Here is a 144,179-nt window from a genome sequence, read left to right as displayed (position 1 = left end):
ATTACCGCAACCATTAATGAGAGAAAGTGAAGTTGAAGTCTTCTTTGAAATCAAAAAGAGAATTTCTCTCATGTGTATAACATGTAGAAGAGAATGACATGCTAATCACTGCTAACAATAGAAAAACCCACATCATCACCATCTTCATTGCAAAATGCACAACAACTCTCTATTCCTCTAAATAACTTACTCTCTCTATAAAAATAATGAGAATTAAAGACTCATTTGTTAGAATATGAATTAATTATATGAATGACTTGTCAGCATAGACCAAGCAACCAACCCAATCACTCAATGTCGTCCTCAGCTGTCCACGTGATTCTTGTGTGCACTATTTCATCTGTCCACCATTATTGTTGTAGCTAACTATGGCCTACAATCTCCATATAATTAATTACGTAATCCTCTATAAATTCAAAAGGATTGGGCTTTTACTCACCAAATCTCTTAACAGAGTTTCTCCTTTGCAACCATGTCTCTTTCCGTGGTATCAGAGCCAAGTTGAGACTGGCTATGTTTGATAGGTCTTTTTTTGTGGAAGTGTAGTACCTATGAAAAAATATCTATTGTTTGTTGGGGTCTAGAGTTGAAAAGATTTGTTGTAGAGTGGGCTTCTAAGCTATAAGGTGCTGAAGTTGTTTGGTGCAGAAGGAGACAACAAAGCTGATTACTGGCTGAAGAAAGAAAAAGCTACAAAAGGAGAGTTGCATTTGTTGTCTTGCTAGTTGTTGTGCATCACCATATTGGAAGGACTATTCAAGACAAATTTAAGGAGAAAGGCTTAAGGATAATCTGGTGACAACTATATGTTGTAAGTGTTTTGTCTTGTGTATCTGTGTTCTAGGTGATGCATATAGGTTGGGAGAAATGAGTATTTATAGGTTATTGAGAGATTTTATAGACTTTGGTTCTATTTCAAGTATGAGGCAAATAGGTTTGGTTCGGGAATGAACCATGTGTGTTTAGAATTATAGATATTAGTTGCAAAGTTAGCTATGGTTGCTGCAGATGTGAAGTGATTGGGTTAGAGGTGAAAAATTTGTGTCTAAAGGTGAAGGCAATGTTGCTGTCAAAAGTGGTTATGTAAAAGATCTTTCATAGTATTTAGATATAAATGGGCATAGGTATTTTTGAGCAAACGTTTGAGTGTGTCACCTTTGTTAAAAGGAAAAATTTAAGTATGTATCGTACCCAAGTTGTTGTAAGGGGTGTATGATCAGTTGTACCTGACACTCCAATATATTTTTTTAGTTTAAGATATTGATGAGCCATGTATCTTAAAGGATTTCTATAGAACTAGCGAGAACAACAGTTGGTTACCCATGTGTCTCAGTAGATTGATTTATTTTGATATGGACTCAATAATTAATGTCAGTACAAAAGGAGAAGCATAAAACTATGGTAAAAAGCCCAAAATGATAATTGAAAAGTGTGTTCATTGTCATTTAGTTTCCCCATCATAATGGTTTGTGGTCAGCCAAAACCACTTGACTGTAGAGTTTATGGGCAGCTAGAAACCATTTGAGTGAAGAGGTTTTTTTGTCAAATAGCCATTTGAGAAGTTTGTTGGATTTGTGGTTGGAGGAAACCAAAGCATAAATGTATGGTAAAAAGCCCAAAATGATAATTGAAAAGTGTGTTCACTGTCATTTAGTTTCCCCATCATAATGGTTTGTGGTCAGCCAAAACCACTTGACTGTAGAGTTTATGGGCAGCTAGAAACCATTTGAGTGAAGAGCTTTTTGTCAAATAGCCATCTGAGAAGTTTGTTGGATTTGTGGTTGGAGGAAACCACTTATATGTGGGGTTTGTGGTGGGCTTGAAACCACTTCAGAATTGTATTGGTTAGGGGTGAGCCATAAAAACCCAAAGTGATTATGGTGAGGGGAAGAAATTAAGGGTTATAAATGGGGACCTAAGAACTAAGAAGGGTTTAGGCTAGGACCCATCCTTTTTAGTTTATTGGAGGATATAAAAAATAACTAGATAACTAATATTTTGGAGGATGCTAGTGTTAATTTAAACCCTAGGTATGATAACCAGATTTATCTTATTTAATTATGCCCTAGTTTGTATTAGATTTGCAGTAGTCTAGTGAACCAACATGCATTAAATTGTGCCCTAGATTGTAATCAGATTTGCAGTACTTAGTAAGACAACATAAATCAGAAATATAATAGAAGACAAACAAGCATACCCTGGGAAAACCTCCAAGGAGGAAAAACCCAGCATGAAAGACCCACAGGTCAGATTATATATTCTCCTCTAAATAACAGTACAATACTTAGCTCGAATCTGATCTTCACATATCAGATCTGTCCTTGTATGCTTCAATGACTTGCCTCAAGATATGCTATGTCCCCTTGGACAATATTACACCAAACTGAATAATTCGCCCTCTTCCTTAGGTTTGCACAGCAGAGCTAATTCGCATTCTGATTTAATTGAACTTGATGATATTGACTTGCAAAATCACCTTTACTTATATGCCTCTTTACTCTATTAAAGTCGGCCTCCTTGATATTTGAGGCGCTAATGTTATTTTGGCGCTAATATTTAATTGTGGTGTGTTTTAGCATGGCATTTAAGATAGGGTCACGTTAGGGTAGGACCCAGTCCTAAAGGGGTTCGGATGTTGCCTTAAGGAAATCCGAACCCCTATACCCCTAGTTACAATCAATAGTTAGATGATAAATTAATTTCCTATATGACTTGTTGACGCAGACCAACTGACCAACCCAATCACTCAACACCATCTTCAATCATCTATGTGATTCTTATGTACACTTAATTGTATTTGTCCTATGAAATTTATGGTGCAAATCACTCGAAAGTGGGGGCCAATATCCTCCATTTGATTTTCTACACTTCTTCTAAATGTAAAAAATAGTATAATTTTTAAAATTTTCTATATTTCGAAGAAATTTCAACAACGTGTTTTTTCTTTTGAACTAGTCAAAGCTCATTTCAATATAAATATTTCCACACATTATCCAAACAAAATTGATGATGCAAGTATTCATATTTCCATCATTTCTCTGAATTCCTTTGCAGCTTGGAAATTGGTCTACTCATCCAAATTAGAACATTTATAAAAAAAAAAAATCTAATTGACAAATTGACTCTAATTTGGTGGTATAAACTAATGAATAAAATTATTTCCATGCAAAAAAAAATTGACTAATTTTTCCTACCAAATTTCCAAACATGTAAGTTTGGATAAGTTTCCTCTCTGGCTTCCTACCGTACATCTTATAGCTTTTGTTAGATTTTGCATTTTTTCTTAGTGGAAAATTTTCCTTGGAGGATAGCTATAGTATACGATTATAACGTGTAACATGTGAAAATAAGGGTAGCTAAAGACATTTAATCAATGAAGTCATCCCTTATCATGTGATTCTATCTCAAAAGGTGTTGAAATTGTCATTGTAAACCATGCCCCTTATTGGATTGTTAGTCTCATCAAGAAACACTAACATGTAACATGTGAAATATATATATATATATATATATATCATTGGAGGATAGGTATAGTATAAGATTCTAATAGGTAACATGTTAAAATAGGAATAAGTAAATAAATTTAATCAATGAAATCATCCCCATCATGTGGGTCTATCTTAAAAGGCGTTGAAATTTTTATCTATACCCCTTGTTGTACTTTCAATCTCATCATGATGTGTACCTTCATGAAAAAATTTGTGATTTAGAAACATCATTTTTTATGTATAATGTGGATGAATTAGCTCAAGTGCTATGCAATGTAGATTATATTTTATTTTATGAACTCTTCATTTGTAAGCTCACATATAACGTCAACACATGGTGTGTTATGATCATCATTGCCAACATAGTTATCATCACAAGAACTATAAAAATACTAATTATTTAATGTCATATGGTTAGCCTAAACTTTTATATTCCTTTTGTCAATAGGATCTTGAATTTTGAATTTCAATAAAATGGATCTATTTATATAATGGTCAAGAATATTAGGATAAGCACATAAATATATAATCTTGTGTGGTGCAATCTTAGACACATTCATTATATTAACAAGAGCAAAGTGACAAGTTCTAATTCTAAGATAACATGTGGAAAATCCTTCAATCTAGTGAACTATCTTAATCTTTTTGGTTTGATGTGTTATTGATAATTGATATGATGATTAACAATAGATACATCCTTAGTGCCACCATTTTCCAAATTAGACATTGATGGTATCTCACTAAAATAAGGAGAAGTGTTAAGGATGTGATGATATAGATTTTCTATGTAACATGCACATTTGCAAACACTAGCATAAAGTTGAAAATCAATGACAAGGATTTCAAAACAATTATCCTTTGAGAATTAATAGAAGTAATTTTTCAATAAATAAAATTTGAAGCTCATAATCTAGTATTTTGAAACTTATATTAGTAATCAATTCCTAAAATATCAACATATAATCCTTAGCCTACTCTTCTTCTTCCCACTTTCATTGCATGATTATAGCAATAGTTGTCTTAGGTTCACTATATTGTAATTAAAATATTCTATTATTCCACTAATTATAAAAGTACATGGAAATGATAAAACATCTTGAAAATGTGATCTCAAACTAACTAGAAACAATCTAGCAAGCAACTTATCCTCATGAAAGTAGGAAAAACATGTAGTTGCGAAGGACTTTAATTATAGCAATCGAACACCTCTACTATCATAATTTATAAAACAAGGTGCTACCAATACAATTGGAGAAGGATTAGAAAATATGTCACATGTTAAATGATTGTGTTGTTAGGATAGCATGATATTGAATTGCAATGTTAATGTACAATGTTGGGTCTCCAAATTTCTTGGAATGTATAACTTAGATGCCCATGATGAGTTGAGTGATATTATTTTTTTATTATTCTATAGATTATGTAAGATTTTTTTTGTAATGGTATTGAATAAGGGAGATTACAAAAAGAAGTCAAAGATTGCGAGCTATCTAGCATCTTTCTCAAGATAGGCAATGAGAATGATAATTAATGCACTCAGAAAATTCCTAGCAATGGAAAAGTGGGATCAATGGTTTCTATGATGCATCATGCCATAAAATGAGCTACTTTATTTTTTTTAGGCCATTTCCATCTAGTGGGTTGTAATAGTTTGTATTGTGGTCTTTTAAGATCATGTTTGGATTGATGGCATTATTTTATGGTAGATTTTTGAGCCTCCTTAAGTCTATATATTGAGGACTTGGTATGGAAGAGACATGGTTATTTGCAAGAACTATCAAACTACTAGAACACTATTAGATTGAATAATGTTGTATGAATTTTGTGGATGTATTTGTTTCTACTTGACTAATACAAGCTCAATATCTCTTTGCTAGTTAAGTTTTCTACTAAAAGATATTTTCCACATACATATAGTTTTCAATATGCAAATTTTTTATTTCTTATTATTTGTTTACATGATTTTAAATATATTTTGTTTCAATTTCATTATCATCACATGTATGTTCAATTTCATGATCATCACACGTATGTTTATATTTTGTTTCAATTTCATGATCATCACATTTTTTTTATTATATATAATATATGTATTGAAAAAACCCTCTAAATACTTCTTGAGTTTAATGGACCTTATTATAATGGGTGGCCATCGCCCTTATAAACTGTATGGGGAGCAAACCTAGAAAGGATAGCTCACCCATTGCCTAGAATTTTCTATGGATCATTACTATATGTAGTAGCATGTCTATTTTGTATATTAAACAAGACAACTAATTATTCATGCTTAATCTCATGAAAATATACATTGATCTCCTTGCTACCAATTATTGGACTATATTTTACATTTATGAGGAATATTATATGATCTTTGGCAAATGGAAAATGCATACTATTATGTTCTTTCTTTGCACTAAAAATCAAATTTAATTGATTACTATGTTACTAACTATATTGTTTCTTCTATGGCGAGGTTATGCCTTCAAAACATATGGTGCAAGTGCTATTACATGGATGGTGCAATACTTTAATAAGAAGACTATCTTCTGTCTTTGAATCAAATGGACAAAATATGAATGTAGCTCTTGAAGAATCAATATGGCCTTGAAGATTTATGGAAGAGTTCCATTTGGATACATATGAGAGTACCATATTACTTGAAGTTACTTTACTCCTTCTAGCGAATATCATTTCTAAAGATCAAAATGAACATTGAAGATCATGGGCACCCACTCAAGTGAAAGCATTCTATAATAAAGGCACCTTGAAGATCATGGGCACCTCACTCAAGTGAAATCATTGTATAATAAAGATACTTTGAAGGTCATGGACACATACTATATATTGTAATTTTAGCCATCACCTTGAAATCCTCTATGTAGTGATTGACTTTGAGGTGATGCCATTAAGGGGGAGTGTACATGACACCACCTAGTGGCTAAATCCTAGATTTAAGACCTAATAGGCATAAGACCTTTAGGCATTATATGCTCCAAATTCAAATAATGCTTGGCCTTAGGTGATGCCATTGAGGGGGAGTGTGCATGTCAATGACACCACCTAGTGGCTAAATCCTTTTATTTTTAAGTCCTATGGGCACATTATCGTAAGACCTATGGGCAAATGTTTTTTAAGTCCTACGGGCATATTGTAAATTCTCCTCCTTGTAAATCTTCCACATGTAAAATAATTGTATTAAGACCTACTGGCACTATGTAATGAACCTAGGGAGAGGCTAATTTGAGGGGACCGTGGCTCCAATATAAATTTTTAAGACCTCATAGCATCATTTTTAAAACACGGGGATTATAAATTGTGACAAGATGACTTTCATGTAGTCCGGAATGCACGATCTTCATGTTGGCATATATTTGTGTCCCTGTTTATCACTATCAAAGAAGACCTACGTTACTAGGGTACTTCATTTTTTCTTTTATGGAAATTGATGTGTGATCCCCTATTAACATTAAGGGGGAGTGTTAGAACATAATGTTATTAGGGATCACATCCTTATAACATTTATATATAATGTTCTAATATAAGGTTATAAAATCTTATATATTATATGCTTTATAAGCATATCCCATTTGAAATAATTATAACCTAATAATTATTAGATTATTAATTATTTATGAGTGGGGGTTATTGAAAAGGTGTGACTAGTGAAGTCACCCTTCCTCCTATATTTAAGGAGGTTCTCTCTCATTTGAGAGGTGTGCAAATTTGGAGCTTTATGGTGAGTTGTATCACTATGCATATGAGGTATTATTGGCCATGTGGAAGTATTGGAGGAGTGTCCCCAGGTTCATGTCTATTTTATTATAGACTATATTTGTAAGTGTTTTAATTAAATGATGCTTTATGGGGTTTTTTACCCAAAAGGGTTTTCCCCATGTATATCTTGTGTAATGTGTACATTTTGCATGTATGTTTCATATTTCATTTACTTTATAATCTTGTTTATAATGATTAGTATCCTTAGATCCTAATTTCTAACAATTATCAATATGATCTTGTTATGTTTGCAATAAGAAAAACAGGATACATAGATAAATAAATGGGGGGTAAGGAAATAGAGCTAAGGGCCAAAGATAGAGATGGAGAAATAGAGCTGGAGCAGGAGAGGAAGAGATAAAAAGGGAGAGGAGATAAAAAGGGAGAAGAGAGAGCGATAACTAGAATAAGAAAAAATTAACTTTTATGTTTTACTTTAATTTCATAGAATAGACATTAATAATCAAAATAATTTCAAATTAAAATCTAAATTTAAAACTAAATTAGAATTAAAAATACAAAGCCAAAACCCACATCATCTAATAACATGAGAAGAGCATGGCATCATCATTGCTAACAACAGCAAAACCCAAACACTTATATGTTCCTCCAAAATGTTTGATCTCTCCGTTAAAAAAATAAACTATGGAAATTAAAAGCTCATTTATAATTGTATTTCTACTACGAAATCTGTGGCAGCAAATCACTCCAAACTTACTTATTCCTACATTTCATAGTGAAGGGAAATCTCCTCAATTCGATTTTCTACACTTCTTCTAAATGTACAAATAGTACATCTTTGAAAATCCACTCTGGCTTTTGGCTCAAATCCCATCAGTCCTTCTCATACAACCAACTCTCTTTCTCTTCTCAAACCAACCCCAACATCAATTTATGTAATGTCAAAGAAAAATTATTGAAACATCAGAATTCACGTTGTGGCAATAGTGGCAATAGTCGATCACCAAACATTCCTCACCCATAGCCATTATTATAGCATGCATGATCAAACCATTGTCAGATTTAATAATTCTTCTTAGCCTCTTGTCAGAGACTCTCCCTAAAAATGACTCATCCCTAAAATCCAACCAACACCATCCAAAAATCTTGCATTGTTCTGATAAAAAACTACCCCCTCCGAACTCCAAAATTGATTGATAACCATTTGGCTATCCCACCACTATCTTGGCCAACCCATCGGACATGTCATTTCCTTCCCAAAAAGTATGAGATATTTTGAAATATTCAAACTTATCAAACAAAGTCCCAGATGGAACTGAGCCACTTTCGCAACTTCCAACTGTGGGTGGATTTTCACCTGATCGCATTCACCATCAAAAGTTATTTTCCCTCCAAACGTGCAGTCTATTTTCTTTTAATTCAATTCTACATTTCACCCCCATGAGGACTGCTCTAAATTGACATCATTATTTGTGGTCACCCCGAAGACACAGACTTCTTACTTAAAGATTATTTGGGTGCAATCTTGAGGGAGACAACTTGTTCCGCTGGGTTTCAAATTATCTTTTGAAGTACCATCAAAGTTAATCTTAACCTAATCAAGCTCCAAAGCCTCCCACTTCACACCTTCCCCTGCATTTGGCAAAAGATTAACTTTACAAACCTCATTAATGAAGTAAAATTAAAACAAATGAAATTATTTAAATAATTTCGATGGTTGATAGATAGTTGTCTATTATCTTAATCATAACTATTGACATATAAAATTGCTTAAACTTAAATGCATTGAATGCAAAATGATGAAATATTAATTAAGTCATTCTCAAAATTTGGCCAAGGTTAAATCTACATTATAAAATTAATCTAAACCAAATCCACATGCACAAAATGAACTTTATGCATTCATACAATCTTTGAATCACATAAATGAACCTTTGACCTACAAATAGATATTGAGATGATGGTGGAATATAGATTGATTCCCTTGTTAAATGACTTAAACATGATGTCCTTTACACTTGACTTAGATACAATTTAAATGTTTTGGTATAGAAAATGATGGATAACATTAAATAAAAATGTGAACTAGTGGTAATGGATGGAATATGTGAAGCTTTGTAGAATGGTGCAATTGTTAGGGTGACAATGTCTTCCCTATACCAATGGAGTTGAGAGGCCATAAAGCTATGTGGGGGTTTTAAAAGTCTTTTTGTTGTTTTGGGTGTATAGTGTGTGGTGGGTGGAGGGCATCACTACCTTTCCCTTTTATCTCTCTCTTTTTGAAACCCTCCAAGTCAATTTATCTTCTTGTTGCTTTTCCAAGAAAGGTAGCTTGCATTGCATCAAATGGGGACATGGGGCCCCCATAACCTATCCTAGAAAGTTATCCTTAATTAAGAGAAAACATCTTCCTCATTGTATGCATCTTTTGAATGCTACAAAATGATAGAAAAAACATACAGGTTGATCAAACCATTACCTACATAACTCCATAAGAGAAAAGCATGTGCATACACGCTTAGGTGATCCTACAATACTATGTCCCACTTTTCAGCTAAAGTGGGAATTGAAATCAAGATTTTAACTAAATATTCACTCTCTAAAGATTCTAAATATATTTTTTTTTAAAGTATATATTTTAAATTTTAAACGTTAACTTTTAATAACTTAATTTTTATAATACGTAACATTTTAAATAAATTGAATAAACAATGGCAAGATCAAGATAGGGTACTAAGAGAGTAGGCATGCGAGCAATGAGTGAAACCCTAGAGGATGATAAAAACGAGTCTCTAGCTTCGGTTTCCACTATGGAAATAAGTTTTGTTGGTTCAATTTTTGTTGGAAGAGGCTTGGGTGTGGTGAATGATGGTGTTGATGTTGATTGCTTTGTGGTCTATGATGGTGTGGCTAGTGTTATTATTGGTCATGAAGTTTTGTTTTCTTGTGATGTGGTTGGAAGTAAAGATGGGGATTTGTGGGAAGAGAAAAAAGGTTTTCCTTCTTCCTTGTCTTCATTTGATTTATCATTTTTTGATGGGAAAGATCTAGATGAAGAGGATGGGCTCCTCGTGAATATCCTCAAAGAATTATGTTTAAAGGAGAATAAGATGGTTGAGGTGTCTATGATTAAGGCCATGAATAGTGATCAATTTTTAGGTATGAAAAAAGGGTATTTATCCCCTTCTTTGGGTATGTTTTCTTCCTTGACAAAACACAAAGTTTTGAATCTATCAAAATCCTTCTATCCAACATGGGAAGAAAAGGGGATTCCAATCTAATATTGTTGAGGATGTTGTTTCACCTACTAATAATTTGATAGATTTTTTTGGAAGGCTACCATAGGTGTTGTTTTTTCTCTAGAGTGTGTGAAGATTTAGCATATGATCTTTTTTTCCTCTTTTTGCTCCTCCATGCTAGCAAGATAGGGTTGATCCTTCTCTTCTAGACTTCTTTTCTTGTCCAATGAACCAGTAGTAGAATTCTTCATTGCAATATTAGGAGAGGAAAAGTACTCCGTCATTTGTTTATACATGCAAAGAGAAGAGGGTTTCTTAGAACTAGAAGGCATTTATTATTTTTCCCTCCAAACTATATGGTTATCTTGAGTGGTCTCACAAGAAGAGGTGGCATGAACCACAATTTTATAGTAATTACAAACAATTAGAGAGATTTCAGTTTTAATTTTATGTAACATTTTGCTAAATTTAGAAGATAAAGTGAGCTGAGTGGGAAAAAAATTCTTCTTCTCCATCAACACACAAAATTTTGCATATAGCAATTTTTTCATAAATTTGGTAATAGGGTCAATTTAAACTTAATAACCAAGGACCTTCACAAAGAATCATTACACAGTCCTCTAAAATCGAAAAAGGAAAAGAGAAATCATTTTTTAATTATTGCAATTATTTATTTTCCCTTTTAGTTTCTAGACTCAAGAAACCCATTTTTTTGATAGTGTTTATATGGGGATGATTGAAAGAAAAGAAAAAAAAAACCTTACACCCAATGATCTCTCTTACCATTTTGAGGATTCAAAAAGAAGAGAATCACGAATCATAGATTCCAACACTTTTGGACTCAGCCAATTCATTACACATTTCAATGCCCTATAATATATCATATGATATGACCTCATGGAATCCTTCATAAGTTGGCTCATACAAATCTGAAAATACTTTTCCACACATATTCTCATGGAAATTCCCTTTCTCATGGGCACTTTTCTTCTGTACATTGCTACCACACATGTCTTCATTAATTACATTGGCTTCTACATATTCAAACAACATTTCCATATTATCAAAAATATTTACACCTTTAGACTCATGACCTACTCTCATGGTATTGAAGTCAACAAAGAAGTATGTATATTCTAAATCATTCACCATTATATCAACTGGCTTGTCTTCATTCAAATTTGAAATTCTAACGTCTGAAAACTCTCTAGACTATTGAAACTCCTTATAGAGATTGATATTGATTCGTGATACTCATGATCAGTAACATGTATATTTGAATTACTCATAGGTGAACACAAATCCCCTTTAATTTGTAAACCAACATCATCTTCAGGTATAGTGAATGATTCCATCTCCATCTTATGTAAGGCATCTAAAGCAATGTAATAATAATCACTATAATCAATGACAATGTGAAGGGACTCAACATCTTCATATTCATCCTCATCATGCAGATTAGTGAAAATGGGATGACAACAAGTAGCCATATTCACATTACTCTGTGAAGTCACACAAGGTGAATCAAGAGAATCACAATCAAGATTCTGGTCAGTAAATCATTTTTAATCAACTATTGCCCACTTTTGAAAGGATGTATCATCTTATTTGCACTAGTATCTCTGCACTTTTCTTTCACATTATTGTCAACACAAGGCTGCCCTTGATCCTCTCTTGGCAAAATATCTCTATTGTGCAAAAGCCTTCTTACCCTTTGGTCAATCACAACCTAAAGATTTATTATGGAATCAATTAAATTTGTGTTTTGTTGATAAAATTTTTGAGGTTCAATCTGATTTGTCCCAATCAATTCCATTTGATTGGGGATAACATCTTGATGTTCCTTTAGCGTGACTTTTTCAGGCACTTGTGTACTAAATGTTTCTTCATATGCACAACTGTGAATAGGTACATGAGAAGAAATTAAATCTTGTAATATATCTGATTCACTCATGTAATTTCCATCATTATTTGGTGCCTAGATAACATTTGAAAAGCTATTACTATCATTTCGAGATAAAATAAAGTTTGGGGGAGCCAACTGGTCATTGTTTTGACACTTATTTATAAACTTTAAGGTGAACTCTTCACTTACATTTGATGCTTTACTCTTATACTTAAGCCTTCTAATCATTCCATACTTGGAGACCTTCTCAATATTCATTGTATTTTGAATATCTTCATGCAAACTTGTTGGGTATTCATTCCTCAACTTGTAGCTCGTTTTCTTATCAAAAGCCCCCAAATATACAACTAGTGCCATAGCATCATGAGGCCTGCAATTTGCTAGAATCCTTTTTAATGATTTCATAAATCTTAGATTGAATTTGGGAGCCAACTCATCATTTCTGGTATGAATATCCATAAAATCATTAAGCACTAAGGATATACAAATTCTTTCACCATATCGCTCAATGAACATTGATTAAAACTATTGCCATGAGCTAATTGAAAATAAAAGCAAATTTGAGAACCACTCTTTTGCATTTTCCTTTAAAGATTGCACAAAAAATTTCATGATTACCTCCTCATGATTCACTTCATAATCCTCCATCAAGTCAGTGAATCTCTAAAGATGCATATCTATTGATAAACACTTTTGACCTGTAAACGTTTGTATCTCATTTCTTATTTATGTTGATATATGATTTGGGAAACAATGAATACTATTGAAATGTAGAACCCTATACCTCACAATAGTAAAATTACTTTTTAGATTACACAAGTGGGGCTGATTACACATCATGGTTGCATTTGGAACCATGTTAGGGTACATACATTGAGGCATTTTGATATACTTTCACACTTTTCTCACAATCAGAAATCTTAAAACATCAATGACCCAGATCTTGTTTCAATGAACACATATAATTCTCCTTGTACAAAATACAATTAGATACATGAGTTCAACATATATGACAACCATTACTCTTCCCCTATTTTAGTGCTACTTATCTCCTATTAGGGAACTTTGCCATCTTATAAAAAATTGAGGAATACCTAGAAATAAATTGTAGCAACTTTCCATCCTCATTCTTTGTTGAGACTTTTGTAAACCTGATACATTTCTTCACACATTTCAGGTTTTTCTTGCATAGAGTCGACACCTCTCTTGGAGAGGAAGGGGTTTCCAAAGATTTAAAAACTCTTTGAATATTATTATGCTTTTGAGTTCTTCCACAACAAAGACACACACAAATACTTTAAATATGATGTAATACAACCTCCAGACCTGAAAATTTCAAGTCTTGAACCAAATTTTCAGAATTCATAACACTTTAAACTCTTTCCTCAAATGGACTTTGCATTGACTCCCCAATAGATTCACCATTTATGTTGATGATTTTTCTTTCTACTCTCAATCCTAAGAGAGATCACAACACCTAAATCATGCGATTGAGAATTTAGATTAACTATTCCAACCTATCCACAGACCGAGGACAAGAAAACACATCACAACAAGGCCAAACAAGCCTTCTTCACTTTGAGCTCCACCAAACCTAGGAGGGTATTCCTATTTCATAGATTTGTATATATGATAAACCCATTTTAGACAATAACAATTATAGACCTCAAAGAGTGGATAATTCTCTTATTTTATGAGTAGTGGGTGTTTATATCTTCACTATTCTGAAGCATCAATTCCATCCTTCTTGAATAACATTGAGAACAAGACTAAACTATTCTTATAGTAAGCAACATGAAATCAAATGGTTTGAAGATATTTGAATACTTTCGAGTTGAGTTATGAAGATTTCACGAGTCAGTGCCTGTTTTAGGGTGCAAAGTCAAACCCACATCCAAATGCAAGCATTAATCAACAATTTATCTTAATTAGTGAGCCTTTGTTGCATTCACACTTGATATTAATGCAACACCTATTATATTATAGAAATCACTCATATAAATTCTCACTGTATTCCTACACCTCTTGTAACATGTATGTAGGGATTTAACTTTTTCCTTGAAGAAAACCCACAAAATGAATTACACATTCACAAGATTTTTGCAAAGACAAATAACAAAATCCTTGATATTATTATTCATGTATGATGAAGAGATACAATGTGGAAACAATTTCTGTAAAATTTCCATGACAGCCCATGAACTAATTGACATTATGGAAGAAAATATTTGCATTGCTTCCTATTTTAGGCTTATCGCCCTAATTTAGACATTGTTACTAGCCACTTAGAAGGACCTCCAAATTTTCTCATACTAGAATCCCTTTCCACAACCCTAGAATTCCTTTTCATAGGAGCAAGGAATGCAACCAACTTCAGGCTATTTTACAACTAGCATCTTCTCAATGGACAATGTATTTGTTTTACATGCATGAAAATGAAACACTCCCAATGTAAAATCTAAAACAAAAAAGGACAAATAAACAAATTATGTGCACCAAGACCACTATGAAACTGGTGCGGTGAAGAATAGAACATTGTTCAAGTTTGACTGCTTGAGCCGCACCACCATTGCCTTGCTGATGACTTTGGGGATGCAAGATCCTCACTAGACAAACTATAGGAGGAGGTCATAGAACTAGAAGAAAAGCTAGTCAAACTAGCAGAGGAGTTCATAGAACAATGTTATAATAAGAACAGGGTTTCATCTTTAGCTATCAATTTCAACTTAACAGGCTCTTTGGTAGAGCCGACTCTCCCCTATCCTCATTGTTCTCCTTTGCATTCCCCTTACCTCCTAGTCATCAGATGATGAAGGGATGAAAGTAGGTAGCTATTGAAAGGCCTTTTGCAAATGTAGTTGCCTTTCAATATCACCTTAGCCAATATCCCTTTGGCTACAAAGCAGTTTACTGACTTGTATTGTCCACCTGGTATCATTAAACTTATATCTTGTGAACACATAGTCTATTTCTTTATGTAGGTGCTCCATTTCTAAAATTATTCTCAAACAAGCACATACAATTTATCTATCACTAACTTCAGAAAAGATTGAAGTTCTAAATTTAGAATCTCCTCCCTTGATCAAGATACATCAACGACCATTGACAAAATTTGAATCTCATTTACCAAAAGAGAGACTCTGTCACATAAGCTCAGTATGAGTTATCCAAGGTTTCACCGATTACACATATTGATTCTTGATTTCATTATCACGAACCCTCTTATTCTTCTTGGATACTCGTTGAAATCTGCTAGGCAATCTCACTGCATCTCGAGTTGACATGTTGGACCTCTTCATCTGCGAACAAGGCACGCTATTTTCGCTCACTCGGGAACTCGCCCAAGAGAGGGAAGGCTCTTCAATGAGTGTTGAACTACTATACACGTCATCTTTCTACCACCTTCCTTGGACGCTCGCCAAGGCACATGAAATACTTCCTGCCTTCAGTGACATGACTCGGGGCTTGGCAAGGGCGTTGAAACAACTTATCGAGCACGCGAGCTACATAGCTAGAATCTTCACTACCAATAACACCACTCGGAACTCCGTAAAACGTCTTTCCTAATTTCGTTACCCTGCAGAATGCAACCAAGCTGCCTCATCTGATAGAACTCAAAGCCTCAACAAGGTGCGCAAGACGTCTCAACGTGTGCCAAGGTCCATTAAAGTAAAGGTCGACTTGAAAACAACTCGTGGCATGTGCACATAAATCATGTCCTTAGAACATCGTGTTGAAGGGGCCAAACAGTTGAGCACATAAAGATTAAAATAAGAGGGACACAATAAACTAAGGATTTATCGCAAGTTATAACTACTGGCTGAAAAGAAAGCACCAAGAGATGGGGCTGGTTTCAAACAATAAGGAACTCATAAGGAAATAAGTTGAACCAAGGGTGAATGGTAAAGGAAGTCATTGAACAAACATAAAAAACCCGTCAAAGGGATACAGTTGTAACAAGGCAAGATTTGAATCTCCCAACCCTTAGGCATTTATAGGGTGCATCAGAATGTCATAAGCAAACTTCTATGAATTTTTTTTAAAATTCATTCAGAATTTTAAGGTGTCAATAGGTGGTTTGAAAACAACACCACCTTAAAAGGCGTTTTCCAAATCATTGTATCCTCTCCTTTGAATACCCCACCAAGGTCTTTTTAAGGTTGTAAATATTAAAAAAAATGAAATTTCACATGTATCAATATTAACAATAAAGAATAGCCCTTTGAAAAACATAAATTTCAAATGATCAAGTGATCATTAAGTAAAGTACATAAGGAGTATCATAAATTAAATTAAATGCAAATGTGGCCACCAACGTAATAATTTAAATTCAATCAAACTTCCATCAAATGATTCCTTGAGGCAAGGAATTGTAAAAAATAGTTGGCTAAGTAGCCCAAAATACCAAAATTTTCCACTAATAGTGCAAATTTTGTATAGAAATTCAACTAAATTGAATAAAAATTAAATAAATAATTCAAATAGTTAAGCAATTCAAAATTTCAAAAAAATTGCATCTCAAAATTACATCATGACTTAATCAAGCCACTATAAGGGGGAAAAGAGAATCGATAGACTCAACCTTAATAATATGATCTAGGATAAACTCTTAATTTAGATAATCACTTGCCACTCATAATCTAGGATAGGTGTCATAATTGAAGGAAAAATTATGGGCTATTTAAGATATATATTTCAAATATATAATAGGTCAATGTTCACCATGGTTTGTGTATCAATAATCTATCCCCACAATCATCACCACATTATTTAAAAATTACCCTAGAAATGGTTTCTTCATTATTAGCATTGAAAATATGGAGGTTATCTCTAGACACTCAATAAACTAAGGGTCATCTTTAATACATACCACTTTTTTAAAGGGTTAGATTTTCCTTTAAGAAATATCAAGAGTTCCGAATATAAGAGAAGAAACATTCATGAAGTATCAAAACTGCTCAATAGTAATATCACTTCTACTTTTAATTATATTTATATCCTAATTCTAATAAAGAACAATATTCCATCTGCTGATCTGTAATTCTTATCTGTTTTTCGATAGAATCTATTTATTAATGTTGAACTAGCATTCATATATTCAATTTTAACAGCTCATCTAAAATTATATTCATTTCTTGAATTATATTCCATCTGCTGATCTGTCATTCTCCTCTTCCATGCCGCCAGAGGTAATTGCATGCAGGTTTGGCGTGGGAACTATCTTTCTTGTCAGTCAGATATGAATGCTGTCATTTATTGCATTTTTCTGAATTGACAGTGCACTTTGGGTTGCTCATGCATTCAATTACTCGGCGAATCCACTTGTGAATCTTTTATCGCCTTTTCCATGCCTTGTTTTGTTTGATGCTTGCAGCTAATGAGAAGAATTTGGTGGGCTATTTTTTCATGGCAGAGCGTCTCTTTAAAAGCTTTTCTTCCTTGGCTAATAGGTGCATTTGTTGGAGTATTCAGAGCCATGTGTTGTGGATAGACAATCAATGCTGGTTTGCAAAGAATAAGATGTTAATAGATCCAGTCAGATGTTTGTCTACTTTTTCAACTTCTTTACTTCTCAAACAAAAAGTTTGGTGCTGAATCTAGGTTTTCGTTGGTGCTGAATCTGGGTTTTCTCATGCACAAATAAGTATGAATGATAATAGAGATGGTAGTTGATATAATGAACAGTGGCAAGATTATGTCCTAGCAAATCTCTTTTTTGCAAGTTTCTCACACATTGACACAGGAAGTTCTTCAGATGACGCTAAGTAATGGATTGATATAATATTACTTCGTTAAGTAAGACATAATTATGAGATAATTACGTCCATTATAAAGTTTAAATACTCTATGCCAGGCAAATTTCAGCTTATTTAATGTTATGTTTGTTGAATTTATTTTGGAGTTCCACTTTAATAGATTGAATACACTTCATATGTAGATTAATATGCATGTCACAATTACGCTTGGTGTACTTGATAACTGTTTTTTTGGTTATTGATTATAAATTGAATCGAATATACTCATACATTAAAATTTCTTGATGCTATTTTATATCTCAACAGGTTCTGTTTGACACTGCTTACACAACAGACTTGGATTTACTTTCTACTTTGGCGTAGGGTTTGGTATATCTGATCTTTTCTTGTTTAGGGTTTGAAATTATTTTTTGTTTTATAGATTTATGTTTTGATCTGATTAGGATCTATGACTATTGCATAAGAATGCTTATAGAAATCACATAAGTTAATTCAAAGCATACATAAGCGAATTAACACGATTAAAATGCTTAAATGAACAAAGCATATTTAAGATGATGATAGAAAGAAAAGAGAGAAAAATATATAGAAGAGCAAACAAACTCTTCAACATAGCATCTCCTTCCCATCACTGGTTGTCTAGAAAGACTTTTTACCCCCTTTTTATACACAAATTTATCCAAAATTAGGCTAAAACAAATAACTACAAAAATAATCTTCTCCCCTAACAATAAAGTACGAATAAATCCCTTTACCATTTTAGGGGTTCAAGCAATCTTCATATTTTAGGGGTTTGTTTTTGCCAAGACCCCTATTTACATAAGGATTGGCTGATGAAGATTGTTTAAATAAAGTGACCTCCGCAATTAACTCCAAGGTCTTCAATGGCGCATCGGTCGCAGCCTATTTTGGGCCACGTGGGGTCACAGGCTCAACCCCCACGCGGGCCACACCCTAGTTTTGTCCCTATCCGCAGTGGATAAAACAAACTTTACTACATAAAACAGTAAATATGATATGTGGCATAGCGGTGGAAGTGCCGACTTGTAAGGAGGAGGTTACGGGATCAAAACCCATGGATAACAATTTTGTCAAATAGTTTGAAATGCTCTAATTTCAACACGCCACTTGTCAACCACTGATTGGTTGAGCTGATTTTTGGAGCATTGAAGATACTTAAATTTTAAGTTAAAAATCCCTTGGATCATACCTCCCTACTGGAGAGGTTTTGGATGAGGACACAAACATTTTGGTTCCATCAGTTGATGATCTTTCACCAGAATACATGTCAGATCCAAAACTCAGCTCAACCAATCAGTACCAGTTTGCTCCAAGATCTCAAAAGGACCATATCTGATTGGCTTGAGCTTCCTTCCTTCACCTTGCATTCTTTCCTTGCTAATATGTAACCAAACTCTAACACCAACTTGGAAGTGGTGATTGATGTGATGCTTATCATGGCGAGCCTTGTATTTTGTTTGGCTCTGCTCCAACTGTGCTTCTACTGCCTGATGAACTGCTTGGACTTTTTAATTGAACTTCAAAGCCTTCTTTGCATCATGACGTCCATCTTCAACATCATCTTTTCCAAAGGCAAAGTCCATCGGTGTTCTTGGCAAGTAACCGAAGCAAGTCTCAAAAGGAGACCTCTTTGTAGAAGAATGTGCTACATGGCTGTAAGCATGTTGCACATAATAAAGATTCTCATCCCACAACTTAGGATGCTTGCTATAGTAACCTCTAAGCAAATGAACAACTGTCCTATTGACTACCTCTGTCTGTCCGTCAGTCTACAGATGGAAGGTTGTACTCTTCTTTAGCTTGGTGTCCATGAGTCCCCAAAAAGATGTCCAAAATTCCCCTAAGAAGCGAGAATCTCGATCCGATACAATAGAAGTAGGTAACCCAAAATGAATCCATACAAATTGGAAGTACATATGAGCTGTTAGTTCAACAGTGACCTATTTCTTACAAGGCATTAGAATACACATTTTGCTGAACCGATCAACAGCAACATACAAATAATCATGTCCCTTCCTAGACATAGGTAAACCTCCCACAAAGTCCATAGACACACTTTCCCATGGACAGGATGGTACAGGTAATGGTGTATACGAACCCAATTTCCTGTTACTTAGTTTACTGGCTGCACACATTACACATCCCTTTATATACTTTGTAACAGTTTCTTGCATACGAGGCTAGTAACAATACTTCTACAATTGAACCAATGTTTTACTTACCCCGAAATGTCCTGCAATCAAAGAGGTATGTGCTTCTCGAATCACCTGTGCCTGTTCATCTTTAGGAACACATAATTTACCCAAGTAGTACAACAAGTTATCCTGCACATAGTAATATTTTTATTCTACATGTTTACCCTAGATTAAAACTACATATATATCCTTAAAGTTCTCATCATTAGCATATTGTTCTTGAAAACTTTCACGAACCATGGAACTATTTTTAAGGATTATCAAAGCATTCTTAAATGGAGGCCTAGAGAGCATATCTGCTACTTTGTTATGGGCACCTTTCTTATACTTAATCACCAAATGAAACTGTTAAAGAAAACCCATCCACCTAAAATGCCTACTTTGCTGCAGTTTAGACTATGAGTGCAAATACTGAAGTGGCTGATGATCAGTGTGGATTACAATTTCTTTGCCCATTAAGTAGTGTTTCCATTTCTTAACACTCTGAACTAAAGCATAACGTTCCTTATCATAAGTGGGATAGTTACTTACTGCTCCCGAAAAAGTTTCAAAGTGGTAGAAGACTGGTTTACCTCCTTGCATGAGTACAACTCCCATGGAAAACCCGCTAGCATCTGTCTCGATCTCAAATGGTTGATGTAAATATAGTACAGCCAGAACTGGTGCGGTGGTCAACTTTTCCTTCAAAGTGTCAAAAGCCTTCTATTGCGGACCTCCCCACTAAAAAGCTGCCTTCGTACTGGTCAATGCGTTCAATGATGAAGCAATAAAAGAGAAGTTTGCAATGAACTTCCTCCAGTATTGAACTGCACCTAAAAAACTCCTGACTTCTATGACTGTACTTGGTTTAGGCCATTTTGTTGATATGTGGCAACTGATCAGCAAAGTACTATACACTCAGTACATTTTTTGTTGATGAAAACTGACATTGTAATAAAACCCTAAAAGGGCAGACTTTGTTTGTTGCCCTAAAAACACATGTTATAAGCGGTTGGGATGCCTAAGGCATTGTAGGGTTGATGTACTATTTTTGCTGGATAATAAGAAAGATTGGACGGCTATGTATGGTGGACGTAACCCATTCTAGGTGAACCACATTAAATCTATGTGTTATCTTTGTCCTGTTTTATTCCTTTATCTTTTGTATTTAAATCTGCATATAATTGTTAGTTCATATTTGCTTTGGATCTGCTTGAAACCCTAACAATTGGTATTAGAGCAAGGTTTTCTGTAAATTGGTAGGACTTTCAGATTTGAGTGGGAGCAATGGAGGATTCCAAATTCAAGGTCAAAAAGTTTAATGGCCAAAATTATCAGTTATGGAAAATGTAGATGGAGGATTACCTGTATCAAAAGGATTTGTGGCGGCCATTGGAAGGAAAGACAAACAAAGTGACCACAATGTCAGATGAAGAGTGGGACATTTTAGATAGAAAGGCACTAGGATCCATTCGATTGTGCCTTGCATCGTCTGTAGCTTTCAATATAACAAAAGAAAAAATGACTGTAGATTTGATGGCAACATTGGCTAAGTTGTATGAGAAACCCTCGGCTTCAAATAAGGTATTTCTTATGAAGCATTTTTTTAATTTGAAAATGAGTGAGGGAGGATCTATAGCGGAGCACATAAATGAATTTAATACAATTACTAGTCAATTGTCTTCGGTAAAAATTACTTTTGCAGAAGAGGTTAGGGCTCTCTTGATTTTATGTTCTTTGCCAGAAAGCTGGAATAGCTTGGTTATGGCTGTAAGTAACTCTGTCTCTGGTAAAAATACTTTGATATTTGATGATATTGTTGGTGTTATCCTAAGCGAGGAAATGCGAAGGAAAAGCACAGGTGAGACTCCAACATCATCAAGTAGTGTTTTGAATGTGGAGAACAGAGGAAGATAAAAGGAAAGAGGAAAAGGCCCTGGGAATGAGAAGTCATGAGCGAAGTCAAAGAAAGGACGCTCTCAATCTAGAGGAAAAAAAGATTGCCGGTATTGCGGAAAGCCTGGTCATCTAAATAAAGACTGTTAGTCTCGGAAAAACAAAGAAGGAGACAAAAATGAAAATGACAGTAAGGAAGTTAATATTGCAAGTAATACTTTACAAGATGCTTTAATCTTATGTTTGGATAATGTTAATGATTCCTAGGTAATAGATTCTGGGGCTTCATTCCATGCTACACCCCATATAAAATATTTTCTAGATTATGTTCAAGGTGATTTTGGATAGGTATATTTGGGTGATGATGAGCCTTGTCAAATTGTTGAAAAAGGAAAGATAAAGATCAAGTTACAGAATGGAAATGACTGGTTTCTGCAGGAGGTAAGACATGTTCCTAATTTAAGAAGAAATTTAATTTCTATAGGGCAACTATGTAGTGAAGGTTGCATATTTACCTTCTCAGACAGTATCTGGAAGGTCACTAAAGGATCATTAGTAGTAGCTAAAGGTGCAAAGGTAGGAACATTATATATGTGTACTGGTAACACTTACTCTACCCTAGCTACTACAGATAAAGTTACTATAGGGACGACAACAATAGATGTTGCAAGAATAGATTCGATAATGTGGCACCATAGGCTTGGGGACATGAGTGAGAAAGGGATGAAAATCCTTCAATCCAAAAATCTATTGCCAGGTCTAAAAAAGATTGATTTAGAGTTCTATGAAAACTATGTTTATGGTAAACAAAAAAGAGTCAGATTTCTCAAGGTTGGGAAAGAGAAGAGGAGTGAGAAGTTAGACCTTGTGCATTTAGATGTATGGGGACCGACTTAGGTATCATCTCTTGGTGGCTCCTATTATTATGTTATTTTTATTGACGACTCAACCAGAAAAACATGGGTACATTTCCTAAAACAAAAATCAGATGTTTTTGAAACTTTTAAGAAATGGAAAGCTTTGGTTGAGAATGAGACAGGAAAAAGGTTGAAGTGTCTCAGATTGGATAATGGAGGTGAGTATTGCAGCAAAGCATTTGAAGATTACTGCTCCTTAAATGGGATTCGAAAGTAGAAGATAGTTCCAAGAACCCCACACAAAAAATGGTGTGTCAGAGAGAATGAATAGCACTATCATGGAACACGCGAGGAGCATGAGATTGCATGCTGGATTGCCCTTACATTTTTGGGCAGATGTTGTACATACTGTTGTCTATCTGATAAATAGAGGACCTTCAACCCCTTTGGATGGTGGTATTCCAAAGGAGGCATGGACTGGAAAAAAGGTAAATTATTCTTTTCTGAAAACCTTTGGTTGTGAAGCTTTTGTCCATGTTGATAAATAAAACAGAACCAAGCTTGATGCTTAATCTCATAAATGTACCTTCATTGGATAAGGGATAGATGAATATGGCTATCGATTATGGGATTTTGAAAATAAGAAAATAATTAGAAGTAGAGATGTTATATTCAATGAAAAGTTTATGTATAAAGAACAGATACAGGAAAAGAAGCATGAACAGGACAAACAAGAATATGTGGTGTTGGATGAGATTCCTGAAAATGAAATGCCACAGGTACCTGATGCTCAACAACAATAGATTGTCCCATAAACTCCTACAAGTGTTAGACATTCTATGAGGTCAAGTAGACCCCCTAAAAGATTTTCTTCTTCTTTGTATTCTATTTTATTAACTAATCCTGGTGAACCATAAGAATATGAAGAAGCAATGCAAGTGGATGCCAAACAATAGTGGGAGCTAGGCATGAAAGAGGAGATGGACTCCTTGATTAAAAATAAGACTTGGGACTTAGTCCCTCTGCCTACAGAAAAAAGAGCTTTGCCTAACAAATGGGTTTATAGGCTGAAGGAGGAGGAAGGAGGTCAGAAAAGATATAAGGCCAGACTTGTGGTAAAAGGTTTTGCACAGAAAAAGGGTATAGATTATGATGAAATATTTTATCTAGTTGTAAAAATGACTTCAATTAGAACCATACTTAGTCTTGTGGCTGTAGATGATTTACATCTTGAACAATTAGATGTCAAAACAACTTTTCTCCATGGAGATTTGGAGGAGGAAATTTACATGTTGCAACCACAAGGATATGAGGTCAAAGGTAAGGAGAACTTGGTGTGCAGGTTGGAGAAAAGTTTGTATGGCCTAAAGCAAGCACCTCGACAATGATATTTAAAATTTGATAGTTTCATGGTTGAACACGGTTATCATAGATGTCATTCTGATCATTGTGTATATTTTAAGAGATTGGATAATGGTAGTTATATTATCCTGTTGCTTTATGTTGATGACATGCTTGTTGCTGGGTCTAACATGCAGCATGGATTTGGGTGCAGCTAAGAAAATTCTCGGTATGAGGATTACATGGGACATGAAAAATAGAACCTTGAATTTGTCCCAAAGTGAGTATATAAAGAAGGTGTTGAAAAGATTTAACATGCAAGATGCAAAAGCAATTAGTACACCTTTGGATAGTCATTTCAAATTGACTAAGGAGATGTGCCCAAAGGCATAGGAAGAGGTAAATAAAATGTCAAACATCCCGTATTCATCAACTGTTGGCAGTCTGATGTATGCAATGGTATGCACAAGGCCAAATATTGCATATGTAGTGGGAGTTGTGAGCAGGTTTATGATTAATCTGGGTATGGAACATTGGAATGCTGTGAAATGGATTCTTCGGTATTTGAAAGGAACTACTACGAAGGCATTATGTTTCAAAGGATCTAATGCTACTTTGAGTGGATTTGTTGACTCTGATCTGGCGTATTTTCTCCTACCTACCCTTGCATCTCATTGAGACACATTTCATCCTTATGTCCTCTCTTCTCCTTTTTGTCTTGCCTATATATGCAGGCACATGTACATCTCCTCTTAACCTTTCCTATGTATCAACAACCGTTTCTCCTAGGTCCACCAGTTGTTTTTCCACCAATGATCAGTGTTATCCTGCCCCAGTCGGATAGTCGAACATTTTGCATCTTGATGAGAATACAATTCATTCTTGTCTATTTTGTTATCTCTTACTTTTGTGCTATTCATTGGCCTCTAGATCTTGGGTTGCTATAGGAAAATTCTTACATGGTATCGGAGCCATTAGAGTCCTATTGGTTTGCCATTTGAGAGAATTTGTTGACTCTGATTCATGGAGGAGTACTACAGGGTATGTTTTTACTATAGGGGGAACTGCAGTTAGTTGGATTTCTAGGCTGCAAAAGGTTGTTGCACTTTCAACCACTGAAGCTGAGTATGTTGTTGCTACAGAAGCCAGCAAGGAGATGATTTGGTTACAATGTTTTCTGGAGGAATTAGGTCAAACACAGGAGGATCGCCCATTGTATACTGATAGCCAGAGTGCCATTCATCTTGCGAAAAAATCTTCTTTTCATTCAAGGACAAAGCATATTCAGCTCAGGTACCACTTCATCCGGACTGTTTTGGAGGAGGGTTAGTTACGGCTTGAGAAGATTCACACAAGTGAGAATCCTACCGATATGTTCACAAAGGTAGTTCCACAGGAGAAGCTGATTTCTTCATCAGTTTATATTGGTCTTCTTGATTGATAATTATGGAATTTATAGGTCAGTCAAGTCCCAGTGTTTTATCTAGCGGATGCTCCAAGTACAGTGGTGTCGTCTAGTATCAGTCTCCAAGTGGGAGATTGTTGATATGTGGTGACTGATCAACAAAGTACTGTACACTCAATACGTATCGTTGTCGGGGTCTGGGGCTGGGCCGGGCCTCGGGAAAGCGGGCGGTAGCCCGCTGCGAGGGTTCGGAGGTGGTAGCCCCCCAAAAAAAAAATTTGGATGTTTTTTGTTGATGAAAACCGACATTGTAATAAAACCCTAAAAGGGCCAACTTTGTTTGTTTCCCTAAAAACACATGTTATAAGCAGATGGGATGCCTAAGGCATTGTAGGGTTGATGTACTATTTTTGCTAGATAATAAGAAATATTGGACGGCTATGTATGGTGGACGTAACCCATTCTGGATGAACCACGTTAAATCTTTGTGTTATTTGTGCCCTGTTTTATTCCTTTATCTTTTGTATTTAAATATGCATATAATTGTTAGTTCATATTTGCTTCAGATCTGCTTGAAACCCTAACACATTTTACAATACAATCGACCTTCACAGGGTCTACTTTCAATTGACTATTCCCTACGACATAGCCTAAGTACACTAAGGATGTCTTAGCAAATTTGCATTTAGACATCTTTACATAAAGTTTTTCTTTCCTTAGTACATCCAAGACTTTTTTAACATGAATTACATGATCTTCCCAAGACTTGTTGAATACAAGAATATCATCTAGGTAGACTATGACAAAATCATCAATAAAAGGACGAAAGACATCATTCATGACTCTCATGAATGTAGCTGGTGCATTACAAAGCCCGAAGGCCATAACCAACCACTCGTAAAGTCCTTGATTTGTCTTAAAAGCAGTTTTCCAAATATCATTTCCTACAATTTGTATCTAATGATATCCACTACGCAAGTCTAACTTAGTGAAATAAATTGCATGTTTCAACTGATCAAGTAAGTCATCAATTCTAGGAAGAGGGTACCTGTTCTTTACCGTTATCTTGTTCAGAGCCCTGTAGTCGATGCACATTCTCCAAGTTCCATCTTTCTTTGGACCCAACACAATAGGAGAACCGCAAGGAGATGTACTAGGATGAATAACTCCTCTCTCAACCAACTCTTGAACCTGCTTTTTGATCTCTTCATTTTGCAAGACTGATAACCGGTACATGCCAATGTTTGGAAGTGGCACATCTTGCTGCAACTGGATCTCATGTTGTATCTCTCTTAGGAGGCAATCCTTTTGGTTCCTAAAACAATTCATCATAAGTATAAACAACTTTGACCATTTCAGCCTTATGTTTAGGATCACATCCTTTAAATGCCTTAGATGTTTCTTCCTCTTTGGCTTTTACAAGCATTAATACAAAGTTCTTACTAGAGTTGACTAACCTTTTCATCTAACTAGCATTAACTAGTGAAAGATTATTCTTTACCTTATGTGCCTGTACAATGTATTCAACCTTATCTTTAAAAAGATGGTATTTGTTTTCCCCTCTATAGAAGATAGCATGTCGGCCATACAAATAGGGACTCCCAAGTACAAACCCACAAATATCTAAAGGGACTACATAAACTTCTACCTCATCTACAAAGTTTGTAGTGATAGCAAACCTTATCTTACATTGTTTAGTTACTTGCAATTGTGCATCATTGCAAACCCATCCCAGAGGGTATGGTTTCAGATGAGGTATTGTAGTCAAGTTAAGCTTTTTAACAATTTCTTCAGATATCAAGTTAACTTGAGAACCCGTATCAAATAATGTATCAACTTTAGTATGTTTGATAACAACCTGAATATGAAATAATTCATTCCTTTGCTTATCATTCTTAGGAGTAGAATCTTTACTTGTACTTGCACTTATATTAGAAGAACTTGTAGCTGATGAGAGAGATCTACCTTTTTCTTTAGCTTGGATTCCAACAACAACGATCTTTGTCTCATCGCCAGAGTCAAATCCAAGATCCTGTTGAACTATAGTAGTAGTCTTTTGTTTGTCTTTGTTTCCACCATATCCCTTTGGCCTCTTTTCAGGGTGCAGCTTCTAGCACCTGGAATCATCATGCCCTTCTTTCTTGCAATGTGAGCATGTGGGTTTTTCACCCTCTTTCTTCACTATAGCTATCTTTTTCCCCTTCCCTTTGTTTTGGGATTTATTCTCAGACTTAGATGGCTTCTTATCAGACTTATCAATAAAAGAACCCTTACCTCTTGACTCTGGGTGTGTGGCTTGAACACAGACTTCATCTAAGTTACTAGGATTCAAGACCAAAATTCAAATGTCTCAGATAAGAGTGAAGACCACCTACGTACTTAAGCAACATGTCTTGGGTATACAATGGAACATTTAATGCAATAGCCTTCTTTCTGAATTCATGGGTGTAATCCTGGACAGACTAACCTTTCCCTTGCCTACAAAGTTGTCAGTTCATCATTAACTGTTGCATATGGCCTAGGGTATAGAATTGCTTCTTGAGAGCATTAACAATTTCTAACCAAGTTAAATTGATTTGACCATGTTGTGAAGACCCATCCTAAATTCTACTCTCCCACCAGGTTAGTGTTGTACCTCCTAACCAAAGAGTAGCTAACTGGATCCTATCAACATCATCTAAGAGGTTTTGGACTCTACAATAGACCTCAACCTGTTGAATCCAATCATCTAATTTTTCAGCATTTAATTCCCCACAATACTTTGGTAGATCAAATTTTACATCCAATTGAATCTTAGACTTATGTGAACTCTTGAAAAGATAAGAAGACTTAGAATGAGTAGAAGAGGGAGAAGACGGGGAAGAGCGAAGAAGGAGATGGAGGTGTTTTTGGAGCCTCATGGTCACCTCTTGGCATTTTTCCTTTGTTCTCATGAGTTGCATGTCTTCGCATCTTGTCCTCTCTCTCTTGTACTAAAACTTGTACAATGGTTTCCAAATTCTGAAGAGTCTTCTGAATACTCTTGTCTTTGGAACCTTGTCCACCACCTTTTTCTTCCATCTGTGATAGTGGATTAGTTCTTCATTTTCCGATCTCAGGATTATATTCTTCAAGCTTTCCTTCGCCTTGTTGAATCTTGGATCTTGTTAGCATTCAATTCTACAATACTAGTCAAACAAAGCTCTGATACCACTTGATCTGATAAGGATCTATGACTATTGCATAAGAATGCTTATAGCAATTACATAAGTTAATTCAAAGCATACATAAGCGAATTAGCATGATTAAAATGCTTAAATGAACAAAGCATGTTAAAGATGATGATAGAAAGAAAAGAGAGCAAAATTCAATAGAAGAGCAAACACAATTGATAACGGAGTTCATCTAGATGGACTACGTCTCAGGGTCTTGCTCCAACAAGGGAATGATCTGATTACTCCAAGAAATGAATTACAAATGTTTACAAAAATTATTCCCTTCAAGCACGTCATTATTTAACCTCCAACATGCAGGAATAACAACAAACTCTTCAACATAGCATCTCCTTCCCATCACCTGGATGTCTACAAAGGCTTTTTACCCCCTTTTTATACACAAATTTATCCAAAATTAGGCTAAAACAAGTAACTAAAAAAATAATCTTCTCCCCTAACAATAAAGTACAAATAAATCCCTTTTAACATTTTAGGGGTTTGTTTTTGCCAAGACCCCCATTTACATAAGGATTGGTTGATGAAGATTATTTATATAAACTGACCTCCATGATTAATCCAAGGCCTTGATGGCGCATCGGTCACAGCCTATTTTGGGCCATGTGGGGTCACAGGCTCAACCCCCACGCGGGCCACACCCTAGTTTTGTCCCTATCTGCATTGAATAAAACAAACTTTACCGCTTAACACAGCAAATAGAACATGTGGCAATGTGGCATAGCGGTGGAAGTGTCGACTTGTAAGGAGGAGGTTACACGATCAAAACCCATGGATAACAATTTTGTCAAATAGTTTGAAATGCTCTAATTTCAACATGCCACGTGTCAACCACTGATTGGTTGAGCTGATTTTTGGAGCATTGAAGATACTTAAATTTTAAGTGAAAAATCCCTTGGATCATGTTTTGCTTTTAATTATTTTTCGTTTTATAGATTTATGTTTTACTTTTACATGAAATGATGTTTTTGTGATGTTTTGAATAGTTTTTTCCGTGTGATGTCTTATAAATTATTGTAGTGTCATTTTGTACCAATTTTGAATAGTTAACCAAAACTTAGCTAAATAAACAATTTATATGAAATTTTTGGTCATTTGCATTGGCATAGATATTTTTTCTAAATTATTAATAAATTAAAAATAATATTAATACATAGTAATAAAAGAGTTAAATACATAGTTTTTAGGACAATTTTAAAATTTATTAGAAAAATTAGAGAATGTCAATTTATCTAAAATAACATAATTTTAAAACTATTTCTTTTAATTTATGAACTTCCAAAATTTTGTGATATAAAATGTTTAAAATAAATATTTATGAATTTTTATTTATAATTTTTTAAAATAATAGAAATTATATTGAATAATTTATCAATTTTAATTATAAAAAAGTTACTAGATTGATTATTTTTATATAAGATTGGGGTCTTATGGAGTTATTTCAAGATTGCTTAAATTGTTTTTTACATAGTGATTCAATGTAGAAATATAAAATATATTATAAAATTAATTGAAATATTTTCTAAAATATTAAATATGTAACAAAATTAGAATGTTTTCTTAAGTAATATTAGTTTTTTAAATAATAGTACTCTTAGAGAGGGCCTATAAATAAAATGTGTTAGAATTGTAACATTGAGAATTTGGACATGAGAATAATAGTCATGACCTCCATTCAAGAGTATCATTTTATTACTCCCAATGACATAATCAATTAATTGGAGGATTTGATAAAAATAAAATAAAATATGATGATAGTGTTATGACTAAAGACTTCCAAAATGCAATGTAGAGTGTAGATTTGTTCATAGTAAAATTCATCTCTTAATGGTAATGTGTGTTAAATTCAAATACATGCAAAAACTTTGGCTCAAATAGAATTGATCCCATCCTCCAAGAAGGAAAAACCAATCCTATCCTCCAAGAAGAAAAAACCCAAAGAAAGCCACCTTTAATGGGCTTTGAATCAAGGAAAAAAAAGGAGAAACAAGGAGAAAATTTCGCCAAATAAGTTTGCATGCAAAGATTTTAGATTATATTATAAACATAGAATTAACAAGGTTGAATTTTTCCCCTCTTTAGAATAAATACCTCCTAATATAGTAAAGGGAGGTAGAGGCACTAGAATATTTGGTTAATGTTTTTGATATTTTTTTGTCTCAAAATTTTGAGCATCAACCACTTTGCTTGGACCATGTTACAAGTATGGCGATCTAAGTAATCAATGTAAAGAAAAATATTATAGGTGAAGCTCTCTCAAAAACCTTATCATAATCTTTTGAAAAAAAAAAAGGTTAATGTGGTATTTTTTTAATTCAACATTGAGTTTGGTTTGATTTAGTGGCATGGCGTTGGGACCATAAACGTTTTTTAATTATGGAGAGAAAAAAATATTTATTTGGGTTCACATCATTGAATTTTTATTAACAATGATATCATTTTTCTTTAGGCCAAGTTTCTAATATTAATTCAAAATGTTTACAATAAAGTTAAAATGTAAAATATAATTTATTATTTATCAAAAATATTAAAATGAATTATTTTCAAATAAATTAGTTCTTGGGGACACCAATCATTGTGATGATCACATTCTTTAGGATGCAACATAAGGGTTGTCCAACAATAGATTTATTGAAACATTTGTTTGATATCTTCGAAAAAATAGCAACAAATGGATTCTATGCAATACCTCTCCTGTGTTTATTTTAAACATATATTGTAAAAGAATTTAAAATAACAAAAACATTTTGCACAATTTATTAGTTTAAATTAAGTTGCGTACATACATATTCAACTATGTCAATATTCATTTTTTGCAACTCTTCAACCCTCTAATATACAACTCAAAGTATATCTTACTATCGACGTAACTATGCATTTGAATTGATGCAAGTGCTAGTATATTCAATTTTGATAGCTCATCTAAAATTATATTCATTTCTTGAATACAATACATCTATTAATGTCATTTTGGATGAGTCTTCTCTCACATACACAAATCTTAAGAAAATGCAAATCTCAAAAAAATTTATATTAGAACTTTTCAATATCTCGTGTCCATTCACTATTCAATCAAAATAACTTGTTCATTTTCTTTCTGTAGGAACAAATTTTTTTGCATTGTGTCATCAATGTGGCTAATCTTTTTGATCAGTCACCACATCATCTATAGGTACTAGCATGTTTTACTTATGGTACATAGGACATAAGACTACAAGCTTTTTATTTTTTAATTTATATTAATTAGGACAAAAGTACAGAGACTAAAGCATACAATTTCCCTAGTTGAATGTACCACCAGTGTTTTTATACAATGCAAGAACTATGAGGACCATCCAACAATGCAATATTTATGGGGATATGATTTTATTATCGCCATTGGGTCTAAGAGAATTTTGTCCTTTAAAGCTAGGCATTAGTAGGTCGGAAAATTTGGTTTGTGTGGGGCCCTTTTAGGGTATAAATACTCTCATATGCTTGACCAATTCTTCCTAGCAATGGCACCTTGGACCCCAAAATGTGTGGAAGGTTAAATAGAAAAAAATTGTCTACAGGTACATGAGGTTAATAAGGGCTTTGACTATTCTCCACATAAAATGGCATGGCCATGACATGTCATGGTGGGCTCACAGAGAAGAGGTATAGGGTGGTGGTGGTGATAAGATGACAAACGAGGTGGTGACCAGCAGTATGTGAGTTTCCGGTAGGTTCGTCAGACGATGAAATAAAATGATTTTGATTGTTTTTGGAAAGAGAAAAAAAGTTATTGGAATCTACGAATGGGCTAAAGAATTTAGCCATAACCAAAAGTGGAGGGAGAAATACGTGGTGTATGGTTGGTTTGCATGTATTCCAACTGAGTAGGGATTACTTCTAGATTGAAGCTTTTAAATCATAGTTGGTGGTGGCTAGAGAGTCTTTAGACAGTTGGACTTGGCAAATTTCTCCATGCAGTTAGAGAATCTTTTCAAATTTTTCTAGAGTCTTTACGCAAATTTCAAAATCTTTCGTAGAGTCTATAGAAACGTAAGGTAAGTGTGCAATATATAATTGTTTGATCAATTTATTTTCCAAAAATGTGTTTTCTTGGCATGCTTTATATAATTCTATCATTATTTTTTGTTGTTCATAGTGAAGGGAAGCAAAGCTGGTGTTAGGGTTTTGGAGGTCAAGTTGTGGAGGTTTTTAAGTGAGGCTGAGCCCTGAGAGGTATGTATATTTTCCAATATGTTTTTCCATTTTGTCATGCTGGTAGGGACTGTGGAAGAGGAATGTTCGGTTGTATAATGTTAATAGAGTTTGTAATAAATTTGGGGAGCAAACTAAGGTTTGCTATCCATTGTAAAAAAAAAAAAAATTGAATTTTGCACAGTCTATGTGTCTATTTTGTGTGGATTTGGACCACTTATCGGGATTGAGAATGCTAAAGAACATGAATTTTTTTTAAGAGTGCAGTATCCAGTGTGTGTTACATTAAAAATCATGATAGCTTCTGTAAGTTTTCAAATTGTTTCTAGGGATTGTAATAAATTTCATGATGGTTTCCGTAATGTTTCAAATTGTTTCTAGGGATTGTAATTGTAGCATCCTAAAACTACACCCTTGTAGAATTTTGACCGCATTGAGTGCCTACCTTAGCATTTGCACCCCTTGGCCTGATGGGGACCTAATTATGCTAATGTCCCTTATGAATTTCATCATTTTTTACTTTTCTTATGCACATGGCATCTTATCCTAGCCCTAAATAGGGGTAGGACCATGGTGCCACGCTTTGGTCCCCCCTAATTTAGGCCCCCTTTTAACCCTTTTCCCTATTTCAAATTTGGGCGAGATTCCTCTCTTTGTGTCATCTCATGTCAGGAAATTAGCAATTTATCTGGAATGAAAGTATAAAAGGAGGGTTTCCTCTCTCGTTTGACATCTATCAATTATCTATCAAGAATTTGACAATCATATGACATCAAGCAATCAAGAATTCAAGAAAAATTGAACAATAATTAGTCTTCCTTCAAGCCTTGGAGTAGCAATAAAGTCAAGAATCAAGCATTGAAGTAGCCATCTTTCATTCTATTTTGTTGAAGACTTCATCAAGCCCTAATTCCATGTGGAGAGAAACAAACATCACAAGGAGGTATATCATTTTATTTATAGTCATTATTCAACATCTCCCTCAAAAGGAGAACCTTCCATTACAACCATTTCAATTATCTTTATCTCAATTTCATGGTTAATTAAAAAATCAGTTTTACCTAAGGCAAGCCCCTATTCCCCTTTCTTTCTATGTGCTAGAAACAGGTACAAAGTTGTACTCTTCAATATAGGCACTATTTGTACAAACGAATCAACCCTCTTTGGCATACGAAAAATTTAGGAGGACCAAAGCGACAGGCACACTAGTCTTCAAATTTTTGGAGCTTTTCAAGGATTAGATCTAAATCTACATATATTGCTCAAATCTAGGTGCACGTGAAAATCCTGCATCTATATCTCACTACTTCCATAATTTTACCTTCACTTTTTAGCATTTTATCTTAATTCAGCATTTCAACTCACAAAAGAGGGCAAACAAATCCCCCCCTTGAATCCAATCAGTATTTAGTCCTTATCATTACTGATTTGTGATTGAATCTATTGGTGTCATCGCTCTTTTGAGTGTAATAGAAAATTAGTGGTTTTCATACATCTAATGGTGGAAACCCTAATTTTTCACCATTACATTTTGGTGAACCCAACTCCTTACACCTTTAATTCTAATTTATGTTCTCAAATCTAAGTGTGTATGCAATCTAAAATTTAAGTTTTCATTCAAAAATCCAATTTTTCACTTGCAAGTTTATTTTCAAGTTTAAATCTTAAAATTAATTGGTTAATTTTAAAAAACCCTAGTTTAAAAAAATTTAAAAATTGAGCTTGTGGGTTGTTTAAATTTTGAATTTACCATTTCAAATTAGATTTTTTAATTCAAATTCAAAATTACAATCTTGGATCAAATTTCAAATTTAAATTTAAAATTAAGTGGTTAAATAAAAGAGCCCTAATTTTTAAATGTAAATTAATCTTGTGGGTTGCCCAATTTTGGATTAGTTTGTTGGGAAAATGGTATTGTACACCTTTCATAATAATGTTTTATTGTTGTATTATTTTATTATAAGGTGGACATGGAATTATATTGTAATATCATATTATATTGTTGCACCTAGGAGCACCTAGATGGATGTGGAACATGTAAAGATTTCCTTGGAATATTCTTGTAAGCACTTGATGAGTTGTATTGACACATTGGTATTGTTATATTATATTTATTTAATATTGGGGAATGTAATTGTGATGAGATGCCCAATATTAAATGTGGGTCAAGGGTAGGTAGGAAAAATATTATATTTTATTGTCACATGGTTTTGGGCGCATGGTTTTGATGTAATACCACTTGGTGGTTTTGTGAGAGCTTGTGTTTATAAAAGTAACCACAAGGGTAGTTTTTTGGATTAGCTAGGTTATCATTTGTGAAGGAGGAAGCATGGCATGGGATGTGTGGATTCATGCTTGGTTACATGGAGTGCTTGGTTATGGCTGGGTTTTCAAAGGCTTTCCATAGTTGTATTGTAATGGACACATTGCTGATAATACATGGTGGATGATGTTTTTGGAGCCCAGGTTTTTCCCTCATGAGGGTTTTTCCAAGATATATCTTGTGTCACATTTTCATGGGTATGTTGTCTATTCTTTGCATATGGCTTCTATGTGTTGATTTGATTAAAATCTAAATTGGGTTATGTGGAAATTGTCATAAAGATGACTGCAAGTTTCCTTACAAGTGGTATTAGAGCTTTTGGTTTAATGGTGTTTACAACCCTAGTTGGAATCCATGAATGCATGAAAGAATGAAAAGAGAAGGCAAGATATATGGTTTTGTAGGTTGTTATTATAGATATATGTTATTTGTGTTTGTTGTTATTATGGGTTGTTTGCAGATTAAATTGAAAAATCCGCAATAATTCTTATTAGACCAAAATTTAAAATCATTTTAGGTCCTGATGGGATATAAACCCACAAATTATTGCCATACAAGGAAATTGGATGTTTTCTTTGAACTGGCATATCTTTCACCCACGATGTTGGATTTTGGATTTCTCATACTCGTTGGAAATATGATTTTGAGCATGAGGTTTGGTTCCTTGATTTTGTCATTTTGACATGTTTTTGGAGCCTAAAAGCCAAATGTTCTCCTTTTCATGGTTTTAGTCATAACTTTTGCATATGGAATCGATTTTTTTATTTCAAATAGGCATTGGAGAGCATGTTCAATCTATTACAAGCTATTATTTTATTAGTTTGCTAAGTTTGGAGAGGTGTGTACTTGTTTGATCACTTGTAGGCGCTTGAGATTCGAGGTGTGAGTGGGAGTGCATATGGACGAGTCATGAGGTGAAACCTTGAGAGAGTACATGTTTTTATGAGATATTTATGATGCTACAACTGATTATCAGATTTGGTGCTCCTTGGTACAGATTTACAGGTGTTTTTCAAAGTTGAACTTTGATGGTGACAAGTCACAGGTTGTCTTCAGTTTGAGGACATGGTTGGACATGGTTTGAGACTTGGTGTTTCATGTGGGTGATAATTGAGTGCAGGCGCAATATCGATGATGATTATGGTGTCATGGGTATGCAGATGCATGTTTTGCATTGACATGACATAGTCATGGTTGTGGTGATTTGGTGGTGATTTGGTTTGATGTCAGGAGGTTGTTGCTTATCTCCTTGATGCTTATTTGGTTCCTTGACTATGGTACTTGGTTGTGGACATGTTTGGAAAATCATACGAGTTATGGAGTTGTGTGGGCCTATCACCTATTTAGTTGTAGTGGGATGGCTCGGATGTGGACTATCTATATCCACTAGGTTTGATTCATTATGGTGTATATATACTTGTTAGTTGACCTTGTTTGTGGTCATTTGTGGATTGGCATGGTTGTTTTGAGATGAGAGGATGGATGATGTTATAGTACTTGGATAGTTGGCATGGGACTTGTAGCATGTATTTGATCATGATGTCATGATAGCTTGGTTATTTATTTGATTACACTATCAATGGGAGCTTTTGATAGTGATGCATTGGTGGTGTAGGATTGATTCCTGATTGGTGGGGTTTTTTGTGGTTGTATGTATCTTCTTGAGATGGAGTTCATGGTTTACTTAATATTGTTGATATTTCAATTGGAATTGTGTAGACCAGGATGTTCTTCATTTAGGGATGGTTATCACGATGCCATGTGTGACTCGGTATCACAATTCAGTGGGAGTTGTTGGCAGTGATGTGAATTTACCATGTTTGTTGGTGGATGATCTTCTTAGTGTGCATATGTTGGAGGATGCTTTAGATCTTGTAGCTGCAGAAGGATTTTCTTGTATTTACGGGTACACTATTAGGAGATTTTTACATCTTGGGGGCTCAAGGAGTCCTTGGTTGAGGTGTGATTTATGCTTCCATTTGACATGTTGTCCTTGCTTGATAGGATGGTTGATATTATGCCATGATGCACTCTTGATTCTAGATTAGAGTTTTGGCATGGTATGGTTATTTGATATGTTCATATGGAGCATGTTATCTCTTTGGTGGAGATGGTTAGATCACGTTGTCATGTTTATGTTCTTTATTCTGCTGTTGGAGCTTTGACATTGATCTTGGTAGTTAACTTTGAATTGGGTACATTATCATTTGCTTGATTACTTCATGGTGATGCTATGTTGCATTAGTTTTGCATGGATTGATAGGTTATAGGTACTCGTGAATACTTGGAGACATAGGTGATGGTGGTATTCTCTTGTGATTAGAGACATGTGTTGAGATGGTTGATGGTTTCAACAAGAAGACCGAAGAGCATTCACCGAGTATACAATTGAGAGGAGATTGTTCTTAGAGTGAGTCATTGGTGACTTGGATAGCTTGATAAGCATTCTCATTCCCCACTCTTGGTCTACTCGGTAGTTTACTACTTGAGAGGTATTGCCCATTGTTCCTTTCAGCTACATTATGTTTGTGCTTATCTTTCATAGATATGGATCTTGAGATATGGATAGATGGTTAGTTCTGGATGATTCATTTTGAGAGATGTATGACATTGGTTATCTCCTTGTGTATTTGAGTTATTGTTATGATGGTGGAAATAATTGATATTAGTTTTGGAGATAGTTTATTCGACATATTCCCTTGGGATTGGGAATGGATATTAGTTTGATCTTCTTGGTTATGAGAGGCTTATGTCCATGTTGATTACATGTTATATATGTTTGTTTGGTCCAAGGGATTGAACAGTGTTTGGGTGTTGTTATGCTTTCCATGTGGGGTGTTGGCATTGTGTTGTCATTGATGTCAACTAGTATAGCATGTTACCGGTATAGCTTGTCAATGGTAAGAAGCAGATTTCAATTGACATTATGGTCATTGGAGTCACTGGTACACAAGTTAGTGTTGTCTTGTGTTGGATACATAAGTTGGGATGTTGACCGATGAATAGGCATTGGAGATAGTTGTCATTATGGTAATGCCAATCGGTGAGTGATGTGTTGCCAGTGTATGGTTGCCAACTGGTAAGCATGTGACTAGTAAGAAAGAAAGACTTATCCATAAAGAATCTACAGATAACTGGTATGCAGTTGGATGTTTGGATGCGACACAACAAGAGTCATACTGGATAATTATGGTGTCACAAGATGAAGAGAAGACTGACAAAGAGTGTGCCCAACTGGATCATATGTGCTTGATTGAAGATGTATCTTCTCAATGTCAGCTAAGGCATATCTATGCAATGCCAGAAGCAGAATGGGTGAAAAGGATCCACTTCCACCGGTAAGTGGTAATACTTAGCTTATCTCGCAATATACATGGAATGCATCATAGCCCTCTGAGATAAGATAGTCAAGAGATATAAGGTAGGTGGTTGAAGGCACACACCAAATGAACAAAGTGAAATATAATGATGCCTCAGATGTGTGAAACCAGAGATGTGCACCAGATCAGCAAAAGTAAGTATGATGAGCTACCAAAACGTAAGAGGAAGAGTAAGTGTGATGAGGTTGTCACTTTGACAAACCGGTTGAGATGATGTCTAGGCTAATGAAAAAGAAGGAAGGGTTCAACATTGCAGACAAAGAATGCAACCAGAATGCTGATGTAGGTTGATGCATGTCAGTTGAAGTTTGATGGCATGGTGTCATTAGGGTTATTAACGATATATAGGCAAATGCATTATCAACCGGTAAGTAGGACAATCAGTGAGCTAGCAAAGAGGAAAACTAAAAAGCTCATATCTAATGAAGATGAGCGTGCTCTGGATTGACAAGTTTGATGACCAGTTAATGTGATTCACTGGCCAAACTGTAAAGTGAAAGCATGAACGTTAACCGATAGAGTTAGAGCATCACCGATAAGGCAAGTTGAACCGGTTGTATGAGGTATACACCAACTGTGTGTTGTGGTCGATGACTTAGTCTGAACCGACACAAGTGATTAAGCTGAGGTGGATGCTGAGAAAGGAGACACATGGACTTCAGGTGTCATACATGCAGTAGTTGATGAAGAGTGTTTTGACGAGGTAGTTGGTGAGTGGGTCGACATTAATGTTGATTGTGGAAATCACGAGTCGATGATAGAGGTTTGCGACTCGATGCAGAACAAATGATGGAGATCTATGGCATGCATTGATCGATGTTGGATGTCCGAGTGCTAACCAGAGTTGGTGAAAGTTACAGTGAGAACATTCATGGTGATTGACCAAAATATATGCCGACAGATCAGATGTAGGTTACTAAAGATAGTAGATGTGCATTGGAAGAAAAAATATGGCATATTGGTTTGATTTGATGTATGTTGTCCATCCCTGCAACAAGATCTGATTGGACATGATGTGCCTCATGGTCTGTGGAGAAATCATATCACGCCAAATTTTAAGTAATGTTTTGGTGGGAACATGCAGAGATAAATAGAAGGACCAAAGATCAGAGTGATTGATGATGCTCCTAGATGTTGGAGGCCGGAGAGAAGAGAAGAAGAGTGTGGAAGTGCCTCATGCAGTAAAAGTGAAAGTTGCAGAAGATAACAGTGACTGAGTGTGTGGAGGTGCAACTGGTAGAACGGTATAAGGGAGGCTTAACCGGTGATGTCTAGGTTACCGATGAACTATTTTTGAGTATGACAGTGGTGTGAACATGAAGCGTGCACACTAGTAAGAAGGTAGTAGAGAAGGAGGCAACAGAGAGTGAAGTAGAGCATTAACCGGTAGAGAAGAGGCAGAGTGGTAGAAAGAGAATACAACCAGTAAGGTTGAGGAGGAGTGAAACCAGAAGTGGAATCAAATAGAGAATCAAGCAAGGTTAAATTGGTAAGAAAAGTAATCAGTAACCATGTGTATAGTCTAAATCATTAAGGAAGTAGTAGTGAGCAAAGAATAGTCAAAGAACTGACAAAGAACAGAGAAGAGGAGGACTGATAGAGAAGGGTTAAACCATTAGAGAGTTTATTTGTAGAGGTCACAAAATTCATTAGTAACTGGGATACAGCTATTATATTGTTAGCATTCATCGTATCACTGAGTTGGTGCTCAATACAGGGGTTGGTGCTTCTTAGGTTGGTTCCCTAAACATTGTAATAGTTGTTTATTGTGAGGCTGGATTGGAGCAGTAGACTCTAGCAACATTTCTCACAAAGTTTTTTCTCATGTTGGGTTTTCCTCATATATCTGGTGTTGTGTGATGTATCCTTGTGTGTGGTTCCATAATGTTCTCTTCCCTTATCTCACTGGTATGTCTTCTTGGTCTTTGATATGTTAACTGATATTCACATTTAGGATTAAAAGGGATAAGATTGGAAACCACTGATTCACCCCCCCTCTCAGTGGTATCTTGTGTTCTACAATTGGTATCAGAGCCTAGATTCCCAGTTAGATAAGTTTTCTCCAACTTGGGTAGATTCTGGTGTGTGAACACAATGGTCAAATTTGAGTCAATCTCTACACTAGTATTTAATTGTTCAAACTATTCCATTTGGAATTGTAAAATGGAAGTCTACTTGTCCTCATTAGGCTATGATTTTTGGATGTCAGTTATGAATGGATACCCTGTCTCAGGATGCCCTCCCACCCATCTTGAAGAAGAAAGAAGATAATTCTGAAGCAATGGAGGCTAGATACTGAGTGGACTCTTTGGTGATGTTTCTTCACAGGTGGATAGATGAAAATCAGAAAAGAGTTTGTCGGACAAACTAAAGAAGCTCTATGGAAATGAGCCTACCACTATAGAACCGGTTTGTGGAAGCAAGAAGAACAATAGAACAAATAAATGTGCAGATGATAAAGATACATCAGTTAGTTGTTGCAGCAATGATGAAGAAGAAACCCATCTCTTCATGGCTTATGAGACACAAAGAAAAATGAACACATCAAAATGTGATCATGCAGATGAATCCTACCAGCAAGATGTGTTTGGCAGTGATGGTGAAATTAAAGAAGAAGATGAAGCAAAAGTTGATCTTGAAGGAGAACTTGTAAGTACACTCGAAGAGATTAGTAGAGTAAGAAAAGAATACAAATTGTTTAAGAATGTTTCCATTGTGGAACAAGACCAGTTGATCAAATGCCTTCAAAAATCAGAGCTAACCACTGCTAATCTAAAATCACAAGTGCATGATGCTAAAGGATAAATGAAGAACCAAAATCAGATTTGGACACCAAGATATGCAGGTGTAAAGATTTAGAATCAGATCTAGAGGCCAAGGATAAAGAATGTCATAGTCTAAAAGATGAAATGGAGAATCTCATAAAATACCGTGAGAAGTGTCAAGATGAGCTCAAGGTGAGGATCCGGTTTGATAGTAGCTCTGAAGCCTTGGACAAAATGTTGATGAAACAAAAACAGTCCAAGGATACCAGAGGTTTAGGTCTTGTTGCTAGTGAATGCTCCACAAGCAAGGATGTCCCCCACAAGGAAATTCAAATTTTCTCCTCAAATGGAAACAACAAAAGCTAGATCTTCATAGTCAAAAATGCTCCAAGGAAGAAGGTTGACCTAACTACAACCGATGAAGACATGAGGATGAAGATCGATGTTGCAAGAAGGAATAATGTAGATCCTAAAGGGAAAGGAAAGTTGATGGAAGATGGCTTCATTAAAAACAAGGACATGAGAAGACAACCTAGAAGACCTTCTGTTGGTGGAAAACAAAGGGATGTTGTCGTTCCCAAGAACAATCCTTGGAGAAGTAGAAATGGAGAAACCAAGTCGGTAAGATCACCTCATGCTTGGAAAAACAAATTTGTAAGTTATAAGTCCTCTTTCTCTAGTAACTGTTTTTCATGCAAAGATTATGGCCATAGGGAAAACCAATGTAAAACGAGGTCTAGGAATAGACAAAATGTTTTTCCTAGAAATAACAATTTATTCTGTCAAAGATGTAATGGACTTGGCCATAGAAGTCATGAATGTAGACAAAAGAACATTCAGTCATATGGAAGCCCATATAATAGCTGTGCTCGATATGGAAGTGGTTATAGAGAATATGGGAGTCAAAGACTTGCATGGAACCAAAGGAGAAATGTTCCTACAAGAACAAAAAATCTACCAGTTCCAGTCGCTAGTTACAACAACATGATCAGGAAAAGAAGATCAAACTGGTGTGATGGAAGGTCCTCAAATCAATTGTTTGGCATGAACATAGTCTTCTTCTACAAAAATGCTTCTGGTCATGTTGCATAATTTTGTAGAGCAAGAAGAAGGTAAGACCCACTCCAAAGACTGCAAATGAGAAAAGGAGTGAGTTCAAGCAGGTATGGAGGAAGAAGGAAGAAAATAGAACCATGGATCAACACTGTACATTCAATGCATAAGTGATATCTCCTAAGGCTTAAAGGAGATGCAGGACCTTAGGGGGAGCTACATATTAATCATATTATTCACCCCCAAAATTTGGAAAGGACAAATGTAAGGTCAAGTTGGTACCAGTACAAGGAAGAAGATGAGACGACAGTATGTGTAGTTGTTGCCTTGGATACACATCTACCTATGAGAGATGGATTACTTTTACATGTGTCAATGGATGCTCAAATTGCAATTGGGATCAAAGGCACTAGACACAAGAAGACAAAGGTTGATGAACAAAGTGTTCCGGTATAGATATTGGACCAGTATAGTAAATGAGTATGTATAGTGTGTTACCAATATGAATGTTAACCGAAACTGCAAATTATGTGAGTCAAGGTATTTTGGTAACATTGGAGTGGCTCTTGTGGCTTGGACAGAGGAAATTATGCCTTGGGCAATATTGGAGAAGCATTGTGTGACATTATGTTGATTTGGTGGCTGACCTTATATGCATGCATCATTTTGATCTAACCAGTATGATAGTTGACATGATGATTATATGGTTTGACATTGTGGTCATGGAAGATCATGTCATAAGTTGTGATGGATATCATGGAGCTGGAAGATCATCAGTAGATCACTTATACATTCATCTCAACTGGTATAAGGTGCAGATTGGAGCTCTAGTTTAGAACCCGACAGGCAAAGAAGATTTGAGATCTATTGTTCAAGGGGATTTCACTGTCATATCTTCTGATTGGTATTATATATGCTAGAAACAAGAGGAGATTAAGTGTATATGCTGCACTACCAGCCACCGGTTGAAAGGAATAGTTGTGTTGCCCACTGGGAGATAGATCTACAAAGGAAGAGAAAAGTCCTCAAGAAACTGATTATGAACAAAGAGGGAGAGTTACCTGCACAAGGGGAGAATATTGATGCGATATCATACTGGTATCAATGTCAGTAGAAATAATTGGTATCATTAAATTGGAGTCAGAATAAATTTTTGCATAACAAAGGGGAAGAAGATGCAGTCTGACCGACAGGTAAGTGAATTCACTAACACACTTTTCTACAATTGGTATCAGATTTGTATTTACACTTGGTAGTAAAGCATTGGTGTCAGTTGGTGTATGAGCCCTCTATCTCCAGTATTGTTGGTTGAGAGGATGCAGATAATAATGGTCAAAGGGGAGAAGCAACCGATAGAAAGCTCTATTAGTACCCTTTGCCATTATTGTCAAAGGGGGAGATAAAGTCTATAGTATACCAGATACTACATGTGTTGACATCAATACCAAAGGGGGAGATTGATGCAGAGGATGGAGGATCTAATTGCAAACTTTCAGATTTAAGTATAATCTGGACCCAAACCCCTATGCTTCTATGGTGTCTCAAGTGCTCACAATGCCTTAATAAGCTCCAAATCTAACTCCACCTTATCCAGGTGTTTCCACTACCTCAAAAAACTTTAAATGACTTCAACTAACATGTCTCCAAGGTTACCAAGCCCTCAAATCATCAGCTGATACAAAAACCCAATTTTAGCCCTTCACTAGGCCTAGTTTCCTAGTAGCCTGCTGGACTGTTTTTGGCTCTTTTCACACACATTTCCCAAAACATGGACCAATGTTATGACTGATTTAGATGCACAATATAAACCTATATCAACTCCCAAAATATTGCCTATGGTTGTTTTGGAACAAAGCCTTCAAAAAACCGTTGTCCTCAATCCCCAAGAGGGCTAATTAGGTCCACTTTGTGAAGGAAGTACCCTCCAAACTCACAACCAGATTAAACCCTTTTGGAAAGTCTTTATTTATAGTCTAAATCAAAGGATTTACCAGGTTTTAGGTCTTGGTTGCACTCCTAGATACCCAAACACCAAAAACCTCACTAAATCAACCTTACAAGTAGGGCTTTCTAGAAATCTCACTTCCAAGGCTCAACCAGAGTTCAAACACCTTAAAAATGGTGTTTCTAGACACTTCAATGCATAAAGTACCCCCTTTGTTTAATTAGATTCTCTGCTGCTACAACCTAGCCTTCATTTTCACTCATTTTCACAGTCAACTTTCATGGTGTACACCTGCAACCTTCATTAGTTCCTGTCAAAAGAAGTTAAAATAATATTGTACATGTTATTAGGCATCCATCCTATGATAATCAGACATTTACATTCATAGGATGGACCCATACATGCTTGGAGGCTCACAAATTAGTGAGAAATCACTGGCTTTCCTGGGACAGTCAGCAATTTTACAAAAAAATGCTATCTTTACAGAACTTCAAAATGTTTTTAACATGAAATTATCACTCTAAAGAACCCTCAAAATATAGCCACAACAATCCTTTAGTCTATCAATGCAAAGGAAGCATGAAAAACACAAAGAAATGACAGAAATTTAGAAGTTTTTATTGCTGTTTCTGTACCAGTCCGTACAAATCCATACTAGCATCATCCAACCACACAAAAATGACTTTAGGGACTTTATAATATCTTCCCCAACCAACTCCAACCAATTTCCAACTAATCCAAGTGATTAAAATGTCAAAACAACTCTAAAACCCATTTCCCACCAAAACTGGAACTAGTTGTTGAAATTCAAAATTTGAATTTTCAACTTTATTTATAATGTTTTTAATCTACTAAAAATTATCCCATTCAACTTATTTTGACATAATCAGATCATTTAATCATATTAGACTACTAACCAACCTATTTAGACCCCATTTCCCAATTACATTTCATTTTGGTCCTAAGGCCTTTACTAGGTCCTCTAGGACATTTACACATTACATCACATTTGTCATTACAAAGGGCCATAATAGGCTTTAAAACATTCCAATTAATGGATTTTAATGTCATAACCTTGTCCTCTATCTTCATGTCTTCATTTGTCCTCCTAGGTGCTCCTGCACCATACTCCCCACCAATAAAAAAATTCTTGTCCCAAGAATTGCTCCAACCATAAGTATGGTTTCTTTGTGCTGTTCTCCTCTGATTAGGGATTAAATAGTCCCCAAAAGTGACTTTTTTCCTTCTTGTCCAACCTGTACTCACATCACAAAAGTTGTTAGAAACAAAAGATGCATTGGTGTGTCTATTTCTAAGACATTGCTGCTCCCATCCAGACTGTATATCTGCTCTTAACTGACTCAAAGGCTGCCCCTGAAACTTCTCATTACCACACTTATATCTTTGCTCCAAAATAGGACATTTCACTGCCCCTATTTGCACAAAATTCAGATCCCAAAGTCCCTCATCATTAGGACTTCTCTGTCCTTTATACCGCTGCAAATCAGTCCTCCTTGTGCCCTGCTCTTGTACAGAAAACTCATTCCCAAAACACATTATAGTGGTGTCTTTTCCATCTTGGATCAATGGACTTAATATGTACTTCATCCTACCCTTATGAACCAAATAAGTATTCTTATAACCATCATGTATAATTCTTCTAGAAAACTGCCAAGGTCTGCCCAAGATTAAGTGACCACAACTCATATCCATTACATCACACAAAACACTATCAGCATATTCACCAATGGAGAAATTAATGACCACCTGATCCTTTACCAACATATTCTGACCTTCACTGACCCATGTAGCAAAATATGGATTAGGATGTGCAAGGGTTTGTAAGTTCAACTTTTTGACTACATCATAAGCAACCAAATTGTGACAAGCCCCTGAATCAACAATCAAATTGCATACCTTGCCATGGATCTTACAATTTGTCCTGAAGATCCTTTCTTGTTGTGATGGTTGTACTTTCCCCATGAGTAACAACTCTCCTTCCTCTGGTGGTAGCATGATTTCTTCTTCTTGTTCTTCCTTTTTGTCTTCTTGTGTCAAATTAACCCTCCTTTCCTTCTTATCCTCACTCCATTTGGGACATTTGAATGATGGGTGTCCTGGTTCATTGCAATTGTAACATCTAAATGTGCCCCTTCCTTGACCAAATCCTCTTCCTCCTCTTTGATTGCATCCACCCCTTGATTCTGAAAATGGTTCCTTGCCCTTGTCATCATTGTTTGGTCCTTGACCTCTTCCACCTCTTCCTCTATTTGTATTACCTCCTCTTCCTGACCTTTCTTGTCTTCTCCTCACCTTTTCTTCTGCTCTAATGGCCAATTGATAACATTCACCAATAGTCCTTGGTACTTGTAGACCAATCTCATCCTGCAAATGATACTTCAAGCCATTGATATACCTAGCTACCTTCTCATCTTCTTCCTCATATCCTCCCCTAATACTCAGTTTATGAAATTGTTTAGTATATGCCATTACATCCATGTCTTTTTGTTTCAAATTTTGTCTCATCCTCTTCACATGTATGCTATAATCTGAAGGCAAGAATTGCTCCTTGATAAGGTTCTTCATCCTTGCCCAATTTGTGATTCTTGTCAACCCCCTACACATTCTATCATTTTGTAAACTTGTCCACCAAGTTAAAGCAGTACCTCTTAGCTTTGTTTTTGCAAACTTCACTCTCTTCTCATCCTCCATCTCCTCATACTCAAAGTAGTTCTCCAAGGCATCTAGCCAACCCAACACTTCTTCACTATCCATCTTCCCCTGATAGATAGGTACCTCCACATGTCCTTTCCCTCCATTGTTTTGTACTGCCTTCAAAATCCTAACAAGCTTCCTCTCCTCAGGGTCCATCTCATCTTCTACTTCCCTACGTTCTTGTCTTTCATGGCATTCCTCTCCTTCATCTTCATAGTGTTCTTCATTAACTTCTTCCCTCCTATGGTCCATTATTTCTTTCTCATAGAATTCTAACCTAGCTTTCATGGCCTCTTTCTCTCTTCTCCATTGTCTATCCCTCCTTGCTTCAGCCTGCTCTCTTGCTACATCTTGTTCTCTTCTTTCCCTTCTTTCTCTTTCCAAAATCTCCTTCAACTCCTCAAGTTCCCTAGCCAATTGACTCTTAGGTGCCATAACTACCCTTCCAATCCTTTACCTAGAACTTTCACTACTCTGATACCACTTGATGCAGAGGATGGAGGATCTAATTGCAAACTTTCAGATTTAAGTATAATCTGGACCCAAACCCCTATGCTTCTATGGTGTCTCAAGTGCTCACAATGCCTTAATAAGCTCCAAATCTAACTCCACCTTATCCAGGTGTTTCCCCTACCTCAAAACACTTTAAATGACCTCAACTAACATGTCTCCAAGGTTACCAAGCCCTCAAATCATCAGCTGATACAAAAACCCAATTTTAGCCCTTCACTAGGCCTAGTTTCCTAGTAGCCTGCTGGACTGTTTTTGGCTCTTTTCACACACATTTCCCAAAACATGGACCAATGTTATGACTGATTTAGATGCACAATATAAACCTCTATCAACTCCCAAAATATTGCCTATGGTTGTTTTGGAACAAAGCCTTCAAAAAACCGCTGTCCTCAATCCCCAAGAGGGCTAATTAGGTCCACTTTGTGAAGGAAGTACCCTCCAAACTCACAACCAGATTAAACCCTTTTGGATAGTCTTTATTTATGGTCTAAATCAAAGGATTTACCAGGTTTTAGGTCTTGGTTGCACTCCTAGATACCCAAACACCAAAAACCTCACTAAATCAACCTTACAAGTAGGGCTTTCTAGAAATCTCACTTCCAAGGCTCAACCAGAGTTCAAACACCTTAAAAATGGTGTTTCTAGACACTTCAATGCATAAAGTACCCCCTTTGTTTAATTAGATTCTCTGCTGCTACAACCTAGCCTTCATTTTCACTCATTTTCACAGTCAACTTTCATGGTGTACACCTGCAACCTTCATTAGTTCCTGTCAAAAGAAGTTAAAATAATATTGTACATGTTATTAGGCATCCATCCTATGAGAATCAGACATTTACACTCATAGGATGGACCCATACATGCTTGGAGGCTCACAAATTAGTGAGAAATCACTGGCTTTCCTGGGACAGTCAGCAATTTTACAAAAAAATGCTATCTTTACAGAACTTCAAAATGTTTTTAACATGAAATTATCACTCTAAAGAACCCTCAAAATATAGCCACAACAATCCTTTAGTCTATCAATGCAAAGGAAGCATGAAAAACACAAAGAAATGACAGAAATTTAGAAGTTTTTATTGCTGTTTCTGTACCAGTCCGTACAAATCCATACCAGCATCATCCAACCACACAAAAATGACTTTAGGGACTTTATAATATCTTCCCCAACCAACTCCAATCAATTTCCAACTAATCCAAGTGATTAAAATGTCAAAACAACTCTAAAACCCATTTCCCACCAAAACTGGAACTAGTTGTTGAAATTCAAATTTTGAATTTTCAACTTTATTTATAATGTTTTTAATCTACTAAAAATTATCCCATTCAACTTATTTTGACATAATCAGATCATTTAATCATATTAGACTACTAACCAACCTATTTAGACCCCATTTCCCAATTACATTTCATTTTGGTCCTAAGGCCTTTACTAGGTCCTCTAGGACATTTACACATTACATCACATTTGTCATTACAAAGGGCCATAATAGGCTTTAAAACATTCCAATTAATGGATTTTAATGTCATAACCTTGTCCTCTATCTTCATGTCTTCATTTGTCCTCCTAGGTGCTCCTGCACCAGAGATTGTTGGCATTGTGTTGTCATTAATGTCAACTAGTATAGCATGTTACTGGTATACCCTGTCACCAGTAAGAAGAGGATGTCAACCAACATTGTGGTCATTGGAGTCATCAGTACACAAGTTAGTATTGGCTTGTGTTGGAGACATAAGTTGGGATACTGACCAGTGAATAGGCATTGGCGACAATTGGCATTATGGTAATGCCAACCGGTGAGTGATGTGTTGCCAGTGTATGGTTTCCAACTAGTACGCATGTGACTAGTAAGAAAGAAAAGATGATCCATAAAGAATTTGCAGACAACCGGTATGAAGTTGGATGTTTGGATGTGAAACAACAAGATTCCCACCAGATAAAGATGGTGTCACAAGATGAAGATAAGACTGATAGAGAGTGTGCCCAACCGGATCATATGTGCTTGATTGAAGATGTATCTGATTAATGTCAGCTAAGGCATATCTATGAAATGCCAGAAGCAGAATGAGTGACAAGGATCCACTTCCACTGGTAAGTGGTAATACTTAGCTTATCTCACAATATGCATGGAATGCATCATAACCCTTTGATATAAGACAATCAAGAGATATAAGTTGGGTGGTTGAAGGTACACACCAGATGAACAAAGTGAAACATAATGATGCCTCAGGTGTGTGAAACTAGAGATGTGCACCAGATCAAAAAAGTAAGCATGATGAGCTACCGGGACATAAGAGGAAGAGTAAGTGTGATGAGGTTGTCACTTTGACAAATTGATTGAGATGATGTTTGGTCTAATGAAGAAGAAGGAAATATTCAACATTGATGGCAGAGAGTGAAACCAGAATGTAGATATAGGTTGATGCATGTTAGTTGAAGTTTTATGGCATGGTGTCGTCAAGGTTATTACCGGTATACAAGAAGATGCATTATCAACCGGTAAGTAGGACAAGCAGTGAGCTAGTAAAGAGGCAAAGTGAAAAGCTCCTATCTAATGAAGATGAGAGTGTTGTTGACTGACAAGTTTGATGACCGGTTAATGTGATCCACTGAAAAAACTATAAAGTGTGGGCATGAAGGTTAACCGACAGGGTTAGAGCATCACTAGTAAAGAAACTTGAACCGGTTGTATAAGGTATACACCGACCCTGTGTTGTCTTTGGTGACTTAGTCTGAACTAACAAAAGTGACTAAGCTAAGGTGGATGGAAATAAAGGGGAAACATGGACTGTAGGTGTCCTACATGCAGTAGTCGGTGAAGAGTGTTTTGATGAGGTAGTTGATGAGTGGGTTGACATTAATGTTTATTGTGGAAATCATGGGTCGAGGACAAAGGTTTGCGGCTCAATGCAGACCAAATGATGGAGATATATGGCATGCACTGATTGATGTTGGATGTTTGGGTGCTAATCAGAGTTGGTGAAAGTTACAGTGAGAGAATTCATGGTGATTGACCAAAAGATATGCCGACAAATTGGATGCAGGTTACTAAAGATAGTAGACATGCATTGGAAGAAAAAATATGGCAAAGTTGCATGATTTGTTGCATGTTGTCCATCCTTGCAGCAAGATTCGATTAGACATGATGCACCTCATGGTCAGTGGACAAACCCTATCACATCAAATTTGAAGTGATATTTTGGTGAGAACATGCAGAGATAAATAGGTAGACCAAAATTAGAGTGATTGATGATGCTGCTAGATGTTGGAGGCCAAAGAGAAGAGAAGAAGAGTGTAACATTGCCTTGTGTAATCGAAGTACAAGTTGCAAAAGATAACGTCAACTGAGTGTGTGTAGGTGTGATCGGTAGCAAGGTTTAAGGGAGGCTTAACTGATGATGTCCAAGTGACTGGTGAACTGTCACTAAGTATAATAGTGGTGTGAACACATAGCATGAATACTGGTAAGAATGCAGTAGAGAAGGAAGCAATAGAGAGTGAAACAAAGCATGAACAGATAGAGAAGAGGCAGAGTGGTAGAAAGAGAATACAACCAGTAAGGTTGAGGAGGAGTGAAACCGAAAGTGGAATCAGAGAGAGAATCAAGCAGGGTTAAACTGGTGAGCAAAGTAACTGGTAACCAGGTCTATAGTTTGAACTGGTAAGGCACCAGTAGTGAGCAAAGAAGAGTTAGAGAACTGGAAGAGAATAGAGAAGAGAGGACTGGTAGAGAAGGGTTAAACTGAAAAAGAGTTTATTTGCAGAGGTTACATAATTCATTTGTAACTGGGATATACTATTGTATTGCTAGCATTCATTCTATCATTGATTTGGTGCTCGGTGCAGTTGTTGGTGCTCCTTGAGTTGATGCCCTAAATCAAGGGTTGGTGCTCCTTGTGTTGGTGTCCTAAATCAGGGGTGTGTGCCCTAAAATAAGGGGTTGGTACTCCTTGGTTTGGTGCCCTAAAAATTGTAACAATTGTTTATTGTGAGGTTGGATTGGAGCAGTAGACTCCAACAACATTTCTCACTGAGGTTTTTCCCATGTTGGGTTTTCCTCGTATATCTGTTGTTGTGTGATGTATCCTTCTGTGTGGTTGCATAATGTTCTCTTCCCTTATCTCACCGGTATGTCTTCTTGGTCTTTGATATGTTAACTGGTATTCACATTTAGGATTAAAAGGGATAAGATTGGAAACCACTGATTCACTCCCCCTCTCAGTGACATCTTATGTTCTACAGTTCTATGGAGGAGATCATACTTGACATAGTTAGCATTTAGAAGTGTGTGTAGAAGGACATACTATAAGATTTGACTTATAGTGTTTCTCTCTTTGTTTCGGTTATCTTCCTGGATGTTCGTATTCACATTACATTGGCTAGAGGCTATTTGGAGCTATGTGTTCACTAGATTTGTGTTCATGTGTTGTCATGTGGGAGATGGCATAGAATTTCCTTTATCTCTTTCTTTTGCTATTGTGGAAAACATGGGAGGATGTTGGAGACATGGTGTGAGAGTTGTACTTGCACATTATTGGTTTACATGATGTTCATATTGATGTGGATGTTCTTGATACTTCATGGTTACACTTCTATGATATGTTGTTAGTGGATTCATTTCTGATATTGACATTACCTATGTAGTGGGATTTTCTTGGTGTACATACATGGTAGTTATTGCACTTGGGGCTTATGGTTGCATGTTACATGTTGCATATGTTGATGAGATGTTATTTACTTGGTTTGTATGCCTTGGAGGCATGTATAGTTGATGTATTAGCACTTGTTGTGGGTGTTATTTTAGCTATGTAAATATCTACCTTTGCATTGGATACCTTTGGATTAGCGTTTGTGTTTGGATATCAATTCATGCAGGACTTGTCATTTGTTGCAACAAATTGTGTGGCTTTCTCTTTGGATGGCCTTTTCATGTCTAGTGGCAGTGGCATGATGGAGGGTGAGAGCATTCATGTATGAGATGGTGGTCACTTTTTTTCTTATTGTAGGTATCTTGATGGAGCACATGGAGCACTTGGATTCCATGATGGTATATGTGCATGGAGAGATCAGTCTCTTGTTTGTGTGACAGATTAATTCTTGGTCCTTATGTAATGTATACAAAAAGTGGGAGAATGTTGGGAAAATGGTGTTGTACATCTTGCATAATAATATTTTATTGTTGTATTATTTTATTATAAGGTGGACATGGAATTATATTGCAATATCATATTGTATTGTTGCACCTAGGAGCACCTAGATGGACGTGCAACATGTAGAGATTCCCTTGGAATATTCTTGTAACAACTTGATAAATTGTATTGACACATTGGTATTGTTATATTATATTTATTTAATATTGGTAATGTAATTGTGATTAGGTACCCAGTATTAAATGTGGGTCAAGGATAGGTAGGAAAAATATTATATTTTATTGTCACATGGTTTTGATGTAATACCACTTGGTGGTTTTGTGGGAGCTTGTGTTTATAAAAGCAACCCCAAGGGTAGTTGTTTGGGTTAGCCAGGCTATCATTTGTGAAAGAGGAAGCGTGACATGGGATGTGTGAATTCAAGCTTGGTCACATGAGTACTTGGTTATGACTGGGTTTTCAAAGACTTTGGACATAGGTGTATTGTAATGGATGCCTTGCTGATAATACATGGTGGATGATGCTTTTGGAGGCTAGGTTTTTCCCTCACGAGGGTTTTCCCAGGATATATCTTGTGTCATATTTTCATGGGTATGTTTTCTATTCTTTGTATATGGCTTCTATGTGTTGATTTAACTAAAATCTAAATTGGGTTATGTGGAAATTGTCATAAAGATGGCTACAAGTTTCCTTACATAGTTATTTCAATTTCAAAATTTCAACCTTGAATTTAATTTTAAAATTAAGAGGCTATTTTCACAAAGCCCAAATTTTAAATTTTTAAATTCAAATCTCCTAGTGGCTAATTTTAAATTTAAATTAAGAGGGTATTTTAGCAAAGCCCTAATTTTAAATTTAAATTTTTCTATGGGGTTGCATAAAATTTTACAATTATTCTCTATCTTTTCAATCATTTTTCTTATTTAATTGAATAATCATTTTCTCTAATTTTACATTATTAAATTATTTTGCAAGTTTCGAAATTCAAATTTCAAATTTCCTGTTTCAAATTTCAAATTTCAAATTTTTAATATCCCTCCCTTAATGCATGAGTTTTACTACTATTAGTCCAACCTATAATATCGCTATGAGAAGAAGCTGTAGAATTAAGACTTCCCAAGGATTAATTACCGAGGAGATGGAGTCAAATTTGGATAACTTGTTCCACGAGAATGTTGGTGGTTCTTCCAATCTTACAAATAATTTCATTTATCCTCATTCTTTACATAATTCTCATGATGTGGATGAATCACTAACTAGGGTTTCCATTGACCAATTGGTGAAGATTGACAATCAATTTGAAAATCTTCAATAATGGATGAGTCGGCAATACTTGGAAAGTGAAGCTCTACCATTGATTGAAGGATTAAAAAGAATGGTTCAAAGTGATAAAAGTGGTGTTGATGTGTTGCATGGTGTATATATATATATATATATCAATAAATTCCAAATGGAATGAATTATATTTCAATAAACACAACTTTTCAAATTTATTGAAAAATATATATACATAAAAAATTCTTAAAAATATATTTTTGCACTAAAGTTTCAAGTTATCAATATACATAAAAAAATTGAAGAAAAAAGGTAAAATTTACCATATAAAGAGTGACGCCTCATGTAACTTCAATTTCAACATTTTATCAGCAACTAAATTATAGTGTTTACTTTATAAGAAATTATATTCAAATATGTTTTTTAATTAAAAAAAAAATTACAAATGTAAAATACACAAAAAATATACATTTTATTAGTTTACATCATTTCAAAATTCAAAACATATATTTCACTTTTCTATTGATTCAATTTAAAAAGTTGAATCAACATTGGTCATTTCCTTTATAAAAGTGTGACATAGATTTGTGCTTTTACCCACTAATATTATGCCTATGAAGAGTTGTGCTGAAGTCCTTAGTTATACACAATCTCCTAGTCAAGTTAACCAATCCATTCCTATGACTACTCCTATGGCTAGTATTCCCACCTTTACATCCAATATCATGGCTACCTATATGCAAAATGCCATACCTACCAATGTTAGTCAAGGGGGAAACTCTTCTAATCATAATTCCTTCATTCCTCCTACTATGAGTCTTCCATATGTTACCCAATCTTCTCTCATACCTACCTATCATAGTGTTCCACCTCCTTATTCTCAATCCCCAACTTCATATCACAATGTCCCTCCTTATTCTCAACCCCTTTATCCAACAATTTTATCCCTCCTTCTAAATCTAACATGTCCAATTTCAATCCATCCACTAAAGCTACCATCAATAATCTATCCCAAACAATGTCTTCCTTGCAACAACAAATCACTTCTATGAATCAATCTAAGTATAATGTGCCCACATTTGATGTAGCGAGCCCATTATCCAATGACATTGTTCATGCTATCCCTCCTAAACATGTAGAAGTCCCTGAATTGGAACTTTATAATGGAAAAGGTGATTGAGACTGATAATCTTGCCAACTCTCCAAATGATCTTGGCCTTGATTCTAATAATGTGGTGAACCTTATTGATAAAAATGAACCTCCTAGGGACTTATGCATTACATTTGATCCTAGTGAGACTATTGAAGTAGCTGATGATCCATTATATATTACTATGAGAATTAAAGGCATACCCTCTCAAGGGGTGCTCATTGATTTGACCTATATGGTTAATGTGGTAACTGAAGAATTTCTTTATATTACCTTACAATTGTATCAAGTGACGTATGATAAATTTGATGTCATGATTAAAATATTTGATGGTTTCTCTTGTCCTGCCATTGGTTCTATTTCTATTCCTGTTGAGGTTGGTACTAAAGTTTTAAATGTTAACTTTTCTATAATTCCTACATCAGAATAATTTCGTATGAAGTTGGGAAATCGTTGGCTCTCTTCCATGAAAATGATCCCTTCCACTGTGCACAAATTCTTGAAATTTCCTCTTGATGACATGATCATAATTGTTAATCATAGAATGTACCAACCCATGATTAGACAAAGAGATGTTTGTCTTAATTATTTTTTGTCTGAACAATTCCAACCTCTTAAATCTAGAAGTGATCCCCTTTTTCAATGTTATCAAAAATAGAAGAATGAGATGATTAATCCTTGAGAAAACCTAGAAATCAAACACTTAGTAGAGTCATTTAAACTAATGATCATATGCCTCTTCTTATGGATAAGTATATTCTTCTTCCCAAGGATAGAATTATTCTATCCTAAGGAAGAATCTATTCCTTCTCCTAAGGATGATTCTATTCTTCCTCCCAAGGATAGAAAATTTATTCCTCCTAAGCGTCAATCTATTCCTCCTTCTAAGGATAAACACATTATTCCTCCTAAGGATAGACCTATTCCTCCTCCTCATGATAGACCTAGTCTCCTTCCCACACCTTGTTTTCCTCCTTTTATTTGGTGTGGTTCTACCTCCTACATCTTACTAAGGGAAGCAACCGATCTCTCCTATTGTTCATCCTAAAAGAGCTTCCCCTATGCATCATTCCTTCAAAGAAGAAAATAAGCCTATGCCTGATAAACATAAACCTTCACAACCATTAGCTAAAACTAAAAGAAACTGTTGTGCAAGAGAACACCAATGCAGACGTCATGTGAGGGCTCGTGAACTTTCTTCTCAAAATATTTCTTCTCCCAAGGCATCAACTCTTGATATAACTCCATTTTCTCAAACTTCTCCTAACCCTAGGGAAGAATCTCAACCTAATTCTCCAAGACGAAAAAAGATTAAGACAAAGGATGGTTCGAGTTATATTAGAGCTCTTGTTTTTGTTAATCTTGATGAATAAATCTAGGTGAGAATGTTGTTAATGATTAAAATGTTGATTCTAATATTTCAGATGATGAATATGAATATGTTGATGTGGACAATTATTTATTTAAACAATTTTCAAAAGCATTAATCCTAGCTCCAAGTAATAGACAAAGTGACTTATCATTAGAGAATGGTTCTTGTTTGGAACTTGTGATAGATCCATCTATTGTGCTTGATGTGGCTCCCCTTGCATATTGTCCATCTTCTCAAAACAATGATGAGAAAGATCGAGGGGTAGATAAATGTATTGATTAGCTCCATTCACACTGTAGATTCTCTCTCTCTTCTCTCTTGCTTGTTTGTGATCTTCTTCTATTTGTTTCTCAGTTCTTCTATTTGTTGTCCCTAGTGTTGTCTACTTGAGGATGATGAAAAGTGTTGAGATCTCTTTTGGTCTCTCCTATGATGACTTAGAAGATGCATGTGCCTTTCTTCCATGGTGGTTTTTATTTCTTTGGGGGATGAGGATAATTCTATGCATATATATATATATATATATATATATATATATATATATATATATATAATTTACATTATTTATCATAAAAAGCATGTTGACCCCATATTTAAGTGAAACCACCTCGTGTTTTATGTCTTGTGATCATTATCATTTGATTTTCCCTTTCTAGGGGGCATATTATTGTGATAATGTGCTTGTCTTTTTAGGTGTATCCTACCTTAAAGCAATTTCTCTTGATAAGGCATACACAATCGCTTTAACATGGGGGCATACACTTTGCTCAATGATTCTTTCTCTTACATATCTTGATACTTAAGTTACTTAGAAAACTTAGTCCTTTTATTTGTAATTTCAGTATTTTCATGACTCATAGTAAGATAACCTTACTAGTTTGTAGTCATGGTTCTCTCTTTCTCTTTCTCTCATTATGTCCCTTTTATCTTATCATCGAAGTTGTAAGATCCTAATGTCCACTAGGGGCGTGGTACATATCTTGCCTCCTCAATGACTTGGTGAAAGTTTTTCAATGTGAACCTTTGTACTTTACCAAGAGTATGATTGACTTCATACTCCCGTTAAAGTGGGGGCTAAATGTAGCATCCTAAAATTGTGCACTTGTACAATTTTGACCGCATTGAGTCCCTACCTTAAGATTTGTGCCCCTTGGCCTCATTTGGACCTGATTATGCTCATGCTCCTTATGAATTGCATCATTTTTTTAATTTTCCTATACACATGGCATCTTATCCTATCCCTAAATAGGGGTAGGACCATGTCGCCACACTTTGGTCCCCCCTAATTTAGGCCCCCTTTTAACCCTTTTCCCTATTTCAAATTTGGGCAGGATTCCTCTCTCCATGTTGGCTCATGTCAGGAAATTAGCAATTTATCCGATGGACTAGTATAAAAGGAGGTTTTCCCCTCTCATTTGACATCTATCAATAATCTATCAAGCATTTGGAAATCATATGACATCAAGCAATCAAGCATTCAAGAGAAATTGAGTAATAATCAATCTTCCTTCAATCCTTGGAGCAACAATAAAGTCAAGAATCAAGCATTGAAGTAGACATCTTTCATTCTATTTTGTTGAAGACTTCAGAAAGCCCTAATTCTATGTGGAGACAAACAAAATTCACAAGGAGGTATATCATTTGATTTTCAATCATTATTCAACATCTCCCTCAAAAGGAGAACCTTCCATTACAATAATTTCAATTATCGTTATCTCAATTTCATGGTTAATTCTAAAACTGGGGTTTGACCTAAGGCAAACCCTTATTCCCAACCTATTCTCCTTTCTTTCTATGTGCAAGAAACAGGTACAGAGTTTTACTCTTCAGAATAGGCATTATTTGCAAAGATGAATCAACCCTTTTTGGTGTGCGAAAAAGTATGAGGACCAGAGTAATGGGCACACCATTCCCAAAATTTTTAGAGTTTTTTGATGATCAGATCTGAATTTTCATATACTACTCAGATTTAGGTGCACACGAAAATCCCACATCTATAACTCACTATTTCTGTATTTTTACCTTCACTTTTCATCACTTTATCTTAATTCTTCATTTCAACTCACAAAAGAGGGAAAAAAAATCCCCCCCGCCTTGAATCCAATTAGTATTCAGTCCTTATCATTACTAATTTATGATTGAATCTATTGTATTCACCCCTCTTTTGATTTTAATGGAAAATTAGTGCTTTTCATACATCTAATGGTGGAAACCCTAAATTTTGACCATTACAATAATAAATTTGGGGACCAAACTAGGGTTTTTCAGAATATTGAAAATTTTTGGAAATTTCAAATTATGTGTAGTTTGTATGTCTGTTTTATGTATACACATTTTTTTACTACATGTCGGGATTGGGAATGTTAAAAGACAAAAAATTTGCATAGTTTAGCATCCGGTGTGTTGGGAAAACCCATGATAGTTTTGAACACATCCAAACTAGCTTGGTAGGAATCCCAAGTGTTTTGGACACATCCAGTCTGGCCATGTAAAAACCACAATGGTTTTTAACTATGTATTACCATGGAATGACGATGTAAATAACACAAAATATTAGAATAGCATAAAATAGGTCTTTTTGAACATACTTGGATGCCACATCAATCTTAGAAGTAATCAAAATCTCTCTAATGATGCAATGTATTTCATTAACTATGTATGTGTTGGTAACTTTTGTTGATGTCATTTGTCAACAACCTTATCTTGCTTGTCTTCAAATAACTTTAGTTGACAAACCATATTTGCATTTAAAGTTTCTAAATCATACCCAACTTTACTAATTGCTATGTCTCCACAACTTCTTTCTTGAAGGTTTTTTTTGTTTTATTATAAGAACCATTTCACCATTTAATTTCTTGTGTTTTTTCCAAATTGTTACATACAAAAAATGCCTATTTCTTATTTTTCCACTACGGCTTCTCCAAACCCCATTTTTTTCTTTCCTAAATGGCACCAACCTGCGTTGAAATCCACAGTGTATTCCACATGCCATAGCTGTTCCATTGCACTACTATGATATTATCACTATTTAAAGTAGGAGATGTCTCTAACTCTATTTCACAAAGTGGATTATGTGAGTGGGCTAATATATTTGCACACATGACAAAAAAAGTAGGTTATTTGCAGTGCTACTTCATGTGGTTGCAAAAACAATTATTTTCTCTTGCACGCAGTTACAAAAACACCTCTTCTATGCTTCACCATAGGATTGCTCCAAATTTAGTGTTTTTTTTTTCAAAATGGAACACCCCTATTACATTTTTCACTATTGTAACCACTCCAAACTTGTCGCGATTATTCCAAAATTGCACCTACAAAAAGCCCTATTTCCATTTCACTGTTGCAATTGTTCCAAAATCTTTGTGTTTTTCTCCAAAATGGCACTCTTTTGTGTTTAAATCCCCAGTATATTCCACCTACCACAATTTTTCCTTTGTGCTACTTTGATATTATCATTATTTGAAGAAGGAGATGTCTCTATCTCCATTTCACAAAGTGGATTATCTCATTGGGCTATTCTATTTGCACCAATGGTAGAAAAGTAGGTTATTTGCAACCCATTTGGAAAACTAAATATTATTCTTATTATCATATTGGAATTGAATTTCCCATTCACACCATTGACATTGCCTTGATTTAGGAACAATGGTCCTCTAAATTTAGTATTTGAAATTTTCAATCAGTGTCAGCATTCCCTAATTCCCTATCATTAGTTGGTCATATAAGAATAGTAAGGTTGTGTTTTGAATTTGAATGGTTGGCAGACATTATTCCATTGACATTTAAAAAATTTGGAAAACTTTACAATGAAGTGATTGTTTGGTAGCTTGAATGTGATTGTTTTTAATGCATTTTGACAATGATGGTAAAATTTATTTGGAATTGCATACAATGGAGTTGTGTGAATCCCAAATAAAGGGGGCTATTATGTACACAAAATAACATATATATAAGCACTACGTATTTCTCCATTCTCTTTTGGTCGTGGCTTTTCTTTAGCCCATTCATGGATTCCAAATATTTTCTACATAAAATATCACTATTGGGCATATATGTATATGTATATATGTATGCATATGTGTTTGTCTATATATATATAATCCATGTCATTCAACAATTGGTTGAGATCATGTTGGGAATGATAGTAATCTCCAAAAATTTTGATCTAGGGAGCCTAGTTGTAGATGTAAGTATCAATGGGGCAAGCTTATAAAAAATGTACTAATAAATATTGGGGTAGCCATCAACGTCATGACTAAGTATACAATTGGTGAGTTGTAGCTGGACAACATAGGGCCAACACCAATAGTATTGCAGTTAGCAAATAGACCTATATAGAAGTTAGGAGCGGTTGAAGATTTATTGATAACTATAGACTCATATGATTATCCTGCTATATTTTTAGTTTTGCAATCTAAGGTCCATTTGAGTGGATATCCACTAATTTTGGGATGCCCTTGGTAGGCTACTAGTGATGCCTTTATTGGTCATTGTTCAGGTAACATGACAATCTCCACTAGGGGTAAAACCAAGCTATTAGTCTTATACCCTCTAGTGTAACCTCATGCAGATTTGCAATATTTTTGGCCTACCCTAGAAGAAGCTAAACAATACTAACTGTATACTTTGATGATGATAGAGATAAATCCTATGATGGAATCCCAAGATGAATATGTTTTACTTTCTAGAATCATATATAACTCCTTTGACCTGGACCCACAACAAGAGGAATTTTTATCATGTATCACTTGTCTAGTTCATAGTTTTATGGATAATTAAGATTCATAGTTTTGCCTAATGATTGTATCCTGAATATAATAGGTCTTGACATTACCTCTAATTTTGTTGCACCTTATCTAGTAGAAATATAAATAAGAAAGATGGTCAACATCAATAACGAATTGACAACACCACAACGCGATATCCTATTGCAAATGCTACAAGCTTACACTTCAGAATTCACATGAGACTACCATGATATGAGAAGAATTGACCCTCACCTTTGTATGCATAAGATATATATTACTAAAGACTACAAACTAGCAAGGCAACCATAGAGGCGAATGAATCCAACACCCAGAGATATAGTTAAGGATGAGCTGTAAAAATTTATTGATGCAAGATTCATCTATCCTATATCAAATAGTGAGTGAGTTTAACCATTAGTGATTGTTCCAAAAAAGGGAGGAAAGTGGTGAGTATGTGTTGATTAAAAATAATTGAATTTTGCCACACACGAGGACCACTTTCCACTTCCTTTCATTAATCAGGTCTTGGACTCATTAGCTACTAATAGGTACTTCTCTTTCTTGGATGGATTTAGTGGTTAAAATTAGATCAAAATTTCTCTTGAGGACCAAAATAAGACAACCTTCATGTGTCCCTAGGAAACATATGCATATTCAATACTTCCATTCGAGCTATGTAATGCACCAACCATTTTTCAGAGGGTCATTTTGAGCATTTTATCTAATTTTTCTCATGATACCATGAAAATTTATATGGATGATTTCACAACCTATGAAAACAATTATGAGGAGGCCTTAGAAAATTTGGAAAAGGTTATGCACAGATGCAAGAACCATAATCTCTCTCTTAGCCATGAAAAATATTTCATGATGATGGAAGGAGGAGTTATATTGGGACACTTTGTCTTTACTAATGGAATTCAAGTTGACCCAACCAAGATTGCAATTATTGAAGAGCTTCGAGTGCCTCAAAAACAAAGAGATGCCAAAAGTTTCCTTGAACATGTAGAGTATTATAGATACTTCATCAAATATTTCAACAAGATAGCTTCACCATTTTACTCTTTGCTGACAAAGGATTCAAAAATTCGATTGGACCCCAAGTTGTTACTGAACATATGAAGCACTCAAGTCTGCCATCACACAAGAACCAATACTTAGAGGACCTAATTGGAACATACCTTTCCATATCCCTACTGATGTGTCTGACTTTGCAGTTAGAGAAATGTTGTGGTAAAAAGAAGGCAATCTTGAATATGCTATCTATTATGTTAGCAAGGCCAAGAATCTTCAAGGTGCAAAAGCTAACTATATAGTCACAAGAAAAGAAAATTATGGGTGTTGTTTATGCTATTAATAAATTTGGACACTACATCATTGGCTACCATGTTTTCATTTACATTGATCATGTGACAATTCGCTACTTAATGAACAAACCAGTGGTCTTGGGGAGGCTTGCCAGATGGTTACTCTTGTTGCAAGAGTTTGATATTACTGCTATTGACAAACCAAGTAAACCTAATATTGTTGCAAATTTTATCTCTTGATTAACAAATACAATAGAGGATACATTGGTCTTGATGAACATATTTTTGCTTTGTCATTTTATTCACCATGGTATGCAAATATTGCTAACTCTACTTGTAGGTCGGATATAGCCCCACATTTTTTCCTTGAGAGAAGAAGAAATTGATATATCATAGGTTATCCTACTCTTGGATAGTTGGGTGTTTATTTTACACAACACCTGACAATGTGATGAGGAGATGTTTGAGGGAAGATGAGACATATGATATAATAAAGGCCTACCATGATGACCCTTATGGAGGCCATTTTGCAGCATAGAGGATTGCAATTAGGATACTCAACTCTAGCTATGATTGGCCTACTATGCATAAGGATATAGTCCAGTACACTAGGAGATGTGACCATTGTCAAATAACGGACAAGCCTGCAAGGAGTGACGAAATGCCACTCTAGCCTCAACTTCCATTAGTGTCATTTTATAAATGGGAACTAGATTTCGTTGGACCCATTGAACCAACATCAAATGGTAAATCTTATATCTTCTAGTATGCATTGATTACTTGACATAGTGGGTTGAGGTTAAAGCCTTGAGGAATAAAAGAGATACGAAAGTGGATCAATTTTTTGTATGAAGAAATATTTTGCAAATATGGATTTCCTCGAGAGATAGTGATTGATCAAGGTCCATAGTTTATGTCTCTATTATTAACATTTGTTGCTCAATAAAAGAACTCATGCTTTTGGTACAAATAGTTTATTTCAACATTAGTGCATAAGAATTTTAGTTTTATTATTTTTTATTTCTTCCACCAAGAATCATATATTTGCTTGAGTAATTACAATTTTTTAAAAATTCTATCCGATTTTATTTTTTTCATTTTTTAACTATATTAGTAATCTTTTTTCCAAGATTTCAATTTATGTTAATTTTTCTGTTATTGGTAATTTTAGGGTTTTTAAATATTTCCATTCCCGAAATAAACTATGTAATCAATTACATCTATCCCCCATATTTATGATAATATAGATTTAATATTCTAATATTTATGAATTATCTCCGCATTTCAGAATCCATTTTAAGAATCCTCCTAGAAATTAACTTTTTCACTATTTTCCTACTTCCCATGTGGTATTGTTAATTATGATTGGTCTACAAGTTAGCATAAAGTTCCATATACTTGATCCCTTAGGGGAGTCCTTGGCTGTTAATATGTTGGTTAATTATGTGAGTATGTATTTGTTTTGAAAAAAATTAACTCATTTCATTTCTAGATTTGAAGATATTTTGGTTAATTTTGTAACAATAAACATGGTGAATTCTTAAATTGTCATTACCATATATATTTTCTCTTGGTTCTTGTAGTTTTTATCTAAATAAATGGGTTGTTGGAACATAGAAATTAAAGCACAAAAGAATGTACCACTCAAAGAATTAGAATATAGGTGAAGCTCTATGAGCTTTGACAACTTATCCAAAGATATTGGGATTATGCCACTCAAACGGTTATAGCTCAGGTAAAGATATGTGAGCTTTGACAACTTACCCAAAGATGTTGGGATAGTGCCACTCAAAGAGTTTCCACTCATGTCAAGGTGTGCGAGATTAAACAACTTGACTAAAAATGTTAGGATAGTGCCATTGAAAGAGTTTCCTCTAATGGCAAGATGTGTGAGCTTTGAGAGCTTATCCAAAGATATTGGAATGGTACATTCAAAAAATTATAAGCTAGATCAAGATATGTTAAGCTAGACATGTTACAAATCTCTCTTGAAATCTGGCCAATAAAATTAGAGTTAAACGGGTTTAAATACCTCAATTTACTGAGCTTGTGTAGTTGTGAAGGGATAGTAAGAGGAGAGAGGAAAGCATTGTTACTAAGGTCCAAGTGCTCCAAATGGTGCAGATGGAATAGTCCCCCACGTATTTCCCTCCATGACATGAATGGCCCATCGCTAGTCTAGGAGACATTGAGGGAGTGGGGAGTGAGTTCCAAGGAAATGACATGGGTAGTGATTGGGTGGTAGGTGACTCATTCCCATGCACAACAGTTAAATCCCTTCCATGACTATAGCATGTAATGTGAGTCTAAAAAATCTATTACAATTACTGATTATTATACTCCTATCTTTGATAGATTATTTGAGCAACAAATATTGAAAAATAACACAACTAAAATTTCACAAACTCATAAAAAATGCGCAACACAATGATCACAATATTTTTGGACAATTGTCCCCAGAAAAATCCTGAAGGGAAAACCAGTACTGCAGATGAAAAATATATTAAACTTCAGTAAATTAAGAGATACAAATATTGCTTGCCTCTTACTGGTAGAGCTCCGACGATCTCCTAATCCTCCTGTTGATATTCCACCCCGCTACTATCCCAACGCTATCACTGCATCCTTGCTAACACTGCAAGTTCTTCACACAATTCATTTATTGTATTCCAAATGCCCCCTGAACCCCTTATATACTACTCTCATTGGAAAACCAATGACCGAGATTAATTCTCAATCAACGACTGAGATTAAAAACAACTAAACAACCCTAACCAAATTGGTTGCTAGAAGTTTCTAAAAAGAGTCAAATAATTAATAAAAATTGTTTGAACTCTAACTACATTTGTTAGCAAACAATTATTTACTAATTATTTAGCAAATGGGCAAACAACTGTTCAAGCTAACAAACTAACACTCCCTCTTAGCAAGGAAGTTGTTCTGCATGACACCCAACTTCTCTCTGAAGAAGATGAATTTCGCCTTCCCCAATGCCTTTGTCAGAATGTCTGCTACATGTTCATCTGTAGGTATAAACTGTAATTGAACAACTCCACACTGTACACAATCTCTAATGAAGTGATACTTGATGTCTATATGTTTCGACCTATCATGAAACACCGGATTCTCAGTCAACTTAATGCAACTCTGATTGTCGCATTGTATCACTATAGTCTCCACCTTTTGACCAAACAAGGCTACTAGAAACTTCCGAAGCCATATAGCTTCACATGTCGCCATGCTAGCTGCTATGTATTCCGACTCTCCCGAACTCAGAGCCATAGACTTCTACTTCCTACTAAACCAAGAGACGACTCCTGATCCCAGACTGAAACAACACCCTAAAGTGCTCCTCTTGTCTATTGTACTGCTTGCCCAATCTGCGTCAGTATAGCCCATCAACCTGATTCCTTCACCTCAAGCATATCTAATCCCATACTTGATTGTACCTCGCAAATAACGCAACACATGCTTTACTGCTGTCCAATGCACTCCCTTTGGCTCAACCATGAACTGACTAAGAGAGTTAACTACAAAAGCTATATCTGGCCTGGTGTTGACCAAATACATGAGAGAACTAATCAACTACCTGAATAATGTGGGATCTACATCCTTCTCCCTGGATGTATCTACCTTCCTCCAATTCATGATCATAGGTGTATACATGGCTTTGCAATCTTCCATCCTGAACCTTTTCAAGATTTCAATGCAATATTTCCCTTGTCCAAGGAAAATCTCTCCATCTGTTTGCCATACCTCCATGCCTAGAAAGTAGTGCATAAGTCCCAAATCCTTCATCTCGAACTCTGCTGCAAGGTCCCCCTTGCACTCTTCTATGAGCCCTAGTGAACTTATTAGAAACAAGTCATCCACATATAGAACAAGAATGAGAATCTCACCCCCAACCACTAAGTAGTAGAGATTAGCATCCACCTCACTCTTCACAAATCCCATTTCCTGCAAGTAACTATCAATAAATTCATACCATGCTCTAGGAGCCTTCTTGAGTGCGTACAAAGCTCTCTTTAATCTACACACGTGGGTCTCTTTGCTGTGTGCTACAAAGCCTTCTCGTTTTTCTATGCATACCTCCTCTTTCAACTCACCATTGAGGAATGTTGTCTTGACATCCATTTGATGGATCTGCCATCCCATTTGTGTTAAAATTGAGATTATAGCTCATATAGAAGTATACTTGGCAACTGGAGCAAATGTCTCTTCATAGTCTATTCCCTCCTTCTGAGAGAAACCTTTTGCCACAAACCTTGCCTTGTATTTATCGATGCTACCATCTGCACTATGCTTGATCTTATAGATCCAACATGATCCAACCATAGCTCTATCCATTGGTCTAGGCACTACCTCCCAAACATCATTCTACATAATTGAAGTATACTCCTCAACCATAGCATCTTGCCACACTTGATGTTGTGCAGCCTCCTGATAGCTAGAAGGTTCACTATCTACCAATTGACTAACTAATGCAACATAGTCATCAAACTTGGCTGGTTGTTTCCATTGTCTACTACTCCTCCTAAGAGTACCCACTAACTCCTAAGTATTTCTTTGTGTCTGTTGAACCTCACGGTTGTTGCTGCCAACTATAGAAGATGAAATATCAACCTCCATGTCTTCTTGATGCATCTCTTCTTGCACCTTTTGCTCCATACTCTGAGAACTCTCACCTCCCGAGCCTATGCTTGTACTAGTAACTGTACTAGAGCTTTGCTGACCTTGATTCGGTTGAGTGATCCTTGGAGCTTGTGTTGGCTACTCACACTGATCATCTACTGGCAAATCTCTAGACCTTCTAAATTCCTTGTCCTCCATGAACTTGACATCATGTCAAACAATAATCTACTTGGTCCCTGGAATTAATATCCGATATGCCATTGAGGTTTCACTGTACCCCACAAAGTACCCTCTTTCTGCAGTTTGATCTAACTTGGTACGTGTATCCTTTAGAATGTGACAATATGCCAAACTCCCAAAGATCATGAAGTGACTAACATCTAGCTTCTTCCCAATGAATGCTTCCTTTGGTGTCATCTTCCCTAGCACCTTATGTGGAACCCTATTATGTATGTATACTATTGTACTACATGCCTCTGCCCATAGATAACGAGGCATATCCTGGTCATGCAACATAGCCCATGCTACCTCTGATATAAACCGATTCTTCCTCTCAGCAACCCCATTCTGTTGTGGGTTGTAAGGAACAGTCCACTCTCTCTTGATTCCTTCCCTGGTACAAAACTCTTGGAACTTATTGTCTTTATACTTGCCTCCATTGTTTGACCGAAGAACCTTTATCTTCTTTCCTATCAAATTCTCCACAAGAGCTTTGAACTCTTGGAAGCGACTGAAAATTTCATCCTTGGTCTTCAAGAAGTATATCCAAGTCTTCCTGGAGAAATCATCAATAAAAGTAACATAGTACTCATATCCTTTGAGAGATTTCGTTGGCATTGGTCTACATACATCTGAATGTACTAGATCAAGAACACCCTTGGATCTAGTGTCACTCCTTGGATAAGTTGTTTTCACAAACTTCCCCAACACACATCCCTTACATACATCATCATGCTCCGTGCTCACCTCTAGAGCACCTGTCACTATCTCATGAAGCAAATTAAGTGCTCCATGATGTATATGACCCATTCTCCTATGCCATAGCTCTCCTTGATCTCTAAGATTTCTGCTACTCATGAGTGCCTTAGGAATATCAAACTGCAGCCTATAAAGCCGATCGCTCCTAACTCCAATAGCTATCGGTAATTTCCAATCCTTATGCTTAATCAATACATGTACCCCTCTAAAGAGTACATTGTACCCTTTGTCTTGAAGGACAGATACAAAAATCAAATTCATCCCTAAGCCTGGAACATGAAACACATCATGGAGAGGAATCATCTTACCATTCTCCCTCTGAAACTGAATAGTCCCTTTCCCAACTTAGTTGAGTTTGGACATGTTTCCCATAGAGATCTAGATTTTGGTGCTCTCCTCCTTATAATTGGAGAAGTATTCTCTAACTCCTATCATATGAAATGATTCCCCACTATCTATGTACCAAACACTGTGAGGTTGAGCTAACCATACACGCTATGAGTGCAAACTCATCTTCCATTCTATTCGAGAGCTCATCTGCACTTGCTGAAGCTGCAACTTGCTTCTTGTCTTTCTTGTCATTCTTCTTCCTTTCTGGGCAATCTCTGACATAGTGGCCAAACTCGTGGCAGTCGTAGCACTTGATCTTCAACAAGTATTTCTTCTTCTTCTCACCTTGTGGATTTGATCCTTTGCTGGACCCCTTCTTTGCTTTTCCTTTACCCGCTACGGCAACGTTCTCCTATTCTGCCTCACTTTTCTGACTCTTGTTGTTGGCTCCATTGACAAGGCTTAGTCTAAGCTCCTCTTGAGTGAAGTCAATCCAAATTTGATCCCAACTCAATAAGGTGTCTTGTCCATTAACAACTTGAACAAAGACATCCCACTACTTAGAAAACCCATTTAGGGCTATCTGTACCAGCTCATCATCACTTGGCTTATCTTCAACACTCGCTAACTCATCTTTGACAAGTTTGAGTCTAGTGAGGTAACTCGTCACGTCCTCTCCCTTATTCATTCAGATATTCCTCAGCTTTTCTCTGAGAATCAACTTCCGATTAGTGGTAGCATTCTAGTACAGATTCAGAATGGCATCCCACATCTTCTTTGGAGTATCTAACTTTGCAATATGTGGAACTATATGGTCCTAGACACCATCAAGGATTAGCCTCCTCACCTTGGAATCATCCTTCTTGTATGTTGCAAGTTGTGTTGCATCTGAAGGTACAGTCACAACAGTGGTAACATATTTTTTGATACCATTCTCTTCTAGCAATAAAGAAATTATGGCTTTCCAGACACCAAAATTAGAGGCTCCATCCAATCTGTCCTTATCTCTTAAACCAACTGAGGTCATCTCAAAGGTTAAAACAAACAAAAATTCTAAAGAGGTTAAACTAGGTTTTATAAACCCTCAGTTTCCTTCGCCTAGGGTAAATCTCTTCTACCCTTAACAAAGCTCTGATACCATGTGAAAAATCTATTATAATTACTAATTATTATCCTCCTATCTTTGATAGATTATTTGAGCAACAAATATTGGAAAATAACACAACTGCAATTTCACAAACTCATAAAAAATGTGCAACACAATGAACACAATATTTTTGGACAATTGTCCTTGGAAAAACCCCAAAGGGAAAAGCAGTACTGCAGATGAGAAATATATTAAACTTCAATAAATTAAGAGATACAAATACTGCTTGCCTCTTATTAGCAGAGCTCCGACGATCTCCTAATCCTCCTACTGATATTTCAGCCCGCTACTATCCCAACGCTATCACTGCACCCTTGCTAACACTGCAAGTTCTTCACACAATTCATTCATTGCATTCCAAATGCCCTCTGACCCCCTTATATACTACTCTCGTTAGATAACCAATCGCCGAAATTAATTCTCAATCAACGGCTGAGATTAAAAACAACTAAACAACCCTAACCAAATTGATTGCTAGAAATTTCTAAAAAGAGTCAAATAATTAATAAAAATTGTTTGAACTCTAACTACATTTGTTAACAAACAATTATTTACTAATTATTTAGCAAATGAACAAGCAACTATCCAAACTAACAAACTAACAGTGAGGAAGTGAAGTTGAGGCCCTTCTTCAAATCGAAAAGGGAATTTCTTTCATCTGAATAACAAGCAGAAGAGCATGACATCATCACTGCTAACAACAGCAAAACCCACATCATCGCCATCTTCATTGCAAATTGCACAACACTTTTTTGTTCCTCCAAACAACTTGATCTCTTTGTAAAAAAAATTTAAATTAAAAGCTCATTTGTCCTACGAAATCGGTGGCAGCAGATCACTCGAAACTTACCTACTCCTACATTAGAGTCTACCAGCGATAGTGAGCGGCAATTTCCTCCATTCGATTTTCTACACTTCTTCTAAATGCACTAATAGCATATTTTTGAAAATTGACTGTAATATACAATGGAAATTTTGTGGAAATCTTAAAAGTGTTCGATTAATAAATTTTACTGAAGGGTTATGATGTTTTATTTTAATTTAGAGTGCTAGAAGATAAATTGTATTTAACAGAAGAAATTCCTTCGAAATTTCGGGCAAATTGAGCAGTTCATGGAAAGCTCATTTTAAAAAAAAATTGACTTATTATTTTCTTGCAATTAATAAGGTGTTTTCTTTATGAGTTAAATCTGATCAATGGTTTATGTTTATGGAGAGACTTGCAAGATGGTTGCAATGTTTAGAGTCATTAGATCATTTTAATAAGTTTCTAAATTGATAGTAAAAAATATCCAAATCTAATATTTAAAATATTTTAAAAGGAAAAAACATTGTAATATTATCTTTAAAATATTGCAATTTAGTATTTTTCTCTAATAAATATGATAAAATGATATGAAAAAACTTGCACACAAAACAAAAATCTTAGTTTACTATTAAATTTTAAAAGGATATATATATTAATATTAAAGTTGGATCATTTTAAAAATAAGTTTCTAAGTTGATATTAAAACATATTCATGATCTGATATTTAAAATATTGTAAAAGGACAAAAAACATAGTCTTAAATTAGTATGCATTTTTCTAATAAATATGATAAAATAATAAACATAAAATACTTGGACAAAAATTTAGAGTCATTAGATCATTTCAATACGTTTCTAAATTGATAATTGATATCAAAAGATATTCAAAATCTTATCTTTAAATATTCAAAAGGAAAAAATATCTTAATATTACTTTAAAATATTTTAATTTAGTATGGGTTTTTCTAATAAATATGATAAAATGATATAAAAACTTGCACACAAAATGAATATCTTAATATTCATGATACAATATTTTAAATATAGTAAAAGGATGAAAACCATAGTTCTTAAATTAGTATGTATGATAAAATGATAAGCACATAATACTTGCACACAAAATAAAAAAATCTTAAATTTTTCTATTAAATTAAAAATAATTCTCTATATTGAAATTTAAGATAATATTTAAAATATTATAAAATAAAAGAAAACATTTATAATTTCATCTTGAAAAATATTTTGAATTAGTATATATTTTTATAATAAAATATTATATTATATTTACTTATAGTTTTTTTTTAATTACTAATAATATCATCTATAATATTATGTTCACAAAATTCTATATTAAATATAACAAATAAAAAATATAGAATTTGATAAATTTAAAATTGAAAAATATAATCTTAAATTTAAATTTAGTGGTATTCCCAATGGATTTTTCACTAGACAAGACACGCCTTTAAAGTGGTCACCAATTAGATGTGAAGACAAGTTCTGTTGATTGCCTAAAAAATAGTATGACATTTGATATCCAAATTGGCAATACAAAAAGCTTCGCATAATACTGTCCAAGATTTGCAACTCTCACACTTTGCATGATCATTATTCTAATGGAACTTTGCCATACACATGAATAAAATAGGATTTTACATGACTACTAAATTAGGCAAGAAAACAGACCATTCATGTCTAGTTTAATAATTAAATTTTAAATTAATATGAACCGAAATTGATTAATTAAGAATGAATTCAAGTAATTGACAAAAAAAAATATTAAAATTGATTGAATTTACTTTGACTTTAGTGTAATGTCAATTTTTATTATTTTGATGTTGACAAAAATCCATGTCCAATTATATATTTAAATTTTAAAATTAATATTTGGTTCTGAGTTTGACTCTGAGGCCTTGTACTCACTCGATGAACTAGGCAAGTGGGTTGTGGGGTCCATCCCCAGGGATAAGTTTCGCCTCAACTTGCCTCAAATGGGTGTTGGGTTGGGTCGCGGGGATACCTTGTGGCAACAAAAAAAATAAAAAAATGAACTAAGACCGATTAATTAAGAACAAAATTGAGTAATTGACAAAAAAATATATATTGACATTGACTGAATTTAATTGGATTTATTTGGCTTTAATGTAATGTCAATCTTGATTATTTTGATCTCTCTCTCTCTCTCTCTCTCTCTCTATATATATATATATATATATATATATATATATCGCTCTTTCCATCCCCCTATTTTCTCTCTCTCCATGTCTCCCTATTATAAACATAACATGAGTCTATTGCTAATGGATCCTAACTATATTCTTGATTTAGAGTTTTTGCTTTAGTTGTGTTTGGATCTTGTAAGTGGATGCATAGTTTATTGCTACTGGATCCTGACTATCTTCTTGATTTAGAGTTTTTGATTTAGTTGTGTTTGGATCTTGTAAGTGGATGCATAGTTTATTTTAAGCTATCACTTCTCCACTCATATCTTTCTTGCACAAACAACATCATTTTCGAAATGACCTACCAATTGACATCATATTATTGCACAAATGTAGGCAAAAATTAACTCAATTTTTTTTCTAACTAACATTTCATACCTTTTTAGCATACCTATTGCACAACAAGGTGCAATTGCTACTCTTTACCACAATTAGGTTTATAATGTAAATGAGTAGTAAATATTAAATAAATTAATTTAGAGTTGTGTTGATTATATGGTTAAATTTAAAAATTAAAACAAATGAAAGTATTTAATAAGTTTAATTGTTAATAGATAGTTGTCGATTGTTTTAATCATAATTATTGACATGTATAATTGCTTAAACTTAAATGTATTGAATACAAAATGATGAAATATTAATTTGGTCATTCTCAAATTGTGGCCAAGATTAAATCTACATTATGAACTTGATCTAAACCAAATACACATGTATAAAATGAACTTTATGCATTCATATGATCATTGAATCACATAAATGATCCTTTGACCTACAAATAGATGCTGAGATGATGTGTGGATTAGATATTGATTCCCTTGTTAAATGACTTAAGGCTAATGTCCTTTACACTTGACATGGATACAATTTAAACGTTTTGGTATAGAAAATGCTAGAGAACAATTAATGAGGGTGTGAACTAGTAGTAAGAGATGGAATGTGTGAATGTCTATAGAATGACACAAGTTTTAGGGTGAAAATGTCTCCCATATCCTAGTGGAGTTGAGAGGTCATCAAGCTATGTGGTTTTTTTAAAGTTATTTTGTTGTTTGGGGTGTGTAGGGTGCGGTTGGTGGAGGGAAACACTACCTTTCCCCCTTTTCTCTCTTTTTTTGAAACCCTCCAAGTTGATTATCTTCTTGTTGGTTTCATAAGGAGATTCATTTCCCATTTATCTTATATGTTGTCCTAAAATGTCTAGAGAGGTCAAATTACATTTTCAATCAAATGTATATCTCATTTATGATGTACAAACATCTTTATCATGTCAACTACTTAACAAGAAAATTTGTAGGTGATCCCTACATAAATAACATAACCAACTCCTCTTTGTGGCTTCTTGAAAGCTAAAATTAGCTACATTAATTATTAGAACAATTCTTTGATCTTGTTCGTTGTAATGCAAAGGGGTAAATATTGAATTAGCTACCTAGAAAGGCACAAAAAAAGCATTGATGATGAGTGGAACATGGCTTATGAACACAAATTTTCATGTACCCTCAAATCTTGTTGCAATTCTAACTGCATTGAATATGTTACGAATTTCATTAACCATGGTTGAAACCAATTTATTGTGGTGATTGATTGTTGTTTTACTATAAGGTTTCTCCTATGGAAATTGGTAATGTGAGTTCACAAGAATTCAACGAACTTGTATCAAAGGTTGCATGTTATATCAAGAAACTTGAAAACATTCAGAGAAAGCTTTATGAAGTGAAACATAATTTATTTTGTGAATTTGATCCATCTCCAATGCATGCAGAGGAGGAAGGAAATTCTTCATAATGCTTTGTACATCTATGAAAATTCTCAAACTTTTTTTTGAGTTAGAGAAAAGAAAGTTTCATGTATATTGTTTTCAATGTCACTAAGCATTGAATGCATGAAGTTTCCATAGTTCATATTGATATGTTTTCTATTTTTCTGGATTCGATTGTGTGAGTTTTTACATTGCCTCACACAATCAAATCCATAAAAATAACAAACATATCACTAAGCATTGGTTAAATATTTTTTCGAAATCAATGATAATTTTGAGGATATATCTAATGTGCCTTATGAAAGTGTTGTTTGTGTTGATATATACAATGGTTTGCACTAAATTAAATGTTGTCAATGGCAGTATTGAGCATATGTATGTCTAATCTTGTTAGAGAATATTATACTTAAGTAGATTTTTAGTCAAATATCTATTTATAATTTTTTATTATAGAATTTATAATGTGGATTTGAGTCATTAGGTATACAAAGATTTAATGATGTAGACTAGATAGATGATTTAGATAGATAGTTGAAGGTCTATTAGTGGCTATGTTTTCACTTAGTTTGAAAGTATAGTCAGTTGGATGAGTAAAAAGTAATCATGGTTGTGTTGCATCCCCATGTCAAAATCCTAACTAGACATTAAAAGGGTCAAATATTATAAAATAAAAATGAAAATAATTGGTTTGATGCATTTACACTAGCAACTAAACAAGAGGAGACCACCATATTAATAGAGTATGTCCCACCATATTAATGGAGTATGTCTTGGGAAAGCATGAAGAACAAGGATAAAAGAGTAAGGGTGATAGTTATATAATGGAGGCATGACGTCCTAATTCAATGATCTCAAGTCCATGTCATCAAAATTGGTTTGAAGTTCAGCATGCTCATGAAGAATCACATATGCTTTCATTTTAAGGAGACAGTGGTATTTATCCTACTCTCAGTTCTTGTTAGTTTGTATATTTTTCAATTTTTGATAGTTCTCAAGAAGAATCACTAATATTTCCTTTCTAAATGAGAAAGTTTAGTATTAGGTCTGCTAGTTGTCTAATTGAAATATTTGGTTAAATAATTCATTTTCCTCATACATTTAAGGTATTGTGGTTGTGGAGCACATGCCAATTATGTGTAAAATTATGTGGTGATAATTTTATAGTGAGTGTAACGCCCAGCTAGGGAACCCAAAGGACAATAGACAAAGGAAACAAAAAGACATAATTTTTTTTTTTAAAACACATCAGTAAGAACCATGATTCTCATTAGCTAACATTACTCAAAATAATAATGAACACTTCAATGAGCATATAATCTTAAGTTTCTAGATTTATTCACAATGAAGTAAACCATCGATAACTCATAAAGTAGTAGAGGAACATAATAGAACTTGTCATTTACATTTTACACCTAAGTCCTCCTAGGTTCCCCAACATTGTTACTAACAACAATCATCACAAGAAAGGATTACATTCCTTTTCCCAATAAATCTACTAAATAAGGATAAACAAACTTTTAACATAAGTGAACAGTATCATGATCATTACATATTTACTAAAATTTAAATGAACATCTTGTAGTTTACTTTTCTAGGTACTTAGGTACATCATGATACATCCCTATATCATCTTAATTAAGAATGAGATAACATATATTCATTAGTAATCCAACACTAATTCCTACTACATACAACACTAGCCAAAGATCATTCCATTACATCAAGTACTATGTTACGCTCATTCTAAGGTAGGTTCATTAACACCATTATGTAGTATAACATAGATATAAAAGATACACAAATGACATTATACATATATGAATTAGTAACACCATACAACAACCAAATAATCACATCATGCTACCTTAGTTACTATAAGGAATAATAATGATACTAAAGATAATCATGATGAATGCAAGTAGAATAATTCCAAAGTGAAGATCAATATGATATTACACATTTCCCTAACATAGTTTTCTATCACTCAACATGATATGCCATCATTCCTTATAACATGTGCCAATAATAAATGTGACCAAGGCATTCCTCATGAGGAATATGCCTACAACAGTTAACCATCTTCTCATTCCAATCATTACTTTTTTCTCATAAATGTTTATCCTAATTCATAAGAATGAAACATCCTTTAAGAAGCATATCTCATGAAGCATGCATCTCATTTAAGGTTAAGGATCTTAAGTTCATTCATTAGGCAACTCATATACCTAAGAATAACTTTCATTACGATGAAAAAGATATAAATATTACAAGAGAACATGAAAGGAACATACTCCAATAACCTAGACAACCAACTATCATCATTAGCCTCCTATTTCATTACATCATAGTACCTTATTCTCCAACTAGGAGTAATCCAATACTCATGTACAACTAGAATAATCCAATTACAAAATCTAATTTTGAAACATAGGATCCAAAGCATGAAGCAATACGAAATAGAAGAATCATCACATGAAGATACTCGATACCATCCATGCACTTGAACAAGGACACAGATACCCAATGAAGATAGGCAACCACCCGACCATGTGGAACCCAAAGGCCCAACCCCCATGCTAGGAGATAGACATAAGGCCCTCAAACAACAATAAACAAAAGAAGAGAAACTACCTATAATCAAGGGTTAACATACAAGGGAACTCAAAGGATATAATTCAGACAAGGGTCATTTCAGGGACTTACTAGCCAACTCATAAGGGTAGAACACTATACTTACCTAAACCCAAGCTTCTATACAAGTGGCACATGGGTACAACATTAAAATCCATCAAAATATGATTCATAATAATCCATATAGACTCATGTATACTAATATCATCACATATACAAGTAATCTAATCTAAGTCCCTCTTTGGTACACATTCCATCTTGAACCCATCCAAAACACAACTCAAAGAAACAAGAGATCATAAAAGACCTCACAAGACATCAAGAAAATTTCCTACATAAATAAAATAGATGCATATGCATGCTTTAAAGAACATCATAAACTGAACATTCAAGACTCAAACAAATTTGCTTCCAAGTACTCAAATCACCTCCAAACCTCACAAAACTCATCCCAACTTAATGAAACTGAAGGGAAACCATTATAGAACCATAAAGAAACAAATTAAACACTATAAACCTTTCACAAACAATAATTATAGACCCAAAAAGGGGAATAAATTCATTTAATAAGTTTTATAAACATATTTCCAAAAACAACCCTTAAAAATCAAGAAACAAAGGTGGGTGAAAGGAACATTCATAGACCAATAAAAGCACAATAATTCCTTCATTTTTAGAAATAATTATACACAAAAAGCAGCATGAAAAAACACCATAATGATTCCATTTCAATATCAGTTAAATGAAAGGGTAAAAATTTCAAAAACCTTACCTCAAATGGGGAGAAATGAAGACAAGAAAGAGAAGAAATTGATGCAGAAATTTCCAGCCCCAATGGGCAAGAAACTAGCCAATCTAAAATAATCTCCAGGACATACAAACACTAGCAAACAAATTGACACACCCTCTAGCAAAATCCCTTCAAAAATCTCTTAAAAATCCTCCCCTCTCCTCTCAAAATCCTCTAAAAACTTGCCTAAAATGAATCCAAAAATGCCTTCCCAACTGCAAAATAATAATTAAAACCATAAAACAACAAGGCCATGTAGTTCCTGCCAATGCCAAAATTGTTTTGCTATTATTATTATTAGTAGTATTAGTATTAGTATTAGTATTAGTATTAGTATTAGTATTAGTATTAGTATTAGTGTTGTTATTATTGTTGTTGTTATTATTTTACTCAATAGTTAAAATAAATTTAAATTTATCTACTGAACAAAATTATTATTATTGATTTTTTATATTTTATTTTTTAGGTTTAATAGTTGAGAAAAATCATATTTTAATAAAATTAATTTTACTTATTGAAAACAAAAAAATAATTTATTAATTTTTGTGTATTTCATTTTTTAAAACAAAAAAATTGAATGGACATTTACAATTGATAACTTTTATGAAACATAGGTTAATAAATATAATTAAAGGTAAGTGTATTGGAGGTGAAAGTAAATTATTTTTTATGATTTTAGTAATTAATTTTATTTTAATTATAATTATTGTTATAATAATTATGTAAAGTCTATTCAATAATTAAAATAAATTTAAATATAATTATTGAAAAAATTATACTATTATTACTAATTTTTATTTTTTATGTTTTAGGTTTAATTGAATTACAATAATCATACTTAAATTGATGACTTTTTCAAAAAATAGTTAATAAATATAATTGGAAGTAAGTGGATGTGAAAATAAAATATTTTTATGATTTTAATAATTTATTTATTTTTATTAATTTTGATAAAATGAAGAAACCGGCTCTACAAATACTGTTGGATGTTAATGGCGGAGCAGGAGGAATCATAGGTAAACCGAAAGGGAGGGAATTTGTTGAGGAAGACAAGATGGTAGTGGATCTTAGGGAGGAGATAGAGGAAGATAGTCAGTTCTGGGAAAAACACGCAGTGATTGCAAGGATTATCGACCTTAATTGGTCAAGGAAAAACATCAGACATTGGGTTGTCTTGAAAGGGTTTTTCATGGTGCTTTTTGAAAACCACTCGAATAGAGACCGCATCCTTAACCAGGAGAATTGGCTCACAGAAAAGAATGCAGTATACCTGCAACCATGGACACCCAATTTTAATCCCATCCCTTTGGTAGTTTATTCAAGGCTAAAATGGGCCAGCCTTTATAATCTGCCAATCAAATACTGGGGCGAGGCCTATCTAGAGAAGATCGGTAGGATGCTTGGGACAGCGTTGGAGATCAACTTTGATGACGAGAACGATTTGTGAAAACTTGTTAGAATTACGGTAGTGGCGGTCAAGCATATGTATCCCAAAATATATCTCATTACATTCTGCAAACAGTGTGTAGAGACAGTAGTTAGAAATTGAAAAAGAGATAAGCCATTTCTCTAGATGCGGTAGCAAGTCTCATGGAGTAGGGGATTGCAAATTGTTTGTTAGAAAATCTAGGAATCCCTTCAGAAAACCAGTGCAATTGTGGAGGAGGAAGTTGGAGAAAACAGTTATGGATTCAGTTGTAGAGAATCATGAAGTTCAATCTCCTAAGCAAGAACAAAAGATATGACCTTCTTCTTCGACGAGAGTAGGAGAAGATCTGCAATCAAAGAATAGGTATGTAGACACTCCCCCTGGTACAGTAGAGGGAGGGGAATCCTCTAGACAGGAAGTGTTGGGAACTAAGGAAGGAGATGAAGTTTCATCATCCCCTAGAACAATAAATTTTAGCAAAGGATTATCAGATACTGAATTTGAATTGGACAAGAATTTAGAGGAGGAATTTTATCAAGAGGATACCTTGGAAAATGTAGACTTGAGATGTATCACTCAATCAGCAAACATTCTATTGGGAAAGGCTAAAGGTCTCAGAGGCAAGAGAAGCAACCGCCAAAAGAGGGAAGAAAGCCCTAAGGAGAAGGGCATTGTTAGCATTTTTTATTTTATGAGGAAAGATAGGGGAGAAGGACTCTTCCTTGGCAAGAGATGAAGATCACTATGTGGAACGTCAGGGGTCTATCGGCTCCTAACAAAAGATGCTTGGTTAAACGAGCGTTTTTTAGAAGCAACAGTGATATAATTGCCATCCAAGAAACAAAGATCAATACAAAGAAGGCAAATAGTTTCTTCAAGTCTTGCAAGGTTTGGGAAGGTAACTTTCAAGAAGCCATAGGGACCGCTGGCGGGTTGGGTGTTATTTGGAATCCTTCTTTGGTCAAAGTAACACTTTTAGAGAAAGCCGAACATTGGATGTTATGTATAGTATATAGTTTGAAGGAGAATTTGAAATTCCCTCTAATAAACATCAACAGACCAACTAAAACTCTAGAAAAGACTCAAGTTTGGCAGGTCCTCACGAAGAAAATTTCAGACCTAGGGAATGAAAAGATAATAGTGGTTGGTGATTTTAATGCCTTTCTTGATTTGGATGAGAAAAAGGGAGGTCTGAGAATGTCAAACAAGGTTATGGAAGACTTTAGAGAATTTGTCATGCAGAATCAATTGTTGGATGTTGTTCCAAAGAATGGGACCCTCACATGGACTAACCGAAGAGAAAATTTTGCTCACATCTTAGAAAGATTGGTCAGACATCTCATAGGTGAATCTTGGATGGAGTCGTCCTTTCAGGTAGAGGCATCTATTCTTCCAATTTCTCTTTCAAATCATTTTCATATAGAACTCAAATTGAGTGAGGCTCCAATCAAAGGGAGTAGCAGCTTCAAACTCTTGAGTATGTGGTGGAGAGACATAGATTTCATCTCGCATCTTCAGCAATGGTGGAAAGAAAGTAATATCTATAGGGGAACATCAAGTTATAGCTTTGTGAAAAGACTAAAATTTCTAAAAGAGAAGATTAAAAAATGGAATATAGATTCAATCAAAAATATCTTTGTAGAAAGAAATAGAATAAAGGAGGAACTAAATCAAATAAACTTGGTCACTATAATATTTGGGATTTCTAATGAAGCATATCATAAAGAAGCAACCCTCAAGTAGGAATTGGCAGAAATTCTTCTGAGAGAAGAAATCTTTTGGCACAATAAATCTAGGGAGCTTTCAATCAAAGAGGGAGATGTGAATACTAAATTCTTCCATGCCTCGGAAAAATCTAACAAGATTAACAACAAAATTATTTCAATCATTGATCAGGATGGCAATAGGCACTCTTCTCCTGAAGCCATTAAGGAGGTAGCGGTGAATTTCTTCAAAAATCTGCTTGGTGAAGCAGTTGAGCATAATACTCACTCCCATTCGATGGTGGATATTATCCCAAATGAGATCTCGAAGGAAGATAATAGAATGTTATGCAGTCCATTCACTCTCGAACAAGTTAAGAAGGTAGTCTTCGATCAACATCCAAACAAATCCCCAGGCCTAGATGGATTCACAATGGAATTTTATCAAAAATGCCGGGGGTTTATGGGGAATGACATTCTCTGAATTGTGGAAGATTTCAAAAAATAGGGGAAGTTTTTCAAGGAGATCAATCACACCAACATAGCTTTGATCCCTAAAAAGTAGGATTGTTTTTCTATCATGGACTTTAGGCCCATATCTTTATGCAACTCCCTATACAAAATCATTTCCAAGGCAATGGTAAACAGGCTCAAACCGATTTTGATGAAAATAATTTCACTAGAGTAGCACGGTTTCACCCCGGGGTGCGAAATTATGGACAACATTATTATGGCTGCAAAAACTATCCATTCAATGCATTCTTCCAAATTCCAAGGTATGATCATTAAACTAGACATGTCTAAGGCATATGATCGAGTAACATGGAGTTTCTTAATGGAGGTTCTTAGGAGATTCGACTTTGATAAAAAATGGTTGAGATGTATAGATCATTGTATTTCATTTGTTAATTTCTCAATAATAGTTAATGGTACTGCATATGGTTTCTTCCAAGCTACTAATGGGCTTAGACAAGGAGATCCTTTGTTGTCCTTCCTATTTGTTCTTATGGCAGAAGTGCTCAGTAGGGAGATTAAAAGAAAGGTTGGGCAAGGTTTTTGGAAAGGTTTCTCCATCCATGAAAGATTGAATCTGATCTCCCATTCGCAATTTATGGACGACACTATTCTCTTCGGTGCAGCAATGGAAAGAGAAGCTCAAGTCATCCGGAGTGTGCTAGAAGACTATGAAAAGGATTCGGGGTAGAGTATGAATAAGAAAAAGTCAAGGATATATTTCCTTAACACTAACAAGAGAATTCAGGAAAAGATAGAAAGATTGTTGCAATTCGGCCAAGGTAGCTTTCCAATTCAATACCTTGGGGTCCCTCTATTTGCAGGCAAATTGGATAATAGACTATGGGAAGAAGTAGTCAATAAATGTAAAGTAAAATCAACATTATGGAAGAACAAATGGCTTTCGCAAGCAGGGCAGATTCAGATGATTAAATTGGTTTTATCTGCTATTCCTATCTATTACATGTCATGTTACAAAGCTCCACATAAGGCTTTGACGACACTAGATGGTTTGCTTAAAAGATTCATTTAGGAAGGATTGTAAGAGGAAAGAAAGATCTCATTGATCAATTGAAAAACTGCTTGTATGCTCAAGGTGGAAGGTGGGGCTGGCCTTAGGAAGATGAATCTACAGAACTTAGCATTGGGTACGAAACTAGTGTGGAAGATGTATAACTATCCACAAAAAGGCTGGTGCAAGTTAATGTCTTTTAAATACTTGGATTCGAATGAGCCAAAAAGAATATTCACCATGGCTGAGTCAATTGGAGGATCGCCGATTTTGGAAGTTCATTTGGGAAAGTAGGAGGATCATAATAGATCACCTGACATGGAAGATAGGTGATGGTTGCAAGGCTAAGTTCTGGAGAGACTCATGGAACGAAGATAAAGCATTGGTTGATGAGATTGTTGATCAAGACTGGATCAATGAAATGGAGGCGACTATGCAAGTTATGGTGGTAGATTATGTCCAAGAGGATTGCAGCCTAAATTTTCCAATAAGGTGGAAAAGGATCGGTGATATGCAGAATGTAAACAGTGTGAAGGTGGCTGATATCCTCAAAAGCAGAATTATCTATATGTCATCTGAAAAAGATACTCTTATCTGGAATGCTGCTAAATTAGGTAATTATAAGGTTAGTTTGGGTTATGAATTACAAAGAAAGAGGTAGAAAGATGGTAATTGGCCTAGCATTTTATGTTGGGACAAATGGGTGTTACCCAAAACGGGGGCATTTCTTTGGATCACCTTGCATGGAATAATCCTTACAAGAGACAGACTGAAATTAGTCGGTATAACAGGGCCCAACAGATGTTTTCTTTGTAAAAACAAAGAAGAATCAATAGATAATTTATTGTACAATTGTTCTTTTTCAAGGAAGTGTTGGGATTGGTTGTAGTTGAAGCTTCAGAACTACATGGTATATAACTGTTCATTCAAATATTTCATCTTTCCTTGGCCGATGGGGGGCAAGCATTCAAAATGGGGAAGCTTATGGATTACTAGCCCATCATTGGTGGTCTGGCACATGTGGAAGGAGAGAAACAGAAGGATTTTTAGGGAGGAAGAGTTGGAGGTAAATATTCTGATTAATAAAATTCAAGTGGCAATAGAAGAAACAATTAATGGTAAGATATTCGGTAGCAAATTTAAATACTATTCTAAGTGGGATATCAAGATGGAACAATTATGGAAGCTTAAACAAAGTAGTAGCCATACCCAAGGAGTAAAATCAGTAGAGTGAAAAAAGGTCAAGTGGAAGCCTCCCCCTATCGGATGGAAAAAAATGAACTTTAATGGAGCTAGTAAGGGAAATCCAGGATTATCTGGTTTTGGCGCGATCGCCAGAGATGAGGAGGGCAACTTAGTTGGTGTAGTATGTGGCCAAGCAAGATTTGTTTCTAATAATATTGCAGAAATCATTGCTTTAGAGGAAGGGCTTAAATGGGCAACACCTAATGGCATTACGAAGGTGGTGATAGAAAGGGATTCAAAAGTCATTCTTAGTACGATTATCAAGCAATGTTTCACGAATTGGTAGTTAAACACTTGGATTCCACGAATATATGGAAATTTACAAAAATTCACAGATTACCATATTCAACATACCTTCCATGAAGGTAATCAAGTGGTAGACATCCTTGCTAATCACGGGATTGCTAAGACTTTGCTAGCAATCTTGTCGCCTACAAATGCAGGGAACAAAGATCTTCAGTAAAGATTGTTTGAGGACAGAGCTCATATTCCAAGGTAGGGGATAGGATGAAATCTATGGCTTTTTTGTTCTTAGGATAAGAGGGGTAGGCTCTTATCTGCTTTTTTCACACGGGCTTGATAGAAGAATCTATGGTAGTCCTAATCTGGTTTTGAAATCTCGTGAGAGGAAGAAGAAGGGAGTGGAAAGGGATTGGTGGGTTCTAGAATCTCTAGGTCTTTTTATAGAAAAGCGAAGATAGAGCGGAGCATGATTTTTTGAATAGACAATATGGTACATAGGTTCGGTCTAAGCTTCCTCTATCATGAGGAGACCCTAGAAGCCCAATGCAAACATCTATTCGATATAGACATTGAAGGCCAAAATTCCATTCAGGGCTTGTTTGACTATGCATTTAGTGAGGAGAGGCACTGGTGCGACAATTACATATATGAGATTATTTTGTGCCTACTGGTTGATGTTCTGCCTTCGAAGGAAGCTTCCATGGAGAAACTGGAGGGATTTGTGAGGGAAGAAGATGTGGAAGTCATGAGGGGAGCAGTGTTGGATATGGATGAGGAATGGGTCAGCATACTTGGACCTTATTTCAACCCCGCAACCATTCTTTTAGACACGGAGTGTTCGGACCTAGAGAATGAAATACAGCTTGCTACTAAAGCTCTCAAACTAAGAAAGGTTGATTTTATGGCTGAAGTGTGGGAGGTCTTCAGGGTTGGGGTTAAGAATACAGATATGGGTCCTTTTAGAAGGATGATGTTGAAAGAAGACGGATGGCTGTCGAAAGGGAGTATTGACAAGGTGGTGACCATAGGCATGCGAGTGGCCACAATTTTAAGGCTTATGTAATCTGTTATTTCTAGTTTGTTTTGGACCAATCAGTCAATTACTATATGTAAGATTTCTTTTCTGATAAATATAGGGTGTTATCCCCACCTTGATAGCACTTGATGATATATATATATATATATATATAATTTATTTATTTTTATTATAATAATTTTATAAATTTTATTGAATAGTTAAAATAAATTTAAATTTAATTATTGAAAAAAATATTATTATTATTATTGTTTTTAATGTTTTATTTTATTTAAGATTAATTGTTGATTTTCAAATAATCAAAATTTAATCAAATTAATTTTACTTATTAAAACCAAGAAAACCTTTTTTTATTGATTTTTATGTTTTACTATTTTTCTAGTTTTAATGTTTATTTTTTAACAATTATACTTTAATAAATTATATATATATATATATATATATATATATATATATATATATATATATATATATATATATATTGTGTGTGTGTGTGTGTGGGGGAGAGAGAGAGAGAGAGAGAGAGAGAGAGAGAGAGAGAGAGAGAGAGAGAGAGAGAGAGAGAGAGAGAGAGATTAATAATTTATAGATTTAAAACAAAAAAAATTAAATGTTTCAATGAATTTTGAATTATTTTAGTTTCTTGGGCATTTTCCTAAAATATAGGAATAGTTGTCATTACTGAAAATTAGGTAGTATCGCATCATGAGAAATAGTCCTATTATGCCTCCACCAAAATGTTTAGATTTGAAATATCACCAATCAAAATCGAGAAAAAGTGAATTTTTATTTACTGGACATAAAAAATGTTCATTTAGATAAAGTTAAAAAATTAGAATTGATTGTATGACAAATAATAAAATGTTTTGATTGGTTCAAATAAAAGTATTTAATCACTAGTTAATTGCTAGTTATCAAAACATCACCAAGATCATGTTTTTTCTCTCACACCGCAACACCATCTCCTCAACATGCATTCCATTGAATTACTAACTGTAATACTACTTAATCCTATCATAATTTGCGATCTAAATTGTAAACAATGAAACCATACTGTAGACAGCTAAAAATGGTCAACACTTGCGGAATCATACTTTAACATTTGCGCATTGCCTCATTTTAGGTTTTTGCGTCGCATTAACATTTCTCCTATGTCACACACTTGGTTTTTATCATTTGCGAGCATTGAGTCTTTCTTCTACATTCTTCATTTGTCTCACTTTCGAATTAGGTCTTGTCGACAACAATCTTTAGTCATGATTTTGGTCGATTTTTGTCCTTGTCAATCTTGTCATATTGCGATCGATTTATCATCGATCCTTGTCCTTTTCAATCATGTCAATTTGGTCAATTTGTCATTGATTTTTGTCAACCAATCTCAATTAAATCATTTATCAACACTGGTCATTTATCAATTCAAAATCATGATCGAATCGATATCAACTATCCTTTCTCAAGACCTAATTGTCATTCTCACATTGCTAATTCATCTTCTAGGGTTTTATGATTTAATCATTTAACCTTGTGTGTCATTTCTCTCTCTAGGATTAATAATTTATCCTAAGTCTTCTTGTCACAATTAAATGTTCATTTAATTGGCTAATTATTCCTCTTTGTGAATTAATTAATAAATGAAATATTATTAATTAATTTACCTAATTTCTAATTTTCATCATTTTCCTAATTTCTTAATTCCTAATTTCAATTTCTTCCTATTTCCCTCCTAAATTCATGGGAATGGCATTTCAATTTGTCATAATTTGTCATAATTGACAATCAATCAATTTTGACATAGAAATTTGTCATAAATTGTCATAAATTATCAATCAACAAATTTTGCATAGAAAGTGCATAATTTGTCATAATTTGTCATAATTGACATAATTGATTTGCAATTTCCATTTGAATTGAATCATGCTAATCTTGTCATCTCTCTAATTCTTCTATAAATTGGATGAATTTCTTCAATCAAACCCCTTGATTCTTAATCCTTAATCAGACTATCGAATTTCTAGTACTCTTGATCAAAAATCTTGTCTACTTGCTTTCAATCATGTATGTGCACTTGTAGGTGAGATCCACAATAAAACCATTTGAAGAGGAAAGAAGAACAATGGAGCCACATGAAGGAGCATTCAAATCACATCTTTGGTTTGCATAATCTTTGCTTTTGAATGTTTTTATTTCATGTCTCTATTGAGTGTTGTTTAGGATAGATTCATTGCAATGAATGCTTTTGTGATTGAGCTATTATGTTTTATATTGTTTGTGATGATTTCCTATTTCCTATGCTACATTAATTGGTGAACCTGACATGAACACTAACCATCTAACCCTTTAACTATGTTTTGGAGTGCTTTCAAGTTGATTTTGCAGGCCAAAAACCCAAAAACAAGGTCGTGCAGGGTTTTCTGGAGACTTCTGCGCCTGTGTGAAGCAACTTGCGCCTGTGTTAAGCATTTTGCGCTTGTTTTGAAGACATTCTGTGCTTGTGTCATGACTTTTGCACCTGTGTCATGACTTCTGCGCCTGTGTAAAGTCCAGAACAAGGGTAAAAATGTAGTGTTTTAATTGAAATTTGTTTAGTTTTTGCATTCTATTTTCTGTGTTTGGATTTTGGTACTAATTATCTATGCAAAATATTGGCATATGCATGGAAAAGATAATAAATCAAACTAATAACATGTGTTATGCAGAATCGATAGTCAAAGACAACAAATCAAACCTCTAACTTGGGTTTTGTAGATTGCCTTGGAGAAACAACCAAACTTTGTGTTTGTGATTTTTAATTAGGCACTTAGTGATTTCTAAATAGGTTGGAATAAATGTGTTTGTGCTTTGATTGTTGAGTGTGACATTGGAGTAGGAGAGTATGCTCTCATCCTTCTTAGGGTGATCAGAAATCCAGATCTTCGATACCATGCTCGTGTCTTTAATTGTTTGTCTCCTTTAGAGGGCCTGCCTTCCCGACCACTTTGCTTTTGTAAGCAAGTGATAATCATGAGAAGGGAATGAACCAAAGTGAGTACGGCTAGAATACCTTGGCATTCTAACTCACTATAAACAAATACCTGATGAGCGAAAGCTTTGAAGGAAGGGTTACGTGGGAATTGTAGTTACTTGGGAAGTGATGACCCTTGGACTCTTTCTCATATCAACATCTAAGTAGGGCTTCAAGGTCTAAATCGTTCTTGTGCGACTACATTTGTTTGGTATCTTGATGGGCTTAATGTCTCAATCACGCTTGCGTGACATCAAGGAGTAACACTTAACAGAAATCCTTACTAAACACCTTGTTTTTAGAGGCCAAAAACCCTTCTAGTTGCTTGAGAAGGACAAGTTCAGATACTTGGAAGAGATACTAAGTTTGCCATGGGGAGATTTCCATGGGGACTGATGCTTGGCTGCCCTGAGAAGTGAGTGCTGTGGAGGGGAGCCCGTGGGGTCAAGCATCTATGTATTCTCCTTGAATCCCATAATGAGCCTACCTCTCAAGTACCTAATGTCCTTGCCTACCATAAGAAATGTGTGAATGAGCAAGATTGTATTGAGTCTAAGTTGAAACATCTTGTATTCTTTGCTTGTCAAAAGTTGAATTGTATCTCATTTCAAAAACAAGGCAAATTGATTTAAAACAAGGTTAAACATAAGAGCATTTCATCCAACAAACTTCAAAAACTCACCTTCAAACATGGCTATCAAACATTGTTCAAATTCTTGTCTCAACATTCATGTCACTTAGATTTAGGTTCATCCTAGGTTTGCATTTTGCAAAGTCATTTGTCAAGTACCAAGGTTAGGTTCCGCCTAGGTCATACTCCTTTGCATATCAATAAGGGTCATCCATTTGCATGTGTCCTCTTGCATTAAAGTCATACTGTTGTCATGCTTTGCATACCCTAAGTCTCTTCATTAAGCTTAAGTCATTATCATATCATATTAGGGTCACTTGCATATTAATTGTCCCTTAGCATATAGTCTCAAAGCTAGGTTTTGTCATACTTGAGTAATCCAAATCTTTGATAAACCCTAAGTCATTGTTAGGAGGTCTAGACCTTATCAAACCCTTTTGTCCTTTTGTCATCAATGTCATTTTGTCAAACCTAGCTTAGTATCCAAGCATATAGGGGAGACATTGTTATCTTGTCCTTTTGTCACTTGGTCCTTTTGTCCTTCGAGGTCTAGACATCATGTCAATTTCCTAAGGGTCTCTTTTTAGATTTGCATTCATAAGTTTGTCAAAATCTTCAAAAACAACCAAAAACATAGATTGCATTTTCATTTATTTAAGTTTGCATTTAGTTGCATATCATATATTATCCTTGAAAAATTCCAAAAATATTGCATTTGCATAGTGACATGTCTATTGAAACAAGGTTCCAAGCACCAATGATGCAACAAAGTTTGACATATCAACTGACAATGCAATCACAATTCTATCCAACCCAAAAACAAAGCAACATTGATCAAACTTTTTATGATGAAACAAGTCTCCAAATACAAAAACTAGAGGAGAAGCTAGCTCAAGAAGAGGAGATATTGGAACAAAGAGTGAAAAACATTGAGAAGAATAGATCACAAATGTCCAAAATGTTTCAAAAATTTGCAGGTCGAAATCCAAAGATTGAGCCAATTGATGTAAGATCTCTTCTTGAGTGATCAGACATACTAGCTCTCCTCTCACAAATAGAGATGATGAAACAATTTCAAGAAAAGAGACAACATCAATTTCAACATTATGTGCCTCCACAACAAGAACAAGAAGGTGTTTACTATCAATCAGATTTTCAACCAATACAACCAATGGTTCAACCAATTGTTCAACATATACAACCAATACAACCAATGGTCCAATTTCAACAATATGTCCAACCAACTATACAATGTCAACAAATAGTCCAACCAATGGTGGAATATCAACAAGTCCAATCAACATATCAATGTCAACAACCACCACCAAACATTCAAAAACAAAGGTTGCAGCCCACACCAAGCCAAATTTTGAACATGTCAAACCAATCTGATCAACATCTAATCCAATATCAAAACATCACATCAAATCAGAAACAAGTTCAAATTCTAGGTCCAATCATGTCAAAACCTCGAAAGAAAGGTGGCTTTATTGCAATGATCTTAAGGAAACTACCAAGTGAGTTCTTTGAGGAAGATCAAAATAATACACTTATGTCTAGCAATGCCTCATCCCCCCACAAACAAATTGACTCTCTAGTGGCATCTATCCCTACACCTTTAGAAGTTTCACAAGAACCTTCCATATTGTCCTCATCAAACAATACACCCAAGGATGCAATTATCCAAGAGCTATCCATAATTGATTGCCAAGAGAATCCAATTCATGATGCACATCCTTGTCATGTTTCAAAAATACAAGACCCAATGCCACCATGCACTTTATTGCCATTACCTATTTTACAGGAGCCCATTCGAAGTCCCTCTTTCTCATGTTCAAGCATTGATTCCTTGCCAAAATCGACCACAAATGTTCAAAGTGCATCTCCTTCATGCCAAAACATTGATTCCTTGTCAGAATCCCCCATGCATATCCAAAGTCCAACCTCATGTCAAGAGGATAATTTAGAGAGTGAAGAAATGAGTCCTAAAGAAGATCAAGATCAAGATCCTGAAACCTTATCATCCCTTCCAAAAATTGACCAGGATCTCATCTTCCTAGAAACTCATGACAATTCCCCTATTTTTGTCCATCCTATCCAAAGTCCTATTGACACTCCATTCCCCGAGCAAGATCAAGACATCCCAGTCCATCCAATCCCAAACGATCCCCTTCCATTTCATGAACAAAATGTCCTTTCAAATCCCATTGACATTCCAGATATCCCTTCCATCCTTTCCGATGATCCCATTGAAAGTCAAGAGCAAAGCACCTTTGAAGAGGGTTCCAATGATGTTCCTCCTTGTCAAGATCAAATTCTTCCTTTAGATCTCCCACAAGATTCCTTTGTTCCTCCATCTCCTTGTCCTAATGATCCATATACACTCCAAGATCACATTTCTTTTGATGATCCCATTATTTCCCCCATTCCATCTCTTGAAGAGCCTGTCATTGAACCATGTCCACTACACAATCCTAGTCCCCCTCATGATCCTAATCTCCCTCATGATTCTAACGTGTCAGTGCAAGATGTCCATGAACCCTCGACATGCACAATGGATTCTTCCACTTTGGTCCAATCCGATCCACTTCAAGATCTCATTATTTCTCTCATATCATATCCACCTCATAATGGACTCGCGTCTTCTTCCCAAAGAAAAGAGTATCCTACAAGTCAAGATATTCATAAAGGCAAAGGAGTAGATCTCCATAAGAAAGAATCCCTGCATGTTATAGAAGATCTTAAGGGTCATGTCTACACAACTCACTCTCAAGATGTTGGTATCCCTCCATCAAAATCAAAACATACACCTTCCCCATCATACCTTCCATCCATCTTAGGTCCTTATATCCGTTCGTCCTCTATGCAAGGTCAGAAAAAGCACACATCCTTGAGTAAATTTCATCCATCCAAAAGAAGTCCATTTCATTCATATCCATCCATGCATTCCTTTCCCCCTCCAAGAAATTTGGATGCCAAGTATAAACGTCATAAGTCTAGCAATCCACATGTATTCAAGGATCAACATGTCCAATATAATCGACATGTCAAAACAAAGAAAAATATGATCTATAAAGAAAAAGAAATATCCAAAAGGCCACAAAGGCCCACTGAGCAAAATAAAGCAAAGTCAAAATATATATGGGTTCCTAAATCCCTTGTGCAAGCAATGGACTCCAAGGAACCACAAAAGCATGAAAAATAAAAAACCATGTGGATCCCTAAGTGGCTCCTTGAAGCACAAAAGCCTAAAGAAACATCCAAATTGGCATCTACAATTGCTATTCCTCCATCCAAACCTTCAAAGTCTATTCCTCCATCACCTTATTTATCCATTTTGGGCCCTTATGTCCCAAAATCCATAGCCTTTCCTCCATCCAAATCTCACAATCCAAAATACATTTTTTTTCCATCAATCCATCACCCCTCAAGGTGTGTGCCAATGTTGATCTTGCCTTCATCTCCATCCACTGAAGCCCAATTCTTCCAATACCCTATCCATTATCCAATGCATATTTTCCATCCTTCCATCCCTCTGGTCCAATCCTTTGCATAAATCCTTGCCTTAGTTTCATCTCTTTTTCCATGTCCTTATCCTACCAACGTCTTTGAGCATACTTTTAAAGGTCATGGTCCATTTATTTCAAGGCTACTATCCAAAGAAAAAGACGGTTGAGTCCTCCTTCCATCCCCTATCATGTGTCCATCTTCTATTGAAAAAGTCAAAATACAAAAAAAATTGAAAAAAAAGTCAAAATACAAAAAAAAAAGTGAGAAAAAGAAAAGTGAAAAAAAAAAAAGTAAAGCAAAAATAATTCATCCACTGGTGAAAACCTGGCAAACAGGCGCTTTGGGTAAGTACCATGATGAAAACTTGGCAAATAGGCATCATGCATAATCTATGAACTTCTTGCACACCACACTTGGGGGCAGGTTTTATCCTATCATATCCTTTTGTCCTTCATTGTTCCATTATCCTATTGAACCCATGTCATTACCCTTCATATCCTATTGTCCCTCAGGTCCATTTCCTCTTTCCACCTTTTGATCTTGATAAGGCTGAGGATCTTCATGAGCATCATGTATCTTGTTTGCAGCTTTTAGTCCATCATAGCTTTTGGTCATTTATCCATTTGCTTATTATAACCTTTCATCCATATTCCTTGTCTTATTGCAACTTTCTACCACTATCCCCTATCCTACCCCGACCTTTAGTCCATGTCCCTTATCCATTCTTGGTCTTGCTTATCCTATCCATATCTTATCACTATCCATACACTCTGTTTCATTCCTTGATCTTGATCTGACATAAGGACTCAAAATTTAAACATATTTTTCAAAAACCTCTTGACATGTCCCTTATGCCATGTCACTGCTTTACATTGTCATATCCAGTCTCTTGTCCCATCACGCAATAGCCCTTGAAAATTGCATCTGTATTGTCTCCATAATAAAAGGCCTTTGTCTTCCCTCTATCCACCATCATTTCAGCAAGCCTATTTATTCACTTGTCATATTCCTCATCTTGCTAGACACTGGGGGCAAATAATTCAAAAAACATTCAAAAATGTCCTGAAAAAATCTTCCAAAAACATTTCAAAATGTCCTGAAAAAATATCATAAAAAAAAAAAATTGAAAAATGTACTGAAAAAAATAATTCAAAAAAAATTGAAAAAAGTCCTGAAAAAAGATCATTAAAATTTCAAAATGTCCTGAAAAAAATCTCTTAAAAATTGAAAAACGTCCTGACATAATCCCTAAAAAGTCAAATAAAGTCCTAAAAATGAACAAACAAAAAAATTGTAAAAAAATCGAAAAGAAGAACAAAAAAATAAATAACCCCTCTGTGCATAGATAGCTCACCAAGTAGACATCCAATGACTTGCAATCCAATGCTGCACTTTAATGAAATCATGCGTAAACAAATGAACTCTTTCAATCAAACCAGACATTCAAACTGATCAACATTGTCATATCAATCGAACATCAACCTCAAAATCATTCATCCTTGGCTACTATCATGGGTCTTATACAGGGTGTGGTATACTCAAAACCAGACTGTCCTGTCTTAGATGGGGTACCGCATTCCCTGAAACCAAACAACATGATCTTCCTACCAACGCTTTCAACTTTTGACAATGAAGATCAAGATGTTTGTTTGATTTGTTGGAATTTGTGCATCTTATCTTTTTACTGATTTATTTTTGGCTTCAATCATGTTCCTATGTTGCTCGATGATGTCACTGAGTGATTTAGAGTGACTGGGATGGTTCATGGTACTTTTCTTTTGGTTGTGATTGTTGCTTGTTTGCGATGTGTCTGTCTTACGCAAAGGGATTGCATTATCGCTCTGGCCTTCATTGCCATGTAGCGCCGCATCCATTTTGCCATATCAAATAAAGGTTCTCACCTACTTTTGTGCATTAGTGAAAGCAAGTTTTCCTTCATCTCTAACTGTCCTCTGTCTAATTTCTTCTTACTAACATTTCTTCCGTCAATCTTGGCAGTCCATTCGAACCTATCGTCTTCTATCATTATTATTGATCAATTGGCTTCTTTTCTGCATGTTTCCGGCCAATTCCTCGAGGGGGCATGCATATGTCATTATTATTGTCTGGGGCATTTTCATTATTGTTCTTTGAAACAACGCTTAAAATCACATTGTCTCAAAGAGGGGCAAAATGTAGACACCTAAAAATGGTCAACGCTTGCGGAATCATACTTTAACATTTGCGCATTGCCTCATTTTAGGTTTTTGCATCGCATTAACATTTCTCCTATGTCACACACTTGGTTTTTATCATTTGCAAGCATTGAGTCTTTCTTCTACATTCTTCATTTGTCTCGCTTTCGAATTAGGTCTTGTCGACAACAATCTTCAGTCATGATTTTGGTCGATTTTTGTCCTTGTCAATCTTGTCATATTGCGATCGATTTATCATCGATCCTTGTCCTTTTCAATCATGTCAATTTGGTCAATTTGTCATTGATTTTTGTCAACCAATCTCAATTAAATCATTTATCAACACTGGTCATTTATCAATTCAAAATCATGATCAAATCGATATCAACTATCCTTTGTCAAGACCTAATTGTCATTCTCGCATTGCTAATTCATCTTCTAGGGTTTTATGATTTAATCATTTAACCTTGTGTGTCATTTCTCTCTCTAGGATTAATAATTTATCCTAAGTCTTCTTGTCACAATTAAATGTTCATTTAATTGGCTAATTATTCCTCTTTGTGAATTAATTAATAAATGAAAGATTATTAATTAATTTACCTAATTTCTAATTTTCATCATTTTCCTAATTTCTTAATTCCTAATTTCAATTTCTTCCTATTTCCCTCCTAAATTCATGGGAATGACATTTCAATTTGTCATAATTTGTCATAATTGACAATCAATCAATTTTGACATAGAAATTTGTCATAAATTGTCATAAATTATCAATCAACAAATTTTGCATAGAAAGTGCATAATTTGTCATAATTTGTCATAATTGACATAATTGATTTGCAATTTCCATTTGAATTGAATCATTCTAATCTTTTCATCTCTCCAATTCTTCTATAAATTGGATGAATTTCTTCAATCAAACCCCTTGATTCTTAATCCTTAATCAGACTATCGAATTTCTAGTACTCTTGATCAAAAATCTTGTCTACTTGCTTTCAATCATGTATGTGCACTTGTAGGTGAGATCCACAATCAAACCATTTGAAGAGGAAAGAAGAACAATGGAGCCGCATGAAGGAGCATTCAAATCACATCTTTGGTTTGCATAATCTTTGCTTTTGAATGTTTTTATTTCATGTCTATATTGAGTGTTGTTTAGGATAGATTCATTGCAATGAATGCTTTTGTGATTGAGCTATTACGTTTTATATTGTTTGTGATGATTTCCTATTTCCTATGCTACACATACAACAATGATAGTATGAAAATGTGTCGGTATGAGGCTAGCAATAATCTTGTATATTGCTCAATTATTGATATGGTCAATGCATAATACCAACAAGTACAAAATTGACACTAAATTTTATAGCCACCATAATTCAATCTTTGGAACCCACTTGATTGGAAGATGCGCTAGCAAAATCCCTAGTGGAAGTTGTTGTGGATTCGATTGCATTAATATATAAGGATGTAGCATGGTCATTAAGAAAGGTATCAATGGTGGTATGTCTTCCATTCAAATCATGGTCATGAAGAAAGGTATCAATGGTGGTATGTCTTAACTATCAACAGTCCCTTTATTAAATCCCAAAATGATTACTTCTGGGTAATCATTTACGTTGTGTAATTGGGATAATGAACTTTTATAATGATTGATTAATTCATTAATTTTTAAAATCTAAGTATACATTACAAGAGACATCTATAGAAAGGAAATGTTCACTCTTTCTCTATTTCTTTTGGCTTATCACATACTAATTTGTGAAAAAAAATTTAGAATCCTATCACTAAGGCCCTGAATTCCCTTTTATAAGCACAAGGGAGAAAAACAAGCTTTAGGTCATGAGTGATGGACTGGTACATAGCCTCACCTATAGTTCCATGTCATGGTAGGAAGTAATAATAAACTCCCACCAAATATAACAAAACATAAGAATATAAACTTACAGTAGACACCTAAAAATGTCTTATTAATTCTACACTATTTATTCATCTATTTTAATTAAGTAATTCTTTAATTATTTGATTAAATTAACCATTTCTTCTAATCATCACCCTTCAACACTTCTAATTATTCTATTTCTATTCTCAAATCATTTTAATTATCTCGAATATTAATTATCAATTATCTAATTAATTACAACATTTTCCTTAGTTAAATAATCTTTATTATTTAATTAATTCTATTTTCTAAGTTTAAATCATTTTAGTTAAATTATTTAAATTAATTAACTTATTCCTCCAATTCCCGAAATTATAATTCCAATTAATTTCATCTCATTTCTCCCAAATTCGAATTGCAATTCATTTCATCTAATTTCATATCACCATCTTCACATTTTCTCCAAATCTGAATTTTAGTTAATTTCATGTGCATTTTAGCATTCGAATGACCAAATTCAAATCCAAATTGAAAATGAAAGTCAAATTCAATTTCAAAATCCTACAACACATGATAAAATCAAAACTGATTGATGAAATTAGTTAACTCAGTTAACTCATCAATCGTCCTTTTTAACTCAGAATCAATCCACTTATCTCTCCAATCAATTTAGTCAACTAGCTAGTCTATTTAGTCTATTGGTCAATCAATTGAGTTCACTCTCCAATCAATCTAGTTGACTACTCAATCAGATGAGTTACAAAATCAATTAATTGAGTTCACTGATCAATCTAAATCGGTTATCTCCCAATCAGCACTTGAGTTCAAATTCTCACCTCCTTTGTGTTGAAAATCTATAAATTCAACCTATTTTCTCAATTCAGGCTAGAATCACAGTCTTCAATATTGTTGTCTATCTTATGCAGAAAATCAAGTGCAATACCTGAGACCCACCCACATCAACAACAATGGACAAGAACAATGGAAGCCTTTCTATGTCAATTGATGAAGCTTTTAATTAGTTTCATTTCAATTCAATTGATATTGCATTATTCTATTGTCATTTAGGAGTAATATTGATTAGATTAGAGTTGTGATTCTCTCTTTCATATCTGATTATGCAATTTATGCTTATTTACTTCTTGAGTATATTTGGTGAACCAGACATGAAACATTTTAACCTTCATTTCTTGTCTTAACAAATTTTGCAGATCCGTGCGTGCACAAGAAACTTGATCTCGCAATTGCATATGCAAAAATTCGCAATTGCCTATAACATGTCACAATTGCTATCATATCATATCACAATTGCTTAGAAAATATATCACAATTTCTTAAATAGATCACAATTGCTTTAAAGGATTGCAAATTTAAAAAAAATTGTGTCATTTCTACATTATTTTATCTTGTGCATCTAACCCTGAAATTTCATTAAATTTTGGAAAAATTAATTTATGCATATAAGATGTATTTAATCCAATGGCAAGAAAGGTGACTTTCAGAATTTTTGGTGTAAGGAAGGCAAAACAACATAGGAGACAACAAAAGACTTATCAAAGACTCTTAAAGGCAGAAAGGGAGCTCTAAGAGATCAAAGAAAAAGAGGGTAAAGATTTATTCAAAAATCAAAGAATTAGAAAGAACAGGCAACAAAAACTAAAAGGATCCTATAAGAACCACCAGTACCACCACTACAAAGTCCAGTGACCATAGCAATAGATCCGACCGTCGGATTTCCAATTATAGTACCTTTTTGGAAAGCCCTTAGAAAGATGATGTTCTAACTACTTTGGATTTACACAAAAAACTACGCTCATCCAGAGCCTTGAAGGGCCTCAAAAATGATAATGAAAATGAAACAAACATAAAAGGGAAATTGATCTTACACCACTAGGTGCTCTTGCATCATCCTATCTTCAAGCATTAACTTGTCTAAAGTTTCAAGATAATCATGAGGTATACCATCCCTTCCACTAAAATCCCAACCATCAACATGCTCTGAATTCCACTTGGCCAAACAATTAGCCACTCTATTCCACTCCCTGGGAATATGACAAAAGGAGACAAATTCCAAAGTATTACACATTTGTAAAATATGTCTGACCATAGAAGCTAATTACCAACTCACATCATTCAAATTTTGTTTTTTCAAAATGTACACAACAATCTGAGAATCTAACTCACAAATAATCTTCCTCCATCCTAAAGAATAGCCTTGCTCAACAACAATCTTAATAGCTAGGGCCTCCATAAGATTGTTAGAGTGTTGCCCAATATAAATAGAGAAGGAAAAAACTGCACAACCTACATCATCACCCCTACCTATACCTCCAATACCTGGATGTCCAAGATTCCCATGGGAAGAGCCATCAGTATTAATTTTTAAGATTCGCACAAGAAGGGGAATCCACCTTCCATCTCTACTTATCCGTTGCTTTGCATGACGAGATCTATTTCTAGTACCACAGTCCATTTTAATGTTTTCCAATTGCAGATTCCTTACAATAGCATAATCACCCGGATCAACATTTTTAGACAAATTGCACTTAGCCGAGATTGTCTCCTGAAGCCTATTAACTATCTTCTTCCATAGCTGACGACTCCCTATAAGTGAATCACAAAAGACCCTCTGATTCCTTTCCAACCATAAATTCCACATAATAAGAGTTGACCCAATAACCCAGGCCACATGAAGAAAAGAGGTCATTGTTGGGGGTCTGCCCAAGCTATCCCAAAATTCAATTAAGGAGGTAGCATGAAAACAAGCATGTTGCCTAGCCTCCCACCACTTGTGCCGAATATCCCTAAAGAAAGGGCATAGAAAAAACAAGTGGGAGTAGTCTTCCTCATTATGCATACAAAGATAACAGATAGATGGTCCCTTGAAACCTCTCTTATGAAGATTCTTCCACGTGAGGCATTTCCTCTAAGAAATCAACCATACAAAGAAATTACATTTCGGCAAAGAGAAGCTATTCCAAACCTTCTTCCACTAGGGAACATCTGTCAAGCCATTCAATTGCCTATCAAGCTGAGCATAACCTTTTGCAACAAAAAACTTGCCTTTTGGATTAGGACCCCAAGCCAGAACATCTCTCTCCTTGAGGGAACTACATAACCTACCCTCCAAGATATTAACCAGCACCACACGATCTTCATTTAAACCACCCAAGGGCCATTCAAGAGGATCCTTCCAACAAGTCACCTCAACCTATCAAATGAGCCTAACCATTTTAAAATTCTCCACCTTAACCCATCCAACATCAGTGAAAATGTTTGAAAGAGGCTGAAGCTATGGATAACTAGACAGAATAGGAGGGTGACCATCCCAAGAGTCCTACCAAAAAAGAGCTTCAAAGCCTCTATTACAAATCTAGAAAAGGCCATCTTTAATAAGTTGGGCACCTCTTTTAAGAGTATCCCAGATACAAGGGCCCCTACCCACGAAACTAAGACAAGACACCTCATGATCATTAGCACCAGGAAGATACTTGTGGGTTAAAATCTTGGCCCAGTCCTAATCCTGATTGTTACACCACTTCCAATATAGCTTAGTTGCCAAGGCCTTGCTAACCAAAGCAATAGATCTGAGGCCAAGGCCCCCAGCATGTCTCAGTCTACAAAATAGAGTCCCATTTAACTAAACTCCACTTAGAAGAAAGAAAACTACTAGACCAAAGAAATTGATGAGAAAGAGCATGGAACTCTCTCACAAAGCTAGAGGGGGGAGCCTGGACAAAATACCTATAAATGGGAAGTTCTTGCACTACAGTCTTAAGAAGGATCACTCTTGTAGCAGAGGATAACCATCTGTAAGTCCAATGATTAACCTTACAATGAAATTTATCCAAAATTCCTTGCCAAAAATCTCTACATTGAACCCCCAAATCTAAAGGTATCCCAAGGTACAACAAAGGAAGATACCCCATCTAAAATCTGAGGATCATAGAAATCCTATTTTGAATAGGACAAGGGGTATTAAATAAATATATGGATGATTTATCTTCATTAATTTTCTAACCCGAGGCTTTGCAATAGATATCCAAAGCTCTCATGAAATTCACTGCCTCATTGATTCTGGCTCTGCCCATCAAACCTATGTCATCCACAAACTGAAGATGGAAGTAGGGAGATAGAGAATTACTCCAACTCCAGCCCTGAATAAAACCATGTCTCACCTGGGATGTGAGAAATTTGCCAAGACCTTCAGCCATGAGAATAAATAAATAGGGAGATAAAGGGTCCCCTTGCCAAAGCCTTCATGAAGCACTAAACAATTCTGAGGGTTCCCCATTAATAAGAACTGAGAAAGAGGTAGAAGTCACACAACTAAGAACCCAATTCACCCATTCTTCTCCAAAACCAAAAGCCAAAAGGATTTTCTGTAAGAAATCAAAACTCACCCTATCATAAGCTTTGGCCATGTCAAGTTTAATAAACATAGTCTTTTTCTTAGAGGAAGCCATTGAATGAATAGCCTCCATTGCTATCACAACTCCATCAAAGACCTAGATCCTTAGAAACCAAAGTGCAGAGGAGAGGTTTGAGTCATTCAACAATCAATTTAGTGATTAGCTTGTAGACAACATTACATAAAGCAATAGGCCTATACTAATCCAAGCTATTAGCCCCCTCCCTCTTAGGAATGAGAGCCAAGAAGGTAGAATTCATAGATTCGAGTGTTTGTTTATTTCTATGAGATTCTTGAACCATATCTAGAAGATCATACTTTATAATCTCCCAAAATTCTTGAAAAAAATCAATAGGAAACCCGTCAGGGCTAGGAGCCTTGCCTTTTTTCATTTGAAACACAACCCCCTCAAGTTTAGACAACAAAATGGGGCACAAGAGAGCATCATTCATTTCAATAGAGACAAGAGGGGGAATACAATTCAGGATGGCCCTCTCTTCCACTATAGCTTCAAGATCCTCTTTGGTAAAAAAATTAGAAAAAAAACTGACAGCTTCCATAGCAATTTCTTCTTTAGATGAAAGATGAACCCCTTCTGAAGAAATCAGAGAGGTAATAGAGTTACCATACCTACGAGCCTTAACAGAATTATGAAAAAAAGTAGTGTTTCTATCACCTTCTTGGAGCCAATCCACACGAGACTTTTGTTTCCAGAAAATCTCCTCATGAAACTCCCACTCTTCTAAGTCCTTTAGAGCGAGGGACTCGGCCATACTGAGATCCACAATCATCCCTTGATCTCTAATTTGATGTGTAGCCTCATCTAGCTTGGATTGAGCTTCCATCTTGTGTCTATGCAGGTTCATAAAACACCTCTTCAGCCTGTATTTTACATGTTATAATCTCTTCCCAAAGGAGTACATAACCCGACTGTGGGCAAGTACCCCTTCATACCACCAATCAACCATAAGATCCCTCAATGACTGATCATGAAGCCACATCAATTGAAATTTGAAAGAGGGATTTTTGGAGGTTATAAAAGATGTAATAGAAAGCTTAATAGGCCAATGATCAGAACCCCTCCAATCGAGAATTTTTGAACTGGTGGACCACCTATCATGCACCCAAAAGAAGGAAACCAAAAATCTATCAAGCCTTTCAGAGATAGCCTCAACACCACTCCTCCTATTATTCCATGTAAAGACACCATTAATTGGCTTCACATCAATGAGATTCAAGAGACCAATATTATTTCTGAGTAAATTTGAGGAAGGATCAAGCCTGAATAACCCACCTAGCTTTTCCTCCAAACTAGTAACGACATTAAAATCTCCAGCCAAAATACAGGGGAGAAAAGGATCCTAAGCCCGAACAAAATTGATGTGAGCCCAAAGATGAGACTTACCCACAAAATCAGTAGGAGCATAAATATTAGAGAAGAGGCATCTTTCTCCTATCTCAAAGCTAAAAGTGACTATAGAAATGAAAGACCTGCTAGAAAACCACCACAAAGGGGAAACTTTCCTCGGGTTCCAAAAGCAAGCAACCCCCCTCAACTACCATAAGAGCTCACTCCATGCCAAAGGCCCTAGGGCCAGACACGCAAAGCACAACTAGCCAAACCATCCACAGAAAGCTTGGTTTCCTGAATAAAAACAACATCTGCGAACAACCTTTTGTCTAGGGATGTTGTTAAACCTCCTTACATTCCATGAGAGCACAATCATTTATATGGTTGAAAGAAGTGAGAATAAATGGGCTTTACAAACCTTGACTCAACCAAAGTATCCCCAATAAGCTTAACCTTTTCTTAATCCATTTTTTGTCCACTCCTTAAAGGTTTGTCTAAAGAACCCTTTTTGAGGATCTTCTGTTGTAAACCTAAAAAAGGTGGGGCTTTGTTACTCTTCACTGAACTTGAGGCCACTATAGTGGAAGGAGGAGTAGATGCCATGACTACTGCACCTTCAAGGACTTGTGACTCACTAAGATCTTTGTTGTCCTGAACATGGGAAGGCAAATCCGTAACCATTTGAACATCCTATTGATTCTCCAAAGATAGGGCCCAACCCTCTTTCTTGGAATCCCCATCCAGCACCTCATGTTGAAATTGGGCACCCAAGGACATTTCAACTGGAACTCCTTCCTCTTGGACCAAATCCTCTAGAACCTCAAACCTCTTTAGGGTGACATCATTTTGCCTATCCAACCAGGTTCTCTTCTTTCCCTTGTCTTTATTTTGAGGTTTCACAGGAATGAAGCCATCTTTATTAGCAGGACCATTAGGCATAGGGTCTTTCCCCTTATCTTCCCCCAAAACAGAGTGAGGAGGATCAGAAACAACCGGTTTAGAAGATTTATTTCTGGGACATCTCCACTGTAAATGACCATATTCATGACAAATTCTACATCTAAATGGCAGGGTATCATAGTCCAACTATTGGATCCGAGAAGATGTCCCCAAATAGATTTCCATAGAGTCTGGCAAAGGATTATTTAAATCAACTTCTATACATGCGAGCATAGGAAATTACCTTTCGATCTTGAGTTTGTGAATCTGAACCCACGGGTTTACCAAGAAGCAGTGAGATTGAGAGAAGAATAGCTTCTCTCCAGAACTCCAGTGGAAGCCTTGGTAATTGAATCCACACGAGTACACGAGAGGGAAGCTCCTCAGTAGAATTAAAGCCAATATGCCAGGGTTTGATAAAGAGTCCCACCTGGTTGAAAAATAAGGGCCACCACCTTGTTCCTATCTGCTAGGTTGGAAAAAATAACTAGAAAATAGTTATTGGCTGCCATAAGTAGCTCCATGTCTCCTTCAGGGTTCCAGACACAATGTGCTCAAGACTCTAAAATAGGTATAGAGAGGCGAAGACCGATGAATTTGCATATGAGAGCATGATTGCACCAATATTCAACATCCTTTGAAATTTGCTCACATTGAATAACCAGAACTGGATGATCTTGGGATCTCTCCAAACAACCATTCACCTTTTTCATGAAAAAAGGCTCTTTCGAAGAAGAAATGTCTGTCCTTGATTGGGAATGACCAATGTGTTCCTTTCCACATGCATGCATTAAATGAGACGGATCCGCCATATCCAGATCTTTAGAGACCATTTGAGAAGAGGATACTCCTCTATTCTCCATGGATCTAGAAAAAATACCAAAAGAAGAAAAAGAAGAGGGGCAGAAAAACCAACCCCAAAACCCCACAAACCCCAATGACAACCTAGAGTAGAAGAAACATAAAAGGGTTGCCAAAAAACCCTACGGCAGCCCAAAAAAACCGACCACAAGCAAGCAAAAATTGACCCCCAGCAGGCAAGAACCCCCCCTTGAATCAAAGCAAGCATAGCACAGGTCACAGGCTAGGGCACTTTGGTCCTATCACGACACCCATGCACACACAAAGCCATCTCTAAAATGAATGATTAGAGGAAATTAAGAGGATGGCCGACCATCCACCGCTTTTTAACCAAGTACAAATTCTTTGATTAAATTGATGTGATGCCTCACATGGTGTGGGACAATATCATTGCAGAATAATCCTTCTATCTTCTATCTTTTTATTCTATTTTTCTTCTTAAAAAGTTCAAAAAATTCAAAAAAAAGAAGCGAGCAATTGATCTCATATCATTTTGCAATTGAGCAGTCATCATGTTGCAAGTGCTTACACAACAATTCACAATTGATGACACATCATTTCACAATTGATTTGACATCAGTTCACATTTTCTTTGTAGGTAAGTTGCATTTCATAGATTAAATTTTTCATTTTTTGTTTTGTTGCAATTCTAGTTTTTACCAGAATATCTTTATGTATGTAAAAAGACAGAACTCTATAATTGGAAAATTAGGCTAGATAGCCCACCATGTGTTGACTAACATTATTTTCTTTGTAGAGTTAGAGTAGAAATATTTCTTTTTGGTTCTTTTAATAAAGAACAATATAACTTTCATAATTGCTATGACAGTTAAAATGAACACCATGCCTATGTGGAGCAACATCTCCACCTAGAATACAAAATCATTGTAATGGAAGGGTAAAAAGAATTTTGTTTTTAATCTCTTCGAAGGGATAGGCATTATGCTCTCCCCTTCATTGGTTGATCAAAAAAATAGGCTCTCTTCTTTCATGCTTTCATTTATTTCTTGCAATTAAATCCTTTAGAAGGCCTTCCCTCCCGAGTTGCCCTTAGGGTGCCATTAAGGCCGATGAGAGGGGAATGACCTAAGTGGCAATGGCTATAGCCAAGTAATCCAAGCCACTATAAATAAATGGTCATGTGATGAAAATTATATATGACGAGTGCTACATGTTGTCACAACAACTTTATGCCTCCCTTAGTTCCTATAAGACACGTTAAAATCTATAGAGCGTAACCTCTACAGAATGGGAGACCTCCCTCAATGAAGTGTAAAATGCTACTGATTGTGACCACTTGAAAGAAACCCTACCTAAACATCATAGAAATTATAAGCCCAACTGAGTCAGTAACCAAACACTTGAATTATCATAGTGCAAGGGTGGGGAAGAATCCACCCCCAAGACACTCACCATATATCTCCTAGGATAATGGGCCAATTGAGGAGCAATCTTCTTTGGTCTAATTTCAAGAAAAAAAGGCAAAACAATTTAGGGTGTGAAAGGTCTGTTTGAGTTGACAGAGTATCAAGACATGGGTTGTGATAATACTTGTGACCTTTTGACCTTACGAGAGTCTTCTTGATGTGATATCAAATTTTCCCAAATACAACAAAAACAAAATGGGGTCTTGAAAAAGACTCCAACATTCCTGGGAATTTGAAAAAAGTTCCTTAAACAAGTATTGTTTTCATGGTTTTATTCTTTTTGATTTTTTTTTTGTGTTGTTTACTACATTTCACCAAGCTCAAACATTTTAGAAAATACCAAAAAATAAAGTGGAATCTCAACCAAAGTTTTGTCAAAAACATCAACAAGATCAAATCCCTCAATAAAGTCAATTTTCAATATCAACAAGATCAAAACCCTACAACAAACAAGCTTGTTAACATCAACATCAAATAAAACTTTTGCAACATTCTATAAATGAAGAAAACATCTTACATGTTGTGATCTTAGGTTCAAACCAATCAAACAAACATCATGTATTGGCGTTATGCATTTCATAGGGAAGGTGAAGAATTCATCTCTTCCATTCCTATTCCATCTCCATCCATAGAAACATTAGCTCAACAAATTGATACTTTGCAACAAAAAATGAGAGACATGACTAGTCCTAGTAACCATAGGGGTTGGTTAGAAAATATGATGAGAGAAGTGATAACCATAAGGGAATCATTATCAGGCCAACCTTCTTCTTCTTGTGAGACCATTCAAACATGTCAACCTTCATTCTTCAACAAAATCATTCTTACCTCAGTTCAACCAACATTAGAGTCATGTAAACCTTCTTTCAACCCAACACATCTATCCACCATTTCATCATCCCTTGAAGTTACGCAAGACCAATCCATGCTATCTTTATCCAATAGCACAATCTCCCAAGGGGTATCCATAGCACAAATTCAATCTATTTCAATTCATGATTTAGAGAGTCTCATTCAAAATCCTTTCTCATCAAATCAAAAGGTTGAAACCTTCCAAAAATCTCCCATGCAAACTCCCCCATGTCAGGAGGACAATCCAAAATCAGAAGAAATCAATCATGAAATAAATCAAGAACAAGAACAAACCTTTTCATCCTACCCAGTTTTTGATGAAGACTCCACCTATCAAGAATCTTATGATGATCCCCTGATTGTTTTCTTTTTCACTCATAATAACACCCTTGTTTCTCAAGAGCAAGATGTTCTTTCAAGTGTCATCCAACATTCACCTCCTAAACAAGATCCCATTATCATTTCTCCTAGGCACTCTCATGATTCAAATACACAAGTTGTTCATGAACCCCTTATCAATAAAATAAACAATCTAGATCATACTACATAGGACAACTTGTCAACAATGGTATGTGCACCATCATAAAATACCAATGTCATGATAGAAATAAGCATAACACTAGCTAATGAAATCAACACTTGGTTAGCTTCATCATATTCTTCAAGTGCATCAATAGAAACAAACATAGCACCCACTCATGTCACAACTTGGAAACCAAAATATTTTTTCCTCATACGCCCACACTTGAAAGAATTGGGACAAGAAGATTTACCACAATTGAATTGGTTTGAAAATTAGGAGGCTATAGTAGAAACTGTACATGAAAGACTCCTGACTGAATATACTATTGAAAAAGATAGGTTCATCCAACTCTTTAAATGAATACCAATGAATTATCTACACAAAGTTCATACCAACTCAATAACAACATGCACTTGAAAAGATATTACATCTAAGGGTGGGTTCATTTCAATTTTTTAGTACTACATATTTCTTTACTGCATTATATATCTCCATTTCAGAGTACATCATAGTTTCTTTCACATCACCATTGTACAACATATAGCTGCATAACATTATTGATTTCTCATATAGTTGCATCAATAAAAACATGATGATTGTATGAGTTATTTACCTGTCTGCATTGAAAGGAATGAAGGTTCTCTCATTTCCTAGATACTTGTTCATGAAGTCTTTAGGAGGCCTTTAGTCATTCATCTTCAAAGTCACATTGTGATTATACTTTATCCTTGGTTGGGTATAGGTTTCCTTATCAAGTCTTGTTACCCAAAATCCATCAATTGCTATATCTCAAACATTAATAAAAAACTCTAAGTCATTACAAATACCTAGTTGGTCATGTGGCCAGTGAAAAATCAAATATTTTGCTTTAATGCCACTGTAATTATCATACCCAAGTAGGTTTCATTACTTACAAGTCAAGGCAAAAAGAAAAAAGAAAAAATGATATATTATTGAAATATCACACATACAAGTGCAACAAAAAGTTTGACTACAAGAACATGCAAATAACTCCATCAGGGCTATGGATGCATACTGGCAATGGAGCAATGTTTGAGAGATTATAGTGCATAACCTCGTCAGAGCCCTATAGGCTTGTTGGTACCAAGGCTCTATCTAGAATTATTTTGAATTTAGAATAACTCATGTAGCTAGCCACATAGGATTCTAAGGGTCTTTGATGATTACAAGAACTGAAGAATAAACTCAATTGCACACACATGGGCCAAAAAAAGATCATAGTTTCAAGAATTGATGGAGAAGTTTTCCACACCTCCATTCATAAATCTTGGTTACAAGGTGTGTTAAGTTGGATGGTCAAAGTCCTTTTGAGAATGGATTGAACTCCTATGTCTAAAACATTTCGCACCTTTAATCCAATTAGTGCATTTTAGAAGGAAAGACACACACACTCATTCTTGTTCAAATAGGAACTGCATGCTAGTCATACATCCTGCAAAATTCATATTGAAAATTAATTGTCCACACATACATGTTGCATATCATTATCATAGGTCTACACTTGGGGGCATAACTGAAAAAATCCTAAAAATTAAAAAATGATCCTGAAAAAATTATAAACAATCAAATAAATGATCCCAAAAAAAATACCAAAAACAATAAAAAATGATCCTGAAAAAATTCTAAACATTTAGATAAAAGTCCTGAAAAAATTCAAAAAAACATTCAGATAAAAGTCCTTAAACAATTCTAAACATTTAGATAAAAGTCCTGAGAAAATTTTAAACATTCAGATAAAAGTCCTGAAAGTTTCTAAACATTCAAAAAATGATCCTAAAAAAAATCCTAAACATGCAGAAAAAGTCCAAAATCCAATCCAAAAATAATCAATAGCTATCCACAAAATCCAAAAACATTCAAATATCAATTGAAAAAATTGCAATAAAGTGTCTCGAAAGAATAAAACACCCCAACAGATGTCCAACAAATACTTCACATGAAGTTAAACAAAGGATATAACTATCTTCTCAAAACATCTGCAATCAAACTGATCAACTATCTAATCTATCGATCTATCAAACTATCAACGTGATCAACATCTTATCTTAAACATAATCGGTACAATCGTGTTGGCATTCTACACTCTTATGAGAATAGTTGATGTTGTCATTGATGGCAACCAACTAGCATTCATCTGGAAACCAACTAGTAGATACCGGCATTGGCAATAGACTTCTACATACACCGGTAGGCACCTCACTGACATCGGCAATATTGCATACCGGCACTCAAACTGACATGTAAAAGACTCATATATGTATGAAGTCTTGTAAGTCATTTGATATAATTATGTATGTGAATGATAAGGCAATTTTGTATAAGGATAGCGAAGGTTTTGGTTATAGACTAAGCTTAAACCGATACTGAACCTGGCATAGTTGATGCTGATTTAAGTAGTACATTGTATTGGATTTAATCATCCATTTTGTAAGTCAGTGAGACTTATATTTTGTAATTGAGCAATGAGCTCTAGGCAGCTAGCCTCCCTACATGTGCAGGCCCCTCATTGTAAGTAATATGTATTCATTGGCCAGTAAGTAAATATTGTGGGTCACAAATCCCATTGAGGTTTTTCCCACACCAGGTTTCCTTGTTAAATATCTTGTGTTATGGTGTGTTCTCTATGTTGCCTCTATTATTCTTATTTGTTGCATTAATTCTTGTTTACCGGTACATTGGTTTGGGATGCAAAGTTATTAATAAGTCTAAATATTCTACTAACCAGTTAGACACTGATTCACCCCCCTCTCTCAGTGTCTTTGGGACTGTCATTGAATCTAACAATTGGTATCAAAGCTTGGTCCTCTATTTGGAAAAAGCCTAATAGCTTGAGGAAGATTTTGACACTAGTACAGATGAAGAATTTAAGACAACAACTGGAAGGAGCTTTTGTAGACTATGATGCAGAAAAAGTGAAGAACATCATATTGGAGGGTGTACTTAAAACTACTCAAGAATTCATTCAGGCACTTCAAAATAATCTAGTTATTGCAAAGAATAAGAAAAAAAGAACTTCATATGTTGATGCAGAATGAGGATGATAAAAACTAAACTCTTAGAGAACTTACAAACAAGTTGAGACAAGAGAACAATAATATGAAGAATGAAATGAAAGATATGACTATGAGGTTATGTAAAGATATTGAAGATAGGAAGAAGAATGAAGAAGACTTCGCCAGGATACTCAATGATGCTGGAAATGAAAATCTAAGACTTAGTCATGAGAATGATATGCTAAAGACAAATTTTATTCACATGCAACATTATAAAACTGAGCTTATGAGACAAAAGGGAATTCTAGAAAATGAGTTGGCTACTACAAATAAGAACAAAGACAAATTCAAGAAAATTTTAGAGGAGCTTGATGACATGCTGAAGAGTCAAAAGCCTAATGGAGATACTAATGGACTTGTATTTGAAGTTGGAGAAAGTTCTAGAACTACAAGCAATGAAGATAAGAACAAACCAGTAAGAAAACCTAATGCTTACAAATTTAATGGCAAATGTTTCAATTGCAACAAATATGGTCATAGAGAAAATCAGTTTAGATTTAGAAATAATCAGAACACAAACTCATCCACCAGTCAATGTTCCAAATGCAACAAATTTGGTCATAATTCAGAGGAATAATGTAACTTGTTATGCTTGTAACAAGATTGGACATATTGCTAAATTTTTTAGAAGCAAGAATGCACCGGCAAACAATATGAGATCTAGCTTGAAGGGAAAAGAGAAGGTAGAATAAGTAAAGAAAGAATTTTCTAAATAGTTGACTAAGAAAAGAGATCAGAGAACTGATGAAACTATATCTTCACCGGTAGAACAAAGTAACCCGCCACCGGCAGATATTCTTCATCTAACTGAGGAATAATCCCTTGGGGTTATGGCAATGAATTGAAAAAGATGCATTCTACCCTCAGTTAATGGTAAGAAGATACATCTCTTCTTTATCGGCAGGTGTGTTAAGTTTTCACTTAACCGGCGAGCATTTAATGATGTTTTGAAGAGCTTTTGGTTATAAAGCACTGTGAAACCCTCATTTCAAACTCACTGAGAATTCAAACTTGTTGTGAGCATGAAATCAAGCAACAGCATTCAAGGCGAATATGGGAAGTGTTTTTCAAACATTTAGCAAACATTCGGATAAGAGGTATTTTTCATAATGGTTGCTTCCTCTTTTGTTCCTCAATTTATACCAAACCCTACCATTGTGGAGAAAGTGAAACACCTTAGGCCTATTTTTAAGATAATTCTTGAGATTGCGAAGCAAGACGACTCTATAGGATCTTTTTCAAAAATACCTAAGGGATTAGCTTTTGCAGAAGACCCTAGGATTTATATATATTTCAATATAGAAGATCTAGGATCTAAGGAGTTAATGAAAATGTTTAATGATGTTATTTGTGATGAACATGGAATTGTTAAACTTGAACACAAAATTATGGAGACTTTAGGTTTTGTGGAGATACTGAATATCCCTAAATTTCTATAGGAAGTGGTAAGAATTGTATGGAGTAGAGCACATGGAGAATTCTTATGGTTGGATTCTATTTGTAAGATAACTCAACAAGAAATTAGGGTAGTTACTGGTTTACTCTCAACTGGTAGTTGACTTGATAAGACAAAAGATTCCAAACAAAATGGTGATGAGCCTAACCGAAGCAACACCTGACAATAGATCACTTAGAGTAAATGACATTAAGGACATCAATGTGAGATATGTAAGTATGGTTCTTGGATACAAAGCCACACATTCTAACAGACTCAATTCTATTTCCAGTCTTTGTATTTATAGTGCACATGAAATGATAAACAACAATGCTAAGATAGATGTGTGTGAATGGTTAAAAGATGAGCTTATTGATAACCTGAAAAAGATTAAGAGAGACAAGAAGGGTACTTTCCGCTTTGGAAACCTTCTGGTATGTTTAATTCTATACTTCAACAAAGAGATCCCCAGTACAGGACCCAAAGAATTTGGTTATGATATAACGGTAGGAAAACAACTATAGGAGGCTTTTACCAGCATGGGAATAGCTAAAGACAACAACATAAATGATTACTTTAAATCTTTTCAATCTAAGATGAGAGCTAGGGAAAGGATTCCTCAGAGCATATTTGAAAAACATGACAAGGAAATCTTCTTTGTGATTAAAAGAGATGAAACCTGGATGGAAGCAGTAATAGCTAGAAATATATGGGTTACTGAAATGGGTTATGAGGTTGATCTACATATTCTAGAAACATATGCAAAAGTATTTCTTGATGCACCAAGAGAGCCATCTGAAGAATTCTTTGAAAGTGCAGAAACCATAGAGAATAAAGTATCTATGCAGAAAAGGACTAAGAAAAGAGAAAAATTCATTAGGGACGCATCTAAGAAAGTAAAGGAAATCAAAGAGAATGTCATGAACCTTAGTGGCATATCGGCTAGTGAGCTAGAAGGACTTCAACCGGAGGCACATATTTCACTGGTTGACACATCTTCTAATAGTGATAGTAGTAAGGTAGTTGAGTTCAAAAGAGTGGAAAGGAAGAGAAAAACCTCACCGGTACCCTCTCCTTCTCTGAAGAAGACAAGGACATTAAGAAAGAAACAATAGGTGGTTAGGGAACCCAAGAAGAAGCTTACTCCAAAGAGAAAATAGACACCGACAAAACCCACATTGAATGATTTATTGAATGAAATAATAGAGGAAGGAAATCTATCTAATGTGAACAAATGGTATACTTCTTCAAATGATACTGACAGAAACACTATTGAAGAAAGCATTATTCTTCATTTAGACATTTATAAGAAAGTTTTGTTTGAAGTTTTTGATGAGCTACCACACGATATCTACATGAGATTAGAAGCTAAAAGGCTATATGTGATGGAATTGGACAAGAAATTGAAGGTTGAAGTACTCTTGGTTGTTCACCCGGTTAACTCCAAAGATGATGAACTTATTTCTGAGGCTAACTGATCAGTATTTGCTAGTGGACACCGGCAGGTAAGCCTGATGGCTGGAAGAGTAAAGGAAATTGTAGAAGAAACATCTAATAATTGGGATATATTCTTTGTGGAGAAAGAAAAACAAGAGGAAATGAACAGACCTAAGAAAATATTCAAAGTATATCAGAAAGAAAAGGATAAGGGTAAAGGAAAAATTGGTGGAGTTCCAAACATTAAGATTACTAACAATCTTCCACCACCACCTTTGGATATTACACCGGTACACTCAGATTATCCACCAGTTATTAAAATTAAAGGCATTACACATAATGGTACTAAACCTGAATCAGACATACTTTTTACAATGAATGCGAATACACAAAAGGTAAACATTATTGTGGATAAGGAAACATCTAAAGTAAAGACAAACAATGTCAACAATAGAAACATGGTAGAGGAATAGGTACAAACTCAAATAGAGCAACCGACATAGACTAAAAATCCTATTGATAAAGGTACTAGCACATGGCCACCGGAGACTATGAATTTGATAGGGAAACAAACAGAGACAGAGGTACACACACAGACTGAGAAACTGGCAATTACAGAGACAATGCAACAGTTTGAGAAACCTTTACAGGTTGAGATGCAAACCCAGACTGATCCACCAAAGGAAAATACAAGCAAAATCGACACATCCGATGAAAGAAAAGAGGTAATAAATATGATTGGTTAGACATCCGACACATCTACATGTGAATTCAGACATACCAACATTACTGAGGTACTTTTGGATTCAATTAGGAAGATAATGGATTGCAATGCATTGGCCTACAAGGCAATTGACAATACATTACCTATTCTTAAGCTGATTGTACCAAATTGCAACACATATCATTTAAAGATTCTTTAGGTAAATTGGACACATTGTCCAAATTTATTCCTGATAATGTAATAACTATTGACAAGGTGAATGAGGATACAATTAAGGAGAGAGTTGAAAAAGAGAAAAATAAATTCTTTGAAGACACCACAAAGAAGTGTACAACACACTTGAATACATTATTACCGGTACTTAACTCTACAATTTTGGAATACAAGGAGCTATATAAGGAAACATGCAAACCTCACCTTTTGAAAAAAGACATAGATAAGGAGATCAGTAAAACACAGAAAGAAATTGATGACATAGCTGATAATATAATTGGTTCATTTGGACATATATTAGTTATTGAGCAGGAAATGGCAGGTTTTGAGGAGAAATTAGGGAAACTTGAGAAAGAGAAGTCAAGGATAAGATCAAATGCCCAGGAACTTAAAAATAAACTTGGTTCTAAGTTGGACAATCTTATCTCTAAGAGAAATGAAATCTTGAAGGCATTAGTTCAAGGAGAGCAATCACCGAAAGATCACATGCATTATCTCACCAGCATGATTCAATAGACTATGGCAACTTTGAATGATAGTAAAAGGTTTATGCAGAGTCTGACAATTTTTGACAACCTTTGTCATTGATGTCAAATGGGGAGTAGTGGAGGAGAAAAATAAATGTACAGAGGAGATCACTTGCTCAAGGGGAGCACATCTTTTTGGACTCTAGTTTTTGGAGACATTTTGGACTTTAGTTTTTGGAAACAGTTTTTGGATTTTTCTCATGAATGTTGCCACCAATGCCAAAGGGGGAGATTGTTGGCATTCTACACCCTTATGAGAATAGTTGATGTTGTCATTAATGGAAACCAACTGGCATCCATCTGGAAACCAATCAGCAGATATCGACACCGACAATAGACTTCTACATACACCGACAGGCACCTCACCGACATCGGCAATATTGCATACCAACACTCAGGACGACATGGAATAAACTTTTATTTATTGTTTTGAATTATAATTATCTTTTGTAAAAGCTGACTTTGTATATTGTAAAAGACCCATATATGTATGAATTCTTGTTATTCATTTGATATAATTATGTATGTGAAGGATAAGGCAATTTGTATAAGGACAGCGAAGGTTTTGGTTATAGACTATGCTTAAACCGGTACTGAACCTAGTATAGTTGATGTTGATTTGAGCAGTACATTGTATTGAATTTAATCATCCATTTTATAAGTCAGTGAGACTTCTATTTTGTAATTGAGTAGTGAGATCTAGGCAGTTGGCCTCCCTGCATGTGCAAGCCCCTCATTGTAGTAATATTTATTCATTGGCCAGTGAGTGAATATTGTGGGTTACAAATCCCACCGAGGTTTTTCCCACACTGGGTTTCCTTGTTAAATATCTTGTATTATGGTGTGTTGTCTATGTTGTCTATGTTATTCTTATTTGCTACATTAATTCTTGTTTACCGGTACACTATTTTGGTATACAAGGTTATTAATAAGTCTAAATATTTTGCTAACTGGTTAGACATTGATTCACCCCCCTCTTAGTGTCTTTGGGACTGTCATTGAATATAAAAAATCAAAACTAGATAGATCGGTCTTATACGGTGTCCAAAACTTATGAAACCAGACATTACCAAAATCACATCAACCATATCAAAGCAAAGGCATAGTCAGTCTAACTGCCCAATTTTGTCTTTTTTTGGTTGACTCTTTTTTATCAAATTGGTGAAGATCATTATTTTTAGCTACTCAAGGATGTCCAAAAGTGACTAGAGAAGCCATGATGGAATGATCCATTTCTTTTTTTGTTGTTTGTGGCTTAAACCAATGAAGTTCTGGGGAAAATTCTCTAGTGGGTGTCTATGATAGGAGAATTCATCTTGTGAATGCCACACATACCTTGACCCCTGGTGTAATTCCTAGACTGGAGGGTTCATTCCTTAACTGTTACGCATTTGTTTCTTTGCAATGAGATTTCTATACATCTTGATTCTTCATACCCTAGTGTAATATGTTGGCATTATGAGAATCGGTATGAGGACATAATGACATTGTGTGTTGTCATTGATGTCAATATGTTGCAAAGGTGTAAACCGACATCTATGCCAAAGTGAAGCAGTGTGCTTGTTCAAGATGAACTGGCATATGGTTATGGGAACTGACATATGGAAGCATTGTATGACTACCAGTTGGTAGTCTCAACTTTAGGGTTTCCAGTTGAAGTGCTTCAAGCTTATGTGGCTCAATCGGTGACTTTGTGCGATGAGGTAGCATGATAACAAAGAACAAGATCATGTTGGCATGTAAGCCTTGTGTGCATGAAGGATTGTGCATGAAGAAGATCTTGCCTATCTACCTCGGGAATATGAGAAGACTATAAAACAATGATAATGTGTGATGGGTTATCAGCTGCCATAGAAATGACAGAAAATAAATGATGGAGATTAATGCAGTATGCTCAATGGTCAGGATTGAACCATTTGAATTCCTTAACCTATTAGGTTTAGGGTTTAGGTTTTATCCTTCCGACCTAACTATTTTTTATAAGGTCAATGTTGTGACTCTTTCTAGGGTTGTTGGCAAAAGTTGTGTATGAGTATATAAGAGAAAGGATATGTGTTTCTTGCTAGACCAAAAGGAGAGAAGTGATACCTGCAGAGTGTAAGTGCAGAAGGAGAAGAGGAGCTTAAGTGGATCTGCATTGGCATTGAGTGTTGTTACCAGATCATAGTAATACCTATTGATCTCTAACCACCTCAACAGTTGGAAAATCCCCTAACAGGGTAGCCTTAACCGGCTTGCTGTAAATCCTTTAACAGGGTAACTCTAAGCTAATGATTTCGAAGTCCTTTAGCTATTGAGTTCTTGAAATCCTCTAACAAGGTAACCTTTAACAGGGTTTAACCCTTAATCGGGTATTGTAGCCATCCCTTAACTAGGTGATCTCTAACAGGATCGGTTCCTAGCAGAACCTATTGTAATTTCTCTAACCAGACAAGGCTCCTAATAGAGCGGACTTCCAGAGAGTTCAAAAACAACTTGTGTGTATTCATCCCCACCATGGTTTTTCCTAGTTGGGTTTCCACGTGAAAAATATGTGTGTCATGTGTGATGTTTTTATCTTGTGATGCTTTGCTATTGTTTGTCAAGCATATGATAGTTCTATGTTTTATGCTTGTCAATAAAACATGTTGAACTAGCTGCTATTATGATCTGATGATAGATTACCTGTTTATGCATAAGGGTGAATTGGTAGTGTAGTGTCAAGTTGAGTAAAAGGCCAAGTGAGTAACCGGTTAATGTTTGCCTTAGACATTCTTAGCTTTACCGGTTGCACTTTGTTTCAAACTGGTGTCACTGTCTACTAGTCTTCTGAAGTGATTGCTATCAAACCGGTTTAAGAGAAATTGTTTTATATGTACTGATTCATCCCCCCTCTCAATACTATTTTGGTATTATTTGCTCATCATTGAGTTATCAATTGGTATCAGAGCATCCTCCAGGTCCTCTATGTTTTAAGCTTAACCACTTGAGGTAAAGATCCTAGTCAAATGATGAAGAGGGAAGGTCCAAAGTTTAACAGGAAAAATTTTGGTATATGGAAAGATAGGATGAAGATATTCATCAGAAGCATGGGTGCTCAACACTAGAGCTATGTTGAGAATGTATATGTTTCCCCTACCAGTACTCTCACTGATGATTAAAAGAGAGAGATACAAGAAAATGGGCAAATCATGGAAGCCCTTATTAGTAGTCTATCTGACATTGAGTTTATTGATGTTCAGGACAAGATAAATCCCAAAGAGGTATGGGATACTCTTGAAAATATCTATGGCAGTGATGAACATGTAAAATAGGCTAAGGAAGAAAGCCTGAGAAGGAAGTTTGAAGATATGGAGATGGTTGAAAGTGAGACCATTCAACAGTATAGAATAAGAATCAAAACTATTGTTGGAGATATCAAGAGTGCAAGTGGTAAAATAGAATACTCCACTATGGTAAGCAAAGTCCTGAGATCCCTATTGTCGGTCTATGCAATAAGGGTTGCTGCTATTCAGGAGCTGAGATCAATAGACAAGACTAAGGCATCCTTGGACTCCATCATAGCAAAGTTGACAACCTATGAGCTAAATAGTTTTGATGGCAAAGTTCAAAAGACTGAATCGGCTTTTAAAGCTTCTACTATTCCATCCAGAAAAGGAAAAGAAGCTAGCACTAGTGGTGAACCAAGATAGAGCAGAGAAATGGATGATGAGGAGATTCTGATGGCATTTGAAGCTCTCCTTGCTAGGAAGCTTCCTAAAGGAACCGGTAAATACAAAGGTAAGCTACCTTTGAAATGCTTTTCTTGTAACCAGATAAGACATATTGCTATAAACTGTCCTAATGGTGATAACAAGGACAAACCAGAAAGGTTCAGGAAATTCAAAGGAGGAAACTGGAGAAACTATTTTATGGCAGTTGATGAAGGTGTCATGGATGAAGAATCGGACGATGAAGAAAATGAAAATATTGTGTTTGTGGCTGTCAAGGAAGAAGTGTCAGACAAGAAGGCTCTTGTCTCCTGATTTGATAATTCCAATCAGTGGATCATTGACAATGGCTGTTCTCACCATATGACTGGTGATCAGAGCAAGTTCCTATCCTTGGAGGAGTATGATGGTGGTGTGGTTCATTTTGGCAATGATGCACCATGCATGGTCAAAGGCAGAGGGTCCATCTCTCTGAATGGAAAGAGTAGTGTTGACAATGTGTACTGGGTTGATGGTCTCAGACACAACCTTCTGAGTGTTGCCCAGTTGAATGATAGTGGCCTCACTCTAGAATTCAAGAATGGAGTTTGTAGAATCAAAGGAAAAGACAATGAATTGGTGGCCATCGGCATGCAGACCAAAGGTAACCTATTTCATCTAAATGCAAATATAAGTACATGTCGTATGGCTAAATTTGATGATAGCTGGATATGGCATAGGAGACTCTGCCATGTAAACTTTGATAACATTGTAAAGGCCAGTAAGATCAAGGCAGTTAGAGGGTTGTCGGTGCTAAGAAAACTGGATAATACCTTGTGCAGAGAGTGTCAATTGGGGAAAATATCTTCCTCAACCTTTAAAGGTAAATCTTTCACTGCTGACAACTTGCTTGATCTTGTGCATACTAATTTGTGTGGTCCTATGAAAACTAGGACTGTGTAGGGTGATAGGTACTTCATGATTCTCACTGATGATTGCTCAAGAATGATGTGGGTCACATTCTTGAAAGACAAGTCTGAAGCCTTTGTAAAGTTTAAAGCTTTTAGAGAATTAGTGGAGAAGGAAAGCCGTAAAAGGATCAAGTGCCTGAGAACTAATCAAGGAGGGGAATTCACTTCCGATGAATTTAACAAGTACTGTGAAGAACATGGCATCAAGAGGCAATTGTCTGCCCCCTGGACCCCACAACAAAATGGCCTAGCAGAGAGGAATAACTGGACTATGGTTGAAGTAGCTAGAACCATGTTGATTCAAGGAAAGGTAGCTCACACCTTTTGGAGAGAAGCGGTGAGCACTGTAGTCTACACAATGAACCGGGTACTCATCAAGAAAGGTAAGGATAAAACTCCTTATGAGTCTTGGACTGGTAAGACACCTATGGTTAGCTACTTTAGAATGTTTGGTAGCAAATGTTACATCAAGAGAAGTGAACATCAGAGCAAATTTGATGTGAAATGTGATGAGGGAATATTCCTAGGATATTCCATCAAGAGAAAAGCTCTCAAGTGTTTCAACAACAAGACTCAGAGAATTGTGGAAAGCATCAATGTATGAGTTGATGAAATCTCTGAGAAAACTAAGGAAACTGATAGTGTGCAAGCGATAAGTGAACCGGTTGCAACCTTCTAGGAACTGATTGTCAGTCAACTGAGTCCCAGCAATAGTGTTCCTACACTTACAGAAGTAGATGCTGACACTGATGGAGATGAGGATGAAGAAGAAAAGCAAGAGGAATCTATCAAGACCATTCCTCAGTATGTCAAGTTGAATCATGATCCTATGTAGATCATAGGAGATAAGGATGCAGGAATCCTTACAAGAAGAAAAGTTAGAGAAAACTCATGCATGATCTCTAAATTCGAGCCTAAAACATTCAAAGAGGCACATAAGGATGAAGATTGGATCAAGGCAATGGAAGAGGAACTTGACTAGATAGAGAAAAATGGTACATGGTCCTTGGTACCCAGACCAGAGCACAAAAATGTCATTGGTACCAAATGGGTCTTCAGAAATAAGCTGAATGAGGATGGCACAGTGATTAGAAACAAAGCCAGACTGGTGTGCAAAGGATATGCCCAAGAAGAAGGAGAAGACTATGGTGAAATGTTTGCTCCTATAACCAGATTGGAAGGAGTTCATATGCTTCTAGCATATGTAGCCTTTAAAGGCTTCAAAGTATATCAAATGGATGTAAAATCTGCATTTCTAAATGGTGTACTTGAAGAGGAGGTGTATATAAAGCAACCAGATGGGTTTTCCCTATCTGAAGATAGTGACATGGTGTGTAGGCTACATAAAACCTTATATGGTCTAAAGAAAGCACCTGGAGCATGGTATGAATTCCTGCATTCCCATCTTGTGAAGATTGGATTTGAGAGAACAAGTGAAGATAGCAATATCTACTTGAAGTTTGAAGGAGATCAGATCTTGATCTGTGAGGTATTTGTTGATGACATTATCTTTGGTGGAGATGACAAGATGAGTCATGAGTTTGTAGATGAGATGAAGAAAGAGTTTGAGATGTCACTCATAGGGGAGATTAAGTTCTTCATTAGACTGCAGATCCAACAGATGAGAGATGGAATCTTTATCACTCAGTCCAAGTATGTCAAAGAGGTTTTGAAGACCTTTGGCATGGAAAATAGAAAAACGGTTGGTACACCGATGGTGACCGGTTGTAAACTATCCAAAGAGGATGACTCAACATTGGTTGATGAGAAGGAATACCGATCAATGATTGGTAAATTGCATTATGTAGTGCATAGTAGACCAGATATTGCACATGTAGTTGGCATTACTTCAAGGTTCCAAAAAATTCCAAGGGAATCCCACTTGGTTGCAGTCAAGCGGATTCTTAGGTATCTGAAGGGAACTGTTGACTATGGATTGTGGTATCCATATAGCAAGGATTTCAACTTGAAAGTGTTCATAGATGTTGATTGGGCTGGTAATGTAGATGACTGGAAGAGCACAACTAGTGGTGCATTCTTCCTTGGTGGTAGACTGGTCTCCTAGATGAGTAAGAAGCAGAGTTGTATCTCTCAGTCTACAATGGAAGCAGAGTATGTTGCAGCTTTCATGAACTGCACTCAGACAATTTGGATGAAGCATGTATTGAATGGCTTCAAAATTCCTATATCTGAACCAGTAAGCATATTTTGTGACAATACTAGTGCAATTAATATCTCCAAGAATCTGGTTTTATATTCTAGAACCAAGCACTTTGAGCTTAAGTATCATTTCTTGAGGGAAAGTTTTAGAACAAAGAGATTGCACTGGAGCATGTTACCAGTAAGGAGTAGTTAGAAAATGTATTCACCAAGCCTCTCCTAAAGACTACATTTATATACTTAAGAGGTGAATTAGGGGTACTTCCCCTTCAGGAGGTGAACTAAAAGCATATGCTCCACATTAGTCAGGTACTGCATAATCAATTTTTTTTTGGATTGGTGTGTTGAAGGATGCTACTCCTTAGGGGAGCAGCATAATGGAACAGGAAAGCTTGTGCCTCCACTTTGGCATTGTTGTCAAAGGGGGAGAAGATGTGAAGTAGAGAGATATGTGTATATTGCCATCAATGCCAAAGGGGGAGATTGTTGGCATTATGAGAATTGGTATGAGGACATAATGATATTATATGTTGTCATTGATTTCAATATGTTGCAAAGGTGTGAACCTGCGTTTGTGCCAAAGTGAAGTAGTGTGCTTGTTCAAGATGAACTGGAATATGGTTATGGGAACCGACATATGGAAGTGTTGTATGACTACCAGTTGGTAGTCTCAACTTTAGGGTTTCTAGTTGAAGTGCTTCGAGCCTGTGTGGCTCAACCGGTGACTTTGTGCGATGAGGTAGCATGATAATAAAGAACAAGATCATGTTGTCACATAAGCCTTGTGTGCATGAAGGATCATTCATGAAGAAGATCTTGCCTATCTACCTCAGGAATATGAGAAGACTGTAAAATGGTGATAACATGTGATGGGTTATCAGCCACCATGGAAATGACAGAAAATGAATGATGAAGATTAATGCAGTATGCTCAATGGTAAAGATTGAAGCATTTGAATTCCTTAACCTATTAGGTTTAGGGTTTAGGGTTTATGCTTCCGACCTAACTATTTTTTATAAGGTCGATGTTGTGACTCTTTCTAGGGTTGTTGGCAAAAGTTGTGTATGAATATCCAAGAGAAAGGATACATGTTTCTTGCTAGACCAAAAGGAGAGAAGTGATACATGTAGAGTGTAAGTGTAGAAGGAGAAGAGGATCTTAAGTAGATCTACATTGGCATTGAGTGTTGTTGCCAGATCATAGTAATACCTATTGATCTCTAACCACCTCAATAGTTGGAAAATCCACTAACAGGGTAGCCTTAACCGGCTTGCTATAAATCCTTTAACAAGGTAACTCTAAGCTATTGAGTTTGAAGTCCTTTAGCTATTGATTTCTTGAATTCCTCTAACAAGGTAGCCTTTAACAGGGTTTAACCCTTAATTGGGTATTGTAGCCATCCCTTAACCGGGTGATCTCTAACAGGATCGGTTTCTAGCAGAACCTATTGTAATGTCTCTAACCAGACAAGGCTCCTAACAGAGTAGACTTCCAAAGAGTTCAAAAATAGCTTGTGGGTATTCATCCCCACCGTGGTTTTTCCCAATTGGGTTTCCATGTGAAAAATATGTGTCATGTGTGATGTTTTTATCTTGTGATGCTTTGCTATTGTTTGTCAAGCATATGATGGTTCTGTGTTTTATGCCTATCAATAAAACATGTTGAGCTAGCTGCTATTATGATCTGATGATAGATTACCTGTTTATTCATAAGGGTGAACTGGTAGTGTAGTCTCAAGTTGAGTAAAAGGCCAAGTGAGTAACCAGTTAATGCTTTCCTTAGACATTCTTAGCTTTACCGGTTGCACTTCGTTTCAAACCGGTCTCACTATCTACTAGTCTTTTGAAGTGTTTGCTGTCAAACTAGTTTAAGAGAAATTGTTTTGTATGTATTGATTCACCCCCCCTCTTAGTACCAGTTTGGTACTATTTGCTCATCATTGAGTTATCATAATAAACACCATTGTTATATAATAAGGCTTAATGATGATAATGTATTGCACTACGAATAAAGAAATGAAGACTTTCTCATCAAAATTTCTATCAAATCATCCATTATAACATCAAAATCTGGAATAAACAAATATTGACTCAGTTGATTGATCATTTTATATCAATTCTACGTCTAACAACTAACAGTTATTTCAAGGCCTTCAACACATATTTTGACACACAAAAATAAACATCATCACATTACATTTTCATTATCGTTCCATAATTATAATAAGATCTTCATCAACCGTTATGCACCACAATATAGAGATACATCAAATCACTGCATGATGTCACATTCATATTGCATTCATCATCACAATAAAGAAACATTATACCATGAAGTTCACCATAAAAAAGATCATCAAGAACGGATATCATATATCATATATAAATGTGTAAAAATACATCGTATCTACAACATCAACATCAATATCCAATATCTCAACCTATACTGCCTTTATCAGTAGGTGCATCTTGACTAACTCTAGGATGCCCGATGGAAATCTAGGTGGACCCATCACTCCTCCAGTACTAGTCTGTTGAGAGGTAGATCGAACAAATCTTCTCCCCATAAGAGCACTAAAACTAGGTTCCATCTGACCCTCAGGAATGGCTCTCTCATAAGCTTGCCGATAATAAATAGCCTCTTGTGTAGCAACAAAATATCTATCTTCCTGGCTATGTGCCTCCATCACTGACCCAAATAACTGAGCATATGCATCCATGGTGATTTGAGTTCTCCTAACTACATCATCCCTCTCCCTCTGTAGTCGATCTCTCTCAGTATCTATCTTAACCCTCTCTACACTCAACTCCTCCATTGCATGCCGATACTAATCTCTATCCTCCATCTACCATTTCCACAAAGTAGCGACCAAGTCCTCTAAATGCCTAACCTGACCTCTCAATCCCTCCTCATCTCCTATCTCTGCACCTATAGACTCCATAGCTTGGGGCATCTTCACATCATAACCATCATCCCCACCCTCATCTCCATCACTTCTCAGTGATCCTAATCTTGAATCATCACTCTTATTAGAATTGCTCATGGATATAGTCTCTCCACCAATATCCACATTCCCCTCTCCACTATCCACCTACTCTACAACTACTGCTATCAGATCTATACCTCCTCCTCTTCCTTCTCCATCCCTATGACCTCCACCTCTACCTCCTCCATCCTTACCTCCTCCACCCCTACCTCCTCCATCTCCACCCTCTCAACCTCTCCCTCTCCCCTAGGACCCCTGCCATGTCTAATTTACGGAACACCAATCAGAACTGTCAAATTTGTCAAAGGTATAGGCCTGTGCTATATCCACCATACACTATACTGCATTGTGGACACTAGATCCTCTACACCAAGATGCCATCCCCACAAAATAGGAGCAAGAGCATCAAACTTAGCAATAGCAACATGAGGCTGGATGCAAGCACCCCAATCACCAACCTCTCAAGTAGTACGAGCAAAATAATGTGTCACGTCTAGAATACCCTGTACTTCCCTGAACTGTCTAAGTACATGACCAAGAAGATGCATATCAATAATCTTGTGACCACTCACATCTCAACCAATACGATATCTGTGCTATTGACAAAAAGGAAGATGCTGAGCATCATCAGTCCAACAAGGACAAGTAAGATAAAGTCTCCATGATAAATACTGTAAGATATCAATCTGATGATGCCAATACAAGATGTTACTCGATGTCCTATGCCTCACACCAAAAATATACCCAAAATCATATAGCTGATATGGCTCTAAATCAATATGTAACATAAGATAGAAGATATCTATGTGCTCCCAAGCCCATGTCTGGAGCAAAGTAATACCACATCCAACTAATTTTTGCTGCAAGTGAACAATCCCATGCATTTGATGATACAAAGTGGCAAGAAGACAAGGACCCCAAGAAAATACACATCTGTCAATAATCATATCATGTATGACATGTCCCCATCCAACAGGAAAACCATGGGCACATCTATCAAGAATCAATAATCCAACAATAGTACAAGCAAGCACAACGGTGAGATCATCATAATCAAAATCATCCCAATGAGTCTTGTAACGACCATGGATATGTAGATCTTTCTCCTCACACTCAAACAACGTACACAAAGAAGAGATACCATCGTGATGATCGAAATTAACTCATCTACCAAATATCAGAATGTGTAAAATATGCCACACATCCTCAAGTGTGATGGACGCCTCACCAATCGGTAGATGAAAAGAACACATCTCTAAATGCCATCACTCAATCAAAGCAGTATTCATGGCCCTATTGGCCATAACCTTGGGTAAATGTGCTATATAATACAATCCAACCTATCATAACAAAATGGTGTCCTCTGGATCCAACTCATGACGACGATCAAGACCATCTGGCCTTGTTTGTCTAGCAAGAAGTACTGGATAATGCACGTGCATTTGGAAAATATAAAAAAGAGTTAGCTATGTCATCAAAACTATCAAGATGCATAAATAAGAAGAAAAAAAATGCCTTTATTATCATATGCGAAAGGGTATTATCAACTGCGAAGTAAAATTATCAAATGCAACATACTTATGCCAAATGTGAATCAAAATTAACATATGTGACACGATATTATCAATTGTGCATCACTACTTTCAATTGCAATCCAATTTTGTCAAATGCAATTCAATATTATCAAATGTGGCATAAAATATCAAAGGTGAAGCATTTGCATCAATTGTGACGTGATTAAATCAATTGCGGCAGTATCGACAGTCAATTGCAAAATTAATGACATATGGCACACCAAAAAACTATTAATTTTTTTGCAAAATACAGACATAAACAAGCAAGAAATCATGAAACTCACCATGCCACTAGTGTCAGGAGGTCTCTGATAAGACTGCACTCGCTCGGATAAAAGCAGCCTCGCTTTTTGACCTGTAATTTCACTCCAAGGATGCTAAAAGAACTAATATCTCTAAGCAATTCTTTCAAAACGAAACAATGCAAATGATCTCAAATCAATACCAATCTTCATTTTATAAGCTCAAAATTAGGGTTTCTCAACATACCACCTGTGGACCCCTCTAGCTTCAACGTATTTGTACACATAGCAAATTAGATTGAAAACATTTCAAACTTCATCTAATCACTATCTACCATATTTCTGAAAAACTGGTTTCCATTTCACTTTTTCTTGACCACTTTTTCTGAGGGGGCATTATACCCTAGCATCACTGGGGCATACTGGGGCAGTTTTTCTTTTCATTTTCTTTGAAATAACGTCATTTTGATATTGTCTCAAAGAGGGGCAAATGTAGACACCTAAAAATGTCTCATCAATTCTACACTATTTATTCATCTATTTTAATTAAGTAATTCTTTAATTATTTGATTAAATTAACCCTTTTTTCTAATCATAGCCCTTCAATGCTTCTAATTATTCTATTTCTATTCTCAAATCATTTTAATCAGTTAACCATATCTCAAATATTAATTAAGTATCAATTATTTAATTAATTACAACCTTTTCCTTATTTAAATAATCTTTATTATTTAATTAATTTTATTTCCTAAGTTTCAATAATTTTATTTAAATTATTTAATTAATTTTATTTCCTAAGTTTCAATAATTTTATTTAAATTATTTAAATTAATTAACTTATTCCTCCAATTCTCGAAATTATAATTCCAATTAATTTCATCTCATTTCTCCCAAATTCGAATTTCAATTCATTTCATCTAATTTCATATCACCAAATTCACATTTTCCCCAAATCTGAATTTCGATTAATTTCATGTGCATTTCAGTATTAGAATGGCCAAATTCAAATCCAAATTGAAAATAAAACTTAAATTCAATTTCAAATTCCTACAACACAAGCTAAAATCAGAACTAATTGATCAAATCAATTGTCTAATCAGTTAACTCAATTAACTCATCAATCATCCTTTTTAACTCAAAATCAATCCACTTATCTCTCTAATCAATTCAGTTAAGTAGCTAATCTATTCATTCTACTGGTCAATCAATTGAGTTCACTCTCCAATCAATCCAGTTGACTACTCAATCAAATGAGTTAACAAATCAATCAATTGAGTTCACTGATCAATCTAAATCAGTTATCTCCCAATCAACACTTGAGTTCAAATTCTCACATCCTTTGTGTTGAAAATCTATAAATTCAACCTCTTTTCTCAATTCAGGCTAAAATCATAGTCTTCAATATTGTTGTCTATCTTATGCAGGAAATCAAGTGCAATACCTGAGAGCCACCTACATCAACAACAATGGAGAAGAACAATGGAAGCCTTGCTATGTCAACTGAGGGAGCTTTTAATTAGTTTCATTTCAATTCAATTGATATTGTATTATTCTATTGTCATTTAGGAGTAATATTGATTAGATTAGAGTTATGATTCGCTCTTTGATATTTGATTATACAATTTACACTTATTTACTGCCTGAGTACACTTACAATAACATATATAAACTCAACTAGGGTTTCCATCAAAAGATTTAAATATTTAAAAGTGGGATAATTACTCTATAAAATAGCCACTCCAAAATATGTAATAAACCAAAATATAAATATAGTTATATGCACACCGACAATATATAAATATTTACTTATTATAAACCATATTAGTTCAATAAAATAATATTATATTAATTATCACATTATAACCATATTATTCATACACAATATATTCACGCACACATATACTTACATAGAATATAAATATAATATCTTAAGGAGGTAATTAATAAACCATAAATAAAAGTCACAAATTAAATATGATGAAATATTTATAGTACTATAAAACACTCAAACATAACCATTCAACCAAACCCATTTGCAAATTAGGGGTTGATGGACAATGCCTTGATGGCATTCTGATCAGGTGAACAAGATTGACAACATCATCTATTATGAGGAAATGGTTTAAGGCTAGAAAAATGTAGGGCCATTATGCTATCTCCACATACCACCATCGAGATTGTTTTTAGGCACGCTCAAACCTATGGAACCAGATGGAGTTGATGCCTGGTATCTGCAAACTTGCATCATATAGTGAATGCACATGCATATATACAAATATAATATAATCCATATATAATCACATCAGTGGAGGTGAATCATGACATCACATGTCCCTCCTAAGAGGGTGATGTGAGATCATCCCCTCTCACCACCAACATGAACATCCATGATGCATAAATCCATCCAGATGTTACATCTATGATCATCTATACTAGGGTTAGTGGATCATAAATAATGAGCCTACTTAATATTTATACATTACAAAAATGAGCATATCTAATAGTAGCATACACCATAATCATACTATACACTATAAATTTATCATGAAAAGAGTAACATAAGTAAAATCAATCATCAAAGTATCACACTCCTAGAGCTGAAAACACATCTTAAACATAATTAAGAATTAATTATAAGGAATAATACCATCACTAAACCAAGGTTCAGTGTCATAAAACTTGTTAGCAGCGCCTGGACAGGAGGGGTTATTAGTGAGCTCTTAATTTATGTCAATTATATCTTAAAATATGAAATAGGGTTACTTTCACAGAGGTTTATAAAATATAAATAATAATATACCCATACATGCATGCTTGATCAATACTTTAATCTTATCTATTTTTATTTAAGGAACCTTAATATAATGAACCATTTCTGGGTTAGGAAATTGGGTTTTCTTATTTATTTGCAAAAAAAAAATCTATCTTAAGGCTCTTAAATGTTATTAGAGATATGTCTATATAGATATGTACTTGTATTGGTGGTTCTGATTATGTAATTAAAGGTTGAATTAATGTCATGGTAATTGTAAGACAATATAATTATCTTTTTAAAAAGAGGTTACACATTGATATTTTCATGAATTTTTTTCTAAATATAATATCCTCCATGGAAATTTTCTAACTTGTATGTAGTATTTGACTTGCATTGTAATCTACCTAGAATTGGAATGTGGTATTATTTTGGTATATTATTTTATGAAGAATTTAATGTTGACATTGTTTTATCTAGAATAATTGGCTATTAATGAATTAGATACCAGTGCTTGGGTAGGCATACAAAATATGCTTTATGGTATTCTTGAATGATTTATCACTCTATCATATTTATAATATAGATGATCATTATATGCAACATATGGTTTGCAGTTTGGGTAATATATTTGTAAGTATCAAATGTACCTCTTTTTTAGATTGTACATCTTATGTATCTTTTGAAGTGATCTATGTTGGCATAACTGATGGTATTGGCACAACTGGTTCATCACTTAGTATTATCATTGATGACCAACACTTACTGGTGAATAAGGCCAAGCTCATAGGCAAGAAGATGTGGTAAACCTCAATGGTTTACTTATGACTGCAAATAGTATGGAGGATCTAGTGCTTCCCAAATATGCATCATCGACACACTTAAGAAGTGTGTTATTAGAAGGCTAATTGATTGAAGGGAAAACAAAGTAGTGGACCGGTCAATTAAGCACCCAATAGGTATTGAGATCAGTTTCTTCGAATTGATAGATGAAATTATGATGTAGTCACAAGAGGTGAATCTGATTGTAATTTAGTAGTCTTATGCATGACCAAAACACTTTGGGAAGACAAGTGATCAGTCCAACTAATGATCAGTGACTGGTGGAAAAAGGTTAAGAGTTACACTAGTGAACCGGTGATACAAGTCGAAGGATGATATCCTCCGGAAATCTTGGAGTAGTGAATAGTAACCTGGATGAGATGACCAAAAGTGAGTTAGTCATGATGAGATATGATCAAACAAATGGATAGTTAATTCTATTGTAGTTAACAATCAGTTAAGGTGAGATTTGTGCAGATTTTTTGGTTCACATTAAAAAGACAAAACACGACCCAGAGGTTGATGAAATTATAAGTTGCAGAGGAAGTTAAGGATGAGTTGTTAACAAGATTGATGGAGAGCACACACAAAGAGTGCAGAAATATTTGGAAAGTTTTAAATTTAAAATCTACTAAGTTTTGTATAAAGGTTTCTAGCAAAAACCAAAAAGATTGATTGTAAAAATTGCAAAAGTGCAATTCTGAGGAGAGGCAATCCAGCAAAATGAGTACAAGGCATAACTGCTAAGTGAATAGAAAAGTGGTGAAGAGAGTGTGCAGAGGTCGGCTAGTGTGAAGTGAAGAGAAAGAATGCAGAGCACCAATAGAGTGCAGAGAAAGTGTAACTAGTGATCAAACCGAAGAGCTTTATTTGGATTTGATTAAGCTAAGAGTAGCTATTACAATATATCATTCTCTTTGTTGTTTTCTAATAACTAGAACAGTAAAATCCCTTAACCGGGTGGACTTTAATAGGTCCCTTTGTAAAATCCCTTAACCAGGTGACATATTAAATAATGATCCTAAGTCCTTTAACAATGCTACCTCTAACAGGGTAAAGGTTCTAACAGGCCTTAAAGAAAATCCCTTGATCAAGTGACAACTAACAGTATATTTGTAATCTCCTAATAGGGATGGCTCCTCACCAGGTGTGCTCTAGAAGAGTGTAGATTTTGTGAGTTTCTACTCACACCATAGTTTTCTCCCATTTGGGATTCCATGTGTTAAATCTTGGTAGTCTTGTGTGTTACATTTTTGTGTGCATGTTTCTTATCAATACTGCTTATACTGATAAGTGTTAAGTTTGAATAAGGAGTTTTAATTAAGTTTAAATCTGTAATAATTGGTATAGTGTTGATTCACCCCTCCCCTCTTAGCACCGATTGGGATTAACAATCTATACATGGTTCTATAGTTCAATCTGTCAATTGATTTTTTCCTTCAAAACATAATAGTTTGCATAGACATTCACATTTCAATAATTGATTGTTTTTTATCTTGTGGCTTTAGGACATGTTTAAACATTATAGATAGCATGTGTATTGCAATTGGCTTTAAATTTTATTGTATCCTTGGCAGACCTATGTAAATAAAATATATGAAATATATTAAGGTAGCATGTAAGGTATTTTCATTTGTAAGGCATGTGTGGATGACTTGATATATATATGTGTGTGTGTGTGTGTGTGTGTGTGTGTGTGTGTGTGTGTGTGTGTGTGTGTGTGTGTATGTATGTATATGTATATTTGTCTATATATACATATATATATATATATATATATATATATATATATATATATATATATATATATATATATATGTACATGTATATATATGTATATATACATATACATATATTGTAAGACAATTCAAATAACCAGAATACAACTGAGAGGGGGGTGAATCAGTTGTCACAGATTACCAGAACCATTAGCAATTAAAACTTTAATACCAAAACCCAAAACATTAATACCGGAATGCAGTTAAACCAATTAAGCATAAACAATAATCACAGAATAAATACCATCCGCATGACACCAACATTTATATGTGGAAACCCAGTAAATGGAGAAACCACAGTAGGAAGCCTACCCATAGTCAGATAATAATTTTGTACTAAGTATGTGAATTACAATTGAGGGGCATGCACTTGCAAGAAGGCCAACAACCTAGAGCACACTTCTCATCACAAAAGGAGCCTCACTGACTACATAGAAATCCATAGTACAATTCGGAGAAGTGTTGAACTACAAAAGATAGCATCTCCTATGCCTAAGTACAGTTTCTATTAAGCTCAATACCGAAGGACTAAATCCTCTTACATAAAGCCAATTTGATCTCCAATGATCGACCAAATCCTCTGCCTGAATGATATTACATTATTCGCACATTACATCCCTTTCCCATAACCATAATCTCTACCATATCATCTACAATGATATCTTACATATATATACAAACCCTTGACCATAAACAATCACGTCGGCCACTAGACAATAAACCAATTACATACTTAAAAAACATGTCAGCCTTAGACCAAACAAATAATATCCAACACATAAGACATCCCGAAAACATATCAAGAGGTCTGATCCACACGTTACATTAAAGCAGTCCATAACCTAGATCAACTAGGACCCAATATAGGTCCACATGCTACAACAATGATCTCCATCCACCAAGTCTCTAATATGATCACCATCAGCATCCTGAAACTCCACTAGAATCTGCACCAACACCACTTATGCAATTCAAATAGCTAGTGTTGGCATCAATGACAAAACATCAATGCAACACATAATCAATTCCTCCAAATGCCCAACAATCTCCAGCTATGGCATTGATGGAAACACTAGATGTGAAAAACATCTACATACCAAGAAATGACAAACAACTCTCCCCCAATTGAAGACAACCAACAATCTCCCACTCAAAGATATAGCAGTGAAATTCTGAAACAAATACCAAACTCTCCTTATGAATAATATTTCTTTAAAGCTTTGAATTATACACATATCTCTCCCTCTGATGCATACAACTCCTTAAGTTTTCTTTTTCACATCAATATCTCTCCCCCTTTGACATCAATGCTAGAAATCTGACAAAATTATCAAAGAAAAAACATAAACAACTGAATCACAAAGCTGACTACTCTTCCTGAATAGTAGCATCCCATGATCAGTGCTGAAATGAATAGTATCTCTAATAATACATACCAGACTAATACCAAACTACATCAATCAAGTCTCTAGCAAAGGGGTAGAAACCCCCTGTTAGATGCAATGACAGTCCCAAAGACACTGAGAGGGGGGGTGAATCAGTGTCTGACTGGTTAATGGAATATTTGAACTTATTTATAACTTTGCAACCCAAATTAATGTACCGGTAAACAAGTAATAATGCAGCAAAGAGAAACAATAGAGACAACATAAATGCACACCATAACACAAGATATTTTGGCAAGGAAACCCGATAAGGGAAAAACCTCGATGGGATTTGTGAACCACGATATTTACTCACTAGCCAATATGAATAAATATTACTTACAATAGGGGTCTGCACATGCAGGAAGGCCAACAACCTAGAGCTCACTCCTTAATGAAAGAGTCTCACTGACTACAACATGGATAACTAAATCCAAGACAATGTACTACTCAAAATAGCATTTGCAATGCTTGATTCAATACCGGTTTAAGCTCTGTTAGAAACCATAACCAAAAACCTATCGGTGAATGATATTCACTCACATAACCTATCTTTACTTGTTACAAAATCCTTTCGCTATCTTCTAAAATCTATTACATAATTGCCCCTCTATTTTATATCAAAAATAACCTATAAGATCTCATACATATATGAGTCTTTACAATACATCATGTTGTCATACAAATAATTAATTATATTACAATACAATTCATATAAACAAAACTTGTCTCATCTCGGCCTGGATGTCGGTATGCTTCATTGCCAGTGTAAACTAGATGTCGATGAATAAACTTGTGCCTGTCGGTGCCGGTGAATGATGTTTGCATTACCGGTGAACCTGTAGAATCTTGTTACCAATTGGTTGCCATCAATGACAACATCAAACATTCTCATGTGAGCATAGAATGTCAACACCCCCAATCTATCTCAGGTACTCAAATGATTCTTTAGGCAAAGGTTTAGTGAAAATATCTACAATCTTCTCTTTAGTGTTCACATGAACAAGTCTATCTTCTTTTGCTTTCACCTTTTCCTTAAAAAAGTTGTACTTAATAGATACGTGTTTTGCCTTAGAATGAAATGCCAAACTCTTTGATATATCAATAGCAATAGAGTTATCACAGTGAATAACTACTGATGCATTACAATCCACCTTTATATCCTTCAACATTTGCTTCATCCATAAAACTTGGGTACAGTTAGTAGCAGCAACAACATACTCAACTTTAATAGTAGATAAAGAATTACATGATTGTTTCTTGTTGATCCATGAAACTAACTTCTTTCCAAGAAAGAAAGCTCCACCAGAAGTACTTTTCTAGTCATAAACATCTCCAGCACAATCAACATCTTTATATGTACATAAAATAAAGTCATCTTCCTTACGGTACCACAAACCATATTCTGATGTACCTTGCAAATATCTAAAAATCCTTTTCATCGCAATCTCATGATTTTCTTTAGGATCACTCTGAAATCTTGAAACAATACAAACAACATTTATTATGTCAGGCCTAGTCTGAGTCAAATAAAGCAAACCTCCAATCATGGATTCGTATCTTGTAGGATTTATCTATGCAAAAACATCTTTCCTTGTCAATTTCTCACTTGTAACTGTATACACCTAAAATTGGCTATGAGCAATTAAATAAATATTTTATATTTATTTAATAATTATTCATCTATTAAATAGTTAATTCGAAAAGATTAATTTATTTAATTCACTTTCATATCTTTCTATTAATTAATATTTTATTAATTAATTCATTTATCTTATTCCTCTAATTAATTAAATATCTAATATTTAATTATTCCTCTAACCAAGTTAATTAAATATCTAATATTTAATTATTCCTCCTAACCAAGTTAATTAAATATCTAATATTTAATTATTCCTTCTAATCAAGTTAATTAAATATCTAATATTTAATTATCTTCTCCAATCAATTAAATATCTAATATTTAATAGTTATTCTCCTATGTTATAGTCTCAAATATTAAATAATTCTTAAATTATTTAATATCTCTTTTCCAACTCACCCTCCATCTCCACTTCATCTTCCCTTTGCCAACTCATCCAACATGTGGCTAAGGAAATTAATATTTCTAAATATTAATTCATGATTTATCCTCAACCTCCAAAATTTATGAAATTGTGTACGTACACATTTCATAACCATTTCCTATATTCTCTCCAACACCCCTACATCTTGGGAAGGACTTGAGTCCACTTATCCTACCATGCCTAAATTTCCTCCAACCATCCCTAGATTCCCTCAGTCAACAACCCAGTCAAGGTGAGATGAGTGACACTTGTCTTCTCCTTCCCCCTTTCTCTCAACCTTCACCTTTGCTCATAGCCATTCAAATCTACAAATTTGATCAAGACCATTGATCTCAGCCAAATTATCTTCTCCTCTCAAAGTCTATAAAACCAAGAGCTTTAGTTGAGAGGAAGTTAGTCTTCAAAATAGTTTTCAATCAATCATACGCATCTGTGAGTTTTTGAAGTAATTAGCAAATAGCAAATCTCATTTTAGCAATATAATCATATAGCATAATCATTTTAGCACAATCATGTAGCTTTGCATATCATACTATCAGTTAACTATAAGTTATCAGTCCATTCTTCATATGCCATCTTGGAAGCCAACAGTGCATTGTCTGAGAGCACACCATCTACAACTAGGAACAGTGGAGTTAGGACACAATGAGACATAAGCCATGAAGGTAAAATAGTGTTTTATTTTAATATTTATTTCATGCAGTTTCATTGGTGAATTTTGGATTTCCTGTATGCATTTCTATTGTATTTTGTGAGACTAACTTATTATAGGTAACATTCTAAGGATGAAATTCAAGCTCACAAAGTAACCATAGGAGTACTTACCGGTTTAGAATCTTCCGTACCAAATTTCTTCAACAATTCCTTAGCATACTTAGTTTGATAGATGAAAATACCTTTGTTAGTCTGAGTAATCTACAAACCTAAGAAAAATTTCATCTCACCAATCATAGACATCTCAAACTCTTTCTCCATATTCTTAGAAAATTCTATTCATAACTTATCTTCACCTCCAAAAATAATGTCATCAACAAATACTTCAATAATCAATATATTATCATCAGTGATTTTATAATTTAAATTACTGTCAGCACTACCCTTAGTAAAACCAAGCTTCAAAATATATTTATCCAGCCTTGCATACCAAGCTTTATGTGCTTGTTTTAATCCATATAAATCTTTCCTTAACCTACAAACCATGTTTGTGTCATCTGATAGTGAAAAACCATCAGGTTGCTTAATATAAACTTCCTCATAAGATCTCTATTCAAAAATGCACTTTTAACATCCATCTGATAAACCTTGTAGTTTTATAAGCAACATAGGCAAGAAATAATCTTACAGCTTCAATCCTAGCTATAGGTGGAAAAGTCTCTCCATTATCAATTCCTTCCTTCTGAGAATATCCTTTACAAACCAATCTAGCTTTATTCCTTCTAACTTGACCATCCTCATTCAATTTATTCCTAAAAACCCATTTAGTTCCAATAACATTCTTATTTTTAGGATGGAGAGCCAAAGTCCATGTGTTATTTTTCTCAATCTGATCTAATTCTTCTTCCATAGCTTTCAACCAATATTCATCTTTACATGCCTCAACTACTAATATCGGTTCAACTTGTGAAATTAAGCATACCTCATTAGTTGCTAGTCTTCTTCTTGTCATTACTCCATTGTTCTTATCCCCAATGATCTGATCTTTTGAATAATTCAATCTCACATACCTAGGAGTCCTCTGACTCTTTGTTCCTCTTTCCTGATCACCATTTACTATAGAATTCTCTGATATTGCTGGAGTAACTAATTCAACACTCTGTTCTGGTAAAGGTGCTACTGGTTTAGATAGAATCATTTCCATTGCCATCTCCTTCTCATAAACTCTAATTTGACCTTTGTTCAGCTCATCTACTTTGGCATTAGCTCTCTCCACAATTATCTACAATCTCTTGTTATAATATCTATATGCCTTGCTTTCATCAGAATAACCAAGAAATATGCCTTTATTGAATCTAGGATCAAATTTGCCAATGATATCATCTCTCTTGATATAACATTTATTGCCAAAGACTCTAAAATACTTAACTGTAGGTGTATTGCCAAACCATAATTCATAAGGTGTCTTACCAGTTTATCCTTTGATATGTATTCTATTGAATGTATAAACCAATGTGCTCACTGCTTCTCTCTAGTAGATATGAGGTAGACTAGCTTCCATCATCATTATTCTAGCAACATCCAAGATAGTTTTGTTCTTCCTTTCCACAACTCCATTCTGTTGAGTTGTCCGAGGAGCAAGAAATTGTCTTCTTATACCATGTTTCTCACAAAAGTTATTATACTCACTAGATGTGAATTATCCACCATGATCTAACCTCAAACATTTAATCTTCAATCCTGTCTTAGTTTCCACTTTAGCCTTAAAGATTTCAAACTTTTCAAATGCCTCAGATTTTTCTTTTAGAAAAGTAACCCACATCATTCTAGAATAATCATCAATGATTAGCATGAAATATCTATCACCTTGAAAACTTTTCACTCTAGCAGGGCCACACAAATCAATATGAATAAGATCAAGAACATCATTAGATTTATCTTGTATACTCCTAAAAGAGGTTCTAACCTGTTTACCCATTAGACATTATTTACATATCAGATTATAGGGCTTCATAATATTAGGTTTATCTCTAACTACCTTAGTTGAACTAATCTTTACAGTACAATCAAAATTCACATGACACGAACTTTTATGCCATAGCCCACTCTCATCAATTTGTGTAATAAAACATGTCTTCTAACAAGAGTTCAAATGAAATATATTACCTTTTGTCTATGTACCAGTTGCAATCTCCAAACTAGATTTGTTAATGATTTTACATTGTCCATCCTTGAACTGTAATTGAAATCCCTTATCTACCAATTGTCCTACACTCAAAATATTATGCCTTAAACCTTCAACATAATAAACATTGTTAGTATTGTTCTTACCATCCAATGATATAGTTCATTTTCCTTTGATCAAACATTCTTTGTCATCTCCAAATCTAACTAGACCGCCATCAAATTATTGCAAAGATAGAAACTTCCCTTTATCTCCAGTCATATGATATGAACAACCACTATCAATTACCCATTCATCCTTGTCTTCAATTTTAGCAGCAAGTGCCTTCTCTTCAAGTACATTCTCTTCCAGTACCAGAACATCTTCCTTGATAGCTAGGATCAGCCATTCCTTCCCATTGTCAGAACCACTAGCAGAGTCTTCTGCCGGTTCATCATCAGAATCAGTAATGCCTTCTTCATCCGCTATGTAGCATGAATTGTCTCTATTATTCTTATAATCATACTTGTTCTAATATCCATGGTTACGTTTAAATTATCTTCTAACTCTTCTTCAAATCTTGAATTCCTTTCAAGACATCTAGATGCAAATGACCAATCTTATTACATGAAAAACATTTAAAATGTGATTTTCCTTCATACTTGATTCCTACCAGTCCTTTAGGTACTCTTCTAGAAAATAGTGCTTCAAGTTTCTCGAACTCCTCATCTTCTCTCTTCATAGCTTCCAATTCCTTTGCATATAAATATTTCCAATCTTTCTTACTGGTTGCAGATGTAGATGCATGAAAAGAAGGTTCAGTCTTCACAGCTCCAAAAGGTCCAAATTCATCAAGATCAAAAGCATACAATTTCCCAACCAAAGTATCTATGCTGACAGATGTATTAGCCATTGTTCTCATCTCATTAATAGAAGTAGCCTTCATTTTGTAAGTTGGTGGTAGGGCTCTAAGAACTTTAGAAACAATTTCATCTTTCCTTAGAATTCCACCACAACATTGAATTCCCATAACAATCTCATTTACTCTTTCCATGAATGCAGTAATCCTTTCATCTTCTTCCATCTTTAGGTTTTCATATCTCACCCAGTAACCATCAAGTTTAGCATTCTTCACTATAGGGTCACCTTAATTAAGAGTCTCCAACTTGTCCCATATAGCCTTTCTAGATGATTTGTTGGTTAATCCCATTATTTGTTGATTAGAAAGTGCACACAAGAGGGCTTCTCTTCTCTATAATCATTCTCAAGATCCTTATCCAGTTTTGTCAAAGGAAGATTTCTAGATGCCGGATTATAAGGTGTGACACCATTTTGTGTGATCTCCCAAATTTCCTTGTGAAGACATCTCAAATTAATCTCCATCTGAATCTTCCATACTGTGTAATTTGTTCCATCAAGCCTAGGAATATCTCTCTGAAAGATATCTCTAGAAGAACTGGATGAACTTGAACTGTTAGTCACCCTAGGATCTTCCTCAAGCAGTTAAGCTTTCTGTAGAGAGGACCAAATCTCTGATACCAATTGTTAGACAGTTCAGATAACCTGAAGACAACTGAGAGGTGGGGGGATGAATCAGTTGTCATAGATTACCAGAACCATTAGCAATTAAAACTTTAATACTGAAACCCAAAACATTAATACCAAAATGCAGTTAAACCAATTAAGCATAAACAATAATCACAGAATAAATACCATCCACATGACACCAAGATTTATACATGGAAAACCGGTAAAGGGAAAAACCACAGTGGGAAGCCTACCCATAGTCAGATAATACTTCTATAGTAAGTATGTGAATTACAATTGAGGGGCCTGCACTTGTAGGAAGGCCAACAACCTAGAGCACATTACTCATTACAAAAGGAGCCTCACTGACTACATAGAAATCTAGACTATAATCTGGAGAAGTGTTGAATTGCAAAGGATAGCATCTCCTATGCCTAAGTACAGTTTCAGTTAAGCTCAATACTAGAGGACTAAATCCTCCTACATAAACCCAATTTGATCCCCAATGATCGACCAAATCCTCTGCCTAAATCATATTACATTATTCACACATTACATCCCTTTCCCATAACCATAACCTTTACCATATCATCTACAATGAGATCTTACATCTATATTACAAACCCTTGACCATAAACAATTAGGTCAACCACCAGAGAATAAATCAATTACATAATTAGAAAACATGTTGGCCTTAGACCAAACAAATAATATCCAACACAAGACATCCTGGAAACACATCGAGAGGTCCAATCCACATGTTACATTAAAGTCGGTACATAACCTAGATCAACCAGGACCCAGTATAGGTCCACAGGCTACAACAATGATCTCCATCTACCAAGTCTTGAATATGATCACCATCAACATCTTGAAACTCCACCAAAAGCTGCACCAACACCACTTATGCAATTCATCAAAGATCTTCATCAAAAGCTCTACCGGTGAAACCCTCACCGGAACTAGAAGCCAAGCTTTCAAGCAAACAGGATAGCATCCGATCACTAGACCAAAATTAACTTACTGAATATGAACATGAGTATCATGAATAAGTTGATTCCATAACCAAACTATACCAAAGCCTACCAGATCATGTCAGATCCAAACCAACCAAAAACTACTCAACCTACTGGGACTAGAAGGGTGTCAGTAAAGCATCTCAATAGCTAGTGTTGGCATCAATGACAAAACATCAATGCAACACATAATCAATTCCTCCAAATGGCCAACATATATACATATACATATGTATATGTGTATATACATATATACATATATACATATACACATATATACATACATATATATATACATACATATATATATATAGATACATACATATATACATATATATATGTGTGTGTGTGTATGTATGTATGCATTCCTTTGATAAGAGATATTAAAAAGATAGGATATAGAGAAAGAGAGAGATACATATAATTGTGGCACTGTAATTAGATGTGATATGTAATTGAAGCAGATAACAAAAGAGAGAATGAAATGTGCAAAGTCTGTGTACTGAGCTTAATTGGAATTATATTCCATGCATATGTGAATGTTGTCCTCGATTTCAACACGGCCAAAATCATGAGGCAACCCTATGAAACTGGTCTATTTCGTACCTTACAACCTCCAGGAGAGCTTGATCAACTTCATCGGTTAGCTCATTTAGCTTTTTGCTATTTATTTTTATTGTTTTCTAGTTTTTTAAGGTTTGCATTTTTACTTGCAGGTCAGACTTTAAAGTCTGACCTATAGGGTTCTTTCTTTGCAAAGGTTATTGCACATCAGACTTTAAAGTCCGATGTACAAAGGTTTGATTTTCAACTTGTAGATCAGACTTTAAAATCTAACCTACAGGTAATCCTTCCCCTATTGTTCGAACTTTAAAGTCTGACTGGTAGGTTGTCTGGTCGAAGAGTGCATGTCAAACTTTAAAGTCAGACTTGTAAGGGTTTTCTTCCTACATGTCAGACTTTAAAGTCCAACATGCACTGCATGATTAGAAATTAATATCATATTTATTGCTAATTTAGGGGATTATTTCTTCATTCTTGTTTGTGAATTTCTCCTCCGCTCGTGTCCTCCTCTATTTTCCTCTGTCTTCATTCACTGGCCTTTCTGATTTGTTGAATCCCTACCAAATTTTCATTCATCATGGTGGATTAAGGTAGGTTTTTAATTTCATTTCAGGTTTTTGCTTGTTCTTCACGTTTTTCCTTTTTTTTCCTTTCCTCCTTGTTTTTTTTGTTTTGCTTGGTAGTGTCTCCGGAGGGTAATCGGACTTTAAAATCCACTTGCACTTCTAATATTTTCTCCCCTTAGCTTGCACACTGGGTTTTAAAGTCTAGTATGAAAGCTGATCAGTGGAGACCTCTTCTCATATCAGACTTTAAAGTCTGATATGCAAGAGGGTAACCTTCACATATTGGACTTTAAAGTCCAATATTCGAAGAGGAGAATGTTTGATTGACATGTCAGGTTTTAAAACCTGACATGTCAATCAGTTGCCTTTCCCCCAATCAGCACATTAGACTTTAAAGTCTGATGTGCTGGTTGGTTTTCTAAAAAAAATTTACACTTGCACATCGGACTTTAAAGTCTGATGTGCTAATGAATTTCCCAAAATTGCACATCGGACTTTAAAGTCCAGTGTGCAAATTAAGATGTTTATCCTTGTAAATCAGACTTTAAAGTCTGATGTGCAAATTTTATCTCCTGAAGTGCAGGTCGGACTTTTTTCTCCGACCTGCTATTTTTGGTAGTTTTACTCTCAAGCTTATTTTGAGTCTGATTGAGAAAAATTGATTTTGATGATGATGATAACTAATAAAGGAGATAATCTTCAGTGTTGAATGTAGTCATTGCGAATGTCAAATCTCCCCCACAAAAAATCTGAGCCTTCCTCAAGCCAGTTGGAATCTTCTCTGGGTAAAACATCAACAAAAAAGATGAAGTACAAGTATGATAAGTATAATTTGTACCCAACAAGTTCAGTGGACTCAAACATCAAGGAGATCAAAGATACTGAAATTAGACATGTTAGTATGTAGGAGTTTATTGACCAAGTTGAGAAAGCTCTTGCTCGCCTAACCAATCTGATCAAATCTGAGTTGCATAAATATGCATCCTTCCCGGTTGCAACTAATGATCCAAAATTTGTACTTGCAGTAGTAGATTACTTTGATCCAAATACAAGAAAGGTGAGGGACACTGATCAAAATGTCATCATGACTCTAGATATTGTGTTCTTCAACAGTGTCTTCAAAGGTTCTCCAGTTGAAGAAGTAGCTAACATTTCTCAAGAAAGTGCTCAAGAGTACTATGAGAAAAATAAGGTTAAATGCAAGAAAGTGATCAATACTGTGTACCTCTCTGCTGCCAGAAATTCTACTACCTCACAATGGCCTAAGTTTTTTCACAAGAGCAACTTCAATAAGGAGTAGACATGGTCACCATGTTATCAAGAGTGAAGGGTTTAAATGACTCTCATTACTTTGAAAGATGGATGAGTTATTGCATGAATATAATCAGAAAAGGGGTTGCGAGAATTGATTGGGGTGAACAGATCAGTGATGCACTCTATGCTCAATTGAAGGAAGTCAAAGTGATGCTAAAATTCTATATGACCTCATACCTAGTTTATGCAACTGCCTCTATGAGGCAATATCCAAGTTTGTCTACCAAGGGTGATAGGAGATTGGTGCCTGTCTGCGAATACTATGATCAACTTATGATCAAGAATCAAGGTAGTCACTTTAGAAGAGTTAATGATGCCTTCTTTTCTATGTGGAATTGTATGTTTGATAAGAGCCCGCAGAAGAAGAGATTATCAGATTTTGCGTATAATAGGGTGTCTCATTTTGGATGTGTTTTCATTCAATTACCAACATTCACTTACATCCAGATTGGATGTTTCTTAGGTGAACCCTTAATTCTACCAAGGTATCCTTCTAACAAGGTCATTCTCATGGAGTTTTGTCGATAACTAATCTATGTGCATGAAAAGAAATCACAAGCACATAAGACTGGGTTGAAGTTCCCGAAATCAATTCGCAGGTACTCAGTCCTAACTAACCCCAAAGCCAAAAACATGGAGGAAGAAATGCAGTGGAATACTATGAGAAGATTAAAGGCACGAAACAATGTTAATTTTCATGGCATGAAGAACAAACTCAAGGGGAGTTATACCCATGTCTATAGGTTTGAAGATGTATGGGCAGACTGTCAAAATGAGGAAGATATAAGAAGGATGGATTTTAGTCGTCTTACCATGGAACAGATTGAAAACTTGGATTTAGCAAAGATCCCAATGACCATGGAAGACACATATGACATAATAGATCTTGTCTATTATGAAAAGAAGATTGTCGACTCTCTGCTCCCACCAGTGCAATGGTCAAAGAAGGAAATTAAATCTATCACCCAAAGGATTGATCCCATCCTGGTAAACACCAATGCTTGGCTGTTGGCTATTAAAAAAGAATCTTAGGATGAAACAACTTCCTACTAGTTCTGGGGATGATGATAATAGTGATGGCCCATTTGGTAAGATGGCTACAACTGAGACAAGAACAAAGAGTAGGGAAGATCCACAAGAACTATCTTTGGCTCCCATGGTAAAATTTAAGGGGAAAGGACCCAAAATTAAATTCACAATTAAAGGGTCCAAGAAGGGTGAGTCATCATTAGTAGTACAGGGGACAACTACAAATGAGCCAGAACAATCACTTGCCATTCAAATTGAAAAAGAGAAGGGGACTGAAGAAGGTGAAATTCCTCAACAAGAGGAAGCACAAGTTGAAGAAACATCACATCCAGGTGGAGTTAATGCCCTAACCACTTCACAGGTGCTAACTCATTCAGAGGTGATCGTCCACTCTATTGATTCTGACTCTGATCAAGAGGATGAGAATTTTCAAGATGGGGATCTAGGTATGGGCATGGTGCAGTCAGAGACTACTCAACAATTTTTTACATTAACCAATTTCTCCAATTTGGATGATTTTCCTTCATCCACCATTGAATCTACGATG

This window comes from Cryptomeria japonica, chromosome 5 (assembly GCF_030272615.1).
Source record: "Cryptomeria japonica chromosome 5, Sugi_1.0, whole genome shotgun sequence".
In the NCBI taxonomy this organism is placed as follows: Eukaryota; Viridiplantae; Streptophyta; class Pinopsida; order Cupressales; family Cupressaceae; genus Cryptomeria; species Cryptomeria japonica.
This window is presented reverse-complemented; position numbering follows the sequence as displayed.